This window comes from Pristis pectinata, chromosome 8, assembly GCF_009764475.1.
Source record: "Pristis pectinata isolate sPriPec2 chromosome 8, sPriPec2.1.pri, whole genome shotgun sequence".
Lineage (NCBI taxonomy): Eukaryota > Metazoa > Chordata > Chondrichthyes > Rhinopristiformes > Pristidae > Pristis > Pristis pectinata.
Window position 1 is genome coordinate 95,356,626 of NC_067412.1, and position 144,179 is coordinate 95,500,804.

At 43.7% G+C, this 144,179-nt stretch overlaps 2 protein-coding genes across 2 annotated transcripts; one reads left to right on the plus strand and one right to left on the minus strand.

Annotated features, from left to right (window-relative positions):
- Nucleotides 1-414: 414 nt before the first annotated feature.
- ids (iduronate 2-sulfatase) lies at nt 415-40,726 on the plus strand. Its single transcript, XM_052021983.1, has 9 exons — nt 415-805; nt 8,789-8,925; nt 14,457-14,634; nt 17,937-18,025; nt 22,690-22,890; nt 25,986-26,156; nt 27,413-27,539; nt 29,705-29,878; nt 34,882-40,726. Exons 1-9 carry the CDS (start codon nt 691-693, stop codon nt 35,343-35,345), a joined length of 1,656 nt encoding a protein of 551 aa, XP_051877943.1. The 5' UTR covers nt 415-690; the 3' UTR covers nt 35,346-40,726.
- A 7,179-nt stretch (nt 40,727-47,905) lies between these two features.
- On the minus strand, nt 47,906-61,706 carry LOC127573239 (lysozyme g-like). Its single transcript, XM_052021263.1, has 6 exons — nt 61,627-61,706; nt 58,865-58,935; nt 57,431-57,517; nt 55,313-55,509; nt 49,479-49,617; nt 47,906-48,231 (listed from the first exon to the last, which is right to left on the minus strand). Exons 2-6 carry the CDS (start codon nt 58,869-58,871, stop codon nt 48,098-48,100), a joined length of 564 nt encoding a protein of 187 aa, XP_051877223.1. The 5' UTR covers nt 58,872-58,935; nt 61,627-61,706; the 3' UTR covers nt 47,906-48,097.
- Between the last annotated feature and the right edge of the window lie 82,473 nt (nt 61,707-144,179).

The window sequence follows — 144,179 nt, forward strand, 5'->3', positions numbered from 1 at the left end:
CAAGATCAGGGAAGGTCACTTAAAACTGAAGTGCTTCTCGCAGAGGGTGGAAAATCTCTGAAATTCTCTACACAGGTTTGTGGAGGCTAGATCATTGGAGGTACTTAAAGAGGAAGTAGATAATTTTTGGGAGGAAATTGAGGGCTGTGGGGATTTGGTAAAGTCTGGTGCAACAAAAGACACAAACTGCTGGAGGAACTCAGTGGGTGGAGCAGAACTTGTGATTCTTCTGTCTTCATAAAGACTGGGGAATTGAGCCATGATCATACTGAGTGACAGTGCAGTGACCAGTGGGCATGCAGTGACCGGTGGCTGTGCAGTGACCAGCAACCACACAATCAGCAGTGGCCATGCAGTGACCAGCAGGCGTGCAAATGACCAGCGAGCATCCAGTGACCAGCAGACATGCAGTGACCAGTGGCTGTGCAGTGACCAGCGAGCATGCAGTGGCCGTGCAGTGACCAGCGGATGTGCAGTGATCGTGCAGTGACGACCGGCCGTGCACCCCACTGCTCGGGTGACTGCCCATCAGGGGGATTGACAGGCCGGAATCTCCAGGATTCCCCGTCTGGGCAGTGGCCGGAGTGATTGACAGGAGGCAGCGCAGTCGGAGGCGGGACCTGCAAGGCGCCGGGTCACGTGAGACACGCATTAGCGGAGGGTTTGCGGATGTGCCGGGGGTGCTGAGCAATGAGCGGGGTGATCAGCTGTGCAATGAAGCTGGGGTGCGGGTCGGCAGCGGCGCTGGGGCTCCTGGCGGTGCTGGCATGTTGCATTGGTCACGGTGAAGCCCATCCCCAAGGAGGTAAGGAAAGGCCTTTGCAGGAGCTCGGGTCTCAGCACCGGGACCGGGAAGCCCAGCGGCGCTCGGTGCGGGAGCTGTCGGCGAGGGGACGTGGAGAGCAGCCAGCTCCAATAATGTGCGGAAGCAAGTCCTGCATTGTACGTGTCTTAAAAAAAATGCAGGGGAAAGAATCTCAGTAGGTCGGGCAGCATCTGTGGGGAGGGAACAGTAGAAGGTGGCTCCTGACCTGAAACGTTGACAAGAACGTACAGAACAGGGCAGGAACAGGCACTTCGGCCCACCGTGTGTGTGGTACTGGCATTGGTTTATCATTGTCACTTGTACCGAGGTACAGTGAAACCATGCCAAGTTAAACTAATCCTGCATATGATCCATATCCCCTCATGCCCTGCATGTTCACTTGCCTATCTATAGGCCTTATAAATGCTGCTATTGTATGTGCTTCAACCATTACCCCTGGCAATCTGTTCCAGGCACAACACCACTCTTTGTGTGAAAAAAAACTTGCCCCGCACATCTCCTTTAAACTTTCCACCTCTCACCTTAAGTGCATGTCCTCTAGTATCAACCCTGGGGGAGAAAAGATTCTGACTGTCCACCCTATCTACACCTCTCATAATTTAATAAGCTTCTGTCAGGTCTTCCCTCAGCATCTGACACTCCAGAGAAAACAACACCAGTTTGTCCAGCCCCTCCTTATAGGTCACACCCTCTAATCCAGACAGCTTTTCTGCACCCTTTCCAAAGTTTTCACATCCAGTATTTATTTTTCCACAGATGCTGCCTGACCTGCTGTGAACTTTCAGCATCTTCTATTTGTGTTTCAGATTTCTACAGTTTCTCCTTTGTTTACTTTTACACTATGCAGCCCGCTTCACTACCACAATATGTCCCAGAACTTGGTACCCGCTGGAAGACTTTCGAAGTACGGGCTCTCCTGTATCTGGACAGCCAGAGCCTCTTTCCCAGGGCACCAATACTCAATACAAGAGGGCATGGTTTTAAAGTAATGGATGGGAAGTTCAAGGGAGATATCAGAGGAAGGTTTTTTACCCAGAGAGTGATTGGGGCATGGAATGCGCTGCCTGGGGCGGTGGTCAAGGCAAGTACATTGGTCAAATTCAAGAGATTACTAGATAAGCATATGCAGGAATTTAAAATAGAGGGATATGTGGGAGGAAGGGGTTAGATAGTCTTAGGCGAGGTTTAAAGGTCGGCACAACATCGTGGGCCGAAGGGCCTGTATTATGCTGTACTGTTCTATGTTCTTAGGAAATTGCATGTCCCATTAGAGCATGGCAAGATCCCAAAAATTATGAGTGTGATAATGTCAATATCTAATTCTATGTTGAGTGGATGTCTTAAATATTATCATAGATCCTCTCTGGCCACACCTGAGGTGTTTCATGACTGACAGCAAAAGTGGAACATTGATTCAAGAAGTTGCACTTTGGGAGATCAAATGTAAAGGCAAAGTACGCATTTAATGGCAGGACCCTTAGCAGTGTTGATGTGCAGAGGGATATTGGGGTCCAAGTCCATAGCTCCCTGAAAGTTGCCGCTTAATTTGATAGGGTGGTAGGAAGGCATATGGCATTCTTGACTTCATTAGTCAAGGCATTGAGTTCAGGCTTAGGATGTTATGGAAGTTGCAGCTTTATAGAACTCTGGTTAGGCCACATTTGGAATATTGCATTCAGTTCTAGTCTCCCCATTATAGGAAGGATGTGGAGGCTATGGAGAGGGTGCAGAGGAGGTTTACCAGGATGCTGCCTGGATTAGAGGGCATGTGCTATAAGGAGAGGTTGGACAAACTTGGGCTGTTTTCTCTGGAGCAGCGGAGGCTGAGGGGAGACCTGATGGAAGTTTACAAAATTATGAGAGGCATAGATAGGGTGGACAGATGGTATCTTTTTCCCAGGGTCGAAATGTCTTATACTGGAGGGCATGCATTTAAGGTGAGGGGGGAAAAGTTCAAAGGAGATGTGCGGGGCAAGTGTTTTACACGGAGAGTGGTGAGTGCCTGGAATGCATGGCAGGGTGGTAGTGGAGGCAGATACGATAGAGGATTTAAGAGGCTCTTAATGAAAGTGCAGAGAATGGAGGGATATGGACCATGTACAGGCAGAAGGGATTAGGTGTCTTTAGCTTAATTAGTTCGGCACATTGTGGGTCAATGGGCCTGTTCCATGTCTGTACTGTTCCATGTCTGAAGAATAGCAGGGATCAGTCTGTGAATCTAATGTCAGTGAAAGTTATTGGAAAAAATTCTGAGGGTTAAGGTAAATCTACACTTGGAAAGGCAGGAGTTAATTAAAGATAGTCAGCATAGCTTTGTTGAGGGGAAGATCTCTCTGACCAATTTGACTGAATTTTTCAAAAAGGTAACAAAAGTGTATTGAAGAGGTCTGTGCTGTTGATAAAATCTGCATGGATTTTGTAAGGCCTTCAACAAGGTCCCATCTGAGGGTCTGCTACAAATAGGATACAAAGCAAAAGTTGACAGATTGGATCCAAAATTGAATGGGCATGAGGAGGCAGAGGGTGAAGGTAGAGGGTTGCTTTTGTGATTGGAAGCCTGTGACCAGTGGTGTACTGCGGGATCGGTGCTGGGACCCTTACAGTGTGTTATTTATAGGAGCAATTTGGATGTGAATGTAGGGATATGGTTGTTAAGATTGTCAATGTTGTTGATAATGAGGAAGGTAGTCTTAGGCTATGGGATGATATCGATCAGTTAATAAGATGGGCAGTTGGAATTTAATCCTGGGAAGTGTGAGGGAAACTCTTGGGGGTCGGATATAATGAATGATAGGGTCCTGGACAGTATTGAGGAAGAGAGAGCTTGGTGTGCAAGTCCAACGATCCTTGAAGGTGGCAGCACGGGTAAATAGGTGGTAAAGAAGGCTTACCTTACACTTACCTTCATTAGACTATGGAAAGGGAAGGGCAGTTATTGTCCATGTTGGTTGGGCCACAGCTGGAATATTGCGTGTAGTTCTGGATTGCACGGTTCCATTACGAGGAGAGACTGGATCAGCAGGGTTTGGTTCCCTGGAGTAGAGGAGCTCCTGGTAACCTGATGGAGACATACAAAATTAGGAGGAGGAATAGGTAAAGTAGGTAGTTTTTAAAAAAAAACTTTCCCCTATACCAGAAATGTCTAAATCTGGAGGGCATAGGTTTAAGATAATAGGTAAGAGATTTAGAGGGAATCTGAGGAATTTTTTTTTTCACTCAGATGGTGGTTGGACTGCATTGTATGAGGGGGTGGTAGAGGTAGAGAGACTCAAAACTTTTAAGAGGACTTGGAATTGCCAACAGAGTGAAGGCTATTGACCAAAGGCTATCGGGAAGTGGGATTAGCATAGTAGAGTACTTGCTGGTCAGCCTGGACGTTGTGCTCTGAAGGCCTGTTTCTGTGCTGTATGACTATGACTTTATAGAACAGTACAGCACAGGAACGTGCCCTTTGACCCACGATGTCCGTACCCAGCATGATGCCAAATTGAACAAATTCCTTTTGCCAGAATTGACCAGAACTCTCCCGTTTGAAACGGTGTCTTGGAACGTTTAACATCCACCAGCAAGGTTTAGATGGGACCTTAGTTTAATATTTTTAAGTGTTTCATTGCTGTGGGCTGAAGTTTTATCAATGTTCCTAGGGAGTGTTTTGAACCCACAACCTTCTTGCTCACCTCCAAGAATAAGGGGAGATTACCTAACCCTTTTACTTGGGTGCTTTAGACCATCTTTGAGGTGGAATGCCCTTGTAGTTTCAGGCAATGGTGAGCTGCCAGTGCTGACTGCACACTTAGAAGGAAGTAAACACACTTGCACCTTCCTGATATGAACTTGCTGAGTGAAGCAAGGTCCAATAGTCACAGTTATGCCCTGCCCTTTGGTTAGGGCCCTTTATGGCACGTAAGGGGAGATGATGGGACAGGGGATCTAAACGTACCCTGCTCCACAAAAGAACTGAGGAAAACTGACAGCTAGCAAGTCACATCCTAGTTTAGCCAGCTGTCAAACCTTTATATGTTACTGCAATTAAAAAAAACAGTACTCAAACTGTTAGGTTTAAAAAGATTAAATAATATATTTAAATAAATTAAAACAATTATCTAATTTCCAAATCTTACCTCAGCCCCTTGTTACCGTTCCCCTCTATTGAAGTACTTGTACAAGACCTCTCTGCACCAGTTTTAACATATTGTTGATTGGTCAAGCACATTGTTCACCAGTGTCAGAGTGTGCTTGGGAAATTTGTTTCGAATGTTTGCTATCAAATCTGGGACTTGTGCCTTAATGTGGAAATCCTGATTGTCAGTGATTTAAAAAAAACTACAGTTGCTGGAAATCTGAAATTATAAACAAAGTGCAAGAAATACTCAGAAGGTTGGGCAATACCCGTGGAGAGAGATTGATGGCCCTTCATCAGAACCAAAGAAATTTAATGTCAGTCGTTACCTGGGTAAATGCCAATATTTCCCACAAAATCTGAGCCTGGGTTCTTTTCCACTTTGGGCGAAATAATATTTTGCAATAAAATGATCCACTACCATAATCTTATCCTGTTGTGTCCAAGTTGTGTGTTCCTGCAGTTTTAATTTGGCAAATTGTTAATGATTAGTGATCAACCCATTATTTTCAATGAATCATTTTCCCTTCCCTTGTTTTTATCTCGCTTCCCTTTTAGATGCACATTTACTGTGAAGTCAGCCACTCCTCGTGCTAGTGACTTTCACTTCTAGGTATATAAGTTGTTTTAATTCCCTTTTCATTTAGCATTCTTCTCTCTTGTTTTAACATTGGTTCCGTTTTCTGCAATTCACTTGGAAATGAGCAAAAATGGCATTTGTTGTTCTGCCGTTCTTGTTATGCTGTCTCTGTGAAGTTGTGCACACAGACACAAACACGGTATTTTCATGGTTTGATAGCTGTTTGAGTTCAGTGCATGTCAAGCTGTGATTGTTTACACAGCTAGTAGAGAAGCAGAGGTGAAAAGATGGAACTCAAGATGAAAAACTGAGGGGAAAGGTTGAAAGTAAAAGAGGGACTTTGATTCTGATGGCACCTTTTTAAGTCGTCGCGTATATTATCATATGCACAGGTGCAATGAAAAACTGGCTTGCAGCAACATCACAGGCACATAACACTAGAGGCACAGCATTCATAAGAAAAACATAAACAAGAAAGAATACAATTAGAACAAAAAAACAAAGTCCATTATAGTGCAAAGGTGTCATAGTGTTGCTATACTGAGTGATTGGGGTTCTGGTGGGATTGGTTCAGGAACAGGAAGGTTGAAGGGAGGTAGCTGTTCTTGAACCTGGTGGTGTGGGTCTTCAGGCTTCTGTACCTCCTGCCTGATGGAAGCTGTGAGAAGATGGCATGGCCTGGATGGTGGAGATCTATGAAAGTAGATGTTGCCTTCTTGAGGCAGCGCCTTGTGTAGATACTACCGATGGTGGGGAGGGATGTGCCCCTGATGTAGTGGGCTGAGTCCACTACTCTCGGCAGCTTCTTACATTCCTGTGCATTTGATCTATCCCCAGGTTTTCCCAAAGTGGGCTACAGCAATCATGTTTCCTGAAATGCTATTGTAATGTAGGGAAACACCACAACCAATGTGCACACAACAGGCTCCTGTAAAACTCGTGTTGGCCTTGCGTAAGAGAAGGCCTTTTCAGTGTGCACTTCATGGGTGCAGAGTGCAAAAGAGGTTTGGTAAATCCATTACTGTCTCGGGCTTCGTGGGGAAGAGAGAGGCCAGGGATAAGAGAAGGATTGTGGACCTGAAGAGGAAGGGGGCATGGAAGGTCGGTGCTGGTGATTGAGTTAAGGAGGTCTGTGATCAGTGGTGAGAGGGGTGTGCAAGTGGTAGGTAAAGGGTCTGAGATCAGTATGAGGTGGGGGGGGGGAAGGGAAAGAAGTCTTGCTCATGTGATTAGGGGTTGAGGTGGGATATTAGTGGGTGGGATGGTTTAGGCAAGGCTGTTAGGTGTGTACATAGAGGGTAAAGGAGGGTGGTGGTATGTGAGCAAGTAAATAAAGCGGGGTCTACCTAATTTGGCTTCCTAGTACCTGACGATGCCTTGCCTAGACAGAGCCCCTTTAAATTGCAGCACCACAGAGCAGCCCCTGTTAATGCCTGGTTGGGCTGGATGTGTTTAGGAGCAATGTGATCTTCATTCTCCTCCCAATTTTCCAAGTGGGCATTGCACTTGGAATGAGACCAAGTCAAGTAGGTCAGCAGTGGAATGTGACTGATCTACAAGGGGAAGTGTCTGGTCAATGGATGTCGTGATTGGATGCAGAAATGTGTGCAGAAATCTGGTAAAAGGCACTGCTGCAAGACCAGACTTCTGGCTTCGCTTATGCTGAACAGCCAGCAAAATTAATCAATGTTAATATTTTCAGAAGCATAACCTTCTCGAGGTTAAACGCAGACATGTTTCAGTTCAAGTTTGTGACAGCTAGAAAAATTCTGTGTGCAAATAGAGTTCATGGATTGATTGGCAAGATTTATTGACAGACTGAAGGTGAAATTGGTCCTGGTTGTTACCTATCTGTGAATACCACTGGAAAACAAGACTGGGTGTAGCATAAGTGAGCTCCCATTTTGTTATCACTCATCCATCATATTGGTAAAACCAGTTTCAAACCATTGGTTTCCTCATCAAAACTGTGCTCGGTAATTGGTACTACTGATCCAACCAACTGAATGTGTGGCAGTGAAATGTGGATGACATACAGCTGCCAAGGGAGAAGGTTCAGCAATGGCCTCCTTTGATACTGGTGGCATATTCTCAGCAACCCATGGAAGAAAAATGTTTCCAGCACGAGAATTGCTTCAGAAGAAAAACACCAAGCGTGCGAAGCAAAGGAAACTTTGCTGGCTTGGGCTTTGCCCTGCACGATGTACATGAGGGTGAGATGACCTGAACTCAAACACCAGAGGCTATTTCTAGGAGGTTAATAAAAGCGATGTGAAAGCCCTTGGCATTGATTACGAGCAGTGTGAAGTTGTAGCGGGTGGCAGAAGTGAGGGGTGATGATGAATGTGGTGAAGGATATGTCACATTGTTAATCAGTTTCAGTAGCTCCACTGTAGACACCAGCACCAGAAGAAGCACTACAGGTCACCTTTGCCCTCATAGAGTTATACAACATGGACACAGGCCCTTCGGCCCAACTGGTCCATGCCGACCAAGATGCCCCATCCAAGCTAGTCCCATTTGCCAGCATTTGGCCCATAACCTTACAAACCTTTCCAATCCATGTACCTGTCCAACTGTCTTTTAAAATTTGTTGTACCTGCCCCAACCACTTCCTCTGGCAGCTCATTCCACATACATACCATTTGTAAAAAAAAAGTTGCCTCTCAAGTTCCTATTAAATTTCTCCCCTCTCATCTTAAACCTATGCCCTCTAGTTCCTCTATTCCCTGGGAAAAAGACTACATGCATTCACCCTATCTATTCCTGATGCAGGGTCTCGATTGCTTCCACGGATGCTGCTTGACCCGCTGAGTTCTTCCAGCAATTTGTTTCTTTGTTCCAGATTCCAGCATCTGCAGTCCCTTGTGCCACCCTGCATTGGTAGCCACTCAGCTGTGGAACAGAGTCATAGAGTTGTACAGCACGGAAACAGGCCCTTCGGCCCAACTCGTCTCTGCCGACCAAGTTCCCTACCTAAGCTAGTCCCATTCGCCTGTGTTTGGCGCATATCCCTCAAAACCTTTCCTGCGTGGAGCAGATCTTCTCCTTTCAGAATCAACCTCTTCGGCCATTGACGGAAACACAGTCCCGACTACAGCAAGGTTAAAGTATGAAAGCCACAAGTTCCATATGAACCATGTAGCTGTAAGGGTAGCTGGAAGGGTGCTCTCTGATCCAGTTAGTCATTTTGAATGTTTTTTTTAAACTAAAAATAAGTTCATTAAATTTTTAGTGTATATAACTTTGTTTTTACCATCAGGGAACATGAATGTACTTTTCATTATTGCCGATGATCTGCGCACCAGTCTAGGCTGCTACGGAGATCCGATAGTCAAATCACCAAACATTGACCAACTTGCGTCCAAGAGCATCGTTTTCAAAAATGCGTTTGCCCAAGTAAGTTGAATATCCCCAGTATATATAAAAAAAATATCCTGTGGTGTTCTAGTACTAACTATTAATAAATGTATGTAAATAAATGTGCTTTGTATTAGCCAACTTAATTAAGCCAATTCAGCAGCTTCCATTTTTGTCCAATCTATTGATAGAATCCTACAGCATAGTGGAGACCATTCGGTCCATTGTGTTGTGTTGTCCAAAATGTGGTTCTACTCTTCTCTTTCCCAGACTCCTGCACAAATTGGTAGCTATGTTTCCTGCTTAACAAAACTACGCTTCAAAACAACTTCATTGGCTATAAAATGCTTTGGAATGTATTGGCACAGGAAAATGTGTGTATCTTATTACCTGCGTTAATTAAGATCCTTGCTGAGCAGAGTTTGAACCCAATTTTGCCTGCACTTAAAAAAAATAGGTTGGGGAGCTGGGAGAATATTTTCTGTCACGTGTTTTGAGCTTTGGGGGCTCCTCTAGTTAATTCTTGTAGGTCTTATACACGTATGAATCACGGCTCTAAGGTCATGATTTCTTTTGATTCCTGCTGTTACTTCCCCTCTGTGGGGTTCAGATGCCTTAGTTGGAGATCAGGTTCCCATTGGCAGCCCTAGATAACACCCTTAGCACCAAATCCCCCGTGAGTCTCCAATTAAATGCGCCTCCTGCCCCTAAGATGCTAATAAGTTCCTCATGGAAGGCTCATTCAGAAAGTCAGAAGGCATAGGGTCCAGGGAAACTTGGCTGTGTGCATTCAGAATTGGCTCGCCCATAGAAGACGGAGGGTGGTGGTAGATGGAGCGTATTCTGCCTGGGGGTCAGTGACCAGTGGTGTTCTGCAGGGATCTGTTCTGGGACCCCTGCTCTTTGTGATTTTTCTTTTTGTAAATGACTTGGATGAGGATGTGGAAGGGTGGGTTAGTAAGTTTGCTGATGATACAAGGGTTGGTGGTGGTGTTGTGAATAGTGTAGAGGGTTGCTGTAGATTACAGCAGGACATTGATAGAATGCAGAGCTGGGCTGAGAAGTGGCAGATGGAGTTCAACCCAGACAAGTGCGAAGTGATGCACTTCGGGAGATTGAATTTGAAGGCAGAATACAAGGTTAATGGCAGGACTCTTAGCAGTGTGGAGGAGCAGGGGTATCTTGGGGTCCATGTCCATAGATCCCTCAAGATTGCTGCACAGGTCGTTAGGGTTGTTAAGAAGGCGTATGGTGTGTTGGCCTTCATTAGTCGGAGTATTGAGTTCAAGAACCGTGAGGTGATATTGCAGCTCTATAGAACTCTGGTTAGACCACTCTTGGAGTATTGTGTTCAGTTGTGGTTGCCTCATTATAGGAAGGATGCGGAAGCTTTAGAGAGGGTGCAGAGGAGATTTGCCAGGATGCTGCCTGGATTGGAGAGCATGTCTGATGAGGATTGGTTGAGCTTGGGCTTTTCTCTTTGGAGAGGAGGATGAGAGATAACTTGATAGAGGTGTACAAGATGACAAGAGGCATAGATTGAGTGGACAGTCAGAGACTTTTTCCCAGGGCAACAATGGCTAATACGAGGGGGCATAATTCTAAGGTGATTGGAGGAAGATACAAGGGGGATGTCAGAGGTAAGTTTTTTTACACAGAGAGTGGTGGGTGCGTGGAACGCATTGCTGGCAGAGGTTGTGGGGGCAGATACATTAGGGACATTTAAGAGACTCATAGATAGGCACATGAATGATAGAGAAATGGGGGGCTATGTGGAAGGGAAGGGTTAGATAGATCTTAGAGCAGGATAAAATGTCGGCACAACATTGTGCGCCGAGGGGCCTGTACTGTGCTGTAACGATCTATGTTCTAAGACTTTTTGAAGGGGGTTTTTTTTCTATTCATTTTCCTGGATCTGGTTGTCACAGACATTTTTAATTAATTCATTCATCGTGATCTGGATTTTGCTGTAATAGGCCATCAATTATTGTCCATCTCTAATTGCTCTTGCTACTTTGAACCGCTGAAGATACTTCTGTAGTGCTTTTGGTTAGGGGGTTCCAGGATTTGAACCTGGCAAGAGTGAAGCACCAGTGATGCATTTCCAAGCCAAGGTAAGGTGTGACTTGGAGGGGAACCTGCAGGTGGAGGTCCTTGTGCACCTGCTGCCATTGTGGTCAAGACTGAGTTTGGAAAGTGCTGTCGGATGTGAGTAACTGCAGGGTATCTCATAGATGTTACAGTCTGCAGTCGCTGTGCATCTGTGGTGGAGGGAATGAATTCTTGGGGCTGCTTTGTTCTGGATGGTGTCAAGCGTCTTGTGAGTTGCTGGAACTGCACCCATCCAGTACTGAGTGCAAATCTTCAGTACTACAGGTGGGATGTTGCCCAATCCCACAATCTTTGCTGCATCCAATGTTTTTAGCTGTTTCTTTAAATAACTTGGAGTGAATCAAAGTAGCTAAGGACTTGTATTAGTTGAGTTGAGTCATGAGGAGAGGCTGGACATGTTGGGACTTTTTTCCCTGGAGTGTAAGAGGCTGAGGGGTGGCCTTATAGAGGTATATAAAATCATAAGGGGCATAAATAAAGTGATGATCGTAGTCTTTTTTCCCCAGGGTAAGGAAGTCTAAAACCAGAGGACAGAGATTTAGGGTGAGGAGGAAAGATTTAAAAGGGACCTGAGGGGCAGCTTTCTTACACACAGGTTGGTGGGTATGTGGAACGAGCTGCCAGAGGAAGCTGTTGACACGGGTACAACGACAACATTTAAAAGACGCTTAGATAGGTACATGGATAGGAAATGTTTAGAGGGATACAGGTCAAACGCAGGCAATGGGGCTGGCTTGGATAGATATCTTGGTCTGCATGGGCGAGTTGGGCTGAAGGGCCTGATTCTGCGCTGTATAATTCTCTGACTTCTGTGATAGTGGGATCTCAGGAGGAAGCCAAGGTGGATCATCAGTTCAGCACTTCTGCTTGATACTGGTTGCGAATCCTTCAGCTTTTAGCGTCCCCGTCCTGTGTCCTGCCATCATAGGAGGTTTTGTTTCACTAATGATTGAGTCTGTGTTGGTTCTCAGAGCATTCCCACCAGTCCCATTCCCCTGTGTATCTCTCTGTAGTCTACTCTCTCTCACTAATTGGCTCATCAATTCTACCCACATTCCCCCGTCCCCCACTTACACCAGGGGTATTTACAATTAGCCTTAAAAGCATTTGAGACTTGGGAGGAAACCAGAGCACCTGGGGGAATCCCACCTGGTCACAGGGAGAACATGCAAACTCCTCGTGGGCAGCAGAGGTCAGGATTGAACCTGGGTCACTGGAGCTGTGAGGTTACAGCTCTGCTTGTTGTGCGAATCTGGCAGCCATATTCATGAAACTCTGTTCTTCTGTTAGCTGTTTAATTCCCCACTGTCAATGTACGAGGACTGCGCAGCTTTGATTTGGCCCTATGGAAGTGGGCTTTGGCTATTACATTGGTATTTTTGCCGTTTAGCACAACTTAGGCCTGTGATGGATTGCTCTGGCACCTCGTCATTTGTACATGCTCCTGGCGCTGCTCACAGCAAGCTCTTCTGCGGCCCTCGTTGATCCAAGGTTGATCCCCATGTATGATTAGTAGTTGAGTGAGGGCTGGCACGTGTGGTGGTGACATTCCTGCTGTTGCTGAAGGATGCCTAGTTTTCAGCTGCCAGATCTAGCCATTTGTAGGAAACAAACATGGACTTAATTGGTCAAACCCTGCACCTTGTGGCACCCTTGCTTCTTGTAGCTGCAAGTGCCAAGCGATATCGTTGAAGTCGAGAACAGTGGACTTGTGATGTATCTCCTTAACCAGTGGTGTAGCACAATCGACAAGAGAACATGAGGAATGATGAGGGGGTTAAATTGGAATCAGATCAGACCTTTTAATTTAAATCAATTAGTTTTTGGTTCAGAGGCTTGAATGGCATTGCCATTTCAAGAGAAGTTTGTGTTTTAAAGGGAATTAATGTGAAATTGAGGAAGGTTTTATTAATAATGGGGAGGCTTCAGGCTTTAATATGGGAAGTGGTATAAATCAACCAACACTTGGCAGACATTCGCTGGTTGCTACTTAACGTCCTAATTGCTGAATGTGCTCATTAATAATGCTGAGTGTGGTTAACACACCATTACCATTTGCAGCACAATCAGATAAAGTGTTTTACGGTAAAATTCTGATAATCCACTGTCTGGCCATTCGGAAATCCCAATGATTTGGCATTTGATTCACCAGGTGATGTTTGCAATTTCCACTCACTGGGGCCCCGGTTCCCCCACTTCATAGAACAGAGAACAGTACAGCACAGAAACAGGCCCTTCAGCCCACGATGTTGTGCTGAACTAATTAAGCTGAAGACGGCTAATCCCTTCTGCCTGCATATGGTCCCTATCCTTCCAATTCTCTGCACATTCATGTGCCTGTCTAAGAGCCTCTTAAGTGCTTCTATCGTATCTGCCTCTACCACCACCTCTGGCAGCACATTCCAGGCACCCACCACTCTCTGTGTGTAAAATAAAAGCCCCACACATCTCCCTTTGAAATTTCCCCCCTCTCTCCTTAAGTGCTGGCCCTCCAGTATTAGACATTTTACCCCGGGAGAAAGATACCGGCTGTCTATCTATATTAAATCTCCCCTCAGCCTCCACTATTCCAGAGAAAACACCCCAAGTTTGTCCAGCCTCTCCTTGTAGTTTTTACCTTCTAATCCTGGCAACATCCTGGTAAAGCAACAAATAGTATGCTGAAGGAACTCAGCGGGTCGAGCAGCACCTGTGGGAGGAAAGGAACTGTCGACATTTCGGGTCGAAACCCTGCATCAGGGCTCAGGATTTCGACAATTCCTTTGCTCCCACAGATGCTGCTCAACTGGCCGAGTTCCTCCAGCAGATTGTGTTGCTGTCAATTCTAGCATCTGCATTCTCTTGTGTCAGCATCCTGCTAACCCTCTTCTGCGTCCTCTCCAAAGCCTCCACTTCTTTTAAACTTGCCTGGTGCTGTCGGCCGCACTCCCTTGAAACTTGCTGGGTTTACTGAAGTGTTACTGTATTAACATCTTTTTAAAAAAGAAAACAAATTAAAAGTTTGAGGGGGTATTAGATAAGATTTCTTTATTAGTCACGTGTACATCGAAACACACAGTGAAATGCATCTTTTTGCATAGAGTGTTCTGAGGGCAGCCTGCAAGTGTCGCCACGCTTCCGGTGCCAACATAGCATGCCCACAACTTCCTAATCCATACGTCTTTGGAATGTGGGAGGAAACCGGAGCACCCGGAGGAAACCCACACAGTCACAGGGAGAACGTACAAACTCCTTACAGACAGCGGCTGGAATTGAACCCGGGTCACTGGCACTGTAATAGTGTTACACTAACCACTACACTACTGAATATTTTCCAGACTGTTGGATGTTATGTTAATCCAACACCACCAAAACGTGCCAGATTAACAGAGTTTTGCTGTAGTTTGGGGAAAACTTTAGTCCTTTTGCTGTGAAGCTTTGGGTGGCCAGTTACCACTGTTCCTTTCACTGTGCTGCAGCAAGCTCTATGTGGGCCCAGTAGAACGTCCTTTCTGACCAGTCGGCGCCCTGACACCACCCGGCTTTACGATCACAATTCTTACTGGAGGACTCACGCAGGGAACTACACTACGCTGCCTCAGTACTTGAAGATGAATAGCTTCCTAACCCTGTCAGTGGGGAAAGTCTTTCATCCAGGTAAGATCTTGGCTTCCGCCTGGCCGAGGAACAGGAGAAGGCCATTTGGTCCCTTAGTTCTGTATCGAGGTTGTGTGGGGAAGCAAGCTGTCTTCACAATTTGGCCCCGGTATCATCCTGGTGGATCAACATTGCACCATCTCCACAGTGTGAGGTGTGAGATACAGAGCCAAACCCAGGTGTGGGCAAAGCATTTTGATGCAAGCAGGTTGAGGGGTTAAATGGTAAACTTCTGCTTCCTGTCACTAGAGCAATTCCATGATTAAACAGATCAATAATGTCACTGTCTACTCATGGGGTGGTGAAAAATCTCCATTTGGGTGGGGAACTGTGAAGTCATGGGGATGCAAGAGGCTGCAGATGCTGGAATCTGGAGCAACAAGCAATCTGCTGGAGGAACTCAGTGGGTCGAGCAGCATCTGTTTGTGGGGTGGGGGGGGGAAGGAATTGTCAACATTTTGGGTTTAAACCCTGCATCAGTCCTTCTCCCCCCACAGATGCTGCTTGACCCACTGAGTTCGTCCAGCAGATCATTTGTAGCTGTGAAGTCGTGTTTGAGCTATCTTTCTCCCTCAGGAAGTGGTGGACTACATAGAATATACACCAAAGAATGAACATTGGGCCAACCACTTATTGCTTGTGTTTATACTACATGTGAATCTCCTCTCAATCTACTTCTCTCATCTCAGCCTTTCAGGATATCTCTTTCTTTTTTTTCTTACATACTTGTTTGTTTTATTTATTCATTTTTTTTTCCTTAAGATCTGGGCATTGCTGGCAAGGCCCAAATTGTAGACGTTCGCTAACTGACTTTGATAATGTGGTGAGCCACTGCACCCCTTCCAGTGAAGATTTTACAGGGTTCGGTGTCAGGGCGATTCTTTCCACAGTGAGCTTTGGGACAGGGTGACTGGGCTGCACAGAGAGTTGACGCAAGCAGAGGCAGGCACCAGCTCTAACAGAGCCAGAGAGACCCTGGGCTAATTGATTGGGTAAATAAGATCAAGAGGAGTTTCCCAGATTTTTTTTTGGGTATTTCTTCGTAATTTGGGATGTTCTTTAAAAATGGTCTGTGCTTTTAACAGTTTCTTCCAATCTCTTACGGGAGATTACGTGGCTTTGGGAGTGGGGTAGCGTGTGGATTGTGAAACGGGATCACAGTTATCCGTCCCCCTCCTGCTCCTTCCGGATCCATCCACCTGCTACACACACGATGTTCACCCACAGCCCCCCTCCCCAATCTGGTTCCACCTGCCATACACCTCTCCCCTAATGGTTCCCATTCTCACCTCCTTTATTATCAGAGTCCAGCACTGGGAGCCCTTTGTGTTCCTGCTTATCTCCCTCCAGCAGCTGGCTTCAGCCTTCACCTTGCTTCATCTGCCTCTCCATACTATTTTTCCTCTCTCTCTCGTTCTCTGCCTTCATCTATCATTCTCCTGTCTCCCAACTCCACCCCTGCTCCCCTCCCCTACCTGGCACTGCCTGCCCATCATCTTACACCCCTCCCCAGTCCACCAATCACCTCAGACTCCTTTCTCACCCCTTCCCTTCTCCTGTACGGGCAGGCACGGTAGTGTAGCGGTCAGCGTAACGCTTTACAGCGCCAGCGACCCTGGGTTCAATTCCGGTCACTGTCTGTAAGGAGTTTGTACGTTCTCCCCGTGTCTGCGTGGGTTTCCTCCGGGTGCTCCGGTTTCCTCCCACATTCCAAAGACGTACGGGTTAGGAAGTTGTGGGCATGCTATGTTGGCGCCAGAAGCGTGGCGACACTTGCGGGCTGCCCCCAGAACACTCTACGCAAAAGGTGCATTTCACTGTGTGTTTTGATATATAAGTGATGAATAAAGATATTAGTCACATGTACATCGAAACACACAGTGAAATGCATCTTTTGCGTAGAGTGTTCTGGGGGCAGCCCGCAAGTGTCGCCACGCTTCCGGCGCCAACGTAGTATGCCCACAACTTCCTAACCTGTACATCTTTGGAAAGTGAGAGGAAACCGGAGCACCCGGAGGGAAGCCACGCAGATATCTTATCTTATACTGGTCGTTTCTCCTCTCCACTCTCAGTCCTGATGCAGGGTTTCGACCTGAAATGTTGACAATTCCTCCCCCCCACCCCACAGATGCTGCTCGACCCGCTGAGTTCCTCCAGCAGATAGTTTGTTGCTCCACATTCCAGCATCTGCAGTCTCTTGTGTCTCCAGGATCAGAGTTAGGTGGGCATGCTAACGGACTGAGTTTCGCCTGTCTGCCAGCTGACACTTACTGGCTATGGTTCAGTTGGTAGCTGCCTTGCCTCAGTGTCCGATGGTCGTGGGCTTGTGTTTTAACGGAGACTTGAGCACAAAAGACAGGCTGATGCCCCGGTGTAGGACCAGTGTTGGACTGATGGAGTGTGGCATCTACTGGAGGTGTTGTTCTCTTTCTCGCTCCATCCCTCTCCTCCCCGGGGTTGCTTGCTTCCATCCATGGGTCATTTCCTTGTGCTCCTGATAAGACTTTGAACTTTCAGCTCCTCCCATTCAGATCCCAGCTCACTGATCCCGATCACTTTGTGAAGATCGTGAGCAAGCCTTCTGCTGTGTGGAGGTGAGCTGGAAATTCAGATGGAACCAGGAGGATTGATCATGTAAGTATTAAATCCATTCAGATTCCTATTAGTTTATTGCCATGTACACCAATGGGCAATGAAATTCTTTGCTCACCTGAAGCTCACAGGCTAAACAGTGTACATTGTATTTATTATTACAACAACGACTGCAAAACAGTAAAATGGTGCAAAGATTGTAGTGCAAAAAGAAATGCTCAAGTGACGATAACAGAGGAGGTGGAATTAAGAGTCTGAGAACGTGGCAGCACCACCAGGAAGGGGATGTGACAGAGGTGATTGATTGAGAAGTCTGACCGCAGTGGAGAAGAAGCTGCTCTTAAATCTGGTTGTCGGGGCTTTCAAGCGCCTGTATCTTCTCCCAGAAGGTAGAAGGATTGAATGAGGTGCAGCGTTATACTGATAGAGCTTTGTGTGGAGATGAATGCCCGATCTGTTACTCTGCTGTAAATTCTATATCAACCTTTTGTAAATTCTCTGGTCAACTTTCTTATTGCAAGTATCAGGATAAAGCAACTAATCACAGGATGATTATCTGTCATAACTTGCCCAGATGTGTGGCATAGAAGAGACCTACATCTGAACCTTTTAACAAGTGTTTATACCTTTTTGATATATTTGAGTTTGAGGAAAAACTGCAATTTGTGGTCTATGGCACCGAGGCTTAACTGATGCACCTTATCTTTCAGGGATAGTGTCCAATTATACAGATGACTATCCATACAGCTGGTCCATTCCTCCATTTCATCCTTCAACACAGAAATATAAAAATGCCAAGGTAAGTTCAAGTTTATTGTCATGGGCATACGTACACAGGGTATAAATGTCATGAAAATTAGCTTTTTGCAGCAGCAGCACAGTACATTACACACATGAGTTAACATAAAGTTCAATTAATATAAACTACGCAACTTACAGGTGTGCAAAAATAAATAACAAAATAAACATAATGACAGTGCAAGATTGATAAAGTGATAAAGAAATATAGTCCAAGGTAGATTTGGGTTTTTTAGGTTGTTCAAGAACCTGATGGCAGTGGGGAAGAAGCTGTCGTTGAACCTTGAGGTGTGGGTCTTCAGGCTCCTGTACCTCCTGCCTGATGGCAGCAGTGAGAAGAGGGCATTGCCCGGTTTTAAGAAGGTTTGTTCTGGGGGTGTGCTTGGCAGTACCTATGTTGTTCTGAGGGCATTAATCCTTGATAAATAAGGCTGTGTTGGATTCGACTGTTTTAATTAGTTTTTTTAACATGTATAGTGTTTAATACACCTCAAGCGGCTACACAAGGAATGGACGCTTTCTAGCTTATTGGTTCCTCCATCAGGTGAATATATGTGTTCTCATTGGTTGGTTTTGCCACAGGTATCTAATAGGTTTCCTGATTGGACTATTATTAGCTAAGGAGTACCTCTTATCTCAGGTATAAAAGGTGTCGTTTATTGTTAATCCCTCTCTTGCTTATCTCTCTCTCTCTCTTGCCTCTACCTCTCTCTTGCTCTCTTCCCCCTGCCCCCTCCACCCCTGGCCCTAGCTCAGCTTTAGTTCCTTTTGTCTCTGCTCATCTCCCAGTAGTAAAGCTAGTGCCATGTGCTCTGTGACTGTTTCTTTGTTTTAAACTTTTCCAATAAAACTTTGTGAAGCACCAAGTTGTTTTCAGCTCGTTCTTGGACTCCTGAAAGAACCTGTGGATTTGAAAATAACTGGATCCGACAGCTGGGAGGGGTGAACGGTTACCAGGAGGAGACAGGAATGCGAGCTGAGGTTAGGAATCAGCCATGATCTGGTTGAATGATAGAGTTGAGCGGTGTACTCTTGCACTCAGTTTGTTTGTAGGTATGATTTCATTGAAGCCTCCCTAACAGTACCTCTCCCAAGCTGTGACCTCTCCCATCCTAAATGGGCACATGCGGTATGGAGACGCCTCCTGACACCCACACCATCCTGACTTTGATCCTCACAGCTGTTCCTTGCATCTCAAGGTGCCAGAATCTAGCACTGGAAATCTGGGAGTCTGACTGTCCTGTTTCTGTTACTCAGGGTAGATCACGCTGGACCAAGCACAGACCTGGATTTTGCCCCTTGCGCTGCACCGTGGTTATATTTGGCTTTTGTGGCTGTGCAGCTTTTAATGTGGCCCAGGTGTTGCTGTGAAGCCAAGAGCAGTGAGCAGGCTTCAGAGTGAGGAAGCTGATAGTTCAGTGACAGCTCGTGGACACCCTTTCCCACTGCTTTTAAATATCTCTGAGAATCAGCGGCTTTAGAAACCAAAACCAGAGAAACAAAGGACCGCAGATGCTGGAATCTAGATGGAAAAACACGATGATGCTGGAAGAACTCAGCAGACCAGGCAGCATCCGTGGAGAAAAGCAGGCGGTCAATGTTTTGGGTCAGGACCCTTCTTCAGGACTGAAGATAGGAAAAGGGGAAGCCTGATATATAGGGGGGAAAAGCAGAGCAGTGATAGGTGGACAAAAGAGGGGAGGTGGGGTGGGCACAAGGTGGTGATAGGTAGATGCGGGTAAGAGATGGTGATAGGCACATGCAGGGGAGGAGGGGAGAGCAGAGGGGATGGGTCAAAGGTATGAAGGCAGGCACCCCGTGGGGAGAGGCGAGGAGATAAAGGAGAAACTAGGAAAGAAAAGGAAAAAGAGGCGTGGTTGGGGGGGGCGGGGGGGGTGAGGTGTGGGGAAGGGGTGTTGGGATTACTTAAAGTGATAAAAATACAATGATCATGCCATTAGGCTGTAAGGTCCCAAGACGGAAATTGAGGTGCTGTTCCTCCAGTTTGCGTTTGGACTTCTCCCGGCGGTGGAGAAGGCCGAGGACTGACATTGATGATAGTGCGGGAGGGGGAGTTGAAGTGACTGGAAACGGGGAGATGCAGATCGCGGTTACGGACAGAGTGCAGGTGTTCTGCGAAACGGTCACCTAGTCTGCATCTGCCTATCACTGTCTCTTACCTGCATCTACCTAGTGCCCACCCTGCCTCCCCTCTTTTGTCCACCTATCACTGCTCTGCTTTTCCCTCCTATATATGGGGCTTCCCCTTTTCCTATCTTCAGTCCTGAAGAAGGGTCCTGACCCGAAACGTTGACCGCCTGCTTTTCTCCATGGATGCTGCCTGGCCTGCTGAGTTCCTCCAGCATCATCGTGTTTTTTCATCTAGATTCCAGCATCTGCAGTCCTTTGTTTCTCTAAGATTATGTGTGTGCGCATTCATTCTATCTATTCTGTTCATTCTGCCTGGCCTGCTCAGTTCCTCCAGCATCTTGTTTTTTCAAACCAAAACCTTTAACTGATTTAAACAATTAAAATTTAATGAAAAGATAGTTTCACCTAAAACCATATTAAAAATGTCAATTAATTTGGAACATTGATATTCAAATTTTTTAAAAAATCAAACAACCCGCTTCACTATTGAAGGTTGGGATCCCATTCGAAGGTATGGGGCCTTGATGGGTGCCCCTGCCTTGGCTAATGTGAAGCACAAAGCCAGGTACAAAATGTACCTCCCCACCTCCCCACCCCCCCCCACCCAAATACAGCATATTAATGATGAGCTCAGGAAGAGAGCAAGGAGTCAGCTGCACCCACATCTGACCTTCAGCACATTCTATACTTTTATGCTACCGTGTCAATAGAACGGCTGGCTGCAATCAGTCTGTCGTCCTCAATTCAAAAAGAGAAGTCATTAGTTTTTGTTTGATTATAAGCATGTGTCTGGAAATTCATCCCTGATCAGTATGAGTAAATAGAGTATTTTGTAATGGAACTGAGCCTCAGAGGTGGTGCACTAATTGTTAACTAGTTTATCGTATATTTTATAATTTTCTGTCAATTATGATTATCAAATGTACTGAGATATCGTGAAAAACTTTGATTTGCATGTCATCCTGTCAGATTATTCCAAACATAAGTAGATTGAGGTAGTACAAAAGGAAAAACAACAACGGAATGCAGAATATGGTGTTGCAGTTACAGAGAAGGTGCAGTGCAGGTAGACAAATAAGGAGAAAGGGCCACGACGAGGTAGATCAAGAGTTCATCATCTTTATCGTACATAAGTGCAGAAAAGATGTACCAGGATGTCGCCTGGACTTTGGGGCCTGAGTTACAAGGAGAGATTGCGTAGACTAGGACCTTATTCCTCGGAACATAGGAGTGACCTAATTGAGGTGCATGAGATCACGAAGGGCATAGACAGTGAAAGCACAAAGTCTTTTTCCCAGGGAGGGGGTGCTAAAAACAAGAGGGCATAGGTTTAAGATCAGAGGCGAGAGATTTAAAAGGGACGTCAGGGGCTGCTCCTTCACACAAAAAGGGGTGCATGTTTGGAATGAGCTGACAAATAGTGGTTGAGGCAGAATTTAAAAGCCATTTAGATAAGTACATGGAAAGGAGAGGTTTAGAGGGCTATGGGCAGATGGGACTAGCTCGCTGGGCAACACAGTCAGCATGGACGAGTTGGGCCGAAGGGCCTGTTTCCATGCTGTAAAACTCCATGACTCTAAGGGATCCATTCAAGAGACTTATAACAGTCCTTGAATATGGTGGGACGTGTTTTCAAGCTTTTCAATAATAGAGCACATTGTATTTCTAGGCAACGTACTGCCGTCTGGGATACTTAATTCTGGGGGGAAAGAAACATGCAGTGCAACTGCAAGAAACTAGATTTCTGCTTTTGGTGATTGTCACTCTTTATTTCTTGTCTATGTTCAAATGTGCCTACTTTAGGCAAAATGAATCAGTGACCAAGTTTAATTTTCTCTGGCCACAGATGTAATCCTGTTCAGGGTGGTCCTCATGATTAATCAGAATCAGGTTTACTATCACTGACATCTGTCATGAAATTTGTTGTTTTGCGGCAGCAGTACGGTGCAAGACATAAAAATTACTATAAGTTACAAAATAAATAGTGCAAAAGAGGAATAACGAGGTAGTGTTCATGGGTTCCTGGACCGTTCAGGAATCTGATGGGGGAGGGGAAGAAGCTGTTCCTGAATCATTGAGTGTGGGTCTTCAGGCTTCTGTACCTCCTCCCCGATGGTAGTAACATGAGGAGGGCATGTCCCGGATGGTGAAGGACTTAAGATGGATGCTGCCTTCTTGAGGTGCTGCCTTCTTGAGGCACCGCCTCTTGAAGATGTCCTCGATTGGCGGGGAGGGTTGTGCCTCTGGTGGAGCTGGCTGAGTCGATCCTTTGCATTGGAGCCTCCATACCAGGCGGTGATGCAACCAGTCAGAATGCTCTCCACCGTAAATCTGTAGAAATTTGCAATATAACTGGCTTGTAACTAACTATGTTATAATTAGTTTAAGGTAGAAGTGTTATTTCACTGGAAGTTGCACATTGACTGCTCTGTAATGAAAGCAGTTGCAATCCTCCCAAAAGATGAGTGTTGGATATAAGAGGAACCTCATTAACTGGGAATTATCTCCAACTAGGTGTGCAAAGGCCCAGACGGTAAACGATACGCAAACTTGGTTTGTCCAGTGGATGTGAAGGAGATGCCGGAACACACACTGCCTGATATACAGAGCACTGATGAAGCAATTCGTTTACTGAAGAACATAAAAAACACAGGAAACCCTTTCTTTTTAGCTGTTGGTTATCATAAACCACACATTCCACTCAAATATCCCCAGGTAACAATTCAACAGTGTGCTGCTGCGCTTGCTTGTTATTGCCTAAAGATTCGAGTGCATAATATTATTTTTGTTTGGCTTTATCCAATTGAAAATCATTTACCTTCTTCCTTGGAGTGAAATGCAATAATATCCATTTCTGGAGATACAAGAGACTGCAGATGCTGAAATCAGGAACAACACACAAAGGCGCTGGAGGAACTCAGCGGGTCAGGCAGCGTCTGTGGAGGGAAATGGACAGTCGACGTTTCAGGTCGCGCCCCTTCATCCAAGATAAAGAGGAGACAGCCGGTGTGAAATGGTGGAGGGAAGGGGTGGGGTAAGAGCTGGCAGGTGATAGGTGGATCCAGGTGAAGGGAGTGACAGGTGGATGGTGGAGAAGAGAGTGGGAATGATGCAAGTAGGTGATAGGTGGAAGTGACAAAAGGGCTGAAGATGATGGATTTGGATAGGAGAGGATAAGGAAAGATCTCTTTATTAGTCACATGTACATCGAAACACACAGTGAAATGTATCTTTTTGCCTCGGGTGTTCTGGGGGCAGCCCGCAAGTGTCGCCACGCTTCCGGCGCCAACATAGCACGCCCACAACTTCCTAACCCGCACGTCTTTGGAATGTGGGAGGAAACCGGAGCACCCGGAGGAAACCCACCCGGACACACAGGGAGAACGTGCAAACTCCTTACAGACAGCGGCCGGAATTGAACCCGGGTCGCTGGTGCTGTAATAGCGTTACGCTAACCGCTAAGGTGAAGCATGGAATAGAGGGAGGGAGGTGGGGAGTGGAACTGGTGGGAGGGGTGTGCGGGTGATGGGCAGATGGAGAGAGGAAAGAGAGAGGGTGACGGGGGCTGGTGGATCAGGAGGAAGGAGAAAAGAAAGATGGGGGAAAAGGGACAGAGGGGAAGCGGTTATCGGAAGTTTGATGTTGATGCCGTCGGGTTGGAGACTGCCCAGGTGGAATACGAGGTGCTGTTCCTCTAATTTGCATTCAGCCTCGACCTAGCAGTGGAGGAGGTCATGGACAGACATGTCGGTGTGGGAATGGGACATGGACTTGGAATGGCTGGCCACCGGCAGATTCCGGCAGGCATGGCGGACGCAGCGAAGGTGCTCGGCAGTGCAGTCACCCAGTCTGTGTCCGGTCTCCCCGATGTAGAGGAGTCTGCACTGGATGCAATAAGTAACACTGTGGGATTCACATGTGAAAGACTGCCTCACCTGGAAGGCCTGTTTAGGGCTCTGGATGGTGGTGAGGGAGGAGGTGTAGGGGCAGGTGTAACACTTTTTGCGGTTACAGGGGAGAGAGGGGGAGGGAGGAGTGAACGAGGGAATCATGGAATATCCATTTCTGGGTCATTTCATGTCACACTGACTATTTCATTGGAAATTCCCTGGCATTGGTCACCCAGGTATCCCTGATGCATTCCCTGAGCTGCACTCCTTTTGGGGCATTGCAGGGGAATGTTGACCAGCTCCCCCTCGGACCCACGTTTTTGGGTGTTCTTGGGACACCGCAGTATTGATGTGGATGCCTGCTAGTTGAGTAAGTAGTTAACCTACGTCCTTGAACCTGAACCTCCCAACTTCCTGGCATTGAACCAATTGACCCGAACCACCCAATCTGCTGGTCCCAGTTACATTTTATTTGATCTACTACTGGTCCTAATCTGGAACTCGGCCCCACCCAACATTAAGTGCCATTCTTTTACACCCTCCACTTACATTCCACATTCCAACACTGGCTAACGCTTCAGATGTAATCCCTTCCCAAAAATATGCTGGTAGGTTAATCAGCCTCTGTAAACTACACCTTGGTGTAGGCGGAGGGCAGAAAGAACCAAAGGGGAGTTAATGAGCCTGTGTGTGAGAACAAGATGCAGGGATACAGAGAAATAAGCAGGGAATGGGGTTGCTCTGCTGGAAGCAAGCATGGATCTGATGGGCCCAATAGCCTCCCTCTATGTGGTGTATGTGAAAGCTGAACGCAGGTCAATTTCTGTGGAGGTTACTAAGCACATGTTTGTTATGCTTTAGATTTAAGTGTTCTGCAGGTGTAACAATCTTGGGGTGTCTGGAAACACTTCACGGCAAACAAGGCCCTGTTGAAGAGTAATGACCGTCAAAATGTAGGAAAGGCATCCCAGCCAATTTCTGCACTGTAAGCTCTCACACAAAGTCAAAGGGCTTTTTTTTGTAAGAGCTATTGGTTGACAGCTATGGTGGCACGGTAGTGTAGTAGTTAGCATAGCGCTATTACAGCACCAGCGACCCAGGTTCGATTCCGGCTGCTGTCTGTAAGGAGTTTGTACATTCTCCCTGTGTCTGCGTGGGTTTCCTCCGGGTGCTCCAGTTTCCTCCCACATTCCAAAGACGTACAGGTTAGGAAGTTGTGGGCTTGCTATGTTGGCGCCGGAAGTGTGGCAACACTTGCGGGCTGCCCCCAGAACACTCTACGCAAAAGATGCGTTTCACTGTGTTTCGATGTACATGTGACTAATAAAGATATCTTAATGTTGACCATAAATATTGGGTTGAAGGCACCAGGGAGGACTTCCCTGCACCTCTTGAAAATAGTGCAGTGGGATGTCCAGCTAAGGTGTGGACGAGGTTTAACATCTCTTACAAAGGAAGGTGCCTCTGATAGTGCAACGCTCCTTCAATACTCAATCTAGATTTTACTCAGTTTAAAAAAAAATTAAAACTTCTATCCCTGCAATCCATGTCCCATGCCGATTGGTTGGGTTTAAGTTTAGTTAATGCTCAAATTGTCTATGTTATTTACAGTTCTAATTTTTGTGTTTCGAAGCATCTATGTTGTTTGGTGTAGAAACCATCCTGACTCAGTGTAATGTTGCAATGTGGGACGGTTGGAACTGTTTGAAGTTGGGTGCAAGTGTGAAACTTTGCAGCCCATTCACCTTCTGATATGACGCTACTTCAAGTTCAGTAATATGTCCTTTTTAAAAACTGTGTGAACAAGAACTGGGTTTTGAGGGAGGTGCATCTTTCAGAGGTCATTAAGTGTTTTCTACCAGGGATCTTATTTCTGCTGCCAGAAGAGTGAATCTAAATTTTGGATTTTATTCTGTTAAGGAGTTTTTAAAATTGTATCCACGTGAAGAGATCCATCTTGCACCTGATCCCAAAGTCCCATCAAAACTACCTCCAGTTGCGTACAATCCATGGACTGATGTGAGATCAAGAGATGATGTCCGGGCCCTCAACATAAGTTTTCCATATGGACCCATTCCTGATGACTTTCAGGTACACATTTCATCTGTATTTAAAGTGAACATTCAGGTAATAGAAGTCCCACATGCTGAACTCAGCCTGCTCACACACGAAAGCAAATTGATTGAAGCCTGTCGTGTTTTTATTTGGCTGGGGAAAATCACAGCTTGCTCCCAAATCCCACCAGGGTCTTTGATCTACTGTTGAGGTGAGATCCGCTTTTACAAGCTTTCTGTGACTTGCTTCTTGTCAGCACAAATATGGACCAAGAAGTTTCTGAGTATTGATCTTGAGACACGAGAGACTGCAGATGCTGGAAATCTGGAGCAACACACGAAAAGCTGGAGCAACTTGGCAGGTCAGGCAGCGTCTATGGAGGTAAATGGACAACTCCTGGTGGCCAGCCGTTTTAATTCCACTTCCCACTCCCACACTGAAATGTCTGTCCATGGCCGCCTCTACTGCCAAATTGAGGCTAGATGCAGATTAGAGGAACAGCACCTTGTATTCCACCTTGGTGGTCTCCAACCTGATGGGATGAACATCAATTTCTCTAAGTTCTGGTAACTGCTCCCCTCTGTCCCTTTCCTTTCATTTTTCTCATCCCACCAGCCTCCCATCACCCTACCTCTTTCCCCTCTCCATCTGCCCATCACCCACACACTCTCCCACTGGTTTCCCTCCCCACCTCCCTCCCTTTATTCTATGATCCACTGTCCTATTAGATTCCAACTTCTTCAGCCCTTTGTCACTTCCACCTATCACCTCCCTGCTTCTTGCATCATTCCTACTCCCTCCTTCACCTGCCTATCATCCCCCCCCCCACCACACTTGGATCCACCTATCATCTGCCAGCTCTTGTTCCACCCCTTCCCCTCCAGCTCTTTATACCGGCTATCTCCCCTCTTTTCTTTCTGGTCCTGATGAAGGGGCTCGACTTGAAACGTTGACTGTTCATTTCCCTCGACAGATGCTGCCTGAGCCGCTGAGTTCCTCCAGCTTGATGTTGGATGTACATCCAGTCTTGGCTCTTGCTGGAGTCAGCAAGTGGAGAAAAAGCTCTCTTAATGTTAAACATTTTATAGAATCATCCCTGAAAGGCTTCCTTTAATACTATAACACCCCTCAGCTGCTGTTTGGGAAAAGTCTGATGTCCCACTCTCCCTCAAGTGACGGGGGACCTGGTTTCATCACCTCGCGTGGTGGGCAATTCTGAATTTTGCTACAGTGATTCCACACCAGAGGATGGGCTACGAGGCTGTGTCATTTGTGCCCCTTGTATCTCGCAGGTGCTGATTCGCCAAAGTTACTTTGCTGCTGTCTCTTACATGGACACTCAAGTGGGCCGTCTGTTGAATGCATTGGAGGAACAGGGGCTGGCCAATAATACAATCGTTGTGTTTACTTCTGACCACGGTGAGGAGCTGTTGGGTCTTGTTAGCTATTTGTGTGTTTAGTGGTACTACATGTGGGGAAAATAATCTCGAGTAAAATCTTGATTTTATATTTTGAACCAATTGATAAACCCGTGGTAGTTAAATATTACCAATATGTTGGTAATATTGCACTGCACTTTGTAACTATAACACTTTATTCTGCATTCTGTTGTTGTTTTCCGTTATACGACCTCAATGTGATGAAATGATCTGTAAGGATGGCATGCAAAGCAAAGTTTTTCACTGTACCTCAGTACATGCGACAATAATAAACCAATTTACCAATACATTGATTCCATTGACCTCCTGCACTCCATACAAGCTCAGTGCAGACCATTAATTTACGCCATAATCATTGACCTCGTTAGTAACAGATCAGCCAGTTTGATATGCACCAGATAGTAATTGCAGCAGTAATCTGTGTTTATGTAGTAGTCTTATTCTTGAAAATGTATAAAGAACGTAACAGAGGAATAATCGAGCTATATCAATCGATATACAGTAAGATTAATTGGAAATGATTATTTCAGAAGGAACTGAATAAAATGTGCTGAGTAACTATTATCAGGAAAGTGTACATAGAACGTAGAATAGAATAGGCCCTTCAGCCCACAATGTTGTGCCAACATAGCTAATCCTTTCTTCCTACAGAATGCCCCTATCCCTCCATTTTCCTCTCATTCATGTGCCCATCCAAGCCCCTCTTAAAAGCCCCCAATGAATTTGCCTCCACCACCCTATCAGGCAACGCATTCCAGGCATCCACCACTCTCTGAGTGAAAAATGTACCCCTCACGTCTGTTCTGATCCTACCGTTTCTCACCTTAAATGCATGCCCTCTAGTTTTGTGACAGCATTGGCATTAACTTTTCAGTGTTAAGTTGTACAATTAAATAAATGGTACCAAACGACTCGGCACCATGAAGTGCATAAAATAGTGGCGTTCAACAAGGTACCACTTAGTTCTAGTGTAGAAAGTGGCAATGGAATGAAATGATGCAGTCTGCATTGGAAACACTGATTTAGCCAATTTGGATGTTTTACATAGAACAGTACAGCACAGAACAGGCCCATCGGTCCACGTTGTTGAGCCGACATAGCTATTCCCTCCTACCTACAGAATGCCCATATCCCTCTATTTTCCTCTCATTCATGTGCCCATCCAAGCCCCTCTTAAAAGCCCCCAATGAATTTGCCTCCATCACCCTATCAGACAACGCATTCCAGGCATTCACCACTCTCTCAGTAAAAAAACGTACCCCTCACGTCTGTTCTGATCCTACCCCCTCTCACCTTAAATGCATGCCCTCTGGTAGTGAATCGCTCAATAATGGGGAAAATATATTGCTTGTCCACCCTATCTATGCCCCTCATAATTTTATACACTTCCAACAGATCACCCCTCAGCCTCCACCGCTCCAGAGAAAAGAACCCAAGTTTGTCCAGCCTCTCCTGACAGCACATACCCTCAATCCAGGCAGCATCCTAGTAAACCTCCTCTGCACCCTCTCTAAAGCCTCGACATCCTTCCCATGGTGAGGTGACCAGAATTGCACGCAATACTCTAAATGCGGCTTAACCAGAGTTCTACAGAGATGCATCATAACTACTTGACTCCTATACTCAATACCCCGATTAATAAATGCAAGCATTCCATAAGCCGCCTTAACCACCCTGTCTACCTGTGTAGCCACTTTCAATGAGTCATGGACTCGCACCCCAAGGTCTCTCTGCTGTGTAGATGCTTCACAGATCCCCATTAGAGAGAGAGACCTGTGGCCTTTGCCTGGAGTGGTCTACGTGTGACTCCATTTGCCAAATAGCCAGACTTTTGACTGACCTCGCATGAGGGCTCACGAGGCACCCTGTTGCGCCAAACCGCTGCTTGCAGTTCAAGGTCAGCACAAAGGTCATTAGGGATGGGCATGAAATGCCAGCATACTCAGAAAAGTCCCTGGTGCTAGAAATGAATGTAAAGGTCAGTTGCTTCACTACAGTCACCTAACTTTCCCCCTCCATCACTGCTGGATTCCTGTGAAGAATTTACTAGTGAGTTCTTATCTTGACATGTGTGGAAGGGCCGTGAACTGTTTTAAACCTGTTAGTTTTGGGATGGTTTCTAATATTTCATCTCATCTCCAATAGGTTGGTCACTGGGTGAGCATGGAGAATGGGCCAAGTACAGCAATTTTGACGTGGCGACGCGTGTCCCTCTGATGTTTTATGTGCCAGGCCTGACTGCAGCTTTACCTCTTCCGAAGCAAAGGATATTTCCCTTCATAAATCCTTTTACTGATAAAGTGGGGAATCTGCCTAGAGGTAGGTACAGCTGTAGAATAATTAGGACTGCCAGAAGTTTGGAGATGGAACTTCCTGTTTCGGGACTAATGTTGTTGTCCCAAATGTGTTTTAAGTGCTCAAAATTCAAATTATTTTTCTAAATCTTGCTTAACTATCAAAATCCTGGAGAGTGTAATGAAGCAAAAAACGTAATACAGTGCATAATTCAGGGACTGATGCTCATGATCTCTGAACTGGTTCTCATTTTCCTTTAACCATCATCTTGCCTGATGTTCTAAGACGTTTGATTTTCCAGGTAACCCAATTTGACAGTTTTCCTCCTCCAATCCTGTGTAATGTATATTGTCAGAATCAGATTTATTATCACTGACATACGATGTGAAATTTGTTGTTTTGCAGCAGCCGTACAGTGTAAAGATATAAAAAAATCTATGAACTACAAAATAAATAGTGCAAAAATAAGGAATAATGAGGTAAGGTTCATGGACTGTTCAGAAATCTGATGGCAGAGTGACTGTTCCTGAATCATTGAGTGTGGGTCTTCAGGTTCCTGTACCTCCTCCCCAATGATAGTAACAAGAAGAGGGCATGTCCTGGATGGTGAGAGTCCTGAATGACAGATGCCGCCTTCTTGAGGGACTGCCTCTTGAAGATGTCCTTGATGATGGGGAGGGCTGTGCCCGTGATGGAGCTGGCTGAGTCTACAACCCTCTGCAGCTTCTTGTGATCCTGTGCATTGGAGGCTCCACACCGGGTTGTGATGCAACCAGTCAGAATGCTGTCCACTGTACATCCATAGAAATTTGTAAGAATCTTTGGTGACATACCAAATCTCCTCAAACTCCTAACAAAGTAGAGCTGTTGGCGTGCCTTTGTGATTGCATCAATGTGTTGGGCCCAGGATAGATCCTCTGAGATGCTGACACCCAGGAACTTGAAGTTGCTCACCCTTTCCACTGCCGACCCCTCAATGAGGACTGGTGTGTGCTCTCCCGACTTCCCCTTCCTGAAGTCCACAATCAGTTCCTTGGTCTGGCTGACGCTGAGTGCGAGGTTGTTGTTGCAACAGCACTCAACCAGCTGATCTATCTCACTCCCGTACGCCTCCTCATCGCCATCTGAGATTCTGCCAGCAAGTCTATTGTGACTGCCAGCACTAAATCCTGAAGTGTTGTACGTGATCTGCGTAATATGCTTCATGTATTTACGTTCTTCCATGGAAATGGTGGTGGCCTAGGTTGGAAGTGGGATTGGCATTTAATTTTTCCCCTTTATTGTGAGAAGCAGGTGTGGGGTTAGCTATGACAGATCTTAATCCTCCAGCTTTCATCTTCAGCAATGTATTTACTCTCATAAAAGAAAGATGTTGAAATTTGCTGTTTTCTGGTGTGTCTCAGATGTGCCTCTCAAGCAGTGACTCACTGTCATTTCTGTACATCAAGGTCTTTTTTGTTTCCCAATGACTTCCTAGGGTTCTATCTTTCATTGTTTACATCCTAGTCTAATTATTCCTTCTAAAATGCATCAGTTCACATTTTTCAAGATAAATTCCCATCTGCCACTCACCAACTCATCAATATCATTCCGTAGTGGAAGACTAATTCCTGACTAACCACAATGCTGCCAATCCTTGTGTCATTTGCACACTTGCTCATTGTGCCTCCTACATTTCACATCCAGGTTGTTAATACACATAACAGCACCAATCTCTTTAGTGCACTGTTTGTAAATAGGCTTCCAATCACAAGAACAACCCTTGATCATTTCCCTCTGCCCCCTATCGCCAAGCCAATTTCAGTTTTAATTTGTCGTTTGCTTTGGATTCCATGGGCTCTTACCTGTTGGACTAGACTCCCACGTGGGACCTTGTCAAAGGCCTTACTGAAGTCCCTGTAGACTACATTAACCGCAAAATGTTCATCAACACGCTTTCAAAAATTAAATCAAATTAGTCAGACAAGATCTCCCTTTTAACAAAGCCACACTGTACCCCAGATCAATGCTCTCTAAGTGCAGATTAATCCTTTCCCTCGGATTTTTGAGTAGTTGGACTGATGTTAGACGCACAGGCCTGTAGTTACCTGGCTTATCACTGCTACCCTTAATTCTCTGTCCGCCTGACATTTGGCACCTCTTTTGTACCCAGCAGAGATTGGAAAACTTCTATTGGAACCCCAGTAACCACTCTTCCCACCCATAGCAGCCTGAGATACATCTCTCAGAATGTAGAACAGAGAACAGTTCTAGTGTCACCTGACCCGAGGGGAAAAGCCTGCATGCATTCACCCTATCTATACCCCTCATAATTTTGTATACCTCTATAAGATCTCCCCTCATTCTCCAGCGCTCCAGGGAATAAAATCCTAACCTATTCAACCTTTCCCTAGAACTCAGTTCCTCAAGTCCCGGCAACATCCTTGTAAACTTTCTCTGCACTCTTTCAAGCTTATTGATATCTTTCCTGTAGGTAGGTGACCAGAACTGCACACAGAACTCCAAATTCGGCCTCACCAATGTCTTGTGTAACTTCAACATAACATCCCAACTCCTGTACTCATTGCCCTGATTTATGAAGGCCAAAGTGCCAAAAGCTCTCTTTACGACCCTATCTACCTGTGACACCACTTTCAAGGAACTATGGATCTGTATTCTCAGGTCCCTTTGTTCTACTGCACACCTCAGAGCCCTACCAGTTACTGTACAAGTCTTAGCCTGGTTTCTCCTCCCAAAGTGCATCACCTCACACTTGTCTGCATTAAATCCCATCTGCCATTTTTCAGCCCATTTTCCTAGCTGGTCAAGATCACTCTGCAAGCTTTGATAGCCTTCCTCGCTGTCCACTACACTCCCAATCTTGGTGTCATCCACAAATTTGCTGATCCAGTTTACCACATTATCATCTAAATCATTAATATAGATGATAAACAACAATGGACCCTGTGGCACACCACTAGTCACAGGCCTCCAGTCAGAGAGACAACCATCTACTACTGCTCTCTGGCTTCTCCCACTAAGCCAACGTTGAACCCAATTGGCTACTTCATCCTGAATGCCAAGCGACTTAACCTTCTGGAGCAGCTTCCCATGCGGGACTTTGTCAAAGGCCTTGCTCAAGTCCATGTAGACAACGTCCACTGCCTTTCCCTCATTGACCTTCTTGATTGGTTAGACATGATCTACCATGCACAAAGCCATGTTGACTATTCCTAATCAGGCCCTGTGTATCCAAATACTTATATATCCTGTCCCTTAGAATACCTTCCAATAATTTACCCATGACTGATGTCAGGCTCACCGGCCTATAATTTCTTGGCTTATTCTTAGAGCCTTTCTTGAACAATGGAACAATATCAGCTATCCTCCTGTCCTCTGGCACCTCACCTGTGGTTAAGGACGTTCCAAATATCTCTGCCAGGGCCCCTGCAATTTCTGCACTAGCCTCCCACGAGGTCCGAGGGGACACCTCGTCTGGCCCTGGGGATCTATACACCTTCATTTGCCTTAAGACAGCAGCACCTCCTCTTCCATAATCCGGATACGGTCCATGACCTCGCTACTCTTTTGCCTCGGCTCTATAGTCTCTGTATCTGTCTCCAGAGTAATAACAGATGCAAAAAATTAATTTAAGATCTCCCCCATCACTTTCGGATCCATGCATAGATGACCATGCTGATCTTCAAGAGGACTAATTTTGTCCCTTGATATGCTTTTGCTCTTAATATAGCTATTAGAAACCCTTGGGATTCTCTTTCACCCTGTCTCCCAGAGCAACTTCGGCATCTTTTGCCCTCCTGATTTCTCTCTTAAATATTCCCTTGCATTTCTTATACTCAGATGCCTCATTTAATCCTAACTGCCTATACCTGATATGTGCCTCCTTTTTCTTTACTAGGGACTCAATATCCTTCAATACCCAAGGATCCCTAAGCCTGTTAGCCTTACCTTTCATTCTAAAAGGAACATACAGATTCTGTACCCTCAATATTTCACTTTTGAAAACTTCCCACTTCCCAAGCATCTCTTTGCCGGAAAAGAGCTTATCCCAATCCATGCCTGCCAGATTCCTTCTGATGCCATCGAAATTTACTCCAATTTAGAATCTCAACCCAAAGACCAGTCCTATCCTTCTCCATAACTATCTTGAAACTAATGGAATTATGATCACTAGATCCAAAGTGTTTTCATACACACACTTCTGTTACCCGCCGTGTCTCATTCCCGAAGAGGAAATCCAGTGTCGCGCTCTCTCTAGTTGGGACCTCTACATATTGATTGAGGAAACTTTCCTGAACACATTTGACAAACTCTATCCCATCCAACCCCTTTATAGTATGGGAGTCCCAGTCAATATATGGAAAGTTAAAATCACCTACTATCACAACATTTTTCTTGCAACTGTCTGCTCTCTCTCTACAAATGTGTTCCTCTAAATCCCGCTGACTATTGGGAGGTCTATAATATAGTCCCGATAATGTGATCATTCCTTTCTTATTCCTCAGTTCCACCCATATTGCCTCAGTAGACGAGCCCTCTTGTATGTTCTCTCTGAGCACCTGCCGTGACATTTTCCCCGATGAGTAATGCTACCCCTTCCATTTTAATACCTCCCTCTCTATCATGCCTAAAACATCGGAACCCTGGAACATTGAGCTGCCAGTCCTGCCCTTCCTGCAACCAAGTCTCACTCATAATTCCAGTTGCTGATCCATACTAAGTTCATCTGCTTTACCTACAGTACTCCTCGTTCCTGCTCACTGAAACCGAACACACAGCACAGAGACTCACCTCTTTTTGAAATCTGCTGCTTGGTTCGAGAACTGAATGGTTGCAGGGAATTAGCTGTTCCTGAACCTGGTGGTGTGGGACTTCAGGCTTCTGTTCCTCCTGCCCGATGGTAGCTGAGAAAAGATGCCACCATCCCCCTCCCCAAATTTTCCAAGCACAATGTCTTTCTGCAGAGTGGGATTTCATTTTTTTTCTGTATTAACGTAAGTGACTGAAGTGTTTAAATTATGTTGCAGTCTCGATGGTGGAAGCCAGTGTGGAATTGGTCGACCTATTCCCAACACTCTGTCAACTCCTCAAGTTACCCATCCCACCGATGTGTCCTTCATCTTCCTTTCACGTGGAGCTCTGCACCGAGGGAGGAGGCATGGCCAGTCTCTTCAACTCCAACACTACCAGTAACAGGGACGAATCATTTGCCTTCACCCAGTATCCCCGTCCAGCAGACAAGCCGCAGCTAAACTCTGACCTCCCTTTGCTGAGGGACATTCGGATCATGGGATACTCTATCCGCTCTAACGATTACAGGTACACCCAATGGGTTAGCTATAATCCATCCACTTTCAGCGCCAATCTCAGTGATGTTCATGCAGGAGAGCTCTATTTTTATAAAACTGATCCGGGACAAGATGACAACCTGTACAACAACATGGAATTTGCTGGGATGGTACGGAAGTTTTCAGCCTTAATTAAAACTTGAAGATCACTTGCAGTGATATTTGGACCGGATTTTTGTGTTGAGTTTTGTGATTTTTGTGTTGAGTACAGGACACAGAAGAATGTCCAATGCTTCCTCTGCTGCACTTAAAGCACTCTTTAAATGATAAATTCAGTGCTGCCTTGTATTAATAATTCTGTGCCTTTTGAGCTGGCTAATCTTGGGAGTCCCGAGCACTGTCCAAACACAAGTTCCAAACAAGTTACTTCTGAATTTGAACTACTGTTGTCCATAGAGGCACATGTGAGATAGCAGTTTGGAGAAAAATCCTACGGAGCTGGCAAATGGCCAACGAATCTGCTTCATTCTGAAATGCCGGACGAAATGTTGGCTAAGAATCTCAAGAAAATGCTATATTTCCTTTTTCTTCTGCCTCAGTATGTGCTAATGTCCACTTGAACAGGAAGATGAGGTGTTCTGTGCTTGGGTGGGAGAGGGGGAGGAATTGATCCTGTGACTCAGAGGAACAGAGCCAAGGCTGACACTCGGACTTCATTTGAGGTTTCTGTTGCCAGCTGGAAATGTGTGTCATGAGATCTTTGATTGTCTGCTTCTCATCAATCTGAGAATTTCCGTGAAAGTTGTGAATCTTGCAGCTGGTGCTGTGTGGAGTAGGGATCAGAAGGTGGATAATGGATATTCCTTGCGGCCTTTCAGCTCTTATTTGGCTGGAGATGAAGTTAGTCACTGGGCCACTGTTGTTCCTGCTTTTCTTGATCCAACTTCCCAATATTCTTCCTAACGGCAGCCAAACTACTACAAACTAAGTCCTCATTATAAGCAAGGGATTGGAAGCTTTCTGTGGATAACACTGACACCCACTCCTTTGTACCCAATACATCAAGCCCTCAAAAAAAAAAGAGCCCAATAATGTTCTAAAGACTTTCACATACATTAAACACTAATATCCTTGAGAAAATTATATTAGCTAATAAACCTCCTTCCAACAGGCTTAGCAAACAAGGGGAATGAGCAGCAGGTGTTTAAAAAGTCCGTTGAAGGTGAATCGCTGTTAGTTTTCCTTTGGACAGGCTTGGCAGCAAATAAAAGAGGGGTGGTCTCTTATGGAGCGACCTTGGCCATTTTGAGAAGGGCAGCCATGAGGTTGAAGTGCAGCTGGTAGGTCAAAGTGCGGGCTTTGGTGAACACTGGGCTTCAGTGAGGAAGATGAGCAGCATTATGGTAAGGCAGGATACAATATTTTTTTTCCCTTTTTCTTAAGTCGGCTAGTTTATTAAAGGGGCAATAATGGCAGTCAGTGGAGTGGTGTGCTCCTGCTGTGAGATCAGGGAGTGGTCAAGTGTCCCTGATGACTGTCTGCAGGAAGTGTGTCCAGCTTGTAGCTTCTCTCAGACCACATGGATCAGTTGGACTGACTGAGGAGCACACACAGGGGGCAGAGAGTGACATGGATAGGAGTTTCAGAGAGGTGGTCACACTAAAGGTTCAGCCAGATAGATGGGGTTACCACCAGGAGGGACAGACAGATAGTGTAAGCCTCCTGTGGCTGCCTCCCTCACTCTTAGACATCAGACGAAATTTTCAAAGTAACATTCGTACGCATGGGGTCAGTGGAGAATTGGCTGTGTGGATCCAGAACTGGCTTGCCTGTAGAAGACAGAGGGTGGTGGTTGAAGGGACTTATTCAGGCTGGAGGCCTGTGAGTAGTGGTATTCCGCAGGGATCTATGCTGGGACCTCTGTTGTTTGTGATGTACATAAATGACCTGGATGAGTATGTTGATGGGTGGGTTAGTAAGTTTGCAGACACTACAAAGATTGGTGGAGTTGTGAATAGTGTGGGAGACTGTCGATGGATACAGCGTGATGTAGATCAGTTGCAGATGTGGGCAGAGGAATGGCAGATGGAGTTTAACCCGGATAAATGTGAGGTGTTGCACCTTGGTAGGACTAATGTCAAGAGGCAGTACACTCTAAAGGGCAAGACCCTTAACAGTGTTGAAGAGCAGAGAGACCTTGGGGTGCGAGTCCATGACTCATTGAAAGTGGCTACACAGGTAGTCAGGGTGGTTAAGAAGGCTTATGGAATGCTTGCATTTATTAATTGAGGTATTGAGTACAGGAGTCAAGAAGTTATGATGCATCTATATAGAACTCTGGTTAGGCCGCATTTAGAGTATTGCGTGCAATTCTGGTCACCTCACTACAGGAAGTATGTCGAGGCTTTAGAGAGGGTGCAGAGGAGGTTTACTATCTTTTTCCCATAAAAATACCAGAGGCTTGCCTGTAGAAGATAGAGGGTGGTGGTTGAAGGGATTTACTCGGGCTGGAGGCCTGTGAGTAGTGGTGTTCCGCAGGGATCTGTACTGGGACCTCTGCTGTTTGTGATGTACATAAATGACCTGGATAAGTATGTTGATGGATGGGTTAGTAAGTTTGGAGATGATACCAAGATGCATTTAAGGTGAGAGAGGTAGGTTCAGAACAGACATGAGGGGTACGTTTTTTATTGAGAAAGTAGTGGATGCCTGGAATGCGTTGCTTGATAGGGTGGTGGAGGCAAACTCAGTGGGGGCTTTTAAGAAGGGCTTGGATGGGCATATGAATGAGAGGAAAATAGAAGGATATGGGTATTCTGTAGGTAGGAGGGAATAGCCATGTTGACACTACATTGTGGACTGAAGGGCCTGTTCTGTGCTGTATTATTCTACGTAATGTTTGCTTTTTGATGTCAATTTGTTCTATGAATACTAACGCAATATTCCTGTCATTAAAATGCATCGTCAAAGTTGAGTTTATTGTCATATGCACAAGTACATGTGTGCACGGGTGCATTGGAACATTTGAAGCAGCATCACTGGCACATAGCATCAGACAAACAGCATTCACAAGAAAAAACATTAATTAAACATCTACACAATTTTCGCAAAGAAATATAGAACAAAAATAAATCAAAGTCCATTTTAGTGCAAAGTCATCAAAGTAGTGATAGTGTTGTTAAACTGTAGTGGTGATTAGGGTTTTGCAGGTTCTAAGGCTAAACAATTTGGCCTGTTCCAATCCCAGTAAAGTGTACTACGAAGAGAAAAGATCATTTAATCGTGTTATCCTCCTGATTATGTTGTTAATCTCGGTTTATTTTGATGGACACGTCAACCAAGAGAACGCTACACGAGGATATAAGAAACAGAAGTGACAACAGGCAATTCAGATCCAGGTGCCTGCTCTGCCATTCAATAAGATGACCTTCTCCCTCTTTCCTGCACTCAAGCCAATTCTCTTTATCCTCTTAATATTTTTGAGTTTTGAACTGAAAGGAATATTCAGTGGAACATCCATGAATATGTGTTAATTTATAAATGTGTTTGAGACCATGTGAAATGTTTATTGGGCAGGTGTAATGGCTTTTTCTCCTTGACCTGGCTTGAAGGAAGTCTCGCTATTTAATTTCTCATTCTCATTGTGGTCTGTTTTATGGTCTTGTCAATCTTAGAATCGCTTAAAGGTCAGTAGCAATGAGAACCATTTCTGCCAGTTTGCCTTAAGAAGCTGGATCAATAGAAGAGGCCCAGGATGAATCTCTGCTGTCAGGTCATGAATTTTGGCTGTTTTTACAAACTTCTCAAATTAATGTGCAATCAACACTCCTGTTAATTGCTGGATTCTCTGCTGCCTCTGTCTTGAAACCCAGTACTACTGTTGAACTACGTGGTTTGTTACTTGGCTGTTAGGAGCAGGGCAGTTACTGAGCTGTGAAGTTTAAAGATGTGGGTTCATTAAGGGGAGGCTGTTTTGCTGGTGCTTTTGGCTATCAGGCCTGAAAGGACATTTCCTTCAAATGTTCTTGATGAAATAGGAAGGGCTGAGAGTCAGTGCAGAGATGGGATGCTTCCCGGGATGAGGAACCGGTTATCCTGGATAGACTGGAGATGCAAGAAGTGTCCTGGTTGGAACAGAGGTTTAGGGGTGCTCAGAATTGGGGCTGTGGGTAGTGGGTGGCAGGTGACACAGCTTGTAGAGCTGCTGCATCCCAGTGCCTGTGATCTGGGTTCAATCCTGACCTCTGGTACTGTCGGTGTGGAGTTTGCACGTTCTCCCTGTGACTGCGTAGGTTTCCCCCCACACCTCAAAGAGGTGCTGGTTATTAGGTTAATTGTCCACTGCAAGTTGTTCTTGGCATGTAAATAAGTGATAGAATCTGGAGGGGGGAGTCGATGGAAATGTGGGAAGAATAGATGATAAGGAAAATTAGTAGGTGCATGAGAGTGAGAGGTGTCATAACCCTGGGCCAAATAATCTCCTATGCCATGGAATATAGATACAACAACAAAAGAGGATCTGTTCCCACAAAAAGAAGGGTTAATGACCAGAGCCACAGAGATCCAGGAATATCATGAAGAGACGCCTTTCCATACAAGGATCATTGTGAACAGCAATTCACAGCTTTAAACAACTGTGGGAAAAGATTCAATTGTGTTTTTTCCCCCCAAAAAGGAACAACACAGACACTCAGGAGATTAAAACGTCAGGCTGTTGGGTACTGGGATTGACTGGATTGCTTTAGCAGAGAGCTGTGGTTAGCTCGGGGGCTGGATGGGACAAAATAAAAATCAATGTAGATATTCATAATTCGATTGCACTAAGTAAAGCAAAAGGAGCAATGCTGGCAGTTGTCGATGCACACACCGGTTAAATTCGCAAGCATGTAACCTTGTGATCCATTGATATTTAAAGTACCTGCAACTGTCAGGACTAGAGACGTTTGGTATTTTGTGAAAGGTTCCTTGGATTCAGTTGTAACTATTTTCACTTGTTTAAGTTACCTTCGAGGTGCAGCTGGTCAGCTTGAGAGTGGTGACTGACAGCAATGCTGCCTGACCCTGACCCCTGTTGGCAAAGAAAGATGTATACTGCAGGAACAAGTTTTATACTCTAATTATTACAACACACTCCTTTTGATAATGTAACTGTATGGCAAGTACTAAGTGACCATTTTGATTAAAGTTGGTATTTTTAACCTTGGTCCTGTTTTGCCTCAATTACTGTAACTAAATTAGATGGAAAGTTAACTTACCAAAAAAGATGTTTTGCTCTTGACATTGTAATGTAAAATAGTTGTAGAGGAGGGAAACAGGCCCTTCAGCCCATCAAGTCTGTGCCAACCATCTGACATATGGGAATTATTAAAACACCCCCATATGAGTGACAAGATAAGTGATTTGGGAGAATCCTTTCATTATTTAATATAGGAAGATGTGCCAGAGTCCAGCACTTTCTGTGATTGAGGAGCCCAGTACATCAGAAGTAAAGCTAATGTGAATATTGAATATCACACAAAGGTGCTGATTCATCTTGTCAGGTTTGCAAAGTGTGTGTCTTTCTTTTCCTAAAGAAATTATGATAAAATAGATAACATAGAACACTACAGCACAATACAGGTCCTTCGGACCACCATGTTGTGTCAACAATTTATCCTGCTCTATCTAACCCTTCCCTCCCACATAGCCCCCTATTTTTCTATCATTCATGTGTCTATCTAAGAATCTCTTAAATGTCCCTAATGTATCTGCCCCCACAACCTCTGCAGACAGTGCGTTCCACGCACACACCACTCAGTGTAAAAAAAACTTACCCTCTTATACCTTCCTCCAATCACCTTAAAATTATGCCCCCTCGTGTTAGCCATTGTCACCTTAAGAAAAAGTCTCTGACTGTTCACTCAATATATGCCTCTTATCATCTTGTACACCTCTATCGTCACCTCTCATCCTCCTCCTCTCCAAAGAGAAAAGCCCTAGCTTGCTCAACCTATCCTCATAAGATATGCTCTCCAATCCAGGCAACATCCTGGTAAATCTCCTCTGCACCCTCTCTAAAGCTTCCACATCCTTCCTATAATGAGGTGACCAGAACTGAACACAATACTCCCAAGTATGGTCTGACCAGAGTTCTATAGAGCTGCAACGTCACCTCGCGGCTCTTGAACTCAATACCCCAGCTAATGAAGGCCAATACTCCATACGCCTTCTTAACAACCCTATCGACCTGCGTGGCAACCTTGAGGGATCTATGGATGTGGACCCCAAGATCCGTCTGTTCCTCCACATGTGTCAAATGGAAAAATCTTTGCTGGATGTTATGTGCATTTTATACTTTGGAAGAGAAATGTCTTTCTGCAGGGACAGTCTGTTCTGAAGTGAGTCTATTAGATCAGTGCAGTAGAACATTACTCAGGATGTTGTGGATCTCCCAAATAAAATATGATGTCTAGAGAAGAAACTTGCGAAAGACATAAGGAACAAAATTACAGAAGGATTTATCAGTGGGATTGTATGAAGCTGCGCAGATGGAGCAAAGATGCCTCTCAAACATAGAACAGTACAACATAGAAACAGGCCCTTTGGCCCACGATGTTGTGCTGAACTAATTAAATTACTAATTAAGTGTCTAACTAAACTAATCCCTTGGCCTCCTCCACTGCCAGGAGAATTCCAAGGGCAAACTGAAGGAACAGCACCTCATTTTCCATCTTGGGACCTTGCAGCCTAACGGCATGAACATTGAATTCGCCCACTTTAGGTAATCCCCACCCCCTTTCCCCACAACCCCCCCCCCACCATTCTTCTTCCTTTTCCTAGCCTCTTCTCTCTCATCGTACCTTTGACCCATCCCCAGAGGATCTGCTCTCTCCTCCTCCGCACCTGCCTATCACTATCTCTTGCACTTCTCTGTAGCTGTGACGCTTTACTCTGTACTGTTATTGTTTTTACTTGTACTACATCAATGCACTCTGTACTAACTCAATGTAACTGCACTGTGTAATGAATTGACCTATACGATCGGTATGCAAGACACATTTTTCACTGTACCTCAGTACAAGTGACAATAATAAACCAATACCAATACCTGCATCTACCTATCACCACCCTGTGCCCACCCCACATCCCCTCTTTTGTCCACCTATCACTGCTTTGCTTTTGCCTTCGATATATTGGGCTTCCCCTTTTCCAATCTTCAGTCCTGAAGAAGGGTCCTGACTCGAAACGTTGACCGCCTGCTTTTCTCCACGGATGCTGCCTGGCCTGCTGAGTTCTTCCAGCATCATCGTGTTTTTCATCTAGATTCCAGCATCTGCAGTCCTTTGTGTAAACTAATCCCTTCTGTTTATACAATGTCCATTATCCCTCCACTATCTGCACATTCATGTACTTATCTAAGAGCCTCTTAAATGCCTCTATCATATTTACCTCCACTACCACCCCTGGCCGCACAATCCAGGCAACCACCACTCTCTGCGAGGGAGAAAGAAAACTAACTTGCCCCGCACATCTCCTTTGAACTTACCCCCTCTTGCCTTAAATACATGCCCTCTAGTATTAGACATTTCGACCCTGGGAAAAAGATACCAGCTGTCTGTCTATGCCTCTTCTTTTAATTTAAAAAAATAAACTTTATTCATAATAAAAAATATATAGAAAAGAATAAACAGTGCAAAAGTTTTACATTTTTAGTCAATACATTCTGTAGTGTTAACTTTTTTTAAGAAAGCAAAGAACCATTGCCACTCATGTGGCCCCTAGGGTATAATTTGATGAACTTCTATCAGGTCTCCCCTCACCCTCCATCACCCCAGAGAAAACAACCCACGTTTGTCCAATCCTACTTGTGGGGAGTGAGGAATTGTAGCAATAATAAGGGCTGTGAATACTATAGTCATCTAATAAATCCATTAGGGATTTCGGGCGTATCATCTTGAACCAGAGTATGGTCAGAATGCGGAATTCATTATCCGAAGTAGTTGAGGGAAGTGGGGAGGATACGTTTAAGTGACGCGAGGGAGATAAAGACGAGAAAGAAAGGATCAGAAGGTTTTGCTGATAAGGTTGAGTTGAGTGGCTGCTTGGATAGAGTGTTACTATCAGTTTGGACCAGTTGGCTGAATCCCCTCTTTCTGTGCTGTAAATTCAATGTAATAATCCCTTAATTTGAAATATTTGAGGGGCGTTTGCACCACTTTGTTCCTGAATGGTGGATGAAGGCAGATTCCGTTATTTAATTTGTGATTTTCAGAAATTTGTATCACAAAATTTAAAAAGTTGGAGAGCTTAAAATTGGGGAGTTACTGCTACCTAATTAGCTTGGCCATGAAACTGCTTTTACTCAGCTTTTATGTCATACTGATTATATTCCTTTGATTTTATTTCACCTCAGTTGTAGGTTTTTTGTTAAGTGTTTGAAGCAGATTTGTTCATCCTTGCATCACAACTTGGAAAGGAAGCAATTACGGGGCTGTGGAGATGTGCAGGAGATTCTGTTATGAAGGAACCAGGGGAGGCTTGGTGGATTGAAAAATCATCTGTACTGTAAGGTCCCACGACTTCATTAATATGAAGTTTGTTATTTTTTCATTGTCAAGTTTATTGTCACGTGCACAAGTACAGTGAGGTACAATGAAAAACTTGCAGCAGCATCACAGGCACGTAGGTACAGACAACACACAGAATATAAATTATACAAGACAGAGAAGAGAGAGAGAGACTGCAAAAGCAAGACCTTGGTGCAAAAAAAACAGAATCGGAGACAAGTCCATGGCAGTGCAAAAGGTGGTCCGTAGTGTTCCATTGCTAAGGGAGGGTTAGGGTTGTGCAGGTCAGTTCAAGAACCTGATGGTTGTAGGAAAATAGCTGTTCTTGAACCTGGTGGTGTGGGACTTCAGGCTTCTGTACCTTCTGCCCAATGGTAGCTGTGAGAAGATGGCACAGCCCAGATGGTGAGGATCCTTGATGATAAATGCTGTCTTCTTGAGGCAGTGCCTTCTGTAGATGCTGTCAATGGTGGAGTGGGCTGTGCCTGTGATTGGAAACCAGCTATTATGTAATTTGCATTTTGTTTCCTCAGTTTTGTGAGTATTATGGCTATCAAAATTGGGTCTATGGTGGTCTTTTTTGATTTCTAGCAACCAATTAGGACAATGAGTTCCATTTCTGACTGACATGTGCACCTGGGGTTCCCTCGGACAGTGGCAGCAGAATATATCCAGATCCTGGCATTGAACTAAAAGGTTTACATGGAATTTCTGTCTGCTCTGTTCCTGTCCTCTCATTTTTAGTTCAGATTATAACCCTTTTTAGTGCTTAACTCCTCTGAAACTGAAAAGGTGAGCTTCTGACAAACCAATAGAACTTTATTGGATCAATATCCCAAATTCAGAACCCAAGACTTAGCCATCCTTATTGGCTGCTTTCCACAAACTCTGTCAAGTGTCGCAAGAATTCAACTGCTTGGGATAGAATTTTCCCAAAATTGCAGAGTTCTTATTTGGTTGAATTGTTTGAATTAAAAAAAAAATGAAATCAGCCCTGGGCTGATGCAGCAGGTGAATCTGAGAATGAGGCCAAAGATACAGCCAATTAAGTGGGTGGAAGCAGATTCAGTAGCACTTTGAACCATTGTAGGTGGGATTTTTTTTTCCCTGTTGGTTTGCCTTCACGTTACACTTATGTTCTTTTTAGCACAGGTGATCAGAACCCTTTTCCCATTTTTAAAAAAAATTCTCCAAAATTCATTTGTTTTGTATGCTAAAAAGGTGAACTTTTGAACTCCCAATCTACGTCATTGTGGCCCTTGCACTTTATTTGTCTACCTGCACTTTCTCTGTAACTTTAACACTATATTCTGCATTGTTTTCTTTTTACTACCTTGATGTAATTATGATCCATTTGGATCTGGTACAACAATTTGACTGCGCAGGAATTTAAGCTGCAGTGAGTAGTGGACTTGGCCCAATACATCACAGTACATCCCTCCCCAACGTCAGTACGTGCTGCCTCAAGAAGGCAATGTCCATCAAAGCTCCCCACCTTCCAGACTATGCCATCTTCTTGCAGCTACTATCAGGCAGGAGGTACAGAAGCCCAAAGTCCCACACCACCAGGTCCAATAACTTCTCTTCAGTTCTTGAACCAACCTGCACAACCCTAATCACTACCTCAGAGAAGCAACACTATGATCACTTTGCACTACAATGGACTTCTGTTTGTTCTAATTGTGTTCTTTTATAATTTGTTTTTCTTGTGAATGTTGTGTTTCTGATGCTATGTGCCTGTGATGCTGCTGCAAGTAAGATTTTCATTGCACCTGTGCATACACGTATTTGTGCATCTGACAACAAACTACTTTGGATGGCACACAAGATTTTCACTGTGTCTCAGTACATTAGGATGCAGAAATTGGAACAGAGTCCTGAAAAATGTTAGGGCATTTAGAGGTCAAGGAGGAGGTAGTGTTAGGTCTCCTAAACAATATTAAGGTGGATAAGTCCCCGGGGCCCGATGGGATATACCCCAGGTTACTGAGGAAGGCAATAGAGGAATGTAACGGTTAACGTAACGCTCTTACAGCGCCAGCGACCCAGGTTCAATTCTGGATGCTGTCTGTAAGGAGTTTGTACGTTCTCCCCCTGACTTCGTGGGTTTCCTCCGGGTGCTCTGGTTTCCTCCCACATTCCAAACACATACGGGTTAGGAAGTTGTGGGCTTGCTATGTTGGCGCCGGAAGCGTGATGACACTTGCGGGCTGCCCCCAGAACACTCTATGCAAAAGATACATTTCACTGTGTGTTTTGATGTACATGTGACTAATAAAGAAATCTTATCTTAAAAAAAATTGCTGGGGCCTTGAGCAGTTTCTTTGCGACCTCTTTGACCATGGGTGAGGTCCCGGTGGACTGGCGAGTTGCTTCTGTTGTTCCTCTATTTAAGAAAGGAACAAAGGAAAATCTGGGGAACTATAGACTGGTGAGTGTCATGTCAGTTGTAGGGAAATTGCTGGAGAAAATTCTTAGAGATAGGATATATGAGCATCTGGAAGCCAATGGCTTGATTAGGGAAAGCCAGCATGGCTTTGTGTGGGGCAAGTCCTGTCTTATTAACCTGGTTGAGTTTTCTGACAGGGTGACGAGAGAGATTGATGAAGGTAGAGCTGTGGATGTCATCTATATGTACTTCAGTGAGGCATTTGACAAGGTCCCACATAATCGGTTAATCAAGAAAGTTCGTATGCATGGGGTCAGTGGATAATTGGCTGTGTGGATCCAGAACTGGCTTGCCTGTAGAAGATGGTGGTTGAAGGGACTTATTTGGGCTGGAGGCCTGTGAGTAGTGGTGTTCTGCAGGGATCTGTACTGTTGTGATGTGCGTAAATGACCTGGATGAGTATGTTCATGGATGGGTTAGTAAGTTTACAGGTGATACCAAGTGAAGTTGTGAATAGTGTAGAAGACTGGCGATGGATACAGCGTGATGTAGATCAGTTGCAGATGTGGGCAGGGGAATGGCAGATGGAGTTTAACCTGGATAAATGTGAGGGGCTGCACCTTGGTAGGACTAATGTCAAGAGGCAGTACACTCTTAAGGGCAAGACCCTTAACAGTGTTGAAGAGCAGAGAGACCTTGGGGTGCAAGTCCATGGCTCATTGAAAGTGGCTACACAGGTAGGCAGGGTGATTGAGAAGGCTTATGGAATGCTTGCATTTATTAATTGACGCATTGAATACAGGAGTCAAGAAGTTATGATGCATCTCTGTAGAACTCTGGTTAGGCCGCATTTAGAGTATTGTATGCAATTCTGGTCACCTCACTATGGGAAGGATGTTGAGGCTTTAGAGAGGGTGCAGAAGAGGTTTACTAGGATGCTGCCTGGATTAGAGGGCATGTGCTATCAGGAGAGGCTGGACAAACTTGGGCTCTCGTCTCTGGAGTGGCAGAGGCTGAGGGGTGATCTGTTGGAGGTGTATAAAATTATGAGGGACATAGGGTGGACAAGCAATATCTTTTTCCCATTATTGAGCGATCCAATACCACAGGCATGCATTCAAGATGAGAGGGGTTAGGGTCAGAACAGACATAAGGGGTACATTTTTTACTGAGAGAGTGGTGGGTGCCTGGAATGCGTTGCCTGTTAGGGTGGTGGAGGCAAATTCATTGGGGGCTTTTAAGAGGGGCTTGGCTGGGCACATGAATGAGAGGAAAATAGAGAGATATGGGCATTCTGTAGGTAGGAGGGACTAGCTATGTCAGCACAACTTTGTGGGCTGAAGGGCCTGTTCTGTGCTGTACGTTCTAATGTTCTATGTGACAATAATAAACTGATAATACTGAGAGAGACATCCCCTCTGTCCATTTTCTCTCTCCATCCTAAACTACCCAGTCCCCGTCACTTTTTCCCCTCCAGCTGCCCATCAACCAGACACTCCTCCCACTGGTTCCCCTGCCCACCTCCATCCCTTTATTCCGTGCTCCACCTTCCTCTCCTCTCAGATTCCATCATCTTCTGCCTTTGGTCACCTCTGCCTGTCACCTCCCAGCTTCTGGCATCGTTCCCACCTCTCCCTCATCCACCCGTCACCCACCAGCTCTTGCTCCACCCCTTCCCCCCCCACTGGCCATCTCCCCTCTTGTCTTTCAATGCAGATGAAGGGTCTCAATCCAAAAAGTCAACGGTCCATTTCCCTCCACAGATACTGTTTTCCCCACTGAGTTCCTCCAGCTTTTTGCATTGTAATAATATTAGGAAACCTTCAAGCTGTGCATATCATTTTTATTCTTTTGCATGCAATTTTACTGGCAACCAAAAATCTCCGCGGCACTGATTTGACGAATACAATCAATTCAAAAGGGTGAAAGGTAATGTCAAAATTCTGATTTTTAAAAAAAAATTAAGTTGTGGTGATTTAAGATCAGTTATTTGAGACAATATATTGATTAGCATCTTGAATCAAAATCCATTCTTTTTCAGCCACTGGGCACGTGCAACCACATCATTAGAGTAGTCTTTGCCTGTTGTACGAGCATCCACGTTATTGTAGCTTTCAACGTTTCCTGGCCCCATGTTGTAAGCAGAAATCCCGCCTGTTGTAAACAGACCAAACATCATGTTACAGCAACAGCAGTTTATTTAAAAAGTCCCTTTCATGTAATAAAATTACCCTGGACACTACACAGGAGTATTTACAAGATTTGACTGAGCCAAAAAAAAGTGATATTAGAACAGGTGACAAAAAGCTTTGTTACTGTGATGGTTTTTAAGTATTACAAATTCCAGTTTAGGGATTCAGTACCTTAAAGCATGATCACCTATTGTTACTGTATGATTGGAAATTCTATAAATTAGTATTTCATAATGCTATAGAGTAGTGTCATACAGCATGGAAACAGTCCCTTCAGCCCATTGAGTCCTCACTGATCATCACACACCCATTTACATTATAGAGGCAGAGTTTTGCAGCACAGAAAATGGGCCTTTCAGCCCAACTGGTCCATGCCAACCAAGATGCCCATCTAAGCTAGTTCCATTTGCCTGCATTTGGCAGATATCCCTCCAAACCTTCTCTATCCATGCACTTGTCCAATTTTCTCCAATCTCTGTGGCAACTCATTCTATATACAGATCACCGTCTGGGTGAAAAAGTTGCCCCTCAGGTCCTTTTTAAAATCTTTCCCCACTCACTTTAAACTGATGCTATATCTGGCACTATTCCCTTTTTATTCTCCCCATGAACTCAACTTCCCCCAGAGTCTACCACTCAACAACACATTAGGGATAATTTACAGAGGCCAATTAACCTACTAACCCACGTGTCTTTGGGATGTAGGAGGAAACCAGAGCACTCAGAGGAATCCCAGTGACAGGCAGAACATGCAAACTCCACAAAGAATGCCAATGGTCAGGATTGAACCGAGTCATAGGAGCTGAGGCAGCAGCTCAACAGCTGTGCCACCTTATAACTTAGCCCCGATGGAATTAAAGGCTTCAAGGGCTTTGATCCAGGTACACCCTGTGCAGCTGACCCAGAGTTTGGGCAGCATCTCTCACTTTCAGAGTTGGAAATTTTCCAATATTCTTGTCCTGCCATCTTCACTGTTACATTGACCTGTTCATAGCCATGCCAAAGAACTGGTCACAGATGCAAGTGACTTAGCCAAACCCTGGGAAATACACTGACTGCTAGACTGTGCACACAAAGTTTACTGGTCAGAGACAATGCCAGGGGGATATGACACAACAATTCTGAAGGGTGACTCTGCTCGCTTCCTACAGCCCCTCCAGTATTCAGAGCATTAAAAACTGCAGGATAAGGTGAAAAAGAGGCACAAACCTTTAAGTTGCTGTTCTTTAGTCCAGTATGGAAACTTTTGTTGAATGGCTTCAATCATTTTTACCAGAATCCCTGTTGCTTGCATAAGATGTTCTTTGCTGTCCCAACCTCCAACAGGAGAATGATAGCGTACGTCAACCTGGAATAGAAGTGACATTTTTTTGCCAATGGATTGGGATTCACTTCTCATTGCAATGACATTACAATGCTCTATGATTGTGAATCAATTTAATGTTGGGTGTGCTGGTGCAATTGTTGATGACTCTTTCCCCAGATGGCTCAGCATGTGGAGTCTGGTCTTACTCCTGGAGCACACTCAAAGAAAATATTTGGATTTAATCGACACTCTTCACAAAAAAAGAAATAAGGGTAAAAGTAGGTCACCAGGACCCTCAAGCCTGCCCTGTCATTCAATACGATCATGGCTAATCTGCCTGATCCCCATAGCCCTACTTCCCCAATCTTCCAAAAACATCTGCATCCACTGTAGATATTTCCAGTGAGCTAGCCTGCATGACTCTGGGGCAGAGAATGCCAGAGGTTCACAATAATCCGAAAGAAGAAATTTCCACAGCCCCAGGCCTTGTCGATATGCTTTACAGCCAGTGAACTACTTTTGAGGTACAGTCACTTTTGAGGTACAATCTATGCCGTCTAGTTTTAGATTCCCTTTTCTGGGGAAAAAGAGTGACCATTCGCCTCATCTCTGCCCCTCATGATTTTATAAACCTTTATAAGCTCACCCCTCAGCCTCCTTTACTCCAGAGAAAAAAGATAAGATATCTTTAAGATATCTTTATTAGTTACATGTACATTGAAGCACACAGTGAAATGCATCTTTCGCATAGTGTTCTGTGGGCAGCCCGCAAGTGTCACCACGCTTCCGGCGCCAACGTAGCATGCCCACAACTTCCTGACCCGTACGTCTTTGCAACGTGAGAGGAAACCGGAGCACCTGGAGGAAACCCACGCAGACATGGGGAGAACGTACAAACTCCTTACAGACAGTGGCCGGAATTGAATCCGGGTCGCTGGCGCTGTAAAGTGTTACACTAACCGCTACACTACCGTGCCTGCCCTTAAAGCCCCAGCCAATCCAGTCTCTCCTTATAACTCAAGCCCTCCAGTCCCAGCAACATTCTTGGTGAATCTTTCCTGCACATTTCCAGCTTAATGACATCCATTCTATTGCCGTACACAATACTCCGTGTGGTCATACCAAGGTCTTGTATGTCATGTATCATGATATTCCAGCTCTTGTACTCAATGCTCTGATCACTGAAGGCCAGCATGCCAACCACCTTCACCACCATCTACCCGTGTTGCCACTTTCAGGGAACTATGTAGTTGTACCCCCAGGTCTCTGTTCTACACAACTCTCCAGGGCCCTGCGTGCTCTCCAGTTGCAGTACTGATCCTTGGCAATAGATGACAATGTTGATCCACATTTCTGAAACTGGAAGCAATTCCAGTTGATGCTGAATCATTACACAGTGGAATCCTCTATTCTTCTGAGACTTGTCTACCTGCAGCAGAAACCTGAAGGTACTGGGCACCAGCAATGCTGGAGGAACTCAGTGGATCAAGCAGCATCTGTGGAAGGAAAGGCATTTTAAAGAAATGGGGAAGAAAGGGACATCAACATGATAATGGGAAACAGAGCAGTTGGAGAATTCAGTGTTCATTCCAGAAGATTACAAAGTGCTAAATGTTGTTCCTCTGGTTTATGTTGGGTCTCATTATGGTAGTAGAGGAGGCCACAGACAGAAAGGTTGGAACAGGAGCACGATTGAGAATTAAAGTGGCATGTAACAGGAAGTAGAGGATCATCCCTGTAAACTGAGTGCATGTGCTCTACAAAACAATCACCGCATCTGTGTTTGGTTTCTCCAATGTAGACACTGTGCTGTGAATATCAAATGCCGTAAACCATGTTGGAAGGGCAAGTGAACTGCTGCTTCACCTGGAATGATTGTTTGGGCCCTGGATGGTGGGAAGGGGTGTTTCATCTCCTCTGGTTGCACGAGAACGTGCTGTGGGATGCAGTGTGGAGGGTGGGGGCGCAAGAGGGAGTCACAAAGGGAGCAGTCCCTCCAAAATGCAGTAAAAAAGGGAGGAGGGGAAGATGTGACTGGCAGTGGGATAGTGTTGGAGCCGGTGGAAATTGCAAAGGGTAATCTGTTGAAGGTGAAAACTAGTGAGCAGGAAGACACGTCCCAGAGTAACACTATTTGTTCAGTCCCAGGGGAGACGGGAGAGAGCAAACATATTGGAAGGAGAGGAAATGCAACTGAGAGCTTGATACACTATGGCCAGGGGAAGCAGCTTTCAGGTAGCCTGTTGTTTTTTATATATAAAAAAGTACACACCTTATATCATCATTTTTTTTGATATTTAATCACACCTGCCCATCATCTCTTCACCCTTTAGTTTCACCTCTGTTTTCTCTTCTCCTGCATCTATAAACTGTTTAATCTCCAATTTTGTCCAGCTCTGATGAGGGGCTAATGAGATTCAGCATGTCAAAGGCTCTGACAAACTTCTATAGACGTACCGTGGAAAGCATTCTGACTGGTTGCATCATGGCCTGGTGTGGAAACTCCAGTGCAAAGGAATGCAAAAGGCTACAGAGAAATGGCAGACTCAGCCAGTTCCATCACGGATATAGCTCTCCCCATCATTGAGGACATCTACAAGAGGTGATGTCTCAGGAAGGTGACATCCATCGTCAGGGACCCCCACCATCTGGGCCATGCCTTCCTCTCACTGCTGCAATCAGGCAGGTAGTACAGGAGCCTGAAGACCCACACCTCAAGGTTCAACAACAGCTTCTTCCCCACTGCCATCAGGTTCTTGAACCAACTTGAAAAACCTCAATACTACCTCAGACTATATTCTTTGTCTCTCAGTCTCGCACTGGCGTCACTGTTTATTTTACATACATTTATTGCATCCAGTACATTGGCGAAACCCGACGCAGATTGGGTGACTGCTTCGTCAAGCACCTTCGCTCCGTCCGCCGCAACAGCCAGGACCTCCCGGTAGCCACCCGCTTAAATTCCACATCCCACTCCCATACTGACGTGTCTACTTCCAAGTTGAGAACATGCTCTATTGCAACGTTGGGGCTAGATGCAGGTTGGAGGAACAACACCTCATATTCTGCCTTGGGAGTCTCTAACTTGATGGCCTCAACATCGATTTCTCTAATTTCCAGTAACCCCAACCCTTCTTTTTCTCTCCCCCACCCCCACTCCTTATTCCCATGTTTTTCCTTATTCCCATGGTTCCCTTCTCCCACCTTGTTGACCTGCCCACCTCCCCCATCCTTTAATCCAGGGTCCACTGCCCTGTTCCACCAGGTTCCTTCTTTATCCCTTTGCCTCTCCTACCTATCACCTCTCAGCTTGTTTCATCTTCCTCCACCCCCCCCCCCCCCCCACCCACTTACCTTCCCCTTCTCACCTGGGCTCACCCATCACCCGAACTCACCTGTCCCCTGCCTGCGTGTGCTCCTCCCCCTCCCCCCCACCTTCTTATTCTGGCTTCTGCCCTCTTCCTTTCCAGTCCAGATGAAGGGTCTCGGCCCAAAACGTCGACTGTTTATTCCCCTCCATGGATGTTGCCTGACCTGCTGAGTTCCTCCAGAACTGTGCATTGCTCCAGATTCCAGCATCTGCAGAATTTCTTGCATCTCCGTATGTTAGTTTGTTTATGTTAACTTGGCCTGGTCTTGTAATGTGCTGTGCTGCTGCAAAAAGCTAATTTTCATGGTATTTATACCCTATGTATGCATGCCTACGACAACAATAAACTCAAACCATTCCCCTGCAGAGGCTGAGCAATCTACATGTTCTGTTCCTATTTTAATTCCAGCATTGACTATGTTTTCCTTTTAGAGTCGTTGAGTCAAACAGAACAGAAACAGGCCCTTCCACCCACCTAGTCTGCACTGAGATAACTCAAATAACGATGAGTCGGTGTACAGGAAGGAGATAGAAAGCCTAGTGACATGGTGTCATGATAACAACCTTTCCCTCAATGTCAGCAGAACAAAAGGGCTGATTGAAAAACACAATGACGCTGGAGGAACTCAGCAGGCCAGGCAGCATCCGTGGAGAAAAGCAGGCGGTCAACGTTTCGGGTCAGGACCCTTCTTCAAGACTGAAGATAGGAAAAGGGGAAGCCCAATATAGAGGAGGGAAAAACAGAGCAGTGATAGGTGGACAAAAGAGGGGAGGTGAGGTGGGAACAGGATGGTGACAGGTAGATGCAGGTAAGAGATAGTGATAGGCAGGTGTGGGGAGGAGGGGAGAGCAGATCCACCAGGGGAAGGGTAAATAGGTAAGAGAGAGGGAAAAAAAGAGAGGCTAGGAAAGGGAAGGAGAGAAGAGGCATGGTGGGGGGGGGGGGGGTGGGGGGGTTGTGGGGAAGGGGGGTGGGGATTACCTAAAGTGGCAGAATTCAATGTTTATGCTGTTAGGCTGCAAGGTTCCAAGATGGAAAATGAGGTGCTGTTCCTCCATTTGTGCTTGGAATTCTCCTGGCAGTGGAGGAGGCCGAGGACTGACATATCTGTGGTGGAGTGGGAGGGGGAGGTGAAGTGACCGGCAACAGGGAGATGCAGATCGCGGTTACGGACAGAGCGCAGGTATTCTGCGAAATGGTCACCTAGTCTGCGTTTGGTCTCAGCAATGTAGAGGAGGTCACATTGGGCCACTAAAGGGATGGTCATTGACTTCAGGACAGGCAGCGCTGTACATGCACCTGTCAAGATCAATGGTGCTGAGGTCGAAAGGGTTGAGAGCTTCAAGTTCCCAGGAGTGAACATCACCAATAGCCTGTCTTGGTCCAACCACGTAGACACCATGGCCAAGAAAGCTCACCAGCACCTTCACTTCCTCATGAGGCTAAAGAAATTTGGCATGTCCCCTTTGACACTCACCAATTTTTATCGATGCTCCATAGAAAACATCCTATCTGGATGCATCACGGCTTGGTATGGCAACTGCTCTGCTGAGGCTGGGAGAAACTGTGGAGATTTGCGAACACAGCCCACCATATCACGGAAACCAGCCTCCCCTCCATGGACTCTCGCTGCTTTGGTGAAGCAGCCAGCATAATCAAAGACCCCACCCACCCGGGTCATCTCTCCTCTCCCATAAGGCTGAAGATACAGGAGCCTGAGGGCATATACCACCAGGCTTAAGGACAGCTTCTGTCCCACTGTGATAAGACTATTGAATGGCTCCCTTATACGATGAGATGAACTCTTGACCTCACAATCTACCTTATGGCCATGCACCATTGTCTACCCACAATGTACTTCCCTGCAGATGTGACACTTTACTCTGTATTCTGTTATTGTTTTGACCCTGCACTACCTCAATGCACTGTGTAATGAATTGATCTGTACAAACAGTGTGCAAGACAAGATTTTCCACTCTACCTCGGTACAAGTGGCAATAATAAACCAATACCAAGACCACCACCCATTTACACAAATTCTATATTAATCCCATTTTTTATTCCCCCTCATTCCCACTAACCACAAGATTTGATCAATTACATAACACACCAGGGCCATTTACAGCAGCCAATTAACCTGCACACCTTTGGGATGTGGGAGGAAGCTGGAGCACCCAGGGGAAACCCACATGGTGACAGGAAGAATGTGTAAACTCCACACAGAGAGCACCCAAGGCCAGGATCAAACCTGGGTCTCTGGCGTTGAGAGGTAGCCGCTCTACCAGCTGTGCTGCTCTGTTGTGTCTGTTCTGGTCTGCACCAAGGGAAAGGTTTCTCTGCTGTGTTAGAAGGAAACTTGTTTCTACCTGCATGAGGCCAAATGCGTTCCCATAGTCACCGTAGCCATCTACCAAGGCATTGCCTCCTCGAGATTCACGGGAGATGATTGCACCGATAATGGCTGGATCGATTTGATGGGCATGGGCAACTTGCTGTGTCAAAGACTTATACCGATTCACCCTCTGAAGATCAGTCGCCATCAGCCTGTGAGAAGCTGCAACACCTGAAAACAGAAGCAAACTCTTGAGTCATTTTGCTTTTGACTTGATCTCACCAGGTTTTTTCAGCAAATGGAATAGAAAACAGAACATGCTGAAAACAAACCAGCAGGTAAGAAAGTGTCTGTAGAAAGAGGGTCAGAGTTAAAGTTAATGCAAACCCTCTCCTCAGACGCTGCCTGACCTGCTGAGTGTTTCCAGCATTTTCTGTTTTTATTTCAGATTTTCAGCATCTGTGGCTGTTATTTTTATTTTAAGCAATGGACCTTTTGTTTAACAATTATGAGAGACTTGCTCCATTGTTTGAAGGCTTTATAAATGTGTTCCATTGTTCCTTCCCATTCTGGAGTTCCGTGTTTGGATTTCACCACATGCTTTGTACGTGAATGTTGGTTGAAATGCATTAATGTCTGATTCTGGTTTAATATGATCTTACCTGGTCCAACTACTCCTTCACCCCCATCTCTTCCAGTCTCTGGGAAACCTGGGATCCCAGGGCACCAATGCTCAAGGCGAGAGGTTATGGTGCGAGGTCACTCTGATGCGAGAAGCTGAGCGGTGGAAGAGGTAAAGGGCTAAAGGAGGAATCCTGTAGGAGAGGACAGTAGACCACGGAATATCAGTTTATCTTTCTGTAGTGTGGGTCCGCCCTACCATTTTGAGAAGTCAAAAGGGAAAAATCTGAAGCCTTTCCAATGATAGGCCAATCCCAGAGATTCATCTTAGAGCCTTATATCCAAGCCGAGTCTAACAATACCTAACTTCATGCATTGAGTTCAGTTACAGTTGGGTGTACACACTACTAAAGCAGTCATGTTCTTTACAGGTTGTGACAAGCAGTGCCAGCCCCGCTCTGTACTTTCTCCAGGCCAGGATGACATGCTTGGTATTACCGCACATGTCCTATGGTATTGATCAAGAGTAATGTGTACAACAACAATTTTTCCTGCTTTTCTGCAAGTTCTACTGGATTGGATCTGGAAATAGCCCTAATTCCACAGGATTTCGGCCATCCTGGATGGGGTCTGGATTGGCTGTGGTCAGCCTGGTTTGGCTCAGGTCACATTTGGATTGGCTGTGCTTGGGTTTGAAAGTAGCTGAAGACATTTTCAGTCTGGAAAATTGGATATGGTAGGCAAGTGTTCTAACGATGGATCTTCAACCTGAAATGTTAAATCTATTTCTCTTTCCACAGATGCTGCCTGACCTGCTGAGATTTGAGCACTTTGTTTTCATTTCAGCATCTGCTATTTTTGATTTTCATTGGGCTGGATGCCATTTGGTTGTGTTTGAATGAGCAGATTATTAGTTCTAATATTAAACCAGCTTGCTTGTTCTTTATATGTGGCAATACTCTTGATTTGGATATTAGACAATTACTGGCGAACCCCTCATTTCTATTTATACTTTCATGCCCAAATCAAAACAATCCACAAGAACAGGAATGCACTTTAACCTTCAGTCATTCCTCGTCATGGGCAACATTAGTAAAGCCGCCATTTGTTGCCTGTCTTAACTGTCCTTGAATTAAATCGCTATTTTAGTTCAAATCTTGCCATTGCCACATGAAGATCAGACCAGACAAAGGCAGAAAATTTCCTTCCTTGAAAGAAATAAGTCAGCATCAGTTTTGTGGTTGGCATTACTGACTCTGCCCTTCTTGTTCTTGATTTTAATTAATTGAATTTCACTTCTAAATTTGGTCCTGGACTCATGACTTGGTTATCTGTCCAGGACTTTGGACAAGTTGGCTGGCAATTTAATTTCAGTGTTACTGTTGCCACCTGGACTCTTACAATGTAGACTGTTTAGCAGTGACTGAAACTTTAGATAATTATTGCAAAGGAGTGCACTCACTGACAGGATATTACAATATGAATTTGTGGATGAGCACATGGCAATCTATTAACTACTCCCACCACTTACCTTTGAAGTTCAGGTTGTCCTGGTTTGCAGTTTCCTGGGAAGCTCCTGTTGTTTCAACCCGTGTAATATCACCGTAGATAGAAGCTCCTGGGAAACAGGCAAGTTATTCAAACAAAAATACGATGCAGAAATAATGTTTGATTTCCCCTTTTCATCTGGGATCAGTTAACACAAACCACAGATTGTATTCAATATTCTGGTGGCATCTTCTGACTAGGTTCAGTTGGTTTTTGGATAGATATCATCAGGAGAATGAACCTTTAATGATTCATAGAAAATAACAAATATCAAAGAGTGTTGTTGACAAGACAACTGGAAGAGGAATAAAAAGACATCACTGGGATACTTAACTATAACCTCCAAGTGTACAATTGCCATTATTCGCTGTATTGGCAAATCTCACATCCTGCCTATAATTTTTCACATTGCATAATGTTCAGAACATGAAAGGGGAAAACTACTCAGTTATTGGATATAATATGGAATGTTTGTGTGGATTTGGTTATTAAACATAACTGATGTCCCAGTCCAGATGATGGGTCTCGACTGTACATTTCCCTCCACAGATGCTGCCTGACCAGAGTTCCACCAGCACCTTGTGTTATTTCAGCATCTGCAGTCTTGTGTCCAGAACACAGACGTTGTCTGACCTGCTGAGTGCTTCCACCAATTTCTGTTTTTATTTCAAATTTACAGCATTTGTACTTTAAAAAAACTCTTTAGGTAGTAGACATATTGGGTGGCCGCTAGAGAAAGATGGGTGATTGTGGACATCAGACACTGGTTCTGGAGGGCAAGGGTGAGATGGCTGGATGCCCAGATAGGGAATTGCCAAGAGAATGGGAATTTGAAGTCAGTGATGACATTCCCATTCCTATCAATATCCTGAACTTCCTGATCTTTTCCCAATCACACAGTGCACCTCCACTCTTGAGCACCACCTTCTCTGTGAACCTGCCCCAAATGATCTCCCAGAGAAGGCTCAGGTGGTGTTTTATCTTGCTACAAATCCCCAGCCCTTTCTCAACTTTAGAGAGAACAGGAAGGATGGTAGTGCTTTAACCCAGCAAGACAGCATCATGATTGGCAGAAGACTAAGGTGTGGTGGGCAGGAAGTGTTGATGTTGGGTCACTGACTGATTATCTAAAATGAAAGACATCCTGGCGTATATCAATCAAGCGACATCCTCCAGTTTGTCAGACCTAAAACACAAGCAACGTAACAGCAGTCTATATAAACATTACTATAAAATAAACTTAAACATGTAGACATTACATTCATGGAAATACACAAAATGTCCAACAGAACCAAGCCTAATTGCTCCAGTATTTATGCTTCATATAAGCCTCCCATTTCCCTGCATTTAACTAGCTAGATCTTTACACTCCAGTGTTAGATCCCAACATAGAGTAAAATAACAAGGAAAAGCTTACCAGACATAGTGCTGTTCTTGGTAGTCACGGCAGGTCAAATGTACTTCTGATGAAGTGCCAGATGATCACACCTTAAAACAAGTACGCAATTGACAAGATCGTGATAACAAGTTACATAATATTAAAAGGATTACTGCTGGCATTTGTCAAACCTTGCTGAGATTTGTTTAGTCAAACATTGGTAACTGCTTTCCTTTGTGCTTTCAGAAGTTTAGAATAAACAGCTTCTGATTCCAGAGTTGCCCTGCTGTAACTTTTTGTGTTTTAACTTTTATTGGTATTAACTCTAATCACTCTGGAGAAAGAAAAACAACCAACATACTGAATTGTACAATACCCAAGATTATGCTTTTCACTTATGATCTGTCATGGCAGCCCTTAAATTCTGACTGATTTTAGGGATTGTTTCCTCTTAATCCTAGTTCTGACAAAGAGACACTGCAAATGAGTGAAGTTCAGAGAGATCTAGGTGTTCCAGAGCACAAATCACAAGTTAGCAGGCAGATGTATCAAGGAGACAGGAAACAGGTCCTTCAGCCCAACCCATCCATACTGACCAAGATGCCCATCTAAGCAAGTCCTATTTGGTAACTGGTGATTGGTTTATTGTCACATCCTATAAATGATTTATATCCCTCCATAGTCATGTCTAACAGCCTCTTAAACACTGTTATCACATCTGCTTCTACCACTACCTCCAGCAGCCTGTTCCAAAGTTAGAAAAGACCTTACCCATTGTTACCTATACCTTTGCCTCCTGATTGAAGCCTCACAAGCCTCAAACACTGAAGCTGGAACTCAACCACAACAACTTCAGAAAAGGCTGCCCTGCCTTCTTTTTATTGGCTGATGTACCTCACAATTAGCCAATCAGAAATGCTTCTTCAGTCTTGTTCTTAACTGCCAAAACACTTTTAAATAGCTCTGGGTCCACCTCTCAGCTGCCAACATCTGGGATTTTATAACAAAGGTTCAAAGTTTAAGAATAGGTGGTGTTCTGTTACACGTACAGGGTGTTGATGAGGCCACACCTGGAATACAGTGCACAGTTTTGGTCCCTGTACTTAAAAAAGGATAGAGTAGCGGGACAGTTTTGGTTGCACTTTTCCCAGCTTAATAACATCTTTCTGCAACAGAGTAACTCAGTCCTGCAAGTCCAGGCAACATCGAGGTGAATTTTTGTGCAGCCCCATTGTAGATTTCCCAACCTGGGGAATCTGCAGAAGATTGCTCTTCGCTGGAGTCCACCCATGCTGTGATCCCATTGCCAGCACCGTTGCCCCTCTGCACCTCTGGCCCTGGTTGGGACTTGCCCATTGACAGGCTCATCCACTGACAGATCCATGGAGATCTCAGCAGAAGATTCCATTTAATGTAATTGGTATTGATATTGGTTTATTATTGTCACTTGTACTGAGGTACAATGAAAAACTTGTCTTGCATACCGATCGTACAGGTCAATTCATTACGCAGTGTAGTTACATTGGGTTAGTACAGAGTGCATTGATGTAGTACAGGTAAAAACAATAACAGTACAGAGTAAAGTGTCACAGCTACAGAGAAAGTGCAGTGCAATAAGGTGCAAGGTCACGAGAAGGTAGATCGTGAGGTCAGAGTCCATCTCGTCGTATAAGGGAACCGTTCAATAGTCTTATCACAGCGGGTAGAAACTGTCCTTGAGCCTGGTGGTACGTGCCCTCAGGCTCCTGTATCTTCTACCTGATGGAAGAGGAGAGAAGAGAGAATGACCCGGGTGGGTGGGGTCTTTGATTATGCTGGCTGCTTCACCAACACAGCAAGAGGTAAAGACGGAGTCCAAGGAGGGGAGGCTGGTGTCTGTGATGCACTGGGCTGTGTCCACAATCCTCTGCAGTTTCTTGTGGTCCTGGGCAGAGCCGTTGCCGTACGTCAATTGGACAGGGAATGGAGTTGGCTCTTCAAGAGTGGACATCAAAGGGTCAGTAACACCAATTTCGCCGGTACATTTATTTTAAGCTTTCTCATGGCCATAAATTAGTCAAACAAAGAGATTTCCTACCCATTTTTTAGTGAGGTAACAGTGGAACAGATGTAAGGAAATTAAACAGCTTTAGTTTCATCCAGGAGTAATAGAACCATAGAACCATACAACACAAAACAGGCCCTTTGGCCCACCATGATGTGCCGTCCATCAGACCACCCTCACACTACCTAACCCTTTCCTCCCGCATATCCCTCTATCTCACATTCCTCCATATGCCTATCCAACAAGCTCTTGAACCTGTCCAACGTATCTGCCTCCACCACCACCCCAGGCAGTGCATTCCACGCACCAACCACTCTCTGGGTGAAAAACCTGCCCCTGACATCTCCCCTGAACCTCCCACCCATAACCTTAAAGCCATGCCCTCTCATCTTGAGTATTGGTGCCCTGGGAAGGAGGCGCTGACTGTCTGCTCTATCTATTCCTCTCAATATTTTATATACCTCTAACATGTCTCCTCTCATCCTCCTCCTTTCCAGTGAATAAAGCCCTAGCTCCTTAAGCCTCTCCTCATATTCAATACGCTCTAATCCAGGCAGCATCCTGGTAAATCTCCTCTGCAGCCTCTCCAATGCCTCCACATCCTTCCTATAATGAGGCGAGCAGAACTGAACACATATTCGATGGAATATGTGATTCTGAAATAAGAACATTGCATTTTCTTAACCCTAAACTGTTTAGTGTAAATGCCAATAGTAGCGGGAAATTATGACTAAATAAAAACATAACCAAGACTTACCAGCATGTAATGTTGGATAGCTAACCCCTCAAAGTGAAAGCAGTAAACTGTAAGTGAAACTGTAAGTCAGAAGTTGCATCATTACTGGTGCTTCTGGTAAGCGAGGTGTGGCCTTGCACTCATTTTGGTTTTAGATATTCTTGTATGGGATTGGAGGCTGCAGACTTGTATTGCCAAGAGAAATTAACCCATTGTTGTATGCAGTAATGTCAGCATACATAACCTCTGCTTCCATAGTTCAGATCAGAAGCAGAGTTTAATGCACACATTACTAAATTTTACATAGAACAGTACAGCACAGAAACAGGCCCTTCAGCCCACAATATCTGTGCTGAAGGATGCCAAACTAAACTAATCCTGCCTGCCTGCACATGATTCCTATCCCTCCATTCCCTGCATATTCATGTGTCTATCTAAAAACCTCTTGAACACCAGTATCGTATCTGCTTCCACAATTCCCACTGGCAGCCCATTCCAGGCACCCACCACTCTCTGTGTAAAAGCCTTGCCCCGCACATAGAACATGGTACATGGAACATGGAACATAGAATGAGACAGTACAGGAACAGGCCCTTCAGATCACAATGTTGTGCTGAACTAATTAAACCAATGACGCCTAATTGAACTAATCCCTTCTGCCTGCACATGGTCCCTATTCCTCCATTCTCTGCATATTCATGTACCTATCTAGGAGCCCCTTAAATCCCTCTATTGTGTCTGCCTCCACCACAACATCTGCAGTGGATTCCAGACAATTCCAGTGGAAGTCCAATAATCCGCTATCCGACCATTCAGAAATCCCAATGGGTTGGCATCTGGCTCACCAAGTGGTGTTTGTAGTGCTTCTCTTCCACGTACCGGGACTCTTGTGCTTCCTTTCCTGCTTATCAGGGCCCTGGTTCCTGTGCTCAATTAAAACTCACCAGGGCCCCTGTCTCCACCCTCTCTTTAAACTGACGAGGGCCCCACTTCCCACGCTTCCTCTAAACTCGTCAGGTTCACTGGAAAATTCATTATAGTACCCGGTAACATGCACAAATAGTGAATTAAAGGCTAATTGAGGTACTAATAGGAGTGCAACAGTCCGGATGTCTGTCAGTCTAGCACCACGAAAGTCCTGAATGTGCCACATTATAGAAGATTTACCATACATAATGCCACGTTTTCAGAATCAGATTTATTATCACTGACATATGTTGTGAAATGTGTTGTTTTGCGGTAGCAGTACAGTGCAAAGACATAAAATTACTATAAGTTACAAAAAACGAACAAATAGTGCAAAAAAAAGAATAACAAGGTGGTGTTCATGGGTTCATGAACCATTCAGAAATCTGATGGTGGAGGGGAAGAAGCTGTTTCTGAATCTCCGAGTGTGGGTCTTCAGGCTCCTGTACCTCCTCCCTGATGGTATTAACGTGAAGAGGGCGTATCCTGGATGGTGAGGGTCCTTAGTGTCGGATGCTGCCTTCTTGAGGCATTGCCCTTTGAAGACGTCCTTGATGGCGGGGAGAGTTGTGTCAATAATAGGGCTGGCTGAGTCCTCAGCTTTCTGCAGTCTTTGGCGATCCTGTGCATTGGAGCCTCCATACCAGGCTGTAATGCAAATGACATGCAATTTAGGCATGGCTGCTGAATGCATGCAAATTTTCACCTTCTTTTGCTTTTAATGTTGCAGCAAACACAAGTCTTGAACCCTCAACCTTTCAATTCTGATACAAGCGTGTTCCCCATTGAGCCATTGCCGACAACTGCCTCTCAGCATCTTCTATAAGCTTAGGACGTGTCAAATCTCAGCTGGTGGCTTGGTTATGGAATGTAGGTACAGTTGTTTTGAGGGGGAATTGAATGAGGTCTGGTTGGAGATAATGGTATCACTTCAGAATCAATGGACGTGTTTTGGAGGTGACCTCATCGAAGCAGACAAAATTCTTGAGGGCTCCACAGGTTGATGTTTCCCTGACCAAGGAGTCTAGGATTAGGGATAAAGGGTAGTCCACTGAATTTCTTCAAAGGATGATGAACTTTCCAGTCCTAGAGGGCTGTGAACTCTCAGACCCTGAGTTCATTAAACACTACAATTTTCAGATATTAGAGAAGTTAAAGATATTGAGGTAGGGCAGGGAAATGATGTGGATCCGCCATCATCCGTTAAATGCCAGGACAAATTCAAGAGGTTGTGTAGCCTAGTCCTCCTGGCTTCCCTGTGTTCTCAGAAGTTGCAATCACAGAAGGAAACCCCAAACCAACTTTCTGCTGGAGTCGAAGTAGAACAGGAAAATCCACACATGGTATAATAAGCAGGTTTGATTTATTTTCAGGAAGATGCAAGGCATATCTGTTCTCCTGGGCAAAATGTGAGGTTGTTTCATTCACTGGCCAATCTTCCACTCTGACACCATCTGGACTTTAATGAAAGCTAAATTATAAACTGGAAGGAAAAGTGTTTGCTATTAGCTTTGTGAAACTCAAGCTGTTTAACAGCAACCTGCAATGGTTGAGCACTCTTGACATAATAAACTTCTTCAAGGCTCTTTTCACAGTACACCAACCCCTCACGGAATCAGGAAAATTAGCAGGGAAACAACTTGAACAATATTGGGTTTAAACAGGTATTAAATGCAAGGGGAGAGGTAGAAAAGCTAAGAGGTATAACCTGAGCAGTATGCCAGAACATGCCTAAGAGAAATTTAGAATAATAAGACAATGCTGGAAACACTCAACAGGCCAGGCAGTGTCTGTAGAGAGAGAAGCAGTTAATATTTCAGGTCAAAGACTCTTCGTTAGAACTGAGAAAACAGGTTAATCCAGGAGGTAGAAAAGGTGGGGGAGGGCAATGGGTGAACAGAGGGAGATGTAGTGAAAAAACAAGGTGCTGGAGGGACTCTGTGGGGAGAAATGGACAATTGATATTTCAGATCGAGACCCTTCATCTGGACTCAGTTTCAGATGAAGGGTCTCGACCCGAAACGTTGACTCTCCATTTCCCTCCACAGATGCTGCCTGACCCACAGAGCTCCCCCAGTACTTTGTTGCTTTGCTCCAGATTCCAGCATCTGCAGTCCCTTTTGTCTCCTGAAATGATATTGTCCTTAAAAGGAGAGTTCAGCTCCTTTGTTTGTATAATGTGTTGCTAATGTTTTGAAGTCTGGGTGAAATTTAGAGAGAAATCTAAATTTTCCTTCCACTATAGTCAATAGAACCAAGTTTTAGAAGTGGTGTGCTGTAAACAATGGTGCAGACTGAGTCAAAAAACAGATCACTGGGAGAACTCAGCAGGTCAAGCAGCATCTGTGGAGGCAAAAGGTGTATATTGATGTTTTGGGTGGAGATCCTGGTTCAGGACTAAGAGGGAAGAGATTTAATTGCCAATATTTAGCAGTTTGTATTGCTGTACCATTGGTATAGCCATGCCTTCAGCTGCCTAGGCCCTAAGCTCAAATATTTCTTCCTTAAACCTCTCTGCTGCTCATTTTCTTCTTTTAAGATACTCCTCAAAATCTTCTTCTTTTGGTAGTAGGTAGTAGATGCACAAACCAAACTCACACAAGCCGCACACACTGACTACTGTCTATACTTGTCGCTGCCTTGGTAAAGCAGCCAGCATAATCAAAGGCCCCACCCATGCCAAACATTCTCTCTTCTCCCCTCTTCCATCAGGCAGAAGATAGAAATGCCTGAAAGCACATACCACCAGGCTCAGGGACAACTTCTTCCTGTTGTTATAAGACCATTGAATGGTTCCTTAGTACAATATGATGGACTCTTGACCTCACAATCTACCTTGTTATGACCTTGCACCTTATTGTCTACTTGCACTGCACTTTCTCTGTAACTGTAACACTTTATTCTGCATTCTGTTATTGTTTTACCTCAATACACTGGTGTAATGAATTGATCTGTATGAACGGTATGCAAGGGAAGTTTTTCACTGTACCTTGGTACATGTGGCAATAATAAATCAATTTACCAATTTACAGCAACCACCATGTTAAAACAATGATTCTTTAGAGTTTCAAGTCCCCAAATAGATAGATAGATATTTATTTATTAGTCACATGTACATCGAAACACACAGTGAAATGCATCTTTTTGCATTGCTGAGAATGTGCTGGGGGCAGCCTGCAAGTGTCGCCACACTTCTGGTGCCAACATAGCATGCCCACAGCTCCTAACCTGTACCTCTTTGGAATTTGGGAGGAAACCGGAGCACCCTGAGGAAACCCATGCAGACACGGGGAGAACGTACAAACTCTTTACAGACAGCAATGGGAATTGAACCCAGATTGCTGGCACTGTTTATAGCATTACACTAACTGCTACACTAGTTCTGGCAGCTGAAACAGACAGCCCAGTAATGCCACCCTCTCAAAGTTGTCCTGAATTGGTGAAGAAGTGTTAGCCAAGCCAATCGCACCAACACCTGGGAATGAGATTCAGAATGAATGATTTATGGAGGATTTCCTCTCTTCCCTATTGTAATACAATTGGCAACTCGCTCCCTATAATTCAGGTTTGGTTTTTCTATTAGTAGCGTGCAAATGAAGTATATTCCCCTTGGTGTTTCTAAGGGCTGTGCAGCTGGAAAACAATTCATAGTTATTCCGTAAAAGCTGGATAAAGATTTTATCCAGGTACACAAGTGTTCTGCGTAATTGCAGGGAGTGCTTCTGATGGCTCAAGCAGTCTATAAAAACTGAAGTGCAATTAGAAGGAGTGATCATTTCCAGAGTATAATTTTGGGCTCAAACTATACAAAATCTGGGTGTGGATAGCTATGTGCTAAAATTACTGTAGAGGTTAATTCCTTTCTTTCTTTTCTTTCAACAAAATTACTAGGGATCTTTTTGTCCAGGACACAGCGGTGCAGTCGCTAGAGCTGCTGCCTCACAATGCCAGAGACCCCGGTTCAATCCTAACCTTGGGTACTGTCTGTGTGGAGTTTGCATGTTCTCCATGAGACCGCGTGGGTTTCCTCCGGGTGCTCCAGTTTCCTCCCACATCCCAAAGACCGATGGGTTAGTAGGTTAAACTGGCCGCTGTAAATTGCCCCTAATGTGTGGATGAGTGGTAGAGTCTGCGGGGGAGTTGATACAATGGGATTAATGTAGGATTAGTGTCAATGGGTGAGGGGTAGAATGTAGGGGTAGGGAGGGAGATGGTTGATGAACATGTGGGGAGAATTAAGTAAAAATGAGGTTAATGTAGGATTGGAGTAAATGGGTGATTGTGTCTCCATTGGAGTAAATGATTGATGGTAAGCACACACTCTTTGGGCTGAAGGGCCTGTTTCCATGCTGTAACACTCTATGACTCTATAACACAGGAGACTGAGTGTCCACAAATATAATGAAGGAGTTCAATAATACAGACTTAGACATGTCCCTAAGTGAGGACAGTCCAAAACCAGGCATCACATTGATAGTCAGCAATAAATCCAATACTTAAAGGAAACATCTGTACCCAGAGAGTGGTGAGAATGTGGTGCCACAATGAGATGTTGAGGTGAGCAATATAGATGTGTCTAGGGGTAGGTGTAGGTGTAGGTCACAGGGTGTGAATATCCCCCATGACAGCTCCATTGTCATTGTGTTTGGACCAGCCTGATAATTGTTCAGAATCAACACAGCCCCAGAAACTCCCCAGCTGCCCATTTCTGCAGCACTACATTATGGATATAGAGCCAAATCGGATCAGTTTGTCACTGATCGGTCTCCTGGCGAGGCAGGAGTCACTTCTTTGCCATAAGCAACCACTTTCTAGTTTTATTGTTGTGTGAAGAAGAATAAGGAAACAGGCATTGTGTACTATCAATTCAATGTTCAATCAATTTGAAGTTAATTCAAATGTCTCCTGTCTCACTCTGATACATTCTGTGCATTTTCCACACCCACATATAAATGGATGATACATTATTAAGCTGTGTTGGTCTATTTTTGATTTTGTGCACTGAATCATCTGTGAAAACTGCCCACTGTAATTGCATTATTAAACAATAGATTGAATGTTGCTGGAAATTGCATTCTACACAACTGCTTAAGATCTGCCTGGGAGAACGTAAATAATCTTTCAGTAAATCATGGGGTGAATTGGAGGTCCTTTATTCCAATGTCTCACCTAAAGATCTATCCAATTACCTCCGCCCTTTGCACCTCTCCCTGTAAATATTTCTGTTTTTAAGGATTTATCTTATTCCCTTTTGAACTTACCTACGTCTTCCTTCAAAGTCCCATTGCACACCTCACTACACATCATAGCCACACTCCATACTTAAAAAGTTTCCTCATCCCCACTCTGGTCCTAAGAGTTGCAGGGAGGTGCAGCATGGAAACAGGCCCTTCAGCCCACCAAGTCTGTCTTGACTCTCAAGCACCCATTTCCATTAATCCCATTTTTATTCTCCACTCCATTCTCAGCGACTTCCCCTCAGATTGTGCCACTCACCTACATACCAGGGACAACTTACAGCAGCCAATTAACCCACTGACCCACACGTCTGTGGGATGTTGGAGGAAACTGGAGCACCCAGATGAAACTCATATGGTCACAGGGAGAACGTGCAAACTCCACACAGACAGCATCAGAGCTCAGGATCAAGTTCCCAGGTGTCAACATCTTGGAGGATCTGTCCTGGGTGGGTATAAATATCTGTCCTGGGCCCAGCACATAGAAGGCGGGCCAACGTCTCTACTTTCTTAGAAGTTTAAGGATATTCACTATGTTTTCGAAGATCCTGACAAATTTCCACTGATATACAGTGATATACAGTGGAAAGCATCCTGACTGGTTGTATCACTGCCTGGTATGGAAAATCCAATGCACAGGAACACGAGAGACTACAGAGAGTGGTGGACTCGGCCAGTTCCATCATGGGCACAACTCTCCCCACCGTCAAGAGGCGATGTCTCAGGAAGGAGGCATCCCTCATTAAGGACCCCCACCATCCGGGCCATGCCCTCTTCTCGATGCTGCCATCAGGCAGGTCGTACAGGAGCCTGAAGACCCACACCTCAAGGTTCAACAACAGCTTCTTCCCCACTGCCATCAGGTTCTTGAATCCACCTGAAAAACCCTAATTCTACCTTGGACTATATTTCCCTCAACTTGTATTAATGTCATTATGCTTATTTTAGTTTATTTTGTCATGTAAGTTATGTATAATTAATTCATGTAATTTATGTTTGTGACGTTTGTACTGTGCTGCTACTGCAAAAAGCTAACTTTCGTGGCATTTATACCCTGTGTGTGTATACCATGGTAATAAACTTGAACCTGGGTTACTGGACCTGTGAGGCAGTGGCTCTACTGGCTGTGGCATATCCTTTTGCCATACTAGTCTTCCAGCTGGGAATCATGTATAAAAATTGGTCAACAGGGATGCGCTGTATTTCCTTAGCCTTCTGAGGAAGTAGAGGCGCTGGTGTGCTTTCTTGGCAAAGATGTGGGTACTGAGGGGTAGAGAGACAGGGAGTTTGTCAGAGGCAATTCCTGTGTCTGGGATCAGAAGGTTTCCTTGCCACAGTGAATCAAAGGAAATGAGGGATGCATGAGAGGTTAGACCTACGTCCCTCAGGCTGCACTGGAGGTGAAGGTTTGTATGAAGCAAGAGTGATGTTCCCAGATAAACCCATTGCAGATACATACAGTCGCAGACCCACAACCAACTGCCAGGAGGAGGTGTTAATTGGATGTTGGACAATCACATTCAAAGTCTTTGATGCAGTGATAAACTCTGGGAGGGGTAAAGGGGGAAGTATGGTGATGGGGTAAGATTCAGGATCAACAATGATCTTCTTGAATGGTGAAGTAAGCTCAAAGGACCATATGGCCAACTCAAGCTATTTTATTTTCTAAAGGACCAAGGAAAACTTTTAATTCAGGTGAACCATCTTTCACATCAATGGCTTTAACTCTAGTTAAATTATCATCAGTTAATTAAATTTTTGGCAGTATTTTTCTGTTGTAAGTTTGTTTGTGAGGTGAATTTTAGTGCATGGCAAGAAAGGAGTAATCAGAGTGGAACGAAGGAGTGTTTAACTCGACAAGAGATTGCAGATGCTGGAATCTGAAGCAAAAAACAAACTGCTGGAGGAACTTAGCGGGTCGAGCAGCATCTGTGGGGAAGAAGACGCAGTGGACTTGCTGGGTTCAGGAGGAGAAAGAGAACTAAGTGAAGGCTGTGGAACAAAAAAAACAAGGAAAGGAAACAATTGATCTATATAAGAGGAAGGTTAAACAAATAGTAACATATTTTAAGTGGACTTTAGTAAGGCATTTGACAAGATCCCTCATGGAATACTGTTCCAGATGGATGGAATCCACAGTGACTTGGTAGTTTGGATTCAGAATTGGTTTGTCCATAGAAGACAGAGGCTGGTGGTGGAAGGATGATCAGTGCTGGGACCTCTGTTTGTGATATATATAAATGACTTGGACAAAAATGTACATGGGTTGGTCCCTAAGTTTGTGGACCACACAAAAGTTGGTGGAGTTGTGGACAGTGAAGATGGTCATCAAAGGATAGAGCAAGATATAGATCAGTTACGGTTATGGGCAGGCAGATGGCAGATGGAGTTTAACCTGGATGAATGTGAGGTGTTGCACTTTGAAAGGTCAAACGTGAGGGGAAAGTACACAGTTAATGACAGGACCCCAAACAGCATTGATGTACAGAGGGACTTTGGGGTCCAAGTCCATAGCTCACTGAAAGTGGCCATACAAGTAGACAGGGTGATAAAGAAGGCATATGACATACTTGCCTTCATCGGTCAAGGCATTGAGTATAAGAGTAAGAAAGTCATTTTGCAGCTGTATAAAACTTTGGTTAGGCTGCACTTGGAGTAGTGTGTGCAATTCTGGTCACCCCATTACAGGAAGGATGTGGAGGCTTTGGAAAGGGTACAGAAGAGGTTCACCAGGATGCTGCCTGGATTAGAAGGTATGAGCTATAAGGAGAGGATGGACAAACTTGGATTCTTTTCTCTGGAGCGTAAGACTATGAGAAGTGTAGATAGGGTAGACAGAATCTTTTTCACAGGGTAGAAATGTCAAATACTAGAGGACATGCATTTAAGGTGAGAGGGGTAAAGTTAAAAGGAGATTTGCAAGGCAAGGTTCTTTTTACACAGAGAGCAGTGGGTGCCTGGAATGGGCTGCCAGGAGTGGTGGAGGGAGTAGATATGATAATGGTGTTTAAAAGGATTTTAGATAGACACATGAATATGCAGGGCATGTCACCGAACACTAACAAATTTCAACAGATGTACTTTTGAAAGTATCCTGACTGGTTCCATCATGGTCTGCTGCAGCAGTATGAATGCACAGAGATGCAAGAAGCTGCAGAGAGTAGTGGACTCTGCCCAATACATCACGGGCACATCCCTCCCCACCATCGGTAGTATCTACATGAGGCGCTGCCTCAGGCAGCTTCTGTCATTAAAAATCCCCATCATCTGGGCCATGCCATCTTCTCGTACTACCATCAGGCAGGAGGTACAGAAGCCTGAAGTCCCACACCACCAGGTTCAAGAACAGCTACTTCCCTTTAGCCATGTGGTTCTCGAACCAACCGGCACCGCTCTAACCATTACCTCACTATAGCAACACTATGACTACTACGACCACTTCGCACTACAATGGACTTTATTTTTTTATTGTTCTAATTGTGTTCTTTATTGTACAATTTTGTATAATTTTACAAGTAAGTTTTTCATTGCACCTGTGTATACATGTACTTGTGCCTATGACAATAAACTCAGCTTGACTTGACTTGGAGGGATATGGATCATGTGCAGGCATTGTGTCGGCACAGTCACTGTGGGCTGAAGGGTCTGTTCCTGTTCTGTGCTGTTCTATGTTCTATAAATATATAACTATCTTAAAGCATTCCTAATGTGCTCTTTTGTCTTAGTGTTGTTGCTGCCAAGGAGCAATGTTGTAAAGGCTTTTAACAATACGATAAGGATCATAAGGCAAATACAACATGAATTAATTCTACACTAAAATGATGTAAGGTTGGTTAGCAAACAAACTATGGTAATTACAGCTGATGTCAAGCCAGATCACTGATAAGAGGTAGAGAAAATAAAGATGGGGTTGAAATATCAAAGGGGCCACGTTGTTCAAGCAAACAACATTTGTGATGAAATCTGAAGAGAGGAATCGATAAGGAAAAGTCCAATCTGCAAAAGAAACAACAAGGCTAAAGCAACAAATAAAATATAAAATATGGTTGTCAAGGATCAGGAGTAAGAAACCTCAGGGAATTTATTTAGACTGTAAGATCAAAGAGAGAAAGTGTGTGAAGTGTGGGGTTAGAGAGAGAAAGGGGGCAAATGCAAGCAGAGGAAGAGACCTGCAGTCAACTGGACACTGTGGGAGGAGAGGCTGTCCCACAGTGATGCAGAGGGCAAGCCACCAAGGTTTCGGAGACCAGAATGGGACTGTCATTTTTGTTGCATGTTGCTTCTTTGTTCTGGTTGTAACTAATTTAGGAAATCTGTTATAGTCATAACTAATAAATATGTACTCACAGTGGTTTGTTGTACAGTAAAACTCTGACAATTCACTACCTGATTGTTCAGAAATCCCATTGGCTGACTGGGGCCCCAGTTCCTGTGCTCCCTTTAAACTCATTGGGACCCAGTTCCCACATTCCCTTTAATCTCACTGGGGCCTGGATTCCTGCGCTACCTATAAACTCAGTGTGGCCCCCATTTCCACATTGTCAATGTGCCTGTGATGCTGCTGCAAGCAAGTTTTTCATTGCACCTGTACCTCACTGTACTTGTGTACATGACAATAAACTTGACCTAACTTGACATTCACTTTAAACTCAATGGGGCCCTGACTCCTACACATCCTTTAACTGACTGGGTTAATTGGAAATGTAGGATTATACGATATAACAACTAAAAAAAAGTGAATTAAATGTGTGTTGGAGTATTAAATGGAATAACATACAATAGTCAAAAAAAATCTGTCAGTTTGACACAAGGGTGCCCAATTAACTGAGTTTTGCTTCATCATCAATAACTCAATCTGATCAGGTTAAATTAAATCTTGAAAGTAAAGCAGAACTATAAACTGGCAAAGCTTGCATCAATTTGGATGTCTGCAGGGAGCTGTCCACATTAATTCTCAATAATTCCCAAACAGCAACGGGTACTAATAATGTAGGCCGACTGTTACTTCTCAGGATCCATTGACAACTACAGTTCTGACCAGCTGAAGAAAAAGTCTTTTCCCCCAACAGTGAAGAAGTGCTTCCAAAACAATTTTACAATTATGCTATCTAAAAACATTAACTGTGGTATGAAAAGTTCTGGAAATACTCAATAGGTCAAGGAGCATCTGTGGAGAAAGGAACTGGTGGTGGTGAGGAGGAAGGGAAATGATGAATGCTGAGTTAAATGTGGGGAGGAGGAAATGAGTGGGACTACCCTTTGAACAACAGTGGCAGCACGTAAAGGGGATGGTGCACAGTATAGGCACAGAGCTAAGGAACACTACAGAGGACAGAAAAACAAAGATAAGCCTGGTTGCATTCCTCATTGGAAACAACGTTCAATAAATCTTGGGGTTCAAGTCCCTAGTTCACTGAAAGTGACCACGCAAGTAGATAGGATGTTAAAGAAGGCATATGGCATGCTTGCCTTCATTGGTTGGGCCATTGAGTACAAGGGTCAGGAAGTCATGTTTCAGTTGTATAAAACTTTGGTTAGGCTGCACTTGGAATATCGTGTGCAGTTCTGGTCACCCCATTACAGGAAGGATGCGGAGGCTTTAGAGAGGGTGCAGAAGAGGTTTACCAGGATGCTGCCTGGATTAGAGGGTGTGAGCTCTATGGAGAAGTTGGAAAAACTTTAGTTGTTTTCTCTGGAGCGATGGAGGCTGAGGGGAGACCTGATAGAAGTTTATAAGATTATGAGAGGAATAGACAGGGTAGACTGTCAGAATCTTTTTCCCAGGGTAGAAATGTCAAGTACTGGAGGACATGCACTTAAGGTCAGAGGGGGCAAGTTTTTTTACATAGAGAGTGGTAGGTGCCTGGAACAGGCTGCCAGAGGAGGTGGTGGAAGCAGATACAATAGTGACATTTAAGAAGCTTTTAGATAGACACGTGAATGTGCAGGGAATGGAGTGATTTGGATCATGTACAGGCTGAGAGAGTTAGTTAGGAATATGGATCATGTATAGGCAGAGAGATTCAGTTTAATTCGGTATTGTGTTTTCTCAGGGTGAAAATGGCTAACACGAGGGGCATAATTTTAAGGTGATTGGAGGAAGGTATAAGGGGGATGTCAGAGGTAAATTTTCCTACACAGAGAGTGGTGGGTGCATGGAACGCACTGTCAGCAGAGGTTGTGGGAGCAGATACATTAGGGGCATTTAAGAGACTCTGAGATGGCCAAATAAATGATAGAGAAATGGAGGGCTATGTGGGAGGGAAGGGTTAGATAGATATTAGAGCAGGATAAAATGTCGGCACAACATCGTGGGCCAAAGGGGCGGTACTGTGCTGTAATGTTCTATGTTCTGTGTTCTACGTTTGTTCTATGTTCTAAGTATTGGCCTGCTCCTTAATACCTCTAATAAAAATGAAAAGATAGGTTGTTTAGTGCTGCAGAATTTCACTGGTAACAGAACTGAGGTACTTGGAACATTGATGTTTGTTTGTGATGAATGAATGAACTGTGAAGGAAAACGAGGCAAAGCACAAAACAGCAAACTACCTGCTGGAGGAACTCAGGTCCTGATGGAGGGTTTTGACCCAAAATGTCGACAATTCCTTTCCCCCCGCAGATGCTGCTCGACCTGCTGTGTTCCTCCAGCAGGTTGTTTGTAGCTCCAGGTTCTAGCATCTGGAGTTTCTTGTGTCTTCAAAGCAAAACAACAAACTATTGGTGGAACTCTGAGGGTCAAGAGGCAAAGTAATGGTCACCATTTCAGGACTGATCCTGATGCAAGGTCCCCATACAAAATGTCGAACCATTTCTTTTCCACTACAGATTCTGCTTAACCTGCTGAATTCATCCAGCAGTTTGTTTCTTGCTCCAGATTACAGCATCTGCCATCTCTTGTGTCCTCAAACTGTCATAGAAATACTCTTTAACCTTCAATTCAGCAGCCAGTCCCTTGAGTATAGAGGAGAGGAAAGCAGTGTCAAATCTTAAACGAGCCTTATGGAAATGTAGTGCTGATTGAATGTCACATTTCAACCTGTTTCCTTTTAATTTTCTATTAAAAGACTTGGAGTACTTAAGTTAATTTTGAACACTAGGCTTCTAAAACTACATGAGATTAAAGGAGACACTGAAATTTCAGACATCTGTGAAGATAACAAGCCAACTATGATGTTGATTGCCTTCAGACCATAAACATGAGGCAAATTATTAGTCTGCATGGCAATGAATGACTACCTCACACCCACTGCGTCAGCTCTCTGTTAGTAGTGAGCAGAACAGGCAAAAAGTAAAATAGAAATGTAAAAAAACTGCAAATGCTGGAAATCTGAAATACAAACAGAAAATGCTGGAACCACTTGCAAAAAGATACTGGCTGTCTGGTCTATCTATGCCTCTCATATTGTGTAATCTTCTGTCTATTATTATTGTCTCGTGTACTGAGCTACAGTGAAAAACTTTGTAGTGCATGCCATCCAGACAGATCATTCCATACATAAACACACTGAGGTCATACAAAGAGAAAAGCAATAACAGAATGCAGAACATAGTGTTATAGTTACTGAGAAAATGCAGTGCAGGTAGACAAATAAAGTGCAAGTGGACTGAGGGATCAAGAGTTCCATCTTTCTGCAACAAGAGGTCCATTCAATAGTCTTATAACAATGAGGAAGAAAATGTCCTTGAGCCTGGTGGTGTGTGTTCTCAGGCTTTTGTATCTTCTGCCCGATGGAAGGGGGGAGAAGAGAGAATGACCTGGGGCGGGAGGGGTCCTTGATTACACGGGCTGCTTTCCCGGTGCAGTGGGAAGTGTATTGAGTCAATGGAGGGGAGGCTGGTTTGCATGATGGACTGGGCTGTGTTCACAACTTTCTGCAGTTTCTGGCGGTCCCGGACAGAGCAGCGGCCGTACCAAGCTGTGATGTATTTGGATGAGATGCTTTCTATGATGACAACAACAACAACACTTCTAAAGTGAAAATACCCTTGGACTTCCTGCGGTCAAGAAATAAGCCAAATGAATTCTAGACTTTTTTTCTTCTGTCCACAGTGCAACTCGTGTGTCTGGGTATTGAGCAATATGGGTATTGAGCAATATGAGCAATAAAATAGGATACTCGGACACATTAAAGGATAACTTCTAATATAGACTCTAAACTTGAAATTAGGCCTTAACTGCTGGGTTTTCTTTCTCTCTCTCTCTCCCTCCCTCCCTCCCCCAAACCACTTCTTCACTCCACCATCTCCTTTCCCCCCTCTCCCCTTTCTTGCTTCTTTCCTTCCTCCCTCCCTCCTTCCCTCCAGGCTTTTGAGCACAGGAACCAGCTCTATGTGGTTAAAACAGTTTATACGTATCATGCTTGGTCTCGCCAATGACCAAATGCAGACTAGGTGACCGTTTCGCAGAACACGTGCGCTCTGTCCGTAACTGCGATCTGCATCTCCCCGTTGCCAGTCACTTCAACTCCCCCTCCCGCACTGTCACTGATATGTCAGTCCTCGGCCTCCTCCACTGCCAGGAGAATTCCAAGCGCGAACTGGAGGAACAGCACCTCACCTTCCATCTTGGAACCTTGCAGCCTAATGGCATGAATGTTGAATTCTCCCAAATTTAAGAAATCCCCAGAACACCACCACCCCCACACACACACCCAACCAGGCCTCTTCTTTTCTTCCCTTTCCTAGCCTATCTATCTTTTTTCCACTCACCTTTTTTTTCCTTACCTTTGACCCATCCCCCGGTGGATCTGCTCTCCCCTCCTCCCCCACACCTGCCCATCACTATCTCTTACCTGCATCTACCTATCACCACCTTGTGCCCACCCGCCTCCCCTCTTTTGTCCACCTATCACGGCTCTGCTTTTCCTTCCTGTATATTGAGCTTCCCCTTTTCCTATCTTCAGTCCTGAAGAAGGGTCCTGACCCGAAAAATTGACCACCTGCTTTTCTCCACAGATGCTGCCTGACCTGCTGAGTTCCTCCAGCATCGTCTTGTTTTTCACCTAGATTCTAGCATCTGCAGTCCTTTGTTTCTCTTCATCGAGACATAGAGTTATACAGAATGGTGAGGTGCTATCTATGTGGAGTTTTCACACTCCCCCCGTGACCTTATAGGTTTTCTCCAGGTGCTGCAGTTTCCTCCCACAACCAAAGGTGCTGTGGGTAGGTTAATTGGCCGCTGTGAATTGCTCGAGTCTGTAGATGAGAGGTGGGACTTGGCAGGAGTTGATGAGAACGTTGGGAGGAGTAAAATGGGATTAGTGTGGGATTTATGGGTGCTTGATGTTTGGTCTCAGCTCGGTGGGCCGAAGGGCATGTTTCTGTACTCTTTGACACTATGAGGCTGAGGGGAGACACAGCCTTGACTGTTACTATCAAACAAGCAGGCAGCCTTGAGGTAAGGTATGAGCATCGTTACTGAGAATGGAAACTATCTGCTGCTGCCTGCAAGGAGTTTGTACATTCTCCCCGTGTCTGCATGGGTTTCCTCCGGGTGCTCCGGTTTCCTCCCACATTCCAAAGACGTATGGGTTAGGAAGTTGTGGGCATGCTATGTTGGTGCTGGAAGCGTGGCGACACTTGCGGGCTGCCCCCAGAACACTCTACGCAAAAGATGCATTTCACTGTGTGTTTTGATGTACATGTGACTAATAAAGAGATCTCATCGTGTAAAGAACATTAGGTTAACTGATGGTTTTGCTTCTTGCCCATTTGTGCAACCAGACACACTAAGCAGGCATTCCTAAAAGTCTCCTGTTGGTTCAGGATATCTGAATGAAAACTCACAGAAAATACAATAGACATTCCTGTCGAGCAGAGGATAGGAAATCAGATGCTGGAGAATACAAGGAGGATTGCTCGACCTTTGGTTGATGTTCCCTTGGCCCTTCTCAATCAGCTCCCTCACCTTACTCCAATTAATCCCACCAGTTTAGCCTGTTCCTCTTCCCCTTGTGTATTTACCTTCTCCAGAGGGGGTTTATGTTATAATTAGGCAAAAGCTGTAATTTTGCAGCTGAGCTCATCATCGAGCTGAAGTGTAAATCTAAAAATATCCAAAAAAGAAGCGAAACAAAGTTGGCCTTTTCCACCCGTGTTTTAAAGGATTTATCAACCTGCAAAGCAACATGATGATCATAGTTTTATTAGCAAGATACTGTCACTGTTTTTTCAGTTCCTTTTCGTTTGTATTAGGATTTCTGGATTGGCAAGGTAATGCAAATATTATATTTCCTTGGCCTTTTAATGGGTGTTATACTGCTCTACACAAGCACTTCTCAGTCAAATCCCATTCCAGAGATCAAAAGGGAAAACATTAATCTGCACACGCTGTAATCATGAAATTAAAGCAGATAATGCTAGAAATATTCAGCAGGTCAGGCAGCCTCTGTGAGGAGAGAAGCAGTGTTAACATTTCAAGTCAATGTTGCATGGTTTTGACACGAAACGTCAACAATTCCTTTTATGGATGCTGTTCAACCGGCTGAATTCCTCCAGCAGATTGTGTGTTGTTCCAGATTCCAGCATTTGCAGTCTCCTGTGTCTCCAATGTTCAGAAAGTTATGTATAATTTATGTCAACTTAAGCTAACGTTAACTTATGTTTGTCCTTGTCTTGTAATGTACTGTGCTGCTGCTGCACAAAGCTAATTTTCATGGCATTTATACCCTGGGTATGTATGCCAATGACAACAATAAACTTGAACTTGAACTATCTCATGCTTAAGATTAGAGAAAAAGGTACGCTTGAAGTTCGTACCTGATCTGCAAGACTAGGCACCCTAAAGAGTAGCATGAGGGCATTGTAATCTGCCTCCTGGTGGAATGGTACTGACCAGGATGAATTTAAAGGCAATTATTAGGTAAATATCTCATTACTGTTTGTGGGATCTTGCTGTGTTCAAACGAGTTGTGTTTCCCATTTTCCAACAATGGTTATTAATCAAAGAAGTGCTTCATTGGGTGTGAAGTGTTTTGGAGCTTTATAAATGCTGATTTAAAATAAAAATAGAAAATGAGGGAAGCACTCAGTAGGTGAGACAGCAGCAATGGAAAGAAAAACAGGGTTAAGGTTTTGGGTTGAAGGCCCTATATAAATGTAGGACTTTTGAGTAAGAGTCAGAGACAAAAGGGGTTGACTGGTTTTCTATTTATTTGGCTGTGTAACTTGTTAATTCTATAAAAGTTTCATTGTTAGCAATTAGGTTTGATCATCAGCATCAATTAGGAGCACAACATGGAACCAGAGATAGCATGCAAATAAAATGAGAAACTGTTAAACATATGTCTGCAAATGAGCTGAAGGAGCCTAAAACTATGATCAACAAATCAAACATCAAGATCAACTCATCTCAATGAAGAAATTCACCTGTTGGTCTCCTTTGCTAGGTACACAAAATAACAGTTCAAGTGCACTAAATTTTTAAAACACAGTTGGAAAGTCTATTAAATGCTTTTTTTAAATTAAAGTCATGCATTTAATTCCCAACAAAATTCCATGCCTTTGTATCTGCCCTTGGAATTCTGCCGATAGAACATCTGGCAGTGTTTTAAACGACACATGAGGCAAAGTATTATTACATCAATTTATAAAGGATGTATGAAAGTTAATTGTCAATCATTAATGGTGAGAAAATTGAAAGAGCAAAGTTACTGCATACTGTTGGTTTTGCTGCATTCGTTTCTGCAAGGTGCCATCGTTAACTATTAACTATTTAGTGAACATGTTAGGCATATGGGTCTCAGACTTCTGCATTTAGAAACCAGAACAAAATACAGCTAAACAGCAAAAATAACCTCAGCTGTATCATTTAACTTTTTGCTTTAAATGAAATATCTTCCTTGCTAAGGTCTTATTAAAGATTAAAGATGAAAATTTGTTCCCTGCAAATTAAACATTGAGAAGCAATGAAATCCTCACAAGGGTGCAGCAGTTTTTTTTGTAGCTTGTAATGGACTTCTGAACTCAGTAATTTTAAGAATGAAGGAAATGCAGCAAATAATTTAATGAAAGCAAGATCCCATGAAGAGCACCTGCACTGCACCTTCTCTCTAACTAACACTATTTTCTGCATTATACCTCAATGTACTTGTGTATGGAATGACCTGTCACGATGGCACGCAACAAAAGCTTTCGGTAATTGGTTTATTATTGTAACATGTATGGAGGTACAATGAAAAACTGTTTTGCATGTCAACCATACAGATCATTTCACCACTGTACCTTGGTACTTTTGACAACAATAAACCAACTACGTTTCTTTATTTATTCACTTACGCATTGTGGACATCACTGATATTACCCACATTTATTGTCCATCCTTAACTGGTCCGAGGAGACAGTTCAGAGTCAACCACATCGGTGTCTGGAGTAACATATGGGCTAGTCCAGGTGAGATAATCTCCTTTGAAGGCATTACATTTGAACCAATTTACAAGGATCCAGTCGTTCCATATATACCATAATTGAGGTAATTTTTTTAAAATTAAATTCCAGATTTGGTTCATTGAATTTGTTTCTTTCTAGGTACCATGGTGGGATTTGAACTCAGGTCCTTGGATGAATGAATCGTCTTGTCCAATAACTTAACAACTGCACTATCATCCTGTATATGATGATCTGACTCACAACTGACACCTGTTCTCCTGTTGATTCATAAATGGTGCTTAAAAGAACAAACTAATATTTCTGTTTAAATCATTGTTATATTTTGAATAATGCTCTACCAGAGCTTCCAGCTGATAAAGAACAATGTATGTGACTTCAGATCTAGCAATGTTCATGAACTCTTGGCTGCCTTCTCAGAGCAAGGGCAATTTCCATTTTTTTCTTACACCATAGAAAGAGGTCACTTCAGCCCAGCAGGTCCATGCTAATTTATTATTCTCCCATTAATTTTCTCTCTAACATATTCCTTCCACATTTCCAACAATTCCTCTCAAATTCTACCACTCACCCACACACTAGGGGCAATTTACAGTGGCCAATTAATCTCTCGACCTGCACGCCTTTGGAATGTGGAAGCAAACTGGAGCACTCAGGGGAAACCCACGCGGTCACAGTGAGAATGTACAAACTCTACGTAGAGAGCAGCAGAGGTCAGGATTGAACCTGGTTCACTGGAGCTGTGAGGCAGCAGCTCAACTGGCTGTGCCCCCGTACCATTCATAATAAGGGACTGGTCACATCCCATGAATGTATAAGAAAAAGATTGTCAAGGGTTTTTGGTTCCATATTTGTTACGATCTGCCACTTGTTAATAGAACATAAAACATAGAACATAGAACACAGAACAATACAGCACATAACAGGCCTTTCAGCCCACAATGTTGTGCTGAACTAATTAAACCAATGACTTCTAATTAACCTAATCCCTCTTCCCCACACATTGACCAAATCCTTCCCTTCTCTGCATATTTATGTGCCTATCTAAGAGTCTCTAAAATGCTCCTATGCTATCTGCCTCCACCACCACCCCTGGCAGCACATTCTAGGCCCCCACCACTCTCTGTGTGAAAAAAAACCTTGTCCTGCACATCTTTGTACTTTCCCCCTCTCACCTTAAATACATGCCCTCTAGTACCAGACATTTCAATCTTGGGAAAAAGATACCAACTGTCAACTCTATCTATGCCTTGCATAATGTTATAAACTTCTATCAGATCTCCCCTCAGCCTCCACCGCTCCAGAGAAAACAGCCCCATCTTGTCCAACTTCTCCTCATCGCACATGTCCTCCAAACCAGACAGCATCCTGGCTAACTGCCTCTGCACCCTCTCCAAAGCCTCCTCATCTTCCCTGTAATGAGGCGACCAGAATTGAACAGAATTCTCTTAATGAGGACTAACTGGGGTTTTATAAAGCTGTAACATGACTTCCCAGCACAACACGATCCTTTCCTGAACAAATTAGTTGGGAGTGGATAAATTTTCATCCACTAGTTCTCTATGGTCTGTATGGCAGAATTACCCTTACAACCCCTAAATGGTTAAACAGAAAAAAAACTTTCAAAGCAGAATGCACAATCAAAAAGAACGTGTGACCTGCTTGAAGGACTGTTTACAACTGACAAGCCAACAATAGATTGATACACATTGCCATCATTGTTGCCCTACACAACAAGAAAGCAACAAAGGGAAAATAATGGGTCATATGGTTAGTTAGTAAGGAGAGCATGGATAACGTAGCTGATCACATGCCTACAACGGTAAACAATGAAGATGAAGGGTTAAAATCAGCAATGGAATGGCAATGTGAAGGGTCAGTCTCATCAATTGACTCAAGAAAGAGCTCTCGGTACTGAGTGACTGCCAGATGTAGATCATATGCAACAACTGTCTGCTAGTGTAGTTAAAGTGCTTTGTAATGATGGTAAATGTACTGATAGTACTTGAAGAAAGTGTAGCATTGGAGGCAGTCCAAAGGAGGTTCTCCAGGCTAATTCCCCAGAAGAGAGGTTTGTCCTATCAAGAATGGTTAAACTTGGGAGTTTAGAAGAATGAGGGGGGACCTTATTAAGACATATAAGATCCTAAGGGTGCATGGCAGTGAAGATGTTTTCATTAATGGGAGAGTCTTGAATGAGGGACATAGTTAGAAGGTAAGGGTCCAGTCTTTTACAATGGAGATGCATAATTTCAGGACTTTTCTACCCCAGAGCATTGTAAAGGTTAGATCATTAGAAGTATTTAGGGTAGATGAGGATACATTTTTAAAAGATCAGGGAATTAATGGGCCATGGGGAATTGGAAAAGAAGAGGAGACGAGGCCTGGGGCAGATCAGCCATGATCATATTGACTGGTGGGGCAGGTTTGAGGGGCCAAGTGGTCTACTCCTGCTCCTGTTTTCTGGTGTTCTTGTATGTTCGTCACCTAGCACACCATCTGACTCAGATAATTTGGTTATGGGAAAAGGTCAGCCTAATATAATTCAAACTTCTATAACGGACATGGGGTTGGAAAAAGACTTGTAGTATAATATCACCTTCTTTACGTTTGTCCGGGAAGTTGAACCTGCTGTGCACTGTTCCACCTTGCCATGTTGCAAATAGATAAAAAGAAATATCTGCTGCATGATGCTTGACAGCAGTGTTAGTATGTGGGCAGGCATGGTAGTGTAGTGGTTAACATAACGCTATTACAGTGCCAACGACCCGGGTTCAATTCCTGCCACTGTCTGTAAGGAGTTTGTACATTCTCCCCGTGTCTGCATGGGTTTCCTCCGGGTGCTCAGGTTTCCTCCCACATTCCAAAAACGTATGGGTTAGGAAGTTGTGGGCATGCTATGTTGGTGCCGGAAGCGTGGTGACAATTGCGGGCTGCCCCCAGAGCACTCTACACAAAAGATGCATTTCACTGTGTGTTTTGATGTATATGTGACTAATAAAGATATCTCTTATATCTCTCTTACTTATATCTCTCTTACAGAACCCTGAGGAGGTTGCTGTACCGTCTCAAAAGGACCAACACATGAGATACTGGAGAAACTCAGCAGGTCAGGCAGCATCTGTGGAGGGAAATGGACAGTTAACATTTTGGGTTGAGACCCTTCATCACTTGTCCCACCTGGATTCCAGTGTCCATTTCCCTCTATAGATGCTGCCTGACCCGCTGAGTTCCTCTAGCATCTTGTGTGTTGCTCCAGATTCTAGCATCTGCAGTCTCTAGAGGATAAGATAGACTCTTGATAAGATAAGATTTCTTTATTAGTCACATGTACATCAAAACACACAGTGAAATGCATCTTTTGCGTAGAGTGTTCTGGGGGCAGCCCGCAAGTGTCACCACCCTTCTGGTGTCAACATAGCATGCCCACAACTTCCTAATCCGTACGTCTTTGGAATGTGGGAGGAAACCGGAGCATCCAGAGGAAACCCACACAGACACGGGGAGAACGTATAAACTCCTTACAGACAGTGACAGGAATTGAACCTTGACCAACTCTTGACCTCACAATCTACCTCATTATGATCTTGCACTTATTGTCTACCTGCATTCTACTTTCTCTATAGCTGCTACACTTTATTCTGCATTCTGTTAAGGACATAGAACATTACAGCACAGTACCGGCCCTTTGGCCCACAATGTTGTGCCAACATTTTATCCTGCTCTATCTAACCCTTCCCTCCCACATAGCCCTCCATTTCTCTATCATTCATGTGGCTATCTAAGAGTCTCTTAAATGTCCCTAATGTATCTGCCCCCAGAACCTCTGCCGGCAGTGCGTTCCACGCACCCACCACTCTCTGTGTAAAAAACTTACCCCTGACATCCCCCTTATATCTTCCTCCAATCACCTTAAAGTTATGTCCCCTCATGCTAGCATTGGTGCCATTGTTGTTGTTTTACATTGTGCTACCTCAATGCACTGTCTATGCAAGACAAGTTTTTCACTGTACCTCGGTACATGTGACAATAATAAACCAATTCCAATTTCAGTTCCACCTCAAAAGGACGTTATATACTTACAACCAAGTTCACATCTTTAATATGAAAACCTGAATCCAAAAAAATGGCCTGAGTTGAAAAAATTCCAAGATTTGTTCTGTCAAAGGATATGTTCTTAAGGTTGTTAAAAAATATAGGTCCTCAGCTTTGTTTGTGAAGGAACAAAGCACAAAATAAGCAGGTTATATGGAAATAATGGAACCAGCAATCAGAACGCAGCTAAAAAACTGCAGTTGTGTTTCGATCTTCCGGAGGGTGTTGAAGAGATTGAAGGGGATGAGGAGAGGTTGGAGAAGTTGAAGCTGAACTTCCTACAAATCGCATTTGGTGGGAGAAGGGTCAGTGAACAAAAGACTTAGCTTGAAAGTGATTGGTGAAAGGAATAAAGGAAATCGTAATCTGGAATGTACTGGCCAAGAGGATGATGGAAGCAGATTCAAGCATAACTTTTAACAGAGCATTGAATGAATACATGGAAGGAAATCGTCTGCAAGGCTCTGGGGAAAAAGGAGCAGAGCAGTATTACACAGAACGTGGTCAGTATATGGAATGAGCTGCCAGAAGAAGTGGTTAAGGCAGGTACAATAACAACTTTTAAAAGACAGTTGGACAGTTACATGGATAGAAAAGGTTTAGAAGGTTATGGGCCAAATGTGGGCAAATGGGACTAGCTTAGGTGGACATCTTGGTTAGCACGGACCAGTTGGGCTGAAGGGCCTGTTTCCATGCTGGATGACTATGGCTCTCTAACTCTAATAAGAGCTCATAGAGCTGAGAGTAGTATTGGATAGTTCTACCAAAGAGCTGACTCAGGCATGGTGGGTTTTCTATGGTTCTATTTCATGTTTACCTGAATGTTGGAGAGCACTTCTGATCATTTAATAGTTCTTAAGTGTTTTTATTTTATTAGTTTTAATTGCTTTCAACTGTTTCTATTCAAAGGAATATTCAAAGCACTCAACATCCTTGACAGTTTGCTAAGCTGGGGGCATGCCTTAACCAGTTGCAAAGGGATTTTGTCCCCCTGTGGATTCATTGGTGAGACTTGTTATGATCTCCTGAGAATCAGGATGACTTAGAGCAGCAACCTGGCACTAGCAGTGCACTTCTATTTATCATGTATGTCAGCAATGAGTGTGAGTAGATCGCCATTGGTAAAGACAAGATCTGTCTCTTCAAAGTTTAAGTATCAAGTATTTATTTAAGATCATCCTTTTTCAATTGATTCTTCATCACTGCTGCTCAATAACAAAGTGCTTTGAGATGACAATTATTAATAATTATCTCTGCAGTCTTCCTCCCACACTTCTGCTTTCCTAACTGGTGTAAGTATGCTCAGACATTCATTATATGGGAGTGTTTGGGCTTCTGTATATATGGCTGAGGCCTCCAAGACTATTTCTTTCAGAACATCATTGTAAAGGATAACAGCACTTACAGCAAGATGGAGCTTCAGTCCCAGTTTGATGAAACCAGTACTATTTTTTGGAGCTGAGTAGATGAAAGGGAGACTTAACTCTGTTTAAAATTATGAGCCATTTTGATATAGAAGATAAAGCGAAATTGTTTCCAGTGGTAAGGTGGCAAGCAAACAAAGGACATGAATTTAAATTAATTGGCAAAAGAACTGGAGATCACATAAGAATTTATTTTAATGCAGCAAATTGTTGTAATCTAGGACATGCAGCTTGAAAGAGCAGAATCATTTGTAAATTTCAAAAAGGGAATTGGACCTGTACTTGGAAAGGGAAACATTTGTTAAAAAAGAAAATGATTTGCATGTAGAGAACTATAGAGCAATTAGCTGTACATCTGTAATCATTAAAATGATGGAATTCATCATTAAGGACACAGTAACAGGGCACAAAAATTATTAAATGATCAGAAAGTCAATACGGTTTCATGTAGAGAAAATCTAACAAGAGTTTTTAACTATGTGGATGGAAGAGTAGATAAGGGGGAACCAGAAGACACAATATTCCTAGATTTTCAAAAATTATTTGAGAAGCTACTGCAGAAAATACGTTATTTGATCAGCTAGGTAAGTGAGCTGAGGAATGGCAAATGGAGTTTAATTCAGATAGGTGTTGCATTTTGGAAGGTCAAGTCAAGGTAGGTCTTTCAAGGCCCTAGGGAGTGTTGTAGAACAAAGAAACCTTGGAATTAGGGTACATGGTTCTCTGAAAGTGGAGTCTCTGGTAGGTAGGGTGGTGAAAAAGGCTTTTGGCATGTTGGCCTTCATCAGTCAGGGCACTAAGTACCGAAGTTGGGAGGTTATATTGCAGTTGTACAAGAAGCTGGTGAGGCCACACTTGCTCCGTTTTGGTCACCCTGCTATAGGAAAGATGCTATTAAACTGCAAAGAGTGTAGAAACAATTTGCAAGGTTGTTGCCAGAACTCAAGGGACTACGTTATAGGGAAAGGTTGGACAGGCTGGGACTTTTTTTTCTTGGAGTGTAGGAAAATGAGGGAATGATCTTATAGAGGTGTATAAAATCATGAGGGGCATAGATAGGGTGAATGCACTCAGTCTTTTTCCCATGGCTGGGGAATCAAGAACTAGATGGCATAGGGTTAAGGTGAAAGGGCAGAGATTTAATAGGAACCCAATTACACAGAGGGTGGTCCGTATATGGAATGAGCTGCCAGAAGAAGTGGTTAAGGCAAGTACAATAACAACTTTTAAAGGACAGTTGGACAGTTACATGGATAGGAAAGGTTTAGAAGGTTATGGGCCAAATGTGGGCAAATGGGACCAGCTTAGATGGGCATCTTGGTCAGCATGGACCAGTTGGACCGAAGGGCCTGTTTCCATGCTGTATGATGATGGCTCTCCGACTAATAAGGGCTCATAGAGCTGAGAATAACATATTAGCACAGATGGAGTGATAAATGTGAAGGAAGCACAGGATCAGCCTTGGAGAAGACGAGTGGCCATATGTTTCCAGTCCTTATGTTGTTGTATAATCCTTCCAGGTGGTAGGTTTGGCAGAGTTGTTGGAAATGCGTGCAGACAAGTGTGAGGTGATGCACTTTGGGAGGACAAACCAGGGTAGGACTTACACAGTGAATTGTAGGGCTCTGAGGAGTGCGGTAGAACAAAGGGAACTGGGAGTACAGATCCATAGTTCCCTGAAAGTGGCGTCACAGGTAGATAGGGTCGTAAAGAGAGCTTTTGGCACTTTGGCCTTCATAAATCAGGGCACTTGAGTACAGGAGTTGGGATGTTATATTGAAGTTGTACAAGGCATTGGTGAGGCCAAATTTAGAGTATTGTGTGCAGTTCTGGTCACCTACTTACAGGAAAGATATCAATAAGCTTGAAAGAGTGCAGAGAAAATTTACAAGGATGTTGCTGGGACTTGAGGAACTGAGTTCTAGGGAAAGGTTGAATAGGTTTGGACTTCATTCCCTGGAGTGCAGGAGAATGAGGGGAGATCTTATAGAGGTATACAAAATTATGAGGGGTATAGATAGGGTGAATGTATGAAGGCTTTTTCCCTTAAGGTTGGGTGAGACTAATCTAGAGGACATAGGTTTAGGGTGGAAGGTTAAATATATAAGGGGAATCTGAGGGGAAACTACCTCACTCAGAGGGTGGTGCGGGTGTGGAACGAGCTGCCAACAGAAGTGGTGGATGTGGGTTCAATTGTAACATTTAAGAGAGGTTTGGATAGGTACATGGAGGGGAGGGGTTTGGAGGGATATGGTCCGGGTGCAGGTAGATGGGACTAGGCAGAAGATCAGTTCGGCATGGACTAGATGGGCCGAAGGGCCTGTTTCTGTGCTGTATTGCTCTATGACTCTATAAATTTCTGTATTACCTTTAGTAAGGGTTGCACATAACAACCACAGTGATGAAGAGGTGAATATTCAGATGGCAACTGGGCTGCTGATTGTGAACCCCTTTTGTCCTAAAATAGAACACAGAACAGTACAGCACAGGAACAGGCCCTTCGGCCCACAATGTTGTGCCGAACTAATTAAAACTCGTAACTAAATGCCTCACTAAACTAGTCCCTTCTGCCTACACAAGACCCATACTCCTGTGTTCTCAGCATATTCATGTGCCTCTTAAACACCTCTATCGTATCTGCCTCCACCACCACCCCAGGCAGTGCATTCCAGGCACCCACCACTCTCTGTGTAAAAAACTTGCCCCTCATATCTCCTTTTCCCCTCTCACTTTAAATCCATGCCCTCTAGTATTAGAGATTTAGACACTGGGATGTTGAGCATCTTGAGTGTTGTTGTACCTGCCAACATCCAGACATGTTAGGTAATATTCCACACATTCCTTCCTTGTGCCTTATCGTTGATCGAAAGAATTATCCATGTCAAGAGATGAGTTAATCACCTCAGGATACACAATCTTTCACTTGTTCTTTTATCCACTTTATTTATGCGGCTGATCCAGTATTAATAACATGGATGAAAGTTAAAGGGAGACCAATTGGACATTGATGGACTGAGATTTGGAGTCGGTAATGTTTTTTGGAAAGAAGTTGGCCACTTTCTCTGGCACTTGTGGCTGGCACTTGCCTGGCAGTGATCTGGGCTTGGCAATTATCGCACAAATACTTCTCAGAATTTAGTCTGAAAACCATTCAGAACACCCCTCTGTAAACAGTTCAAACATTTTCTGCAATATTCAGAATGTTATGACTCATGGGTTAACCTATGTTTAATGCACAACCCAATCTTTCATTCTCAATTTACTATAAATTGGATTCCAAGAATCAGTGCTAAAAGATCATAGATGTGGGCATAATTCAAAACTGATAGTGCTCTTGAGTATTTTTACAGATACAGTATATAAGACATTAGTGAGGCCTCACTTGGATCATTGTGTGCTGATTTGGTCACCCTGTTCTAGGAAAGATATGATTAAACTAGAAAATGTGTTAAAAGATTTACCAGGATGACGCCTGGACTTGGGGGCCTGAGTTACAAGGAGAGGTTGCGGACTTTATTCCCTCGAACATAGGAGATTGAGGTGTGACACGATAGAGGTATACAAGGTCATGAGGGGCATAGGGTGAAAGCACACAGTCTTTTTCCCAGGGAGGTGGTACTAAAAACAAGAGGGCATAGGGTTAAGATCAGAAACGAGAGATTTAAGAGGGACATCAGGGGCAGCTTCTTCACACAAAGGGTGGTGTGTATCAGGAATGAGCTGCCAGAAATAGTGGTTGAGTCAGGCACATTAGCAACATTTAAAAGCCATCTAGATAAGTCCATGGATAGGAGAGGTTTAGAGGGCTGTGGGCCAAATGCGGGCAGATGGGACTAAATCACGGGGCAACACAGTCGGCATGGATGAGTTGGGCCGAAGGGCCTGTTTCCATGCTGTACAACTCTATATGTAATCTGGTCTATGAATTCACATGGCCTGCTACTTTTGTTCTATGGACTGCAGTGGTATTCATTATGGATTTTGAGCTCAAGTTGACAGATTTTTTTCAATCCTCTATGTTCATTATAAGCATTATAACTTACTGAGTGGAAACTATGCTTCAGAACATAGAGTATCATGTGTAGTTCCGGTTGACACATTACAGGAAAGATGCGATAACATTAGAAAGAATGCAGAAGAAATTCACTGGTATTGGAGGTCTTTACCTATAAGGAGAGATCAGATGGGCTGGATTGATTTTCACTGGAGTGCAGGTGACCTCATGGAGTTGCATGGATAGGGTATATCGTCAGGGTCTTTTCCCCAGGGTAGGGCAGTCTAAAACTAGAGGGCATAGGTTTAAAGTGAGAGGGGAGAAATTTAAAGGAGATCTGAAGGGCAAGTTTTTCACACAGAGGGTGGTGGTCATATTGAACGAGCTGCCAGAGGAAGCGGTAGAGGCAGGACCAATTACAATGTTTAAAAGGCATTTAGACAGGTACTTGGATAGGAAAGGAGGAGTGGGATACAGGCCTAAAGCAATAACATGGGATTAACATAGATAGGCATCATGGCTGGCATGGACGTGTTGGGCTGAAGGGCCTATTTCTGTGCTGTACAACTCTATGACTAAACCACTGGACTAGTGTCAACTACGCTTAAAAGTATAGTTCTTTATTTATTCTTCCGATACATAACATACAAAAGTGCCTAAAATCAATCCCTGTCCATGGAGTCTGGGGAGGTTGGAAGAACAGATTTCAGAAGCAGTGTTGATTGTGGAAGGTCTACCACATTGTGCTTTTGGCATCACTGACAAGGATAAATTTTAACCTGGGGGAGCTTCAGTGAAACAGTTAACATCACCATCAGGCCTTTTCCAGGATGGAGGTGCGGGTGAAGGAGACACAAGGGACTACAGATGCTGGAGTTCAGAGCAACACACAAGATGCTGGAGGAACTCAGCAGGTCAGGCAGCATCAACAGAGGGAAGTGGACAGTCAATGTTCTGGATCGAGACACTTTGAGATGTGTGTATGTGCTCATTCCAATTTTGATTTTGTCCATCCATTGTCAAAAAAAGCTTGCATCTTTTATACCTGGTTTCTCACAAAATTATTAGGTGTAGAAATTCATCCTGTATTGTATGCACAACATGGTAATGTCTACCCATCCATTTGATTGAATGAAGCCAAATTTCAGAGCAGATTCCCATGTGCATACCTTATTTACAACTTGTATGTCTTGCTAATTAATAATGGCTTGACAAATGCATGTAATAGCAATATCCTCTGTAAGGATACATATTCTTCAAAACGTATCCCCCATTATATCCCCCATAATGTTTGCCCCAATTAAAGGAAGGACGTGGAGACATAGGAGAAGGTGCAGAAGAGGTTCACCAGGATGCTGCCTGGATTAGAGGGTATGTGCTATGAGGAGAAGGTGGACAGCCTTAGGTTGTTTTCTCTGGAGCGGCAGAGGCTGAGGGGAGACCTGATGGAGGTTTGTAAGATTATGAGAGGAGTAGATAAGGCAGAGAGTCAGAATCTTTTTCCCAGGGTAGGAATGTCAAGTAATAGAGGACATGCATTTAAGGTGAGAGGGAGAAAGTTCAAAGGAGATGTGCAGGGTAAGTTTTTTACACAGAGAGAGGTGGCTGCCTGGAACAGGCTGCCAGGGGGAGTGGTGAAAGCAGATAAGATATTGGTGTTTAAGAGGCTGTTAGATAGAGACATACACATGCAGAGAATGGAAGGATATGAATCATATACAGGCAGAAGAGAAGGTTGCTGAGGTGGTTGAGGGATACTGGGAATGGTGAATACCATGTTCTGCAATGTGAATGGTCTGTCCAACAGGTCACTGTGCCTCTCAAGGGGCCAAGGATCACAGCACCTTGCACCAATGTGCTCCCGGGCGATGCTTTAATTCACATCTCTCTGAGTATTACCATGGGGTTTGCTCCTTGTTTTACAGAGCAACAGTTTTTTTTTACCAGGTCTTGCACTATAATTGCATTTTCTTGCAAGTTAGGAATAGGCAGTGGAGATTTCAACAAGCATCATAGATCAAAGTGGACTATTCTATCACAGAGAGAAACAAGAGACTGCAGATGCTGGAATCTGGAGCAACAAACAAGCAGCATCTGTGGAGGAAAGGAATTGTCGACATCTCACATCAAAACCCCGCGTCAGTCTCGTTGCAGCAGGAGGAAATGACGAAGGACGATATGCTGGAATGGGAGGCTCATAAGGTGAAAGGTGAGGACTGGGGGAGCTCTATCTCTGTTCTGTCTGGAGGGAGGTGTGGTGAGGGCAGAAGTACGAGACATGGAGGAACGGGTCATGGTCCTTCATCAGAACTGGGACAAAAAAACGATACTGCCTGACCTGTTGAGTATTTCCAACACTTTCTAACTTTATTTTGTCTTTCTACCAGTTCTGATGAAAGGTCATTGACTGGAAATGTTTATTCTGTTTCTCTCTCTACAGATGCTGCCTGACCTGCTGAACATTTCCAGAACTTTCGACTTTAACTTCAGATTCTGTACTTTGTTGATTTTCAATGATCGCACACGGGGAAGTTGTTCCCTTTGGTGGACGGGTTAAGGAGCAAGAAGGGCAGGTTTAAAACATTGAGTGGCTGTGAAAAAGTACTGTTTTAAGCAGACTAGTTATGCTTGAGGGGAAAGATGTTTTTGCACTGGAGAGAATGCAGATTTACAAGGATGTTGCTGGAACTGGAAGTATAAACCACTGGTGGAAATGATGGAGAATGGTAATACTCAGAAATGACAAAGGATGATATGCTATTCTATCAAGCCCTGGTTTGGGTGAAGCTTTTGATTCCTAGTTTAATGCTCCATGACTTCACTTTTTTGTCATAAATGAATCAGGAGGTGTAAACTGTATTAGTCATGAATGAAAATGCTACGGGTAACCACAAGCATTTTCACACCGAATGATAACATGGTTTCAGTGTTAATTTATAATTGACTATTGAGCAAATTGAAGTTGCTATTGAATTCCCCATTTTCACAATCCATTTTCTGTCGCTTTAAACAGTAAAGCGCCGACATCAGTATTGAAGTAATGTGACGTTGTGCAGAGATTCATTGATTAACTTCTCGCTGCAATATTTGGTAAAGAAAAATAGTAGTAAGTATTGGTTGTTTTCAGGTGCACAATGATAGCATTGTTCTTAAAATTTGTTGTCTGTTTATGAGGTAAATATTGAAGAGTAGCCTTTTGGTACTATTGCAGAGACATGATTACTGGATTGATTAACAAAAAGGCAACATCTAAAATCAATAAAGCATTGATTTCTGAGGAACTAAATGTTTTATATTTCTTTCCTCTGGCTGAATGGAAGAGCAAGAGCAAGTATTTGAGTTTTGTTATTGAAATCGTTAAGATATAGTTCACAGCGACCATAAAGGAGATCTCCGCTGTACTTAGATGTATTGATCGTGTCTCAATGGATTGCATTCTCAGCACTGAGCAGTAAGGTCATGGGTCCAAGGCTTATTTCAGAGACTAAATCAGAAAATCCAGGTGAATGCTACAGTACATGAATGCTATATTGTGGGACATGCCATGATACCACAGAGTCCTTACTCATGAAAATTGAAACACATGGCAATTGGTGTTGGAACCTTCCCGAAGCCACAGGATTTCCAGTATACATTGTTCAATGAATTGGTTGAATATAATACAGAGAATTGTGAAGTGATGGATTTTGGTAATTAGTAATTGGTTTATTATCATCACATGTACCGAGATACAGTGAAAAGCTTTTGATTTACGTGCCATCCATGCGGATCATTCCATACGTAAACAGATAAGATAAGATAATAATCACCTGTACATCGAAACACACAGTGAAATGCATCTTTTGTGTAGAGTGTTCTGGGGGCAGCCCGCAAGTGTCGCCACACTTCCGGCACCAACATAGCATGCCCACAACTTCCCAACCCGTACGTTTTTGGAATGTGGGAGGAAACCGGAGCACCCGGAGGAAACCCACGCAGTCATGGGGAGAACGTACAAACTCCTTACAGACAGCGGCTGCAATTGAACCTGGGTCGCTGGCGCTGTAATAACATTGCGCTAACCGCTACACTACCGTAAAAAGGAAAACAATAACAGATTGCAGAATATAGTGTTACACTTACAGAGCAAGTGCAGTGCAGATGGACAAATAAGGTGTAAGGGCCATGACCAGGTAGAATGAGAGATCAAAAGTTCATCTTTTAGCGTGCTCAAGAGTCTTATAACAGCGGCATAGAAGCTGCCCTTGAGCCTGGTGGTATGTGTTCTCAAGCTTTTGTATTTTCTGCCCGATGGAAGGGGGGAAAAGAGAGAATGACTGGGAAGGGAGGGGTCATTGATTATGTCGGCTGCTTTTCCATGGCAGCGGGAAGTGTAGACGGAATCAGTGGAGGGGAGGCTGGTTTGCATGATGGACTGGGCTGTGTCCACAACTCTCTGCAATTTCTTGCAGCCTTGGACAGACCAGTTACCATTCCAAACTATGATGCGTCTGGATAGGATGCTTTATATGGTGCATCTATAAAAATTGATGGGGGTCAATGGGGACATGCTGGATTTCCTTAGCCTTCTGAGTAAGGAGAGGGGCTGATGTGCTTCCTTGGCCATCGTGTCTACATGGCTGGACCAGGACATGTTGTTGGTGAAAAGAATAAGGAGAGACAATATGGGCAAAATGTCACAGTTGCAAAGAATGTGTAGGGATGGGGGTGGAATCAAGACTTGTGCGTGAAAGTGCAGGGCATTGAGAGAAACGTTAGTCAAGCAGATGGGATCCAGGGATTCATATGTATAGATAGGAAGGTCAAAAGTGGGAGGCAATACTGAACCTTCATAGAATACTTGTTAGGCCATAACAGGAATATTGATTCAAAATCTGGTCACCTAAATTCAGGAAGGATATGAAAGTCTAAAGAGGGTGCAGAAAAAATTTTGGAGGCAATTCGAGGGATGGGGATTTCAGGTCGGATTGGGGAAACTTAAGTTCTTCTTGGAGCAAAAAAGGTGAGGAAGAAACTTGACCGAAGTGGACTTTAAAGATTTCCAGACGAATGTAGAGAATAACATTGGAAAAAAGCTGGAAATGTTCAGCAGGTCAGACAGCTTCCATGGAGAAAGAAAAAGAGTTAACAGCTCAGGTCATGACCCTTCATCAGAACTGGGGAAAAAAGATACTGCCTGACTTGTTGAGTATTTTCAATACTTTCTGTCTTTCTTTTGTATTTTACCATTTCTGATGAAAGGTCATTGACTGGAAATAGACGATAGAACATAGAACAGTACAGCACAGGAACAGGCCCTTCGGCCCACAATGTTGTGCTGAACCAATTACATCAGTAAAAAAATGCCCAACTAAACTAATCCCTTCTGCATACACAATGTCCACATCCTACCATTTCTCTTCTTGAATGCCCCTATTGTATCTGCCTCCACCACCACCCGAGGCAGCACATTCCAGACACCCACCACTCTCTGTGTAAAAAACTTGCCCTGCACATCTTTGAACTACCCCCGCTCACATTAAATGCATGACCGCTGGTACTAGACTTTTCAACCCTGTGGAAAAGGTGTCTACTCTATCTGTGCCTCTCATAATCTTATAAACCTCTATCAGGTCTCCCCTCAGCCTCTGCCACTCCAGAGAAAACAACCCAAGTTTGTCCAACCTCTCCTCATAGCACATACCCTCTAATCCAGGCAGCATCTTGGTAAACCTCTTCTGCACCCTCTCCAAAGCCTCAACATCCTTCCTGTAATGGGACGACCAGAACTGAATGCAATACTCCAGATGTGGCTGAACTAAAGTTTTATAAAGCTGCAGTGTAACTTCCTGACTCTTGAACTCAGTGCCTCTGTTAATGAAGGCAAGATGCCTCATGCCTTCTTTACCACCCTATCTACTTGTGTAGCCACTTTCAGGGAGCTATGAACTTGGACCTCAAGATCCCTCTTCTCTACAACACCGTTAAGGGTCTTGCCACTGTTTACTGTCTCTTTACCTTTGATCTCCCAAGGTGCAACACTTCACATTTGGCTGCGTTGAACTCCATCTGCCATTTCTCCGCCCATATCTGCAACTGATCTATATCCTGCTGCATGAAAAACATGATGATGCTGGAGGAACTCAGCAGGCCAGGCAGCATCCGTGGAGAAAAGCAGGCGGTCAACGTTTTGGGTCAGGACCCTTCTTCAGGACTGAAGATAGGAAAAGGGGAAGCCCCATATATAGGAGGGAAAAGCAGAGCAGTGATAGGTGGACAAAAGAGGGGAGGCGGGGTGGGCACAAGGTGGTGATAGGTAGATGCAGCTAAGAGATAGTGATAGGCAAGTGCAGGGGAAGGGGTGAGAGCAGATCTTCCAGGGGATAAGGAGATAAGGAGAAAAAAGTTGGGTAGAAAAAAGAGAGATAGGCTAGGAAGGGAGAAAAGATGGTGGGAGGGGGAGGTGTGGGGATAACTTAAACTGGGAGAATTCAATGTTCATGCTGTTAGGCTGCAAGGTTCCAAGACGGAAGGTGAGGTGCTGTTCCTTCAGTTTGCGCTTGGAATTCTCCTGGCAGTGGAGGAGGCCGAGGACTGACATATCAGTGATAGTGCGGGAGGGGGAGTTGAAGTGACAACGGGGAGATGCAGATTGCGGTTACGGACGGAGCGCAGGTGTTCTGCAAAACGGTCACCTAGTCTGCGTTTGGTCATCGGGAATTCGATTTCATTGAATTCTCCCACTTTAAGTAGTCCCCATCCCCCACCCCCACCCCCACCCCCACCCCCAACCCCAACCATGCCTCTTGTTTTCTTCCCTTTCCTAGCCTCTCTCTCTTTCTTCTGCCCGTCTTTTTTCCCTCCTTACCTTTGACCCATTCCCCGGTGGATCTGCTCTCCCCTCCTCCCCCGCACCTGCCCATCACTATCTCTAACCTGCATCTATCTATCACCTTGTGCCCACCCCACCTCCCCTCTTTTGTCCACCTATCACTGCTCTGCTTTTTGCTCCTATATGTTGGGCTTCCTCTTTTCCTGTCTTCAGTCCTGAAGAGGGGTCCTGACCTGAAACGTTGACCGCCTGCTTTTCTCCACGGATGCTGCCTGGCCTGCTGAGTTCCTCCAGCATCATCGTGTTTTTCATCTAGATTCCAGCATCTGCAGTCCTTTGTTTCTCTTATACCCCGCTGTATCCTTTGCCAGTCTTTTATGCAATCCACAACACCACCAATCTTCGTATCATCTGCAAATTTACTAACCCACCCATGTACATTTTCATCCAGGTCATTTATATATATCACAAACAGCAGAGGTCCAAGTATGGATCCCTGAGAACACCACTAGTCACAGACCTCCAGTTAGAATAAGTCCCATCGACTGCCACCCTCTGTCTTCTACGGGCAAGCCAGTTCTGAATCCAAATGGCCAATTCACCGTGGATCCCAAGCATTTTAATCTTATGGATTAATGTTTATTCTGTTTCTCTCTCCACAGTTGCTGCTTGACCTGCTGAACATTCCCAGAACCTTCTGCTTTAAGTTCAGATTTCCAGCATCTGTACGTTGTGGATTTTCAATGATTGTACATGGATGGAAGTTGTTTCCTTTAGCGGATAGGTTAAGGACCAAGGAGGACAGATTTAAAATGCTGAGTGAATGTGAGAAAATATTTTTTGAAGCAGATTAGTTATGCTTGTGAGAAAAGATGTTTTTGCCCTGGAGAGGGTGCAGAGGAGGTTTACAAGGATGTTGCCAGGATGAGAAGATTGTAACTCTGGGGGAAGATTGGATAGGCTGAGGTGTTTTACTTCAGGACAGAGGAGGCTAGGGGAATATTAAATGAGGTGTATAAAATTACGAGGGGCCTAGATAGAGGAATTAGGAAGTTACTTGCTTCAGTAGAGTTGTCAAAACATAGAGGATATGGACAAAAGAAAATGAACACAGAACATGGAACAGTACAGCACAGTACGGCTCTTTGGCCCACAATGTTGCACCAACCTATATAAACCTACTCCACGATCAATCTAACTCTTCCCTCCTACACCTTCCATAACCCTCCATTTTTCTTACATCCATGTGGCTATCTAAGAGTCTCTTAGATGTCCCTATTGTATCAGCCTCTACCACCAGCCCCCAGCAGTGCGTTCCAGGCACCCACCACTCTCTGTGTAAAAAACCTACCTCTTACGTCTCCCCTAAACTTTCCTCCACTCACCTTAAACAGATGCCCTCTGGTATTGGCCATTGCTGCCCTGGGATAAAAGGTGCTGGCTGTCCACTCTATCTATGCCTCTCAAAATCTTATACACCTCTATCACGTAGCCTCTCACCCTGCATCGGTCCAAAGAGAAAAGCCCTAGCTTGCTCAACCTTTCCTCATGGGACATGTTCTCCAATCCAGGCAATGGAATCCAAAATTGGTGGAAGGATTAGTCAGGAGACGAGGAAGCATTTTTTACCTGGAGGCTAGAACTCACTGCCTGAAAGGCTGGTGGAGGTAGAATCCCTCAATATATTTAAGAAACTCTTGAATGTGTACTTGAAAAGCAGTGACCTGTGGGGTTAAGGGTCAAGTGCAGGAAGGTGGGATAAACCTGGATAGCTTTTCTTCAATTGGCCCTGGGTCAATGGACTGACGGCCTCCTGCATTGTAAATTTTCTGTGATTGCCTGATTTAAATCCCACACATATAATCAAGTCCTGTCAGGTTCGAGTTGGTGGCCGGGTCCTAATTTAACAGGGTTAAAAGAAGAAGCTGCAGCAGAAAGCTTATGTGAAGCATAAACACTGAGGTGGTATAACTGGGTTGAATGATGAATGTTTGTGGTGGACTGTCTAAGTAATCTTATAATCCCATGCAACACAAGCCAAGCTTAAGTAGTCTGCCTTTATAATATACAACTTAAGCTCCAATATTTTTGTGCTGAAGCTCACTGCTTCCACTCCAGTCCAACCTTCCCAAGATGGTTCCTAAGATACCAAAGTAAGAGTGGTGAGCAAAGAGTTAGGAAATGACAGGCGGGGGTTAAATCATGAAGCTCTGGGCTTAAATGAATCCTGCAGATTTGCTCACTAATCTTTTGGGATCAAGGAGTGTTTACCTAGAACATTCCTTCAGAAGATTTATTGGACTAGTAGAGGATGGAGATGATTGTTTATAGCCTGTGGAAGAAATAAATTTGGTGGGCATTTTTTTTAAATTCCATTCTTCAAATTGCTGAAATGGATTCTCATGAATTATTTCAACACGGCTGCAGTAATTCTTGCTAGATTTTGGATTGTCTTTAAAAGGAAACTAATTTTTGCTTGATCCTAGGTTTTGTACAAACCACTGCAATGTTGAAGCTCTTTATATTAATGGCTACCTTACCATCATACACAAGATAGACTTAGGTGTGGTTTAAAGGTCGGCACAACATGGTGGGCCGGAGGGCCTGTATTGTGCTGTATTTTTCTATGGTTTCTGTGGTTTCTAGTGGCAATTGAAGAGGCAGAACTGTTGAGTGACTCAGTGTGACCTGCTGAAGAAGGCACACCAGTGGCTCTACTTCCTTAGGAGTTTGAGGAAATTCGGTACATCACCAACGACTCTACAGAAGTACGACGGAGACCATTCTGACTGGTTGCATCACCGCCTCACATGGAGGGTCCAATGCACAGGATCGCAAGAGGCTGCAGAGGATTGTAGACTCAGCCAGCTCCATCATGGGTACAACCCTCCCCACCATCGAGGACATCTTCAAGAGGCGGTGCTTCAAGAAAGCGGCATCCATCACGAAGGACCCTCACCACCCGGGACATGCCCTCTTCACGTTACTCCCATCGGGGAGGAGGTACAGGAGCCAGAAGACCCACATTCCATGCTTTAGGAACAGCTTCTTCCCCTCTGCCATCAGATTTCTGAACGGTCCGTGAACCCATGAACACTACCTCGTTATTCCTCTTTTTGCACTATTTAGTTATTTTTCTAATTTATAGCAATTTTTAAGTCTTGCACTGTACTGCTGCCACAAAACAACAAATTTTACAGCATAAAATTTGGAGTACTGTGCTCAGTTCTGGTTGCCTCACTACAGGAAAGATGTGGAAGCCATAGAGAGAGTGCAGAGGAGATTTACAAGGATGCTGCCTGGAATGCAGAGCATGCCTTATGGAAGCAGGTTGAGGGAATTCCTTGGAGAAAAGGCCTTTTCTCCTTGGAGCGATGGAGGATGAGGGGGGACCTGATAGAGGTGTATAAGATGATGAGAGGCATTGATCGGTTGGATAGGCAAGAGGCTTTTTCCCAGGGCTGAAATGGTGGCCACAAGAGGACATAAGTTTAAGGTGCTGGGCAGTAGGTATAGAGATGTCAGGGGTAAGTTTTTTACTAGAGAGTGATGAGTGTGTGGAATGGGCTGCCTGCAATGGTGGTGGAGGCGGATACGATAGGGTCTTTTAAGAGACTGTTGGATAGGTACATGGAGATGAGAAAAATAGAGGGCTATGGGTAGCCTAGTAATTTCTAGGGTAGGGACCTGTTCGGCACAGCTTCGTGGGCCTGAATTGTGCTGTAGCTTTTTCTATGTTTCTTTATGTCAGTGATAATAAACCTGATTCTGATTCTGATTGGACTTTTACAGTCAAAGATTAGAGATCGGATCTGGATTCTGGCTGGGGTTTGTAGAGGAGAACGTCTTTGGGGAGTCGGGATAAGAATCAGCCCTGGGATTGCGAGGGTCATTTCCTGGGGATGGGTCAGGAAGCCTGGAGAAGGGGGGGTGGAGAGGGAGAAGGGAGGGATCAGTGACATCACTCAGCTGGGCACAGGACGGTGAGATGTGGGAGGGTGGACAGCAGATTGGTGATTAGGGTTAGGTCACATGCCGGGGGGGGGGGTGGGTGCTGTGGTCAGGAAGGGAAAGTTAGATTATTTAAAATATTTTATTTAAAGGGGTCCTAAATGAGGCAGGTTCCCAGCACCTGACTCTATGGGCAAGCATTCGTTGAACTGGTTTCCCTTTAAGTAACACTGACCCAGACCTCAATGGCTGCTACCTTACTGGACTCCCATTTATGCATCCAGTCTCCTGCCCCTATCAGTGCATCAAAGCCAGAGAATACCTTAAGGAAAAATTATTATTGTCACATGTACCAAAGTACAATGAAAAACTTCTGTTTGCGTGCCATTCAGACAGATCATTCCATACGTAAATACATCAAACATAGAATATAGAACAGTACAGCACTGTACAGGCCCTTCAGCCCACAATGTTGTGCCAAACTATAAGAGGTAGTAAAAAGAAAACAGAATGTAGTGTTACAGTTACAGAGAAAGTGCAGTGAGGGTAGACAAATAAAGTGCAAGGGCCATTATGAGGTAGATTGGGAGATCAATAATTCATCTTTAGCGTATGAGAGGTCCATTTAAGGGTCTTATAACAGCGGGGTAGAAGCTGTCCTTGAGCCTGGTGGTACATGCTCTCAGGCTTTTGTACCTTCTGCCCAATGGGAGAGGGGAGAAGAGAGAATGACCGGGGTGGGAGGGGTCTTTGATTATGTTGGCTGCTTTCCAGAGACAGCAACAAGTGTAGATGGAGTCCACGGAGGGGAGGCTGGTTTGAATAATGTACTGGGCTGTGTTCACAACTCCCTGCAGTTTCTTGGGGTCCTGCCAGAGCAGTTGCCATACCAATTTGTGATACATCCAGACAAGATGCTTTCCGTGGTGGATCTGTAAAAATTGGTCAGAGTTGATGGGGACATACTGGATTTCTTTAGCCTTCTGAGAAAATACAGGCGCTGGTTTGCTTTCTTGGTTGTAATGTCCTCATGGCTGGAACAGGACAAATTGTTTGTGATATTTCCACCTTGGAACTTGAAGCTCTCATCCATAGAGAAACAAAGGACTGCAGATGCTGGAATCTAGATGAAAAACACGATGATGCTGGAGGAACTCAGCAGGCCAGGCAGCATCCGTGGAGAAAAGCAGGCGAGAACATTGAATTCTTCCACTTTAAGTAATCCCCACCCCGCTTCCCCACAACCCGCCCCCCCCCCCACTACGCTTCTTCTCTTCTTCCCTTTCCTAGCCTTTTTTTTCTACCTTTTTTCTCTCTCTCTCCTTACCTTTGACCCATCCCCCGGTGGATCTGCTCTCCCCTCCTCCCCCCCACCTGCCCATCACTATCTCTTACCCACATCTACTTATCACCTCCCTGTGCCCACCCCGCCTCCCCTCTTTTCTCCACCTATCACTGCTCTGCTTTTCCCCCCTATATATCGGGCTTCCCCTTTTCCTATCTTCAGTCCTGAAGAAGGGTCCTGACCCGAAACGTTGACCACCTCCTTTTCTCCACGGATGCTGCCTGGCCTGCTGAGTTCCTCCAGTTCTCAACCATCTCCTCCTCAGCACTATTGATATAGGCAGAGGTGTATAGTTCACCCCACTTCCTGAAGTCAATGTCCAGCTCCTTCGTTTTGCTGACATTGAGGGAAGGGTTGTTGCCTTGACACCACGCCAGTCATTGTCTGCAGTCTTCCTTTCCTAATGATCTTTCACTGAAACTGAAAATAAATAGATTGGTGTTAGAGGACCCAGTTTCCAAGAAGTGTGCTTTAATATTTGGCCTGTGGAAAGCAAAAGTTTGCAACACAATCTGATTTAGATAAGGATGTTCTACCCAGGGAATGGTTAGGAATGGAAAATTTCTATCTAAAGTGAACATGTTATTTATAATGAATGGGGAACTGGATAAGGTTGAGGAAGAAAGAAACATAAAATGAAGATGAGAGGGACAGATGAATTAAGGTGGACAGAAGCTCACTTGGAGTATTACCACTGCTTTGAAAGTGTTGGTCCACTTGGCCTCTTTCTGTGCTGTAGATATTATTGTTGCTGTGGATAAAATTATGAGGGGCATAGATAGGGTGGACAAGCAATATCTTTTTTTCCGTTATTGAGCGATCCAATACCAGAGGGCATGTATTTAAGGTGAGTGGGGGTAGGTTCAGAAGAGACGTGAGGGGTAATTTTTTTTACTGCTAGAGTGGTGGATGCCTGGAATGCGTTGCCTGATAGGGTGGTGGAGGCAAATTCATTGGGGGTTTTTAAGAGGGGCTTGGACGGGCACATGAATGAGAGGAAAATGGAAGAATATGGGATTTCTGCAGGTAGAGGGATTAGCTATGTCGGCACAACATTGTGGGCTGAAGGTCCTGTTCTGTGCTGTACAGCTCTGTTCTATGTTCTATGTTCTATATAAAGACATCACCTGTTTTGAAGAAACCTATTACAAGCTGTCCTTGGGTAATGAACGGGTTCCAATTTTACAGATGTCCATAAGCCGATTTTGTCTGTAAATCAGAAAATAGACAAAAGTCATTTGATGTGTTAATCACACCTCCACAGTATTGTAATGAATGGCATCAAAAGCACATCAGACTGATCAAAAGGAACAATGGCTAAAAGTGGAGAGAGTTCTGCTGTTCATAGGAATGAACGGATGCACTTATGTTGGACTTGGGTGCTCGTTTATATCATGGGTAGGGTTGTCTATATGGGCATTCCGAACCCGGGGGATACCTGTATTGCTTCTTTCCAGGAATACTTTTTTTTTGGCTAACACTTAATTGCAATAAAAGCAAAAAATGTTAGAAGAATTCAGGCAGCTTGGGTGAGTTGCAATATTTGCAATACTTTTGTGCAAATTGCAATACGTTTCACCTTTTTCTCTTATTCTCTTTACCTCCCTCAAGCCTTCATTTGGTTCAATATCTCCCTGCTTCCCTCTCGTGCTACCACTCCCCACACAGACAGCTGCAAAACTAAAGTCCATTTTACCCGTGGTCCATCTTACAAAGCCCTGGTGCACTAATATTGAGGACACAAACAGTTCAGCTTCTAGAATCACTGGATATTTTACCACAAGGTCTAATTTGCTGGTGCAGAGCCTTTCCTGCATACATTTGTGTTGACTCAGAAACAAAAGGTGGACATTCATTTATTATGGATATTTTAGCAACTGTAGATTTTATTGAAGATATTTTAGCAAATTGTTTCTTGAGCGCCATGGAAGGTGATTAGAATTAATGTCAATTGTGAAGGATGAGTCAGTCAGTTCTAAGTGTTGGGTAGTCCATATAGCTATGACAAAAGGCTATGCATCTGAAAGATTAACTTTGTTTCTCTCTACGCAGATGCTGTCGGATTTGTGTGTACTTCTAGCATCCTCTGCTTTTGTTTCAGCTCTTCGGTAACTGTGGGGTTTTGCATTTTGACCTTCTAGTGATGGGTTTGCCAGACTCGTTGATTATAATGGATAAGCAAAGCAAAGAATAAAATAATGGACCAAAATCAAAAATAAAACCGGAAAATGCTGCAAACACTCAGCAGGCCAAGGCAGCATCTGTGGGGAGAGAAACAAGATTTAACGTTTTAGGATGACGACAGTTCATTAGGACCGGGAAAGAGAGAAAACAAGTTGGTTTGATTAGAGACCAAAGCAGCCAGAGGAAACCCATGCAGTCACAGGGAGTCACAGTGCAAATTCTACCCAGACAGAATCCCACATTGTGTCCACACTGAACCCAAAGTCATCCTAATCCCAGTGGTTAGTTGCATTATGTAGATGATGTGCACGTTCTGAAGTCGAGGTCGAAGTCTTCATTGACTTGTTCATTGAAGCGTATGAGAGGATGGGCCTTGCACTCAACATCTATAAGACAGAGGTCCTGCACCTGAGACACCAAAGCCATCACAGAATCATCTCCTGCAGTCTCAACTTGCCATTCATTTTCCTCAGGCTGCACCTTGCTTTAGTTCCTTGCATTGTTTCACTGTGCTCACGATGCTATGCCAATGGATTGTTACAGTACAAGATCTCAGTTGTTATATGACCCCAATATCTAATTAATCTTCTCCTGATGTTCATTGTCTCTCTTTTAAGTCCATTACTTCCATGCCTGAAATGACAAACACACATTTCATACCCACTTCCCTGAGTAATATTACTTCAGGTTTATGCTTGACTAAAGCCAAGTGAAAATATGAGTTGTTGATGATGTTACATTGCACTAAGGATCATTTTCTCTCAACCAAGCAAACAGTGCTTTTTGAAGGACATCACATCTGCGGAACTCTCTTAGTGGGTGCCTCATCAGCCCTGCTGCCAATGAGGAGGAGGATCTTCTCCTCCAGTTTGGTGAGGTATCTGCCCTGGAGGGGCACTTAACCCTCAGCATGCCGAGATAGCCTCCTTCATGTCCCTGAATCAATGGTGGATATGAAACATGTAACCTCTTTTATTACATGCTGTGTGCTTTGCTTCCCCTGTGGGATGTCGTGGAGGGCAATATCTCTGTGAGGGTATCGGAGGAAAGGATGAAAAGGATGAAAATGGTGTACAATAATTGTGTGTGTGTGTGTGTGTGTGTATCTATCTGCGCATGTGTATATGTGTGTGTGTATGTTCGTGCATGTCTGTGTGTGTTTGTGTGGTTGTGTGTGTGTGTGTGTGTGTGTGTGTGTCCTGTGTATCTGTGTATGTGTGTGTCTGTTATGTGTGTGTGTATCTGTGTGTTTGTGTGTGTGTCTGTGTGTGTCTGCACATGCCTGTGTGTGTGTCTGTGTGTATCTGTGAGTCTGTGTGTGTGTGCCTGTGTGTTTGTGTGTATCTGTGTGTGTATGTGTGTGTCTGTGTGTTTCTATGCGTGTGTGTACATCTATGTGTGTGTTTGTGTGTGTGTGTGTGTCTGTGTGTATCTGTGAGTCTGTGTCTGTGTGTGTGTGTCTGTGTGTGTGTGTATCTATGAGTCTGTGTGTGTTTGTGTGTCTGTGTCTGTGTGTGTGTCTGTGAGTCTGTGTGTGTGTGTGTCTGTGAGTCTGTGTGTGTGTGTGTGTGTGTGTGTGTGTGTGTGTGTCCGTGTGTGTGTGTGTGTATGTGTATGTGTTCAACGCTGATCCTCAGTGACTGTCGGAGGAAAAAAAATAAAGCCCATTGAATAAATAAGAGGGAGAGGAAGTTCTGGGATGTGAGTTCAGTTATTAGAATCCTGGAAAGGGCTGATGAAATGCTGGATGTTTGTTTGACCAGAACCACCCTAGAAATTTAATCACATTTCATTAATTACTCTTGACTCTTGATCATTACTAATTCTGAGTCCAGATGAAGGGTCACGACCCAAAACATCGACTATCCATTTCCCACCCCTGGTGCTGCCCGACCCACTGAGTTCCTCCAGCAGATTGTTTGTTTCTCCAAATTCCAACATCTGCAGTTTCTTGTGTCTCCACTGATTTTGATAGTCCCACCGTGCAAACCAAGATCCTAAACTCTGGAATTACAAACTTAAAACTCTCTACTTCCAATTTTCTCTTACAAAATGCTCCTTAAAACTTGCTGCTGTGTACAAACGTTTGGCTATTTACCTTAGTATCAACTTGGTGTCAAATTGTGTTTCCTGTGATGTTTTGCCATATAAGCGCTCTATAAGTTGTTGTCGTTGATATGATAACAAAGTTTATTGGTATTGGTATTAGTATTGGTTTATTATTGTCACTTGTACCAAGGTACAGTGAAAAACTTGTCTTGCATACCGATCGTACAGGTCAATTCATTACACAGTGCAGTTGCATTGAATTAGTAGAGTGCATTGATGTAGTACAGGTAAAAACAATAACAGTACAGAGTAAAGTGTCACAGCTACAGAGAAAGTGCAGTGCAATAAGGTGCAAGGTCACAACAAGGTAGGTCATAAGGTTATAGTCCATCTCATCATATAAGGGAACCATTCAATAGTCTTATCACAGTGGAGTAGAAGCTGTCCTTAAGTCTGGTGGTACGTGCCCTCAGGCTCCTGTATCTTCTACCTGATGGAAGAGGAGAGAAGAGAGAATGTCCCAGGTGGGTGGGGTCTTTGATTATGCTGGCTGCTTCACCAAGACAACGAGAGGTAAAGACAGAGTCCAAGGAGGGGAGGCTGCTTTCCGTGATGTGCTAAGCTGTGTCCACAACTCTCTGCAGTTTCTTGCAGTCCTGGGCAGAGCAGTTGTCCTACCAAGCCGTGATGCATCCAGATATCCTGCATCTGCTCTTAGAAGGAAAATATCTCATTCAGATTTATTCTATCATGGAACAAAAAAAATTGATTCCTTATTCTATTTGACATTCTGGTTCATTTATCCTCAGTTTATACTGAACAGCACAGAACTGCATCCGACCCTTATAACCAAGAAGTCATGCCTTCCTCCTCTTCACCTTTTCTCTTGACCTCATTACCAACATTTGGTATTAGATAATCTCCTTTCCATCAAACTGTAGATAAGTCAAGCATCCTCCAGCCGAGCATCTGTAAGATTGAAACCTTATGTCTTGGAGTTTTGCTAAGTTCTCTAAACTCTTGTCATTAGCCAAACATCTAGGTGACTCATTCAGAGAGAATTTGGCAGTGAGAAATCTTAACATTCTGCTTAAATGTGAATCAAGCTTCAAACCCCAAGTCCTATGCATGAGCCAAATTTTTTGCTTCCACCTTCCTCAATGATAAACATTGCTTCTCTGAGATACCCACTCACCTATCTACTCTTGATGCAGTTTCCCCAGAAGCTTCCCAACTCACCTTCCATCTGCTCAGAACTCCAACTCACTCAATGCTGAATCATCTGTACCTTGTGCTACGTTCTCTCCTCCATCAGTTCCATCCTCAACCTAACTCTGATTCTTTATCCCCAGGTGACTTAGAGTCATGGAGTCATACAGCACAGATACAGCCCCTTTGCCCCAACTCGTTCATGCTGACCACGTTGCCTAACTGAGCTGCAGAGAGTTGGGGACACAGCCCAGTGCGTCACGGAAACCAGCCTCTGTCTTTACCTCTGGTTGCCTTGATGAAGCAGCCAGCATGATCAAAGACCCCACTCACCCGGGACATTCTCTCTTCTCTCCTCTTCCATCAGGTAGAAGATACAGAAGCCTGAGGGTACGTACCACCAGGTGTGATAAGACTATTGAACAGTTCCCTTAAACGATGAAATGGACTCTGACCTCATGATCTACCTTGTTGTGACCTTGCACCTTATTGCCCTGCACTTTCTCTGTAGCTGTGACATTTTACTCTGTACTGTTACTGTTTTTACCTGTACTACATCAATGCACTCTGTACTAACTCAATGTAACTGCACTGTGTAATGAATTGACCTGTACGATGGGTTTGTAAGACAAGTTTTTCACTGTACCTCGGTACAAGTGACAATAATAAACAAATACCAATACGAATACTCCCATTTGCTTGCATTTGGCCCATATCTCCATAAACCTTTCCAATCCATGTAACTATCTTTTAAACATCATAATTGTACATGCCTCTATCTCTACTGCAGTCCTCTGTAAATGATTTGGACAAAACATGTAGGCGGGCTGAAAAGCGGGTTTACAGACGTCACAAATATTGGCAGACTTGTGGATAATGAGACAGGCCATCAAAGGACACAGCAGGATATAGACCAGTTGGAAATATGGGCAGGGAAACGGCAGATGGAGTTTCATCTGCACCAGGTGAAAAACATGATCATGCTGGAGGAAATCAGCAGGCCAGGCAGCATCCGTGGAGAAAAGCAGGCGGTCAACGTTTCGGGTCGGGACCCTTCTTCAGGACTGAAGATAGGAAAAGAAGAAGCCCAATATATAGGAGGGAAAAGCAGAGCAGTGATAGGTGGGCAAAAGAGGGGAGGTGGGGTGGGCACAGGGTGGTGATAGGTAGATGCAGGTAAGAGATAGTGATGGGCAGGTGCGGGGGAGGATGGGAGAGCAGATCCCCCGGGGGATGGGTTAAAGGTGAGGAGAGAGAGGGAAAAAGGGCTAGGAAAGGGAAGAAGAGAAGAAGCGTGGTGGGGGGGGGGGGTGGTGTGCTGAGGGGAAGGGGGTGGGGATTACTTAAAGTGGGAGAATTCAATATTCATGCCGTTAGGCTGCAAGGTTCCAAGATGGAAAACGAGGTCATTTTCCTATCTTCAGTCACGAAGAAGGGTCTTGGCCCGAAACGTTGACCGCCTGCTTTTCTCCACGGATGCTGCCTGGCCTGCTGAGTTCCTCCAGGATCATCGTGTTTTTCATCTAGATTCCAGCATCTGCAGTCCTTTGTTTCTCTAGTTAATCTGCACAAAGGTGAGCTGTTGCACTTTGTGAGGTCAAATGTAAGAGGAATGTATACAGTAAATGGCAGGACCCTTAAGAGCATTGATGTACAGAGGGATCCTGAGCTGTAAGTCCATAGCTCGCTGAAAGTGGCAACACAAGTAGATAGCGTGGCAAAGAAGTCACACTGTATACCTTGATTTTAAAAGATTTGTCCATTTCCACATTCCTGCTCTATATCTGTGTCATTTCTTTGCTTTATATCCACAATTATATCCTTAAATATGTAATCCACACCCTCTCTTCACAATTCCATAGCACGTGACTTTGCCTGCCAGAATGGGACTGTCTCTCAAATCTTTCTTCTCCTCCAGCATTGCAAATCCTTTTGGACCCCAAACTTTCATTTTATCTCTTCAAAATCTCCCTTTATGGCTTGACATTTGTTACATTATCACTTTAGTTCTTCTTTCCACCTCCCAATCATTAACACTGAGGCAGAGCTAACACTGCAGCTGCTATATAAAGTATATAAGGTTATAAATCCTTCAGCGTTTACTGTAGTTGTTTGGTCCCCTTCTTGTTTTAGCATCCTCTGCATACTCCACAGGAATTACGTTCTGCTTCAAAATTCAAAGATTTAACATTGAGCCTCAGCATAAAGCACCCAAAAGTGCTCCTGTTTAGCATGCTACTCAGGGTATCTGGCAATATTTACACTTTTAAATGCATGCTTTATAGCTGATAAAGATCTCCAAGCTCTAATATTGATATAAGTATGTAACTCCTGGGAGAATTATAGGCTTGCAAACGTCACCTGAATTGTGTTGTCGGAAAATCCTCAAACCTATAAAATAAAGGAAAGTAATGGTTGTTGAGGAGGTGAAGGCAAGCAATCAGGGTCACCTATAGGACTTGGGGTCTATGTTCATCAAATAAAGGTCATAGCCAAGATCTGGAAGAATATTCACCACATTTTGCCAATGTAAGTCTTTGAGAGAGCTCTCCCATCAGTGTCAATCCCTGCCCTTCCCCAAGAGCCTGTAAGTTCTCCCTTTTAAAATGTGAATCCAGTTCCGTTATGAAAGTTTCCATTGAAGCTGCTTCCATTAGCACATTCTAGAGCATCACAACTTATTGTGAATGTGTTAACCCTGATCAGAGAATGGGTCATGTCATCACATCATATCCTTGGTTCTATTTCAATGGAGCTATCTTGTAGATAAACTCCTCTCTGAAAATCCTAATGAGCCTTATACTTAATTTATTTATTGATATTAGTATTGGTGTTGGTATTGGTTTATTATTGTCACTTGTACCGAGGCACAGTGAAAAACTTGTCTTGCATACCGATCGTACAGGTCAATTCATTACACAGTGCAGTTACATTGAGGTGTTTACATTGAGTTAAAAAAAGTGCATTGAGGTAGTACAGGTAACAACAATAACAGTACAGAGTAAAGTGTCACAGCTACAGAGGAAGTGCAGTGCAGGTAGACGATAAGGTGCAAGGTCAAACAAGGGAGATTGTGAGGTCATAGTCCATCTCATCGTATAAGGGAACCGTTCAATAGTCTTATCACAGTGGGATAAGAAGCTGTCCGTATGTGTTCTAAGCCCAACATATACAAGAAGAAATTTCAAGTCAGGTCAAGTCAAGTCGAGTTTATTGCCATTTGCATAAGTACAGTGAGGTACAGGTTGCTTGCTTGCAGCATCAGGCACACAGGTACAGACAACACAGAATATAAATTATACATAAATTATTCAAGGCAGTGAAGACAGAGAGAAAAAAAGAATGCAAAAACAAGACCTTAGTGCAAAAAAAAGACACAGGAGTCAAGTCCATGGCAGTGCAAGAGGTGTCCGTAGTGTTCTGTTGCTGATGTAGGGTTAGGGTTGTGCAGGTCGGTTCGAGAACCTGATGGTTGTAGGAAAGCAGCTGTTCCTGAACCTGGTGGTGTGGGACTTCAGACTTCTGTTCCTCCTGCATATATATAACATATATTTAAACCAAGTATCCTCTACTATTGGTAAGAGATATTCTATCAAATCCCTTCATGATTTTGTGCTCTCAGAATTTATCTTTGTTGCAGAATTTGTGTCTGTCATTGCTTCAACCACATGGAGGAGCTGCAGCACTTGCAAATCATACAAGATCAAGTCTACAAGTGACTAATCCAGTTTTATGTTAAAGATGAAGGAAGTAGTGTGTAAGATATTCTGGTTAGGAATCCTCAAGAATGCCAAGGAGTCTGTAATTAGTATTGTATTAACCACATTTGGATAATGATTAAAGATCTCGCAAAGGTGTTTATTATGTTACCTCAGAAACAGTCAGTTTAATAATAGATTTGTGCTTCTTCATATATAATTCTCCTGAAAAAACACTTGAAGATATCCCGAGAAGCTTTTCTGATCTTTTTAAACATTTCTATCCAACCTTTGACATACCACTTTAATGTGCATGTGCATGAAAATGTTATTTATGTGAAAACATGAAACTTTGAACTATTTTAGTACGGAAATTGACTTTGCATAGGAAAGGAGCACAAATTATTTCTTGCAAAGTGTATCATGGAGCACTGACATCTTTAGGGGAAGTATTGTTATGTTCTTTTGCATTCCTTCAATTCCAAAGATCCTGTTTTATTTTGTTCTTTTAATTGTTGCCTTATAATCCGTCACTGACTTCTAGACAGCATGGCTTTATGGTAATTAATAATACTCAGGGAGGTAGCTGAAGAGAGGAAGATATGAAGGGATCTCTTTCTAAACCTCTCTGCCTTTCTACACTCCTTAGATCCTACACCAGGTTTCTGTTCATCTATCAGAGTAGCAAACATTGTTTAGCAACACTTCCAGGAACCACCATATTAAAAGACATATAAATGTTAGTGCCATTGGATGGGCTGACTGGTTTCTTTGTGTCTTGTTGTTCTCTGCAATGTTCAACCAGCCACGTTCACTAAAGATCACAATGCGGCTGGTGTTAGCAGCTATCGTTCTGTGCCTCCATATCTGCAACAACAAAATAGTCACTAACAAGTGCAATTTGAATGTTAGATTTTAATATTACACTTACTATTTTGCAAATATCTGCTTGCCTAGCTATCTCTGTGCTAACACACAACAATGTTAGAAATAGAAGCAGGATAAATAGAGTGAAAAATAGAGAGAAGAATACAGTGGAGAGCAGAGGCTTTGGCTCAAGGGGCTTTGACATGAAGAGGCGGAATCTAAGAGGCTAAGGTGAGGTTCTCTTAAGGTCTCTTTTTTTCTTATTGCACAGTTAGAGCAGTGGGGAAATGGCAATCAGGGCAGTGGTGTGCTCCTCTTGCAGGATGTGGGAAGTCAGGGAGACCTCCAGTGTCCCTGATGACTACACCTGTGAGAAGTGCATCCAGCTGCAGTTCCTTGCAGACCGCGTTAGGGAACTGGAGCTGGTAATGTATTGAAGGTTGATTTACAACCTCATCCTATCACTGCAATTTTTGAATTACCAAGGATAGAGTCTGGCCATCTATCTGCCTCCGCTAACCGTATGATTGCCTTTGTTACATTAATGGCCAAACAATCCATTTTACTTAAATGGAAGGATCCAAACCCCCTACTACTTTTCAGTGGTTCTCTCAAACTATACCATGTTTAAACTTGGAAAAAATTAGGAGTGGTACTGTTGATCTTTCACTTAAATTTGAGGAAGTTTGGAGTCCATTTATTCAATATTTTCACATGATATAGATCCCCTTGTAATAACCTTTCAACTTAGAGGGATGGAGTTGACGACATAATATTGCACTGTTTCTACTAGAAATTTTAGTCCAGTTTTTTTTTCCTGTTTGTTTTTTTTTGAATTTTTTTCCTTAGCTTAGTTTGGTTTGATATACTGTTTATAAATTTTCTTATTGTTTTAGGGATTTTTTTCTTTCTTTTATATTTTATAATAAATCTTTTTCTTTCCTTTCTTTTATATTATATTCATTCACTAAGAGATCATTGGATCTATAAATTTTTTTATATACTTTATAGTTTTTTATGATTATCCATGCCATGACTGTTCTCCCTATCTCTTTGCATTACATGTACAAACATTGATGTTATATATATTGAAAAAGAAGGAGAACTAGAGCTGGAGCTGGATGAACTCCAGATCATTCGGGAGGCTAAAGAGTTGATAGAGAGGACTTACAGGGAGGCAGTCACACTAGGTTGCAGGATGCAGGTACCTGGGTAACCATCAGGAGAGGGAAAGCGAATAGGCAGTCAGTGCAGGGTACCCCTGTGGCCATTCACCTCAATAACAAGTACACTGCTTTGAATACTGTTGGGGGAGATGACCTACCAGGGGAAAGTCACAGTGGCCGGGTCTCTGGCACTGAATGTGGCTCAGAAGAGAAGTGGGGAGCGATAGCGATAGGGCATTCACTGGTTAGGGGAACAGACAAGAGATTCTGTGGATGAGAACGAGACTCCCGAATGTTATGTGTCCAGGTCGATGTTGTAGCTATTATGGAGACTTGGCTGTTGCAAGGGCAGGAATGGCTGCTTGATGTTCCGGGGTTTAGATGTTTCAAAAGGGATAGGGAGGGAGGTAAAAGGGGGTGGGGGGGATGGCATTGCTAATCAGGGAAAGTATCACAGCTGCAGAAAGGGAGCACGTCATGGAGGGATCATCTACTGAATCAGCGTGGGTGGAAGTCAGAAACAGGAAGGGAGCGATCACTCTATTGGGAATATTCTATAGGCCCCCCTACAGCCACCGAGGAGCAGAGAAGTAGGCAGATATTGGAAAGTTGCAAAAATAACAAGGTTGTTGTCATGGGAGACTTCAACTTCCCTAATATTGATTGGCACCTCCTTAGTGCAAAAGGTTTAGATGGGGCAGAATTTGTGTCCAGGAAGGATTCCTGACACAGTATGTGGACAGGCTGACTAGAGGAGAGGCCATTCTGGATCTAGTACTAGACAATGAACCTGGTCAGGTGACAGACCTCTCAGTGGGTGGGGATTTCGGAGATAGTGACCACAACTCCCTGACCTTTAGCATAGCCATGGACAGGGATAGGAGCAGACGATATGGGAAAGCTTTTAATTGGGGGAGGTCTAATTACGATGGTATTAGGCAGGAACTTGGGAGCGTAAATTGGGAACAGATGTTCTCAGGGAAATGCACCGCAGAAATGTGGAGGTTGTTTAGGGAACACTTACTTGGGGTTCTGGATAGGTTTGTCCCAATGAGGCAGGGAAAGTGTGGTAGCATGAAGGAACTGTGGTTGACAAGAAAGGTGAAACATTCAGTCAAGAGGGAAAAGGAAGGATAGTTAAGGTTTAGGAAGCAAAAATTAGATAGGGCTCTTGAGGTAGTGTTGGAGCTTCTGCAAAACATTAGGGGCCAGACAGAATATACCTCAGTTTACTATGGGAAGTGAAGGAAGAGATTGCTGGGGCATTGAAGGTGATCTTTGCATCCTCTCTGGCCACAGGAGTGGTACCAGAGGATTGAAGGGTGGCAAATGTTGTTCTGTTGTTCAAGAAAGGCAGTAGGGATAATCCTGGGAATTATAGGCCAGTGAGTCTTACGTCAGTGGTGGGCAAACTATGGAGAGGATTCTTAGGGACAGGATTTATGAGCATTTGGAGAAGCATAGTCTTATTAGGGACAGTCAGCATGGCTTTGTGAGGGGCAGGTAGTGCCTCACGAGCCTAATTGAGTTTTTTGAGGAGGTGACAAAACAAATTGATGAAGATAGAGAGGTGGCTGTGGCATATGTGAATTTTAATAAGGATGATGACAAGGTTCCCCATGGTAGGCTCATCCAGAAAGTCATGAGGCATGGGATCCATGGAAACTTGGCTGCATGGATTCAGAATTGGCTTGCCCACAGAAGACAGAGGGTGGTAGTAGATGGAGAGTATTCTGCCTGGAGGTCGGTGACCAGTGGTGTTCCACAGGGATCTGTTCTAGGACCCCTGCTCTTTGTGATTTTCATAAATGACTTGGATAAGGGAGTGTAGGGTGAGTTAGTAAGTTTGCAGTTGACACGAAGGTTGGAGACATTGTGGATTGTGTAGATAGTTGTCATAGGTTACAATAGGATAGAGATAGGATGCAGAATTGGGTGAAAAAGTGGCAGATGGAGTTCAATCCAGAAAACTATCAAGCGATACACTTTGGAAGACCAAACTTGAAGGCAGAGTACAAGGTTAATAGCAGGATTCTTAGCAGTGTGGAGGAACAGAGGGATCTTGGGGTTCACGTCCATAGATCCCACTAGGAGTACTGTGTTCAGTTCTGGTTGTCTCATTATAGGAAGGATGTAGAAGTTTTAGAGACGGTGCAGAGGAGATTTACCAGGATGTTGCCTGGATTAGAGAACATGTCTTACAAGGAAAGATTGAGCGAGCTGGGGCTTTTCTCTTTGGAGCGACACAGGATGAGAGGCGACTTGATTAGAGGTCTATAAGATTACGAGAGGAATAGATAGAGTGGACAGCCAGCACTTTTTTCCCAGGGTGGCAATGGACAGTAGCAGATGACATCCATTTAAGGAGAGTGGAGGAATGTTTTGGGGAGATGTCAGAGGTAGGTGTTTTACACAGAGAGTGGTGGGTGCCTGGAACGCACTGCTAGGGGTGGTGGTGGAGGCTTAAACAATAGGGACGTTTAAAAGACTCTTAGATAGGCACCTGGATGTAAGAAAAATGGAGGGTTATAGGCTGTGTAGGAGGGAAGGGTCAGATTGATCGTGGAGTAGGTTTATATGGATCAGCACAACATTGTGGGACGAAGGGCCCGTACTGTGCTGTACTGTTCTATGTTCGATGTTCTATGATAAGACCATTTTGCCCTCAAACTATGTAGTAAAGTGCATTGCTTTTGTGCAGAACCCTGACATGTTACATGCCCACAAAAGTCAAGGTGATTTGGCTCCAGATCGGCATGCTTTCCTCATCATGCACTACTTTAGTGCAGGTTTACATGCAAGGTAAAAGTTTAGTTGTCAATTTGCTTGTTTTAGAACCTCCAGTTCCATCACTATTCTTTATCTGAGAAAAAGAGGGCGATATCTTTGGAGAACTGACAGCTCTTTCTGTTCATGATTTGCACATCAATATAACAATATATTGCAAGTGGTTTTATGGTTTAAAGGTCGTCCCCTTCCCTTATTCAATGGGCTATCTTATAATGTCGTTCTGTGACTTAGCCAACCAGAAAGTTTGGTTGGCTGTGTCAATTGTTGGTGATAAACAACGTAGCACCTTTCATACCTCAGCATTTTCCAGCGCACTTCCTAGCCAATGAAGTACTTTCAGTATAAACACGGTTGCAGTGTAAGAACTTTGTTGCCCATTCCCACTTGGGAAGATCCCAGAAAACGGCAGAGATGCCATTTCGGAGTTTCTAAGTTTTAAACTGTTCCACTTTAATTGAACTTATAATCACTCTTTCACATTAGGATGTTCCTTCTTATTTCACCTTACAATAGTGGAAGGATATGTAAAATATAATGAGTTTCTGATTTTGAATAATATACTGGAATTGCGTCAAAATTTTATTCTTTATTAAATTTAGCTATCTCCTCAAATAAGCTGGAAAATACAGCCATTCCGATTATTTCACTAAAGTCCACATTCTTTTCTGCTTAAAGTATTAGGAAACAGGCCCTTCAGCCTATTACATCTGGGCCAACCATCAAGCATCTATTCCATTTTATTCTCTCCACATTTACAGCAATTGCCCCCAAATTCTACCACTCACCTGCACGCTAGGCTCGATTTGCAGTGGCCAATTGACCTACACATCTGTGGAATGTGGGAGCAAACCGGAGCACTTGGGGAAAATCCACTCGGTCACAGGGAGAACGTGCAAAGTCCACGCAGACAGCACCTGAAGCCAGGATCGAAACTGAGTCATTGGAACTGTGAGGCTGCAGCTCCACTTCACTGTGCCACTGTGCTCTGAAAAATATCTGCTTGCATATAACACTTTGCTTCAGCCCTCCCCATCCATGGAAGCAGGACTATTCAAGCTCTCCACGAAGCTCCCTACAGCTTCTGTGACTTGAAGCCAATAAGCAAAGGGAAACTTCCTCAGGAAATTAGAACCAAACATGTTTAAATAATCATCTGTTCAGTTAGAAAAATCTGCCAATTAAACATTATTAGGATGACTTCAATCGGATGGATCTCCTGTGATTTCAATTGCATCTCCTTTGAAGTTAAAGTGTTGGGAAAATCCTCAAGGAAGATAACTTACACATAACAAAAACTTACAAAACATTGGTAGTTGAACTGAAGCATTTAGCCTCTTCTTTCAGACAGCTGGCTGGAAAAATGGCCAAAATCTCTAACTGCCCATAATAATAAGCACTCAGAGCTTCTGACAATATTTGAACCACCAATACCCATGTTAAATTTTGGATAAAAGTTCTTGATGTTTGTTGTAGTCCTCCTGTAGCTAAAGGGTTGCACCCAACAGAAGATACATGGCAGAGATGAAACATAGTGTCATAGAGTCTCAAGAGTTTTACAGCAAGGTCCTTTGGCCCAACTCGTTCATGCTGACCAAGGTATCTTCCTGAGCTAGTCCCATTTGCCTGCATTTAGCCCATATCCCTCTAAACCTTTCCTATAAATGTCCCTGTCCAAATGTCTCTTAAATGTAGTAATTGTACCCACCTCTACCACCTCCTCTGGCAGCTTGTTCCATATACCCACCACCCTCTATGTGTCATGGACATAGGGTACGTTCACTAAGTTAATTGTAAAGGGGAAGTCTTGTTTCTTGCTGTTAATTCCTTTACCGCCTTCTGATTGAATGGAAAGAGGATCATGGATTCTGGTATAATGGAACACTTCTGGGAGTGAGGAGGAGCTGGTTAGTTCGGTAGTTATTTAGAAACCACTTGCAGCACAATACACAGGCTCTGACTTCTTATGTTGACCATCCAGTTCATTACGCCGGCACAGAAGAAGCCCAAGGTGCAACTAACTATGTGCTATTTGGGAGAAATATTTAGGCTCCCTGATCTTCCTGCCACACCAATGAATTTCTTTTCCCTTCAACTTTTTGTCCAATTCTCTTTTGAATCTGCTTCTGCTACTCTTTCAGGCAATACATTCCAGGTCACAACTCACTTTGTAAAAAAAATGTTTCCTCATGCTCTCTCAAGATCTTTTGGCAAGTACCTTAAATTCTTGTCCTCTGGTTACCAGTCCTCCTGCGCTGCAAACATTTTCTCATTATTCACTCTGTCAGAACTATTTATAATGTCATATCTAAATCTTGTCTTGAAACAACAGGTGTAGTTGCGTTAGATCAAGTGCCAACATTCAGCACTCCAGTTAATAAATTTTCAATTGTTTTCTAAAAATGTGCAACAGGTGTCAATTATAAATTCATTTTCTATTAATGTGATTTGCAGGCATAACAATGTAATGGATTACAAGTGTAATTACACCTTCAACATTTAATGATTAAACCAAGTACTATAACCAAGTACTGCCATTTATATTTTTGCAATGCAAATTGTTTTTCTACCAATTCCATTAACCTAATTTCTGAAAGTAATTTGTGGAGTATATAAAATCGTACTAAGACATGCATACATACATTTTTAAGTCTGTCATGCTTCTGTATAGTTTTGGTTTTAAGCATGTCCATAGAAACGCTGAAGGTAACTTCACAACAGCTGCATTTAATATTTTACATTAAATCTGAACATACTGAAACTTAATTTTCTTCTGGGGTAACACATACAAGTGAAATACAACCATTAAACATGTTTTACAATTCTGATATATTTCTAATAAACTCTAATACTGCAAATCACAATATAACACTGATACCTCTTGCATGTTGCATTTTAAGTAACATTGATCTGAATTACATGCATGTGACGGTGATTCAGGATGACACATTTGGCAGACAGCACCGAATGCATGAAAGCTTACTGTTTGCTAGTTTTATTCAGCTCCAGACACAGAATGAATGTGCACAAGGTGATTACAACCAATGACCGATATTCTTGCAAAGTGTTTCTTGCTGGAGGTCAAAGAAAGACTTTCCAATGTTTCTCCTCTCCCACCCGCTAGATTCTATCCAATTTCAGGCTAACTTCAATAATGTCAATTCTGCTCCAAAATCAATAGTAGACTTAATGACTTGGCTTGGCATGACTTTCTGATTACTGATGAATCCATTTGTTTGTGGGTTCAAATTCTGATGCAAGCAACTTCTGCATGGAATGTACTTGCATAGGAGTCGACCATTCAGCCTCTTCACCTGTTCCCCCATTCCATTAACAGTAGGGTCTTGGAGCGGTTAGCATTGCTGCCTCACAACTCCTGGGTCCAGGATCCATCCTGTCTTTGATGCCTGTATAGTGTTTGCATATCCTTTGCTTCACTACATGGGTTTCCTCTGGGTGCTCCAGTTTGCTCCCATATCCCATAGAGTGCTGGAAGATTGACAGGCTACTATAAATCGCCCCTTAGCGTGGGTTAATAGCAATAAAACAATCAAAAGAGATTTAACAGGCATGTGAGAGAAAGTAAGTTGCAGGGATAGAGAGAAATAAGGAGATGGTAATTGTAATTGGCTTATTTTTGTCACATGTACCAAGATACAATGAAAAGCTTTTGTTTGCCTGCCATCCAGACAGATTATTCCATGCATAAGTAGATAAGGTAAGATAAGATATTTATTTATTAGTCACATGTACATCAAAACACACAGTGAAATGCATCTTTTTGCATTACTGAGAGTGTTCTGGGGGCAGCCGGCAAGTGTCGCCACTCTTCTGGCACCAACATAGCATGCCCACAGTTCCTAACCTGTACGTCTTGGGAGGAAACCGGAGCACCCGGAGGAAACCCAGGCAGACACAGGGAGAACGTACAAACTCCTTACAGACAGCGGCGGGAATTGAACTGGGGTCACTGGCGCTGTAATAGTGTTACGCTAACCGCTACACTACCGTGCCACCTCATCAAGTACGTCAAGGTAGTACAGAAGGGAAAAAAATAATGCAGTATATTATGTTATAGTTACAGAGAAAGTGCAATGCAGATAGACAAGTAAAGTGCAAGGGACACGACAAGCTAGATTGAGAGATCAAGAGTTCACCTTTATTGTATCAGAGGTCCATTTAAGAGTCTGATAACAGCGGGATAGAAGATGTGCTTGACCCTGCTGGTCTGTGTTCTCAAGCTTTTGTGGGGAGTGGAACTGATAGGATTGTTTACATGGGCTGAATTGCCTTCTTCTAAATTATCACAAGATAAGATCATGACCAACTTGTTTCTTGACCCTACTGATCGGTCTGGGTTCCGTAACCTCTGTGCCCAACAAAAACAAAACATTAGTCTCAATTATGAACACTTCCAGTTAACCCTCCTGCTCTGCAGCCTGTTGCAGAAAGAGTTCCAGATTTGCCTGGCGTAGTGCATCCTGATGGCATTCTGGGTGGTCCAAGCTCAGTTACGTTGCCTGTTCCTAGACCTGTTGAGTAGGACCCTCCCTCCATCTATCTGTCAATTGCTTTGGTCTGTCAGTCACATCAAAATAGCTAAATGATGCATGGGCATTTTATGCAGATAATTGGATCTTCATAAGGACATTGCAGAGTGAAGACCTTGCATTGAGTTACACTTGGCTCTCTTCAAGCAGATGCTTAACAGTTAAATTTGCATCATTTTGCAATTTGCATTTACTTATGCAGTTTACACAAAATAACCCGTTCAATATTTTTCAGATCTGATATGCAAAAGGGCATCATTTAGACTTTAAAGCATCAGTCCAGGGAGAAAGACAGAATGGTTAATTGTGAGCCATTACGATTTGGTTTAACAAGTACAGTAACCCATCCACATTTGGGTTCAGAAATCGAAGTAAGGTGAAAATAGTTCTCAGTCTTGAAAGCCCAGATGACCAGACTCAAGAACAGCTTTTTCCCCACTGCTGTCAGACTTCTGAACCAATCACCTCTTTCACATCCCCTTCCCGGTGGCGCTGCCACGTTCTCGGACTCTTAATTCTACCTCTCCCGTTATTGTCACTTCAGTATTTCTTTTTGCACTACTTCAGTTTGCATCATTCGTTGTTTTCTGCACTCATTGCTGTATTTATTGTTGTATTTATTTTTACTGTGTATACTGTTTAGTCTGTGAGCTTCATCCGAACCAGAAGTTTCATTGCACCCTGGGTGTATATTGCAATAAACTTATCTGAATCTGAATCAGAGATACACCCTGCCTTGCTGAAGCCACTTCAGCCATTGACCAATTTCCCTTCCTCCATCCATCATGTCTTCTCTTGTCTTGTATGCCGTACATCAGATCCACAAATGCCAGAACAAGGCCAGTGATTGCATGACTCAGGATCAAATTTATGGATACCAGGTGTAATGCTCCATTATGCTCCTCACCTTTCCTCTCACCCTCTGTAACTGGTCAAGAAAAAGGCTCAGGTCAACTCAGGAGCAATAAAGCTTTGCCAGTGGTTTCCAGATACAGAACATAAATGGGGATTACCCTACTCCCCTTCCTACCCCCTCACATGATGGGAGCTGGTTGTGCAGGTAAATGTTTAGTAACACACTCACTTTCATAGGTTTCAATCACATGTGTGTTGCTTTACTTAAACACAAGGAATTTTGCAGTAGCATACGGCTGTCATTTTATACCTGAACACATGGTTGTTAATCAATCTCAACTGAGCTGACAGCGAGAATACCAATTGCCTCTTTTCCTTATACTGGAGAGTGGATATTGGCCAGGATTCCTGCTTCCTCAAGACAGAAAGAAGCAGGTGTGTGTTTTTAAAAGTGTATGCATTTACTGGTTGCAAATGCATGTTCAGCTGATGTACAGCACATTCCCAATTTGTGCGCTACAGTGGATTGTGGACTTTAGGAAGGGAAGTCAGGTGAACACACACCAGTACTCATTGAAGGGTTTGTGGCGGAAGGGGTGAGTAGCTTCAAGATCCGGGGTGTCAACGTCTCAGAGGATCTTTCTTGGGCCCAGCACATAGATGCACCATGAAGAAGGTGCACCAGTGTCTCTGATTTCTTAGAAGTTTAAGAAGATTCGGCATGTCATCGAAGACTCTGACAAAGTTCTACAGATGTACAATGGGAAGCATTCTGACTGGTTGCATCATGGCCTGGTATGGAAACTCCAATGCACAGGAACACAAGAGGCTCAGATTCATTTCCAAATACCAAACCTGACTCATCAGTTCAACCCTTCAGTGGTTGAGTCCGTCGACCGGTGGAGGACGTCTTGAGGAGCACTGACCTGTCATGTAACCTTATGGCTTTTTATTCCAGTTTGGATTGGTTGAACATGTTGTTGAAGCTTGAACATCCACAGTGAACAGATTAGAACAGAGTGCTCAGAGACACATTTACACAACCAGACAAAAATTGGACAAGATCATTACATTCTTCTCACACCCAGGGGCAGAATGAGCCATCTAGGAAATCATGGGATTTTCTAAGTGACTCTGAGGCCTGTACTGTTGCTTCCATCTGCCTGAGTATCCCAATGGACCTCATCCTCTTTTGGAGTGTTTCGACCTTCACCTCTTACAATTGTTTTGCAATCTGCAGTAACTATCATTCAAATTCACTCAGTCATGAAATAAAAAGAGGGTGCTGGAAATATCCACCCAGGTCATTCTCTCTCCTCTCCTCTTCCATCAGGTAGAAGATACAGGAGCCTGAAGGCACGTACCACCAGGCTTAAGGACAGCTTCTATCCCACTGTGATAAGACTATTGAATGGTTCCCTTATACGATGAGATGGACTATGACCTCACAATCTACTTTGTTGGGACCTTGCACCTTATTGCACTGCACTTTCTCTGTAGCTGTGACACTTTACTCTGTACTGTTATTGTTTTTACCTGTACTACCTCAATGCTCTCTGTACTAACCCAGTGTAACTGCACTGTGTAATGAATTGACCTGTACGATCGGTATGCAAGACAAGTTTTTCACTGTACCTCGGTACAAGTGACAATAATAAACCAACACCAGTACCAATACCAATACTCAACAGCGTCTGCAGAGAGAACAGATTAATGCTACTCCCAGTGTTTTCTGATTTTATTTCAGAATTCCAGCACCTGTGTTTTATTTGCTTTAGGATTCATTCAGTTGTGAGTCCTTTCTGAGACGAGCGAAATTCCATCTAAACTGTGGAGGGCAAAGTTTCCATTTTGGATCCATTTGGTAATTCCGATTACCAGATCTGCACTTTAGCTCTATCCTTCTCACTGGCTTTAGCTCAAATTGAATCGCTTAATGCCAAAGAGTTTCTGCCACAATTGCGACTGGAATGTCTCAGAATTTTTCTTCCCATAAATTACTATGAGGATATTTCTCAATATAGTTAAGAGTGACGGCTCATCCCTGATACACGAACAGCTTTGCGGGTTGAGTCTACTTCATTGCTGGTCTGAATTTGCACTTAAAATTCAATTGATCCTTCAGCACTGGTTACATTGAGTCGAGGTGACTTGCACCAGAAAACCTAGTGAAATCAAAAGAACCTAGCTGATCTGATTTCGACCTCCACTTTCCTACCTCCTCTCATTAATCTTGACTCTCCATCTCCAAAACTCCATCTGTCTCAGCTTTCAATATATTCAATGACTCCGTCTCCATTGCCCTCTGGGGTAAAGAAGTCCAAAAATTTGCCAAGATATTTCTCCTCAACTCTTGTCTTTAATGAGCAACTCCAACTTGATGGCCCCAAGTTTTAGATCCATCCATGAGGGGAACTAACCCCTCAGCATCTACCCTATAAAGCCTCCAAGGGATCCTATTGGAGCAGACATCTGCTAATGCTGGACATCTGAAACAAAAATCTTTTTCAGCCTTAAATATATTCAATGAGTCAACCTACAATTGCTGGAAACACTCAGCAGGTTAGGCAGCATGCAGAGAGAAGGAAACAGAGTCAACCTCTCTGGTCAAGGATCCTTCATCTGAATTGGAACGAGAGGAAACAAGTGTGTTTCTGAGCTACAGAAAAGACGAGGGGTAAAAATAGAGAATGTCTATGATAGGATGTGGACAAAGGTTGTCATGGTAAAAATGCTTTTAAAATACACAGAGACAGAAAAGAAAAAGAAATACATTGAAACAGAGAAGTAAAATCAGATCCTTCGAGAGAGAAAAGATCTTTTCTGAAATTTAACATTAAGTCTCAAGAATTGCAATGTCCTCAGACGGAAGATGAGGAGTAATCTAGGAAGTTACAGAGAGGTCAGGGAAGGAGAATTAGGGTGCCACAAGACCAGAAGCATGGTTTGGCCTAATGAACTGAATGGAGGTGTTCGACAACCTTGTGGAGACCAAGTCATTGGGTATATTTAAAGTGGAGGTTGATAGGTTCTTGATTAGTAAGGGCGTCAAAGGCTATGGAGAGAAGGCAGGAGAATAGGATTGAGAGGGAATGATAAATCAGCCATGATTGAATGGTGCAACAGACTCGATGGGCCGAATGGCCTAAATCTGCTCCTATGTCTTATGGTCTCCTTGTCTTATCTCAGTCGATCTACTCTGAATTACCTACAGTGCAAATATGTCCTAGCTTAAATAAGGAGATCGAAGCCAAACACAGTGCTTCATGTATTTCATCCACTCTTGCAATAAAATTGAATGGAATGTCCTGCCTATTAAATTTATTATCTGTGAATTACAGGCAAAAAAATTGGGAAGCGGAGTAAACATTACTAACTTGGATATTTTATTGTTGTATTTCACATTTCTTTTGTCTCAACGGGCAAATCAAGATTTAATTCCTATCACTTGCATTAATCTTTGGCAAATTAGGAATGCTACAATTGTACCCAAGTGAATTCTGGATTTGTTCATACGTGTTCCATCTATATCTGGAAACTTTTAACGATAAACATCACCTGTAATCATACTTGAGCGATGTATTTTTACTGCTCAAATTCATTTTTGTCTTGAGTGTTGCCATTGGTCACTTTCACAATCAAGATCTCCCATTTTAGTGGTTGACAGGTCGAAGGTAATAATATTTTACGGTGACAGGCAAGCTAATTGGGCATCTGGGGAGAATTTATTTATTCATTGGCTACACAAAGGATATCAATGATCTACTGATCAGTCCAGGATGAAATTTTGGGTTTGACCGAGAATAGAGTTCAGGAATTATATTGGTCAATATTGGTTAATTTTTGTCACATGTACTGAGGTACAGTGAAAAACTTTGTTTTGCATGATATCCATAGAAATCATTTCATTACAACAGTACATTAAGGTAGTACAAGGGAAAACAATAACAGAACGCAGAATAAAATTTTACAGTTACAGAGAAGGTACAGTACAGGTAGACAATAATGTTCAAGGCCATAAAGAGGTAGATTGTGAGGTCAAGCGTCCATCTTATCATACTAGGGGACCATTCAATTGTCATATAACAGTGGGATAGAAGCTGTCCTTGAGCCTGGTGGTATGTGCTTTCAGGCTTTTGTATCTTCTGCCTGATGGGAGAGGGGAGATGAGAGAATGTCTTGGGTGGGAGTGGTCTTTGATTATGTTGGCTGCTTTACCAAGGCAGCAAGAAGTGTAGACAGACTCTATGGAGGGGAGGCTGGTTTCTGTGATGTGCTGAGATGTGTCCACAACTCTCTGCAGTTTCTTGCAGTCACGGGCAGAGCAGTTGCCGTACTAAGCCATGATGCATCTGGATAGGATGTTTTCTATGGTGCATCTACAAAAACTGGAGCAAGCTGGATGGGCTGTAAGGGTGACCCCTTATGCTATTTCTTTCTTTTGTGCTTAATTAGGAATGAATAATAAATACCATCCTCACCAGGATGCTCACGTCACATAATATGAATAAATATGAAGCCAAGATGATGCTGCATTCAATCTCTATACAACTACTGTAGAGGGAAAGACTTGCATTTGTTCAACCAATGAAGTACTTTTATAATGAAGTGTTGCAGCCATTTGTCACAGGACCATTTGATAAAGACTAGAACATGTTAATAATGTTGTTTAGGAAAAAATATCTGTCAGACTTTCCACTACTTCTTCAAATTAGAACCTTATTTTTGTTTATATATCCACCTCAGAAGTTATATAAAAACTCTTGCTTTATTTTAACATCTCATCCAAAAGATACCATCTTTGACAGTGCAATTATTTGAAAATAATTTCCAGAATGTAATAATTCATGTAGCAAGATCAAAGTTTGGTCTGTTGAAGCTTCAAATGCATTTTTTCCCATCTTATTTTTTCCATTGTGTTGTAACATATTGGCAGAATTCCGTGCTTACAGCTGAATCGTGCTTGGAATTTTAACATTCACTGAATTGTTGGAAATTGGGGAAGGGATCTCTGTTTAATATCTCTTCTGAAAGTTGGCACTTCTGATAATGGAGCAATCCTTCAATTGTGAACTGGAATGCAAGTCTAGACTGCATTCAAATTCGCAATGAGTTTTGAACCCAACTTTTCTTACAACCTCAGGCACCCGAGCTCTTCACAGCTAACAAAGTACTGTCACAATCGGTCGACAGGAGCTTCAGTAGCCAACCACCAATGAGATAAATGACCCAACAATCTGATGAATATCCCCCTTGTCATCATCTTAAGTAATCCCGTCTGATCTTCAGGCAGTCCTACCAACTGAACCAGCCTTGCAATGTGTTAACTGTTAATGTGTGTCATGCTCTGATCTTGATGCATCTTTGGTGAAAAGGGATGGCATTCAGTTGTTCAGCGGTTTAGCATTTCATGGGATCGGAGAGTGGGAGTAGCCATGAAATGTTTCTCTTTGAGGTACAGTGGGTGTTCTGTAAGCAACTACAACAGATAGTCTGATCATAGCAAGATTCCACAAACAAATTAATTAGGTTGTTAATTGTATTCTGTGGTGTTGGTAGAGGGAAGAGTATTGGCCACGTATTGAGCCAAATCTATGCTTTTCTTGGGACATCTGTTTCTATAAGGAAGAGAGTGGTTAAAGAAATCCACGTTTTCACAAAGGGAGATAAAAGTGATCTGCGTAATTGCAGTTAAGTGGTAGTCAACGTTTTAGAGTTTTAATTAAGGTGAAGCTTTAGTGCTGTTGCAATAAGGAGAAACTAGTGGTGCACACAGCAAAAGGGATGATTGGATGATTGTTCTTGTAGAAAACTATGAGGTAATAAATAAAAGGGGGTCAAATGCAGGAGATGTAGTGTATATGGGCAAGAAAAGTACCTCTTGGGGGTCATGGTGTATGGACGGCATGGTAACGCAGCGGTTAGCGCGACGCTATTACAGTGCCAACGATTGGGGTTTGATTCCCGTCGTTGTCTGTGAGGAGTTTGTACGTTTTCCCCGTGTGTCTGCGTGGGTTTCCTCCCACATTCTAAAAGACGTACGGGTAGGTTAATTTGGGTTTAAAATGGGCGGCGTGGACTCATTGGGCCAGAAGGGCCTGTTACCACGCTGTAAATAAAATTAAAAAAAAAATTTAAAAGAACTAGATGGTGAAGTGGTGCCTAGTGGTTTATCTCTGGCTGGGAGCATCAGACATGTCATAGAGCATAGAACATAGAACATAGAACATTGCAGCACAGTACAGGCCCTTTGGCGCACAATGTTGTGCCGACATTTTATCCTGCTCTAATATCTAACTATCCCTTCCCTCCCAAATGTTAACCCTTCCCTCCCATTTCTCTATCATTCATGTGGCTACCTAAGAGCCTCTTAAATGTCCCTAATGTATCTGGCCCCACAACCTCTTCCAGCAGTGCGTTCCACACACCCACCACTCTCTGTGTAAAAAACTTACCTCTGATACCCCCCTTATACCTTCCTTCAATCACCTTAAAATTATGTCCCTTCGTGTTAGCCATTGTCGCCCCGGGAAAAAGTCTCTGTCCACTCGATCTATGCCTCTTCTCATCTTGTGCACCTCTATCAAGTCACCTCTCGTCCTCCTTCTCTCCAAAGAGAAAGGCCCAGCTCACTCAACCTATCCTCATAAGACATGCTCTCCAATCCAGGCAGCATCCTGGTAAATCTCTGCATGTTGGAGGGCCAGCACATTGTACTGTGCTGTAAAATTCATTTCTTTGACTTCAGGAAAATGAATTCCAGAGGCGGCATATAACAATAACCACTTTTCACAGATGCTTCATAGAAAGCATCCTATCTGAATGCATCACGCCTTGGTACGGCAACTGCTCTGCCCAGGACCACAAGAAATTGCAGAGAGTTGTGAACACAGCCCAGTCCATCATGCAAGCCAGCCTCCCCTCCATTGACTCCGTGTGCACTTCCCACTAATTTAGGAAAGCAGCCAACATAATCAAAGACCCCTCGCACCCTGGACATCCTCTTCTCTCCCCACTCCTGTCAGGCAGAAGATACAAAAGTTTGAGAGCACGTACCACCAGGCTCAAGGACAGCTTCTATCCCACTGTTACAGGTATAAGACTATTGAACAGACCTCACATATACTTAAAGAATCTGGATTAGAGAGCATGTCCAATCTACCTCGTCGTGGCCCTTGCACTTTATTTGCCTAGCTGCACTGCACTTTCTCTGCAGCTACACGATATTCCACATTCTGTTTTTCTTTTTACTACCTCAATACACTTTTTTATGGAATGATCTGTCTGGATGGCACACAAACAAAAGCATTCCACTCTATCTCAGTCCACGTGACAATAAACCAATACCAATACCAATGTTATTGATCAGGGTTGAACTTCTAGCTGTGGATAAATAAGGTTTGAAAGGAAAATAATGGGAGTAGAACGATGGGGAAAATTTTAGTGGTTGGAAATGAGTAGGTATAGCCCATAGGGTTCAATTCTGAGGTGATTTCTATTCTCTGTACGTCAATAATTTCAGTAGAATCTGAGAGGGATCCAAGAGGGATTGGTATCAAAATGCGAAGACGGTAACAAATTAGAACATACAGTTATGTTTTAGAAGAATAAAGAAAGCTGCAAAATCATGGAGTTTGTCAAAAAGTTGCAAATGGAATTAGCGTCAATAGGTTAATAAGAACATCAACAAAGAGACTAAAGGAGCTAGGGCTGTTCTCATTGGAGAGAAGGAGGATGAGGGGAGACATGACAGAGGTATACAAGATATTGAGAGGAATAGATAGAGTGGACAGCCAGCACCTCTTTCCCAGGGCGCCAATGCTCAAAACAAGAGGACATGGCTTTAAGGTATTGAGTGGGAAGTTCAAGGGTGATGTCAGAGGGAGGTTTTCCACCCAGAGAGTGGTTGGTGCATGGAATGCACTGCCTGGGGTGGTGGAGGAGGCTGATACATTGGACGAGTTCAAGAGATTGTTAGATAAGCATATGGAGGAATTTAAGTTAGAAGGATATGTGGGAGGAAGGGGTTAGGTAGTCTTAGGTGTGGTTTGAAGGGCGGCACAACATGGTGGGCCGAAGGGCCTGTATTGTGCTGTATTGTTCTATAGTTCTATGGTTCTAAAGCAATTATTCTGTGATTAGATTGTTGGATCCATGCTGTGGAAAATCACAGTGTTTTGCATTGGTGCAACAAGGACTTCCTCAGCTGATGAGCTGGTAAAAAAAGCTGATGGAATTAAAGGTTTAATCATAATAGATTTGGTATAAAATTCCAATTCTGTTGCATACACCACAGATGAAAGGCAGTAATACTTGTACAAATTCAGTTCCGATGACTTCAATGGAACCAAATTTTAGAGATCATTTATATTACACATCTGTTACATTGGACATTTAATGCATATAACAGAGGACAAATTCTCGAGCAAATCAGAAGAAGGAAAACTTTAATGAGACTGCAGTTGGAATAATGTTCCCGAGAAATTCATCCCTGGTCAATGATACCGCCCTTTGGATTTGTTGTACTTTACCTACAAAATTACACTGAAACAAAATCAGAAAATGCTGGAAACACTAAGTAGGTCAGGCAGCATCTGTTGAAGTCCCTTCTCCATGGTTGCTGCCTGACCTGCTGATTGTTTCTGGTATTTTCTGCTTCTGTTTCAGATTCACAGTATCTGTAGCTTTCTGACGCATGATTCCACTGAAGTGCAATCACTATTATGGAGCAATACTGTCCACTGATGAATTTCTAAGCAGATGTACCTCCAGATTATAGGAAAAATGTCAACATTAAAGACCAGGTAGAGTGGAGATTTGTTGGAATTTTTCTTGGTTTGTGCAAATACGAACACAAAGAAAGATGAAAGAATTGTGTGTTTTCATGTGGATTATAGGATCATGTGGCTGAAATGTTTAGCTGATAAAGGATGGAACAATGTTGATGGAAGTGCTTCACCTAGACCACTGGACACTGTTTGTGCCTTTACCTCAGACGGGGAATGAAGTGGATTGGAGTGGTATAGGATCAGGGCAGATAAATGTAACTAAGACTAATTGCTCATTGAAATGGTAAAGTTCATCACAAGCAGTTGAGAAAAAACATCCTACATTTGTGCAGCAAGTTTCACATCTGTTTCATGTTACCTCAAAACACCTGACAACCAGTGAAGTGTAGAGCCTGTGTTGTAATATCAGAAGCGCAGCAAATTCCCACAAACACTATTGAATCTGTTTCTCAAGAATGTTAGCTGATAGACAAATAACTAACATGACAACTCTCCACCCTTCCTTGGAATGGAGGCCTGAATCTCTCTTACCGAACCAAAAGAGCAGAGACTGCATTTAACATCTCATCTAACATCAAAGCCAGAAGTACAGCACACCCTCAGTGTACCACTGGGTTTGAAACCTGGACTTTCAGACTAAAGTGTCTGCAGTGGGACTTGAACCCAAAATTTTTGAGAGTAGAACACCAGCAACTAAGCTAAATGATGGCTTAGTATGTTTTGCCACAACAATGACGAGCAATTCTATTTCCGAGTGCAATACGGGAGGGAGAGTGGAAGGACCTTTGTGTGCACAAAGAGTTCAATGCCAGTTCTGTTGCTTCATGTGGAACATAGAGCATAGAATATAGAACAGTACAGTACAGAACAGGCTCTTCGGCCCACAATGTTGTGCCGACATAGCTAATCCCTTCTGCATGCAGAAATCCCATATCCCTCAATTTTCCTCTCATTCTTGTGCCCATCCAAATCCCTCTTAAAAGCCCCCAGTGAATTTGCCTCCACCACCCTATCAGGCAATGCATTCCAGGCATCCGCCACTCTCTCAGTAAAAAACGTACCCCTCACGTCTGTTCTGATCCTACCCCCTCTCACCTTAAATGCATGCCCTCTGGTATTGGATCGCTCAATAATGGGAAAAAGATATTGCTTGTCCACCCTATCTATGTCGCTCATAATTTTATACACTGTGGGGCTGGGAAGGAAGCATGGGCAAGAACCAGACTTCCCATTCAGTAGGCCTTTTCCAAAGCCAGAATATTTCCCAGGCCAATTTTCTTCAGTCAACCAATTCAAAGGCAGACTGTATCCTAGTCCACCATTCAGTCAGTGCGGCACTCCTTCAGAATTACTTTGGGGTGTGGCCGTAGACAATAGAAGGGACAGTCAAGATGGGGGCGGCACAGAGCTGAGTAGACCTGAGCTGAGTAGAGCTGCTCCCTCACAGTGTCAGAGACCCGGGTTCAATCTTGACCTTGGTTACTGTCCATGTGGAGTTTACTCATTCTCCCTGTGACTACATGGGTTCCTCTGGGGTGCTCTGGTGTCCTGCCACATCCCAAAGATGTGCAGGTTGGTAGGTGAATTGGCTGCTGTAAATTGTCTCCAGTGTAGGTGAGTGGTAGGATGTGGGGAGAGTTGATGAGATTGTGGGGAGAGTAAATAATTGATGTAGAATCGTAAATGGGTGGTAGGTGGTTGTCGCGGATTTGGTGGGCCAAAGGGTCTGTCTCTGTGCTGTATCTCTCTGTGACTCTCAGGTGTTATCAAGTCTTTGAAAGGCTGTTTGGTTTCATGAATCACATTGTCCATATAGAATCATAGAGTCATACAACACAGAAACAGGCCCTTTGGCCCAACTGATCCATGCCGACCAAGGTTCCCATCTAAGCTAGTTTCATCTGTCCACATTTGGCCCATATCCCTCTAAACCTCTCCTATCCATGTACCTGTCCAAGTACTTTTTAAATGTTGTCAATGTACCCGCCTGCACCTGAACCATATCCCTCCAAACCCCTCCCATCCATGTATCTATCCAAACTTCTCTTAAACGTTACAATTGAACGTGCATCTACCACTTCCGCTGGCAGCTTGTTCCACACTCGCACCACCCTCTGAGTGAGGTTGTTCCCCCTCAGATTCCCCTTAAATATTTCACCTTTCACCCTAAACCTATGTCCTCCAGTTCTAGTCTCACCCAACCTTAGGGGAAAAAGCCTGCATGCATTCACCCTATCCATACCCCTCATAATTTTGTATACCTCTGTAAGATCTCCCCTCATTCTCCTGTGCTCCAGGGAATAAAGTCCTAACCTATTCAACCTTTCCCTGTAACTCAGGTCCTCAAGTCCAGGCAACATTCTTGTAAATTTTCTCTGCACTCTTTCAAGCTTATTGATATTTTTCCTGTAGGTAGGTGACCAGAACTGCAAACAACACTCCAGATTCGGCCTCACCAATGTCTTGTATAACTTCAGTATAACATTCCAACTCGTGATTTATGAAGGCCAAAGTGCCAAGAGTTCTCTTTATGACCCTATCTACCTGTGACACCACTTTCAAGGAACTATGGATCTGTATTCCCAGGTCCCTCTGTTCTATTCCACACTTCAGAGCCCTACCATTCACTGTGTAAGTCCTACCCTGGTTTGTCCTCCCAAAGTGCATCACCTCACACTTGTCTGCACGCGTTTCCAACAACTCTGCCAAACCTACCACCTGGAAGGATTATACAACAACATAAGGACTGGAAACATATGGCCGCTCGTCTTCTCCAAGGCTGATCCTGTGCTTCCTTCACATTTGTCACTCCATCTGTGCTAATATGTTATTCTCAGCTCTATGAGCTCTTATTAGTCAGAGAGCCATCATCGTACAGCACGGATATCCCTCACATATTATCTCGACTGTGGGAGTTTATCCAGTCTCCATTCAAGTGGTTTTAGAGAGCAACGTTATTTCTAGACTACTGATGACTTTAGGGTGAAAGGGGAAAGGTTTAGGGGGAACATTAGAGGGAACTTCTTCACTCAGAGAGTGGTGGGAGTGTGGAATCGGCTGCCATCTGAAGTGGTAAATGCGGGCTCACTCTTAACTTTTAAGAGTAAATTGGATAGCTACATGGACGAGAGATGTTTGGAGGGGTATGGGCTGGGGTCCGGTAAATGGGACTAGCAGAATAATGTTTTGGCACAGACTAGAAGGGCCAAATGGCCTGTTTTCTGTGCTGTAGTTTTCTATGGTTCTATGGTTCTATGGAAACAGGCCCTTTGGCCCAACTGGTCCATGCTGACCAAGATGCCCATCTAAGCTGGTCCTATTTGCCCACATTTGGCCTGTAACCTTCTAAACCTTTCCTATCCATGTACCTGTGCAATTGTCTTTTAAAAATTGTTATTGTACCTGCCTTAACCACTTCTTCTGGCAGCTCATTCCATAGACTGACCACCCTCTGGATGAAAAAGTTGCCTCTCAGATTCCTATTGAATCTCTCACCTCTCACCTTAACCCTATGCCCTCGAGTTCTTGATTCCCCAACCCTGGGAAAAAGACTGAGTGCATTCACCCTATCTATGTCCCTCACATATTATCTCAATTGTGGGAGTTTATCCAGTCTCCATTCGAGTGGTTTTAGAGAGCAAGCTTATTTCTGGACTATTGATGGAAGTCAATGTATCTTGCTCTAACTGGTGACTTTCTTTCCAAACATATGCACTACTATAATGGAGAGACACAACCCAGTAGATTTACAAACCATAGATGCCTTTAGAGAGCTGTTTTACTCTTCAGGGGAATGTGCCAAATATTCTCAACATGTTCACATTATGTGACTACTCCAGAAAAGCTGGCTGAAGCATGCCAGTTTTACAAAGAAAAAGGCTTCAGAATCAGAATCAGGTTTATTATCACTGACGTATGTCGTGAAATTTGTTGTTTTGCGGCAGCAGTACTGTGCAAAACATAAAAATTACTATATGTTACAAAAATAAATAAATAGTGCGAAAGAGGAATAACGAGGTCATGTTCATTGGTTCTTGGACCGTTCAGAAATCTGATGGCGGAGGGGAAGAAGCCATTGAGTGTGGGTCTTCTGGCTCCTGTACCTCCTCCCTGATGGTAGTAATGTGAAGAGGGCATGTCCTGGATGGTGAGGGTCCTTAATGATGGATGCCACCTTCTTGAGGCACCGCCTCTTGGAAGATGTCCTCGATGGCGGGGAGGGTTTTGCCCGTGATGGAGCTGGCTGAGTCTACAACCCTCTGCGGCCTCTTGCGATCCTGTACATTGGAGCCTCCATACCAGGCGGTGATGTAACCAGTCAAAATGCTCTCCACCATACACCTGTAAAAAAATTGCAAGAGTCGTTGGTGACATACCAAATGTCCTCAAACTCCTAATGAAGTAGAGCTGCTGGCATGCCTTCTTCATGATTGCATCAATGTGTTGGGCCCAGGTCCTCCAAGATGTTGATGGCCAGGAACTTGAAGCTCCTCACCCTTTCCACTGCTGACCCCTCAATGAAGGCTGGTGTGTTCTCCCGACCTCCCCTTCCTGAAGTCCACAATCAATTCCTTGGTCTTGCTGACATTGAGTGCAAGTTTGTTGTTGTGACATCTATCTCACTCCTGTACGCCTCCTCATCGCCATATGAGATTCTGCCAACAACAGTGGTGTCATCGGCAAATTTATAGATGGTATCTGAGCTGTGCCTAGCCACACAGTCATGATTGCAGGGAGGGCCAAGGATGCGTCCTTGAGGTGCACCTGTGTTGATTGTCAGCGAGGAGGAGATGTTACTACCGATCCGCACTGACTGTGGTCTCCCAATAAGGAAGTCGAGGATCCAATTGCAGAGGGAGATACAGAGGCCCAGGTTTTTGAGCTTGTTGATTCGTAGTGAGGGAATGACGATGTTGAACACCGAGTTGTAATTGATAAACAGCAGCCTGACGTATGTTTCACTGTTGTCTAGGTGCTCCAAAGCCGAGTGGAGAGCCAGTGAGATTGTGTCTGCTGTAGACCTGTTGTGGTGGAATGTAGTGAATTAAATGTAGGAGACACAGTAGAGAGGTTTGTAGATAACTCAACAATTGACCATGTGGGTGACTGCAGGAGGGTATCAATAGCCTGATCTTTTGGGCATAAAAGTGACAAATGGAATTTAATCCAGAACAGTGTGACATTAGGAATGCAACAATACAAGGGACTATACAACAAATAGAAGGACATTGAGTGGTATGAAGCAACAGAGGGATCTTAAGAGTATATGTCTATATATCCTTAAACAATGCAGGACTGCTTGAAAAGTTGATTACAAAGACATGGGATTCTTCCCTTTCTTAGCTGAGACACAATATAAAAGCAGGGAGGTTATGCTAGAATTGGTACAACGTTTGAGCACTGCACACCATCCTGATCAACACTCTGTGGGCAAGATGTGACTCTACTCCAGAGAAAACAGAAGAGATTTGCAATGATCTTGCCAGGATGGGAAATGGCATCGATGAGGATGGATTGGACACTGAGGTTGATTTCTTTGGAACGGGGGAGGCTGTAAGGGGACAACTGGGTGGCCTTAATAGAGTGAATAGGAAGAACATATTTCCTCTAACAGAGGGGTGACAAATCTAACAGAGATTTAAACTAATTGGTAGAAGCATTACATGAGGAAATATTTTTCACCCCAGAGTGTATTAGGGGTCTGGACATCCCTGCCGGACAGGGTGATGGAGGCAGAAACTCCCATTACGTTGGAACAGGACTCGGAATGCCCTGAAAGAACCATAGCTGGTATGGTCACCCAGTGCTGGAAGGTGGGTTTAGGCTGCAGAGCTTCTTTTTCAACTTCCCCTCACACAATGGGCCTCTGATCCCATGATATAATGAAATGTTCAGAATGATTTGATCGGAGTTGGGGAAGAAAGGTTAAAAACTGGAGGAGCAACACTTCATATTCCACCTGGGCAGTCTACAACCTGACGGCATGAATATTGGATTCTCCAGTTTCAGGTGAGCTGTTCCCCCCTGTCCCTTTTCTCTCCCCTGGTTTACCCAGTTCATCCATGCACCCAACACCACCCACCCCCAGCCCCCCGGCCCCTGATCACACTCTTTCTTTCCCCTCCTCAACCTATTCCTCCCACTGATCCCCTCCCTCCAATGTTCCCATCTGCCCACCCCACCTCCCTTATTTTGGTTCCTTTCCGATCAGATCCCACCACCTGCAGCCCTTTGTTGTCTCCACCTATCACCTCCAAATCTCTGCTGTTAGAGCCACTCTCCCCTCCTCCATCTGCCTTTAACCCCCCTTCACTTGCCAGCTCTTCCCCTCACCTCTTTATGCTGACTATCTCCCTTCTCCTCTTTCAGTCCAGATGAAGGGTCTCGACCCATTTCCCTCCACAGATGCTGCCTGACCTGTTGAGTTCCTCCAGCAGTTTGTTTCTTGCTCCTGATTCCAGCATCTACAATCTCTTGAGTCTCTGAAAATTAACCTCTATCTGGTACCAATCTTTTAGTTATTATCTGAAATCTGAATGAATTGGAGGACCATAACCAAGGCATCCCATCTCAGTGCAAACACTTCACTTCATCCGAGTATTTATAATTAATTTAAGTCACAGGATTCCAGAGAAAACAATCATTCTTCATCTGCAGCCAGATGTTTGACTTACATTTAACCATAAGGTGCAGTGATCCTTGCCTGGATTCACCCCATCATACATCTCACCAATCTCCAGCTCCTTTTAATTGACACGCACAATTCTCTTTGCTCAGCACTCATAATAAGATAAGGAAAAGTAATTTGCATAGAAATGAGCTAATGAATACAATGCATATTCAATTTATGTCAAAGGACTTTTTTTTGCTTGGGTTTAAATGTTTTAAGGAGGACATTAATATTGAAACTCTTCTGACAGATTTGACAGTGAGCTGTAACCTCACACTGAAATTAAGCACTTTGAAAGAAAGAGCTTATTTTAATATTTTCTGTGCTCACAGTAATGTTACATTCATATCCTACTACATACCTGTGAGTGTGTAATACCATTAAAAACAATGGCTTTCTAAACTGGCAATGAATCCCTAAATTGATCATTGTGAAATACTCTTCAGGCACTCTGTACTCTTTAAGTTGGCTGCTAGCCCTTGGGAATGTAAAAAAAAGCAATTTATCAGCAATTAAATGTGTCATTGAAAGGGTATATTATTCCAATATCAGTGTAATTTATTTTATACACCTTGATCTGTCACTGAATGGTCAGGTGCTTTCATAAGCCAATGTTGGCTATAAATCTATGTAATATTAAAAACTTACTTAATGTGTGTGGTTTAAGGAAACTACATTAAATTTTATTGTCTTAAATAATCTCACTATTTTATTAAAATTGGACTATATTGAACTGGCACTGCACTGATTGTACATAACGCAGACTTTCTCTTGCTTCTCGCTGTTCTTAAAGGGAACTAGTGCTGTGGAAGTTTATCTGCACGGTGCTACTAAATCCATGATAGGGCAGTACGGTAGTGTAAGGACAGCATGGTAGTGTAGCGGTTAGCGTAACGCTATTACAGCGCCAGAGACCCAGGTTCAATTCTGCCGCTGTCTGTAAGGAGTTTGTACATTCTCCCCGTGTCTGTGTGGGTTTCTTCTGGGTGCTCCGGTTTCCTCCCACATTCCAAAGACATGGGGTTAGGAGCTGTGGGCATGCTATGTTGGTGCCAGAAGTGTGGTGACACTTGCGGGCTGCCCCCAGAACACTGTACGCAAAAGGTGCGCACTGTATGTTTCGATGTACATGTGACTAGTAAAGATATCTTATCTCTAGATGTGGTATTCCAGAGGTAGTGTCTGAAAGCAGCTTCAATAGTAACAATTAAAAAGGAACTAGGTAAATAATTGAAGTGGAAAATACGTGAGGTTGCAGCAAAAGGTGAGGGGTGGGAATAATCAGATAGTCATGTTTTATTTTTTCATGTTCCTTATATATTCTTACAACATAGAAAGAGGCCATTTGGCCCTTGAAGCTTATGCTGGCTCTCAGAGCAATCCTATCAGTCCCATTCACCCACGATTCAGTGTAACCGCTTCTCTCTTACACTGTTCTTCCAAAGAACCTGCACTGACACAATGGATGAAAAGGCAGTTTCACTTTATAGGAAAGAGATGAGTAAGTTGTTTGTGCAAATTGTACAGCATACTCACTTCTGTTCATTATACTCCATCCCTAAAATACCGCCTCACTGACTTCAACAGAACCCAATTTTGAGAGTATGTAAAACTTGCAGCCACAAGTTTCAGATAAGATATTTATTTATTAGTCACATTTACATTGAAACACACAGTGAAATGCATCTTTTTGCATTACTGAGAATGTGCCGGGGGGTAGCCCACAAGTGTTGCCACTCTTCCGGGTTGCTGGAACTGTAATGCATTACGCTAACCGCTACACTACCGTGCCTGCTATCAGTTCTCAATGCGTACTGGGTATTGTAATTTGGTAGGTTGCTTTATAATTGTCACGTGTACCAAGGTACAGTGAGAAACCTGTGTTGCATACTGTTCGTACAGGTCATTTCATTCCAACAGTGCATTGAGGGAAAACAATAGCAGGATGCAGAATAAAGTGTTACGGTTACAGAGAAAGTGCAGTGCAGGCAGACAATAAGGTGCAAGGTCATAACAAGGTAGATTGTGAGGTCAAGAGTCCATCTTATTGTACTAGGGAACTTTTTAATAGTCTTATAACAGCGGGGTAGAACTGTCCTTGAGCCTGGTGGTACGTGCTTTCAGGCTTTTGTATCTTCTGCCTGATGGGAGGGGGGAAAAGAGATAATGTCTAGGATGGGAGGGGTCTTTGATTATGTTGGCTGCTTTACTGAGGGAGTGAGAAGTGTAGACATAGAGTCCATGGAGGGGTGACTGGTTTCTGTGATGTGCTGAGCTGTGTCCACAACTCTCTGCAGTTTCTTGCGGTCTTTCGCAGAGCAGTTGCCATACCAAGCCATGATACATCTAGATAGGATGCTTTCTATGGTGCATCGATAAAAATCGGTGAGGGTCGACAGGGACATGCCAAATTTCTTTAGCCTCCTGAGGAAGTAGAGGCGCTGGTGAGCTTTCTTGGCCGTGGCATCAATGTGGTTGGACCAGGACAGGCTATTGGTGATGTTTACTCCTAGGAACGTGAAGCTTTCAACTAATTTTTGTAATGAAATTAGACAAAAAGCTGTGCACATCCTGTCAACTCAGAAGTAAGAAACTTGTGCCTTTCACAATCTTAGGGCATCTCATTTTGCAACCATGGATCAACTCGTAGGAAAGAAACAGCAGTTAATTTATGTACAAGATTCAAGAACAGCAATGTGATAATCACCAGATCATCTGTGTTACTTATCCTGCAGAAACAGAAGCAGGAATCGGCCTTACAGCCTGTCATGCCTGTTCTACCATTCAACAAGATCATGGCTGGTCTTTTCTCTCAGTGCCATTTTCTTTCATTAACCCCTTATCTCTAGATTCCATTAATATCCAAAATCTCGCGTGGCTACACTTGCGGGCTGCCCCCCAAATCACTACGCAAAAAGATGTATTTCACTGTGTGTTTCGATGTACATGTGACTAATAAAGAAATCTTATCTTATCAACCTCTGTCTGAAATATACTCAGCAACTAAGCTTCATCAGCCTTAATGGGCGGTGAATTCCAAAGATTCACTACCCTCTGGTTGGAGAAGTTTCTCTTCATCTCCGTCCTGAATGGCTACCCTTTTTATTTTGAGTCTGTGACCCCTGGTTCTCGACTCCCCAACCAGGGCAAACATCATCCCTGCATCCACCCTGAGATGCCCCATAGGAATTTTGTATGTTTCAATGAGATAACCTCTTATTCACTTGAGAGAGTATGAAGCCCATCTGCATAATTTCTCCCCATAAGACAAACTGCTCCCCTCCCCTCGCCTCGTCTCAGGAATCGATGTGGTGAACACTTTCTTTATTGCATGTATATCCATTCCCTCGGTTGGGGGCTCACACTGTTGCCCAATATTCCAGGTGCAATCTCACCGAAGTCTTATATAATAGGAGTAAATATCATGATTATTCTGGCATTCAAATCTCCTTGCAATGAAGGCCAACATGTCACCTGCTTCCTAGTTACTTGCTGTGCCTGCACATTAACTTTAGTGATACGTGTACAAGAGAACTCACGTCCCAGTGAGCACCAATGCTTTGCAATCTCTCATCGTTTGCAGTCATAGAGTCATAGAGTCATACAACATGGAAACAGGCCCTTCGGCCCAACTCGTCCATGCTGTCCATGGTGCCCACCTAAGCTAGTCCCATTTACCCATGTTTGGCCCATATCCCTTTAAACCTTTCCTATCCATGTACCTGTCCAAATGCATTTTAAATGTTGTTAAATTTTGTTTATTATTAAATGTTGTTCAAATTTAAAAGTATTCTGTCTTTCTACTGCTTCTGCCAAAGTGGATGACTTCATACTTTTCCATATTATGTTCCATTTGGCAATTCACTCAGCCTTTTTTTATACCTGCATTCTACTCATCGTTGGATAAATATTGGTGTGGACAATAACCCCCTCTTCTTCAAAAAATGTTTCACATCCACTTGTGAGGGGTGACGATACCACAATTGCAAAATAGTACCTGTGCAGCACTCTCTTGGTACGTCAGAGGAGAGTTAGATCTTTTTTGATCTAATCAATGTGGAACTTCACTATAAAATCAACAATGAGATAACTTTTACTGTGTTATATTCCTTGCCTGTATGCTGTCTTTCAATGGAATACAATCTGAAGTATCCATTGATGGAATTCATTTTATTGATGAACTTGGCCCAATCATCCACTCCTGATTTAACCACCAGTGCAAACATTTGTTTTGATATTTGGCTCATTATTGGAGAATGAAGGACAACGAGCTTTGTGAGTACTGTAGGTATTGTGAATGAATGAATACTTCACACACTTGGTATAGAAATTTACTTTGTTAAAGAAAGTATAAGCCCATTGATTATACAGTAAATGAGATTGTGTCTCTGTTAAATATAAACAGAGAAAAAGTCAGAGAAATTGGAATTGGAATTGGTTTACTATTGTCACATGTACCGAGGTACAGTGAAAAGCTTGTCTTGAATACTGTTCGTACAGATCAATTCATTACACAGTGCATTGAGGTAGTACAAGGTAAAACAATATAGAATACAGAGTAAAGTGTCACAGCTACAGAGAAAGTGCAGTGCAGGTAGACAATAAGGTGCAAGGTCATAATGAGGTAGATTGTGAGGTCAAGAGTCCATCTTGTTGAACTAGAGAACCATTCAATAGTCTTATAACAGTGGGATAGGAGCTGTCCTTGAGTCTGATGGTACGTGTTTTCAGGCTTTTGTGCACAATGTAATGTGTTCATCAACTAATGGAGGAAATGGAAGATTTATATGTTTGCCATAAGAGATTCTGCAGATGTCGCGATCTGGAACATCACACACAAAAAGTGCTGGAGGAACTCAGCTGATCAGGCAGCATCTATGAAGAGAAATAAACAGTCGACATTTTGTATGTTTATTTCCTCTGCCGTAAAGTTACGCCCCAGTTAGAATGTGAAACTTCCTTCCATATGGAATGGTCGAGGTACATAGCACATGGTAAACAAGGGACTTGAAGGATTTGTTGATAATCTGAGATAAGACAAGGATGGAGGAGGATTGTGTGAACAGAAGAACACAAGAATTAGGAGCCTGCTCCACCACACATCTGGATAATGGCCAATCCAATTCACTACTATTTTCCCACACTGTCTCCATATCCTTTAATTCCCTTAATATTCTAAAATCTATGAGCCTCTGTTTGTAATGAACTCAATGACTGAGCCAGATGGAGACACAAGGGACTGCAGATGCTGGAATCTGGAGCAACACACAAAACGCTGGACAAACTCTGAAGGTCAGGCAGATCAAGATGAGGGGTCTCGACCCAACATGTCGACTGTTCCCCTCCATAGATGCTGCCTGACCCACTGAGTTCCTCCAGCATTTTGTGTGTTGTTCAATGACTGAGCTGCCACTCTCCTCAGGAATAGAAAATTCCAAAGATTCAATACCAGCTGCCTGAAGAAATTTCTCCTCGTCACAGTTGTAAATGGCCTACCCCTTGTCCAGACACCATGACCCCTGGTCTTCAACTCCAGGGGACACATCCTCAGCACCTCCCCCATGTAAGATTTTTGTAAGTTGCAGAAAGCTGATCTCATACTTCTAAACTCTACAGAATACTCCACTCAATCCCCACTCTATCTCTCCTCATAAAGCAAACCTGCCATCACTGGAACCAGTCTAATGAATCTTCATTGCACTCTTTCTATGGCAAGTATTATTTTGTAGTAAGGAGACCAAAACAGTACAGAATACTCCAGATGTGGTCTCACCAAAGTCCGATGTAATTGCATTTTTATGTTTGCACTCAAATCTTCTCAGAATAAAAACCAACAAAGATAAGATATCTTTATTAGTCACGTGTACATTGAAACACACAGTAAAATGCATCTTCTGCGCATCATCTGTGTTCTGGGGGCAGCCCGCAAGTATTGCCACTCTTCCAGAGCCAACATAGCATGCCCACAGCTCCTAACCCGTATGTCTTTGGAATGTGGGAGGAAACCCATGCAGACATTGGGAGAACGTCAAGCTCCTTACAGACAGCTGCAGGAACTGAACCCGGGTCACTGGTGCTGTAATAGCGTTATGCTAACCGCTACACTACCGTGCCTGCCCTTCAATGACTTGTCTTTCTAATTGCTTTCAGCGAATTGTGTATGAGAACACCTCAGTCTCTCTGAACATCAGTTTTACCCAGTCTCTTGCATTTGTAAAGGACTCTGCTGTTCTGAGAGTGTATGGTCCCACTGGGTAAAACTGCCGTATAATCTATATAACATTGTTTCTTGCCCGCATTCTAACTGTTGCCAATATTAGAAAACCCATCAGCCTTTAGCTCATGGAACCGCATTGAGCCTAGACCGAAACAACACTTGACTTTAAAACTTTCATCCTTCTTTTCAATTTCCTTCATGGTCTTGCCTCTCTTTATGCCTGCAAACTCCTCCAGCTCTACAACCCTCTGAAATAAAGTCAAAAGTCAAAATCGAGTTTATTGTCACATGCACAAATACATGTGTACACAGGTACAATGAAAAACTTACTTGCAGCAGCATCACAGGCACATAGCAATATATGAGTAGCAGTCACATAAATTAAACAGAAGTTATACACAATTTTTACAAGAAAGAACACAATTAGAATAAAAAAGTGTCCATTTTATTGTGAAGTGATCAAATTGGTCATAGTGTTGCTAAACTGTGGTGATTAGGGTTGTGGAGACACAAGAGATTGCAGATGCAGGAAATCTGGAGCAACACACAAAATGCTGGAGCAACTCAGCGGGTCAGGCAGCATCTATGGAGGGAAATGGACAGTCAACTACCCACTGACTTCCTCCAGCTCCTTTGTGTGATTAGGGTTATGCCGTCCTCCAATTCCAGCTCCTCCCTTGTTCTCTTCTCTGCACCATAGCCAGCTATGCCTACAGTTGCTCTGTGCATTAGCTCAGCAATCCTCCCAAGAAAACCCTTCACCTCTTCCTTTAAGATATTCCATAAAACTTACTATTTTGCCAAGCCTGTAGCCACAAGCCATCACACCTCATTCTGAGGCTTGCTGTCAAATCTTATTTGATGCTTCTGCAAACTGCTTGGTGATGCTTTACTCCACTTTAAGCACCAAGGCTCTGCATAAACCTCCCCAGTTCTCTGTAATCACTGTCACTGGCTTCAAGTAGGCTGAATAAGATTCAACCAACGTTGCTCTCCGACATCCAAGCAATCCAGGCAAGTGAGTGATCGGCAGTCCTGAGACCTTTCCAGTTAGTTGGCACTCCACTGCTCAAGCTAGTCAACTGTCTGAAATCTACATGTCTACTTAACCCCTGCACTTTTAGATAACAAGCTTGGCATGCAGTTATTCAGCTCAACATATGCTGTTACAAGAGCTCTGAAGGACAGAATAATTGATTAGATTAAATGGGATAAGTTGGATTTGATTTTTCTAATGCTTTGCCAGTTATGTTGTCAGAGGAATATGCTGAGTATGATGTTACTTAAATGCAGCAGTATGTTTGCATTGATTAAAAGGAACAACAT

Excerpts from the sequence above, each read along its gene's own strand:
- ids (XM_052021983.1), top strand. The coding sequence starts at position 691 with ATGAGCGGGGTGATCAGCTGTGCAATGAAGCTGGGGTGCGGGTCGGCA. Across the intron at positions 18,026-22,689 it reads AGAAATATAAAAATGCCAAG|GTGTGCAAAGGCCCAGACGG; the intron begins GTAAGTTCAAGT and ends ATCTCCAACTAG. Across the intron at positions 29,879-34,881 it reads AGTGGGGAATCTGCCTAGAG|TCTCGATGGTGGAAGCCAGT; the intron begins GTAGGTACAGCT and ends ATTATGTTGCAG.
- LOC127573239 (XM_052021263.1), bottom strand. Across the intron at positions 55,510-57,430 it reads GGACAACCTGAACTTCAAAG|GTGTTGCAGCTTCTCACAGG; the intron begins GTAAGTGGTGGG and ends TTCTGTTTTCAG. Across the intron at positions 49,618-55,312 it reads ACGCATTTGGCCTCATGCAG|GTTGACGTACGCTATCATTC; the intron begins GTAGAAACAAGT and ends CTTCTATTCCAG.